Source organism: Natrix helvetica (assembly GCF_964273705.1).
Source record: "Natrix helvetica genome assembly, chromosome: 16".
NCBI lineage: Eukaryota > Metazoa > Chordata > Lepidosauria > Squamata > Natricidae > Natrix > Natrix helvetica.
Genome location: NC_138563.1, coordinates 10367653 through 10510989, shown reverse-complemented (window position 1 = coordinate 10510989; position 143337 = coordinate 10367653). Strand labels below are relative to the sequence as shown.

Here is a 143337-nt window from a genome sequence, read left to right as displayed (position 1 = left end):
CGCAAGGGTTTAGTTTCAGGACATGGTGTATTTTCGGGGAAACACGGTACCTACCTACCTACCTACCTACCTACGTATCTTTTCATTATGCCACTCATTTCTTTGAATATCCCAATTTTGTCCCCCGGTATTTAGCCATCACTAATCTAGCTATTATTCTGTGAAACATTGTTTGCTGCAAGGATTCCTTCGTGATCTCTGTGCTTGGTTCTGTTCTTGCAGACGTTTCATGACCCAGCTAGGCAACCCCATCAGTGCCAGTCGGTGTGAGGTTATCAGGTTGGGTTCATGAAATGCCTGCAAGAAAACCACCAACCTCAGAGAGCACCAGAAGGTCTCTCCTTTCAACCCTGAGCTACAAATATTCTCCTTTGTGCGTGTCGTTTGCTAATGCCAGAAAGGCAAACAGCTTCACAGGCTGGGGAATATCACATCCCCCTTCAGAATTTGGAAGCCAGAGAACGGGAAGTCTGTGTTGCCACCTAGTGGTGGACTGGAATGCTGCAGTCTGGATTTGGTGGCCTGCAAAGGGACAGCATAATTTACAGTATTTTTCGGAGTATAAGACGCACCTTTCCCCACCCCTAAAAGAGCGTGGAAATGTTGGTGCGTCTTATACGTTGAATATAGCTATTTTTTGCCTCCTGAAGCCCTGCCCCCGCGTCCCATTTTTGTAAAAAAGCAAGCGAAAAATGGGCTGGTTTTATTGCAAAAACGGAGGCGTTTTTGCCTTCCCCCAGCCCCCCTAAGCACTCTGCAGGCTCCAGCAGGGGTGGGGGAAGGCAAAAATGCCCCTGTTTTTGAGAAAAACAGCCTGTTTTCTGCCCCAAAACAGGCGTTTTTGCCTTCCCCCAGCCCCCCTAAGCACTCTGCAGGCTCCAGCAGGGGTGGGGGAAGGCAAAAATGCCCCTGTTTTTGAGAAAAACAGCCTGTTTTCTGCCCCAAAACAGGCGTTTTTGCCTTCCCCCAGCCCCCCTAAGCACTCTGCAGGCTCCAGCAGGGGTGGGGGAAGGCAAAAATGCCCCTGTTTTTGAGAAAAACAGCCTGTTTTCTGCCCCAAAACAGGCGTTTTTGCCTTCCCCCAGCCCCTGCTGGAGCCTGCAGAGTCCTGCTGGGGGGGGCGGGGAGGACAAAAACTTTTGAATTCTCACTTAACTGTTCGAAATCTTGGTGCGTCTTATACACTGGTTTTATAGTCCCAAAAACCACGGTAATCCTGTTTGGAAATTTCCCCCATTTCCCACAGGTCACCAGGAGACCCTCCTAGACTCCAGTTAATTTTGGGGGAGTGAACGGAAGAAGCCCTGAATTTAAGCTCTAGAGGCGTGTTTTGCAATGTCCCCAACTTTAAAATAATCCTGTTCCCACAATTCCCCTGCCTGCTAGTCCACATTTTAAGCCTCTACATCTTAAAAAAGTTGTTGAGATTGAGGAATACGGTTGCAGAGCATAGCTTTTGTGCAAAGGTTGTGGCTTCTGTACTGCGCTGGGCGATTGTGGCACTGGAGCCTTTCTTCTTGTCTGCAATAAAGACTCCAGTCAAGTGGCATTATAATTGGGAAACTTACCTTCCAAAAGCTGAATTAAGACCTGTGATTTATGGCTGGATCTGGTGTGAAGCTTAACAGAGTGACTGCCAATTCCATGGCTCTACATTTTAGAGACCCCTGGGGAATCCCGGTTGTCCTGGATTCGAATTCTTTGGCCTGGGACTCCGTGCAAAGGACGCCTCGAGTCCCCCTTTTAAAGACCCTTGTGGATAATTTAGGGAAGACATTTTGCTATCTGGTGGTGAAAAGGAGAAAGGAGAAAACCCGTGGCAGAGGCTGTAAAAATAGGACGACAGGTAGTCCTCGACTTACAACCACAATTGAGCCTTAAATTTCTGCTGCTAAGCGAGACACTTGCTAAGTGAGTTCTGCCCCATTTTATAACCTTTTTTTTTGCAACAGTTGCTAAGTGAATCATTGCAGCTGTTAATAACACAGTCGTTAAGTGAATCTGGCTTCCCCATTTGATTTGCTTGTCCGAAGGTCGCAAAAGGGGATGACGTAACCTTGGGACATTACGACCGCCATAACTATGAGTTACTTGCCAAGCGTCCAAATTTGGATCACATGACCATTCGGATGCTGCAATGGTCGTTAACTGTGAAAAAGTCACCTCCTTCAATGCCATTATAACTTTGAAGAGTCACTAAACAAACTGTCGTATGTCGAGGACTGCCTGTGTGCGAGATCCTTAACCTCCATTTTCTTCCACAACCAGCAGCTGGAAGGAGGAGCTGGTTAGGGAGAAGGTGGGTGTTGGGATGCTTGTGACCTGAGCTGCCCCGCTAACTCCCAGGACCCTCTCTTGCCCCACAGAGACCGCCGAGAGAGGCATCGCTCCAAGAGTCGAGATGGGAGCCGGGGGGACAAGTCGGTCACCATCCAGGCTCCTGGAGAGCCCCTGCTGGACAACGAATCAACCCGAGGGGACGAAAGGGTGAGTGGGAAGAAGTCCATCCATCCATCCATCCAGTTTCTCCATCCATCCATCATCCATCTATCTGATTTATCCATCCATCCATCCATCCATCCATCCATCTATCCAATTCCTCCATCCATCCATCCATCCAATTTCTCCATCAATCCATCTGTCCATCCATCCATCCAATTTCTCCATGCATCCATCTATCCAATTTCTCCATCCATCCATCCATCCATCCATCTATCCATCCATCCATCCATCCATCCATCCATCCATCCATCCATCCATCATCCATCTATCCAATTTCTCCAACCATCCATCCATCATCCATCTATCCAATTTCTCCATCCATCCATCCACTTTCTCCATCCATCCATCCATCTATCCATCCATGCATCCATGTATCCATCCATCCATCCAATTTCTCCATCCATCCATCCATCTATCCATCCATCCATCTATCCAATTTCTCCATCCATCCATCCATCCATCCATCCATCCATCATCCATCTATCCAATTTCTCCATCCATCCATTTATCCATCCATCCATCCATCCATCCATCCATCTATCCATCCATCCATCCATCCATCCATCCATCCATCCATCATCCATTTATCCAATTTCTCCATCCATCCATCATCCATCTATCCAATTTCTCCATCCATCCATCCATCCATCCATCATCCATCCATCCAATTTCTCCATCCATCCATCTATCCAATTTCTTCATCCATCTATCCATCCATCCATCTATCCAATTTCTCCATCCATCCATCCATCCATCATCCATCCATCCAATTTCTCCATCCATCCATCTATCCAATTTCTTCATCCATCTATCCATCCATCCATCTATCCAATTTCTCCATCCATCCATCCATCCATCCATCCATCCATCATCCATCCATCCAATTTCTCCATCCATCCATCAATCCATCATCCATCTATCCAATTTCTCCATCCATCCATCCATCCATCATCCATCTATCCAATTTCTCCATCCATCCATTTATCCAATTTATCCATCCATCCATCCATCCATCCATCCATCTATCCATCCATCCATCCATCCATCCATCCATCCATCCATCCATCCATCATCCATTTATCCAATTTCTCCATCCATCCATCATCCATCTATCCAATTTCTCCATCCATCCATCCATCCATCCATCATCCATCCATCCAATTTCTCCATCCATCCATCTATCCAATTTCTTCATCCATCTATCCATCCATCCATCTATCCAATTTCTCCATCCATCCATCCATCCATCATCCATCCATCCAATTTCTCCATCCATCCATCTATCCAATTTCTTCATCCATCTATCCATCCATCCATCTATCCAATTTCTCCATCCATCCATCCATCCATCCATCCATCATCCATCCATCCAATTTCTCCATCCATCCATCCATCCATCATCCATCCATCCAATTTCTCCATCCATCCATCCATCCATCATCCATCCATCCAATTTCTCCATCCATCCATCATCCATCTATCCAATTTATCCATCCATCCATCCATCCATCCATCCATCCATCCATCCATCATCCATCCATCCAATTTCTCCATCCATCCATCCATCCATCATCCATCCATCCAATTTCTCCATCCATCCATCCATCCATCATCCATCCATCCAATTTCTCCATCCATCCATCCATCCATCATCCATCCATCCAATTTCTCCATCCATCCATCCATCCATCCATCCATCCATCCATCCATCCATCCATCCAATTTCTCCATCCAGGCCATTCATCTGTCCATCCAACTATCTATCCTCTCATCTCTGCATCATGCACTGGGAGGGGCCAGAGGCCGGGCGGAGAGGCTGCAGGGTGGTGCCTGGGTGGGGCTGGGGACAAGATCCTTTGCAACCTCCCAGGACGGCTCTCCTGACCAGAGGATCCCACCCCTGTTTCACTTCCCCTTTGACCTTTGCTTCCCGCCAGGACGACAACTGGGGCGAGACGACCACCGTGGTGACGGGCACATCGGAGCACAGCATTTCCCATGATGACATCACGCGCATCACCAAGGACATGGAGGACAGTGCCCACCTGGACTGCTCCCGCCACCTGGGGGTCTCGCTGGCGGGGGCCCTGGCCCTGCTCTCCTTCCTGACCCCCATCGCCTTCATGCTGCTGCCCCAGCTGCTGTGGGGGGAGCAGCTGAGCCCCTGCGGGACCCCCTGCGAGGGCCTCTTCATCTCGGTGGCCTTCAAGCTGCTGATCCTCCTGCTGGGCAGCTGGGCGCTCTTCTTCCGCCGCCCCAAGGCCTTCCTGCCCCGCATCTTCGTCTTCCGGGCCCTCCTGATGGTGCTGGTCTTCCTCCTGGTGGCCTCCTACTGGCTCTTCTACGGCGTCCGCATCCTGGACTCCCGCGACACCAACTACCAGGGCATCGTCCAGTACGCCGTCTCGCTGGTGGACGCCTTGCTCTTCGTCCACTACTTGGCTGTGGTCTTGCTGGAGCTGCGCCAGCTCCAGCCCCACTTCACCCTCAAGGTGGTGCGCTCCACCGACGGGGCCAGCCGCTTCTACAACGTGGGGCACCTCAGGTAAGGGCGGTTGAGGGTCAGAGGGGCTTGGGGGCATTTCCGTGCGGTCAAGGACGGCCGGGGGCGATTGTTCGGTGGCATTGAAGGCCTCGTCACAGGATGGGAGCGGCCTTTTGCAATTGACGGGGGGCATGTCAATGCCATTGGTGCCTGAGCCACAGTCATTATAGTTCTACAGGTACCGTATTTTCGGAGTATAAGACGCACCTTTCCCCCCCCCCCCAAAAGAAGGTGAAAATCTGGGTGCGTCTTATACACTGAATACAGCTTTTTTTTGGCCTACCAAAACCCTGCCCCCTTTGCAAAAATGACCTTGCATAGCCTTTAGGAGGCTTCCAGGGTGCTCCTGGGGGCTGGGGGAGGGCAAAAACTAGTTATTTTTTGTTCATTTTTGCCCCCCATCCCATCCCCCAGGAGCACTCTGGAAGCCTCCCGAAGCCTATGCATGCCCTGTTTGTTTTTGAAAAAATGGGCCCCGCAGAGTGTGAAAACTTTTTTTTTTTTAAAATTATGTCTTCAAAATCTTGGTGTCTCTTATACTCCGAAAAATACGGCCCTCAACTTAACAACCGTTCATTTAGTGAATGCGTTGCCAACAGCACTGGAAAAAGGGACTTACGGCCGTTTTTTTGCACTGAAGACCTTGGCCGCCTTCCCCCACAGTCTCGCGATTAACATCCGGATACTTGACAACTGACTCGTATTTATGACGGTTGCAGTGGCCCCGGAGTCATTCGATCCTCTTTTGCGACCTTCTGGCAAGCCAAGTCAGTGGGGAAGCCAGGTGGCTTCAGCGTTTGTGTTATTCGTTTAAGGACTGCCCTCGTTCGCTTGACAAAGGTGGTCAGAAGAGTCAGGAAACGGGGCAAAACTCACTTAACGGATTTCTCACTTAGCAACATACATTTTGGGCTCAATTGTGGCCGTAAGCCTGAGGTCTTTCTTTTGTTTGTGGTTTTTCTCCAGTTCTTTCTCTTCTGTCGTCTTCGGTATTACAACGTCTGCGATCCAGAATTTTCTTTCTTTTTTTTTGTTTGTTACTGTCGGGCTTTTTTTTTGTATTTGTGTAAGAAGCTGAAGTGTCCCCCCCCCAAATCTCATGCCCAGCCGTGAGCCCTGATAAGACTTAGAATAAACTTATTGTCACTTTGACCCCAGGAGCTCTCTGAAAGCCTCCTAAAAGCTATGCACTGCCATTTTGGTGAAGGGGACGGGTTTCGGGAGGCCAAAAATGCTGTATTCAGTGTATAAGACGCACCCAGATTTTCAGCCTCTTTTTTTGAGGGAAAAAGGTGCATCTTATACTCTGAAAAATATGGTATACTCCCATATATATTATATGACACAGAGAAACAACACAGTCTAGTTTGGATGTACAAGGCGAGAAAAACGAATCTTGTGAGTTTGTCCGACGGACGGCCTAGGGAACAAAGTGGTTACAGAATCTGGACGTCCTGCCAGAAATCCTTCAAAACCCCCTTCTCCCAGAGGGGAGAAACAGAAACAGACCCTACAGTGGGTGTGCGGGGTCTCTAGCGATGCTTTGAGCTCTAAGCACATAGCACTTATAAGCAGCATCCTGAATGACGGGAAGCAAGCTTTCTATAATCTCCACTGTCCTCACCACTCTCTGTAGGGACTTTCTATCTGAAGCTATGCAGCCACCAAACCAAACAAGGATGCCGTTTGTTAAAATGCTCTCCAGGGACATTAAACTGGTCGTGCTGAAAGCAAATGAGAGCCAGATTCTGCCTTATTGTGCTGTGTAACAGGATCCCTCGGTGATCGCTCCGGTTACCTTGTTGTCTCCAACTAAAGCTGGATCTAACGCTTCCTTCTCTGCAGCATCCAGAGAGTCGCCGTGTGGATCCTGGAGAATTATTACCACGATTTCCCCGTCTATAATCCGGCTTTGCTCAACCTGCCCAAGTCCGTTCTGTCTAAGAAAATGTCTGGCTTCAAAGTCTACTCGCTTGGCGAAGGTAAGCGTTGGCAGCCCCTTCCGAAGCAGCGGATTCAGTCCTCCGTCCACAGGAGACGAGGATCTACTTTCCTCCTGCTCTGAAGCTCGGCTTCCAAGAGGCAGAGCCTTCAACCAGATCTCCTGCAGATCTAACTTGATTGCCCGGTTCTTGGTCAAGATCACACGAAGTGTTAGTAGCTCTTTGTCCTGCCTTGGTGAGGCCACACCAGGGGTGAAAGGTTACCGGTTCGGGCCAGTTCACCCAAACCAGTAGTAAAAAATGCTACTGGTTTCCAGAACCAATAGTAAAAACACTAAAAAATAGTGCTAACGATTACACGTCACACAGCTGATCTTAGGAACTTTTAGAAAAAAACCTTTTAAGCCTTTTTTTTTTTTTTACTACAGGTTCTCCGGAAATGTGGGGGTGGGGTTGGCGGTCCGTTTTTGCTCCCAATAGGCTTCCCTGAAGCCTGCTAGGCCAAAAATGAGGGGTTCAGGGTGCTGAGAAAGAGAGAGAGAGAGAGAGAGGAGAGAGAGGGAGAGAGAGAGAGAGAGGAGAGAGAAAGAAAGGGAGAGAGAGAGGAGAGAGAAAGAGAGAGAGAGAGAGAGAAAGAAAGAGGAGAGAGGATAGTATAGCTGGCTGGGGAATTCTGGAAGTTGAAGTCCACAAGTCTTAAAGTTCCCAAGTTTGGACACCCCTGCTTTAGAATCATAGTGCTGGGAGGGACCTTGGAGGTCTTCTAGTCCAGCCCTCTGCTGGAATGAGGGTGTTTATGATCCCCTTTGAGGAGGTTTGAGAGGCGTCTCCATAACTCCACGGCTCTTCCCTCCCTCCCTCCCTCTAGAGAACACAACCAACAACTCCACCAGCCAATCGCGGGCTGTTATCGCTGCAGCTGCCCGGAGGCGGGACAACAGCCACAACGAGTACTACTACGAGGAAGCAGAGCACGAGCGCCGGGTGCGAAAGAGGAGAGCCAGGTGGGTCCCCTCCAAAGGGCTAGTGTTCATGTTCCCGCAGAGGGTGGGAATTCCTGGCGGCTGAAATCGGACCTTTGTCGTTGTGTGAATTCTTGAGTTGGTTTGGGAGAAAAATCCTCGGATCAGCTCCGTTTTCAAGGAAATGGCCGAATTGATTTTTTGGAGGTGTCCCCTTTATGGAATTTATTTGCTGCCCGTCTCTTATCCAATGACTCCCCAGGTGCTAATTGGCTTCAGCTTTAGAATTTGATTTGGGAAACCGTGGGGGCCCTTGGTGCTCTCTCAGCTTGGTGGTTGCTTGGTTGATGAAGTTACCTAGTTGGGTTATGAAACGTCTGGAAGACAACAACAAAGCTCAGAGAGCACCAAGGGCCCCACAGTCTCGTCCTCCTCCTCCTTCTGCTGCTTTTGCTTCTTCTTCCACCACCACCACCACCTCCTCCTCCTCCTCCTCCTCCTCCTTCTTCTTCTTCCTTCTCCTCCTCCTGTCCACCAGCCCCACTCTCTTCTAGCACCGATGATGTTACCTAACTGGATAATAAAACATCTGCAAAAAAACAACCACCAACCACACAGAGCAGCAAGGACTTTACAGTTCAAAGCTAATATTCAAATATTCTCTCTTTATCAATTTGGAAAAGAGACCCAGCCTCGGCTGAAATGGCTCCTAGGGCCTCCGAGCTTCACGCAGGCTGCCGTCCTGAGTAATAGGATTAACATTAAGCTAGGGAGAGAGGTAATGTGCTTTCCCCATCGCAGTTGTAAACACCCGGTAAGCACATTAGAATGCAGAAATACCCATTGTCCTGTCAAAATGCTAAACATCCTGGCGGGGAGCAAATTGGAGGGTGAAGTAAATCCAGGTAATCTGTTAAGAGAAGTTAGAAGATTGTCTTCCCCCTCCTCTTTAGAATAGAACAGAATTCTTTATTGGCCAAGTGGGGTTGAACACACAAGGAATTTGTCTTCGCTGCATAAGCTCTCGGTATACGTAAAAGCAAAAATAAAATACATTCATCAAGAAACAAAAGATTCAACACTTAGTGATAGCCATAGGTTACTAAATACCGTATTTTTCGGAGTATAAGATGCACCTCCCCCCCCAAAAAAAGAGGGTGGAAATTTGGTAGCACTTTATACACTCAATGTAGCCCAGCCCACCCACTGTCCCCCACCCTTTGACCTCTGCCTCCCAGCAATTTACCTCCTTGTAGCAAACTCGGGAAAATGGAGCTTGCGGAGGCTGCAATAGGCTATAGCAATCCCTGCAGCCTGAAACAGCTGATGATCGGGAGGCGCTTAAACTGAAAGTGAAACTTGCTGTTTGCTGCACGGAGGTAAATTGCTGGGAGGCAGAGGCAGGTTTTTTTTCTTGTGCTAATCAGGCTGTTTGCTGCAAGAAGGTAAATGCCTCTAGAATGTTCAAATTATTAGACTTATTTTTTAAAGACTGCTTTATTGTTGTTCTAGACAGCTTAAGAAAATGAAGAAGCTTTTTAAAATAAATGCTCGATCTGAAGAGGCCCCGTGCTATTGCATCTTCTTTTCAATAGCAGAGAGTAATTTATACTTCCAGAAAGCAACATCAATTTTAACAGCATCTGTACACGTATAGTCTGAAATGTAACACTACAAACAGCGTATAATGTCTGTACTGTTTGCTGTTTGTTGCAAGGAGGCAAATTGCTGGGAGGCAGAGGCAGAGTTTCCCCCCCTTGTTTTTCCTTCCCAAAAGCTATCGTATTTTTCGGAGTATAAGATGTACCAAGGTTTTGAAGAGGCAAATTAAAAAAAAAAGTTTGTGCACTCTGCAGACCTCCCCAAAATGGGCCCATTCCCCCCCCCCCAAAGGGCATGAATAGACTTTAGGAGGCTTGTAGCGTGCTCCTGGGGGGGGGGGGTGCTCCCAAAACAAGCAAAGATTATCCATTTTTTGCAAAAATGAGCCCTATATTGTCAAAAGACTTGCATGCATAGCCTTTAGGAGGCTTATAGAGTGCTCCTGAGGGCTGGGGGGGGGGGGGGCAAAATTAAGCAAAAAACAGCCAGGTTTTCGCTCTTTTCTGCCCTCCCCAGCCCCCAGGAGCTCTCTGAAAGCCTCCTAAAGGCTATGCATGGCCATTTTGGGGAAGGGGGCGGGATTTTGGGAGGCCAAAAATGCTGTATTCAGCGTATAAGATGCACCCAGATTTTCAGCCTCTTTTTTGGGGGAAAAGGTACGTTTTATACTCCGAAAAATACGGTAGGTGCGTCTTATACTTCGGAGCGTCTAATACTCCGAAAAATACGGTGAGCAATGACAATCGTACTAGGAAACTGAATAAAACAATATAAAGTGCAAAGATACAAGCAATAAGGTCATAGCCATAAGTGGGAGGAGATAGGTGCTAGGAAGGATGAGCAGAATAATAGTAATACAGTCTTAGCAAATAGTTTCACAGTCTTGTGGGAATTCTTCCGTTCCGCGTGCTCCTTCTTCCCTCTGCTGGCAAAACTTCAAATGGGATTTTGTGAACGGGCAAATGTCACAGTGGGCAGCTTAGTCTGGGCTGAAGGTGTACTCCCATCCTCTTCTCCATCCTGGTTGGCTTGCTATGACGAGGTCCCTGCCCTTGCAGGTTGGTGGTGGCCGTGGAAGAGGCCTTCACACACATCAAACGGCTCCAGGAGGAGGACCAGAAGAATCCCCGGGAGATCATGGACCCCCGGGAAGCCGCCCAGGCCATCTTCGCCTCCATGGCCCGAGCCATGCAGAAGTACCTGCGTACCACCAAGCAGCAGCCCTACCACACGATGGAGAGCATCCTCCAGCACCTGGAGTTCTGCATCACTCACGACATGACACCCAAGGTAGGCGAAGGGGAGGCGGGGAGGGGGAACCCGGGAGTGCAGGGATCAGCTGGTGGCTTCCATTGCAGGCCCCCTGCTCTGGGTGGAATGATTCTGCAGGAAGAAGGGCAGCCTTACCAGGTAGGCCAGGCAGGAAGCGCACCCAGCTAAGCTAGCTCTACCTTTCGGGAAGGCGATCTTTCCAGGCTGAAAGGACAAATCTCCCGCTCTATGAGAAGTGTGAGACTATTTCCCAAAGCACCTTTGAAGGCCAGAGAAGGAATCATGGATGGAAACTGACCAAGGAGAGACTCAACCTGGAAATAAGGAGGAATTTCCTGACCGTGGGAACCATCAACCCATGGAACAGGAGTTGCCTTTGGAAGTTGTGGGAGCTTCATCCCTGGAGGCTTTCAAGAAGAGGCTGGACTGCCCTTTGTCAGAAAATGGTGTAGGGTCTCCTGCTTGGGCGGGCAGGGGTTGGACTAGATGACCTCCAAGATCCCTTCCAACTCTGTAATCTGTTAAGTACTCGGCGTGGCTAGTCCAGGGAAGAGAAGGACCAGGGGAGACAGGAGAGCATCTCCCAATATTTGAGGGGCTGCTCCAGAGATGAGGAAGGTAGAGCTATTTTCTAAAGCCCCTGAAGGCCAGACAAGGAAGAATGGATGGAAGGAGAGATTCAACCTGGAAATAAGGAGGAATTTCCTGACAGGGAGAACAATCAACCCATGGGACAGAAGTTGCCTTCAGAAGTTGTGGGAGCTTCATCCCTGGAGGCTTTCAAGAAGAGACTGGGCTGCCCTCTGTCAGAAATGGTGTAGGGTGTTCTACTTGGGCTAGGGGGTTGGACTAGATGACCTCCAAGGTCCCTTCCAACTCTGTTAATCCATTTTGTGGTCCAGATGATCTTGGGGATTGCTCTTTGGAGATGTTTTTTTTTTCAAAAAAGAAAATTATTTGATAAGATCCTTACTTCTTTGATGATAGGAGGGGGGGGGATGTCTTCTCTGACTGCCCACCCGTCCATTCGGCCCTAAGGCTACCAGTAAGGCCCCGGCGGTGGTACCCAGGGGTCCAGCATGACAGGGAAATGCAGTCACACCAGTGACGCTGCTGGGAAGGATATTTGGGAATGAATTCAAATCAGCTCAGCTGCTGCTTGTGCTTTCTGATAGTCTGAGGTAGAATGCTCTTGAACATGGAGGATCAAATGGAATAGAATGCTGAACAGTCCTGAATTGGAACTGGAGTCAGAATTTAGGCTTTTTAGTTTTGGCCGAAGCTTATTTCTGTCGGGGGAGATAGGCCTTGACTTATGTCCAGTCCCCTCACTTAACGACTGTCACAGGGTCCCCTCAACCACACAATTGCCTTTTGGACCTTCCCAGGGTTCTGGGGGAGCTGAATTCACTTAATGACCGTGGCCCCAAAAGTCATAAAATCGAGTGCGGTCACTTAATGACTGCATCGCTTAGCAGTGGAAATTTCTGCCCCGATTGTGGTTGTAAGTTGGTGGTCACTTTATTTCATTTTGGCTGGTTTCCGAATTCTTCTGCGCATTTTAAAAGGCAATTCGGTGCAAGACATTTTCTGGCAGAATCTGATCAAATTAAACTTGATTCCAGCCCAAGATATAGAGCACACAAAGAGTACTTTGAAATAGTTGACTTTAAAGTCAGTATCAGCTTTAACATCTTCATCTGTCTTAGCAAAGGGGCGCTCATGGGCGCCAGAGAATCCACAGCGCCACCAGGGGGCGCCCAAGGACCTGACCGAAAGACGGTGAAATGGATAATATTTAACTCAAAAGTCGATTTGATAACCAGATCTTAGCAGGTCTTTAGGGTCATTTTAAGTATTGTTGTTGGTATTACTATTGCAAATGGTCCTCAACTCACAGCAGTTCATTTACTGACCACTAGAAAGTCACACAACGGCACTGAACAAGTCACTTATGACCGCCTTTCACACTTACGACCATTGCAATCCCATGTGATCAAAATTCAGAGGCTTGGCAGCCGACTCAAATTTATGACGGTCGTAGTGTCCCGGGGCTCCTGTGATCCCCTTTTGCGACCTCCGGAGAAGCAAAGTTAATGGGGAAGCCCGGTCCCTTTTAATGACTGTGCTACTGATTTAACAATGCAGCGATTCGCTTAACAACTGAGAAAAGAAAGGTCATAAAACGGGGCAAAATTAACTGTCTCGCTTAGCCACAGAAATGTTGGACTCCATTGTAGTCGTACATGGAGGACTTACCTGCACTTTTATCAACTCAAAAAGTTTGTTGAGCTACATCTTTGGGGGATATAATAGGAAGTACCATATTTTTCGGTGTATAAGATGCACCTCCCCCCCCTCCAAAAAGAGACTGAAAATCTGGCTGTGTCTTATACACTGAATACAGCGTTTTTGGCCTCCCAAAACCCCGCCCCCTTTGCAAAAATGGACTTGCAGATGGTTTGGGAGGCTTCCAGAGTCCTCCTGGGGGCTGGGGGGGGGGGAAGGGCAAAAACGAATAAAAAAATGGGCCGTTTCTTGCTTGTTTTTGCCCCGCCCCCAGGAGCACTCTACGAGGCTCCTAAAGGCTATACATGCCCTTTTTTTTGGACAAAAAACCGCCTGTTTTCACGAAAAACGGGCTGATTTTTTTGCTCGTTTTTGCCTCCCCCCCAGCCACCAGGAGCCCTTTGCAGGCCTCTCAAACTCTCTTCGTGCCCCATTTTTCACAAAAAACGAGGCCTGCAGAGTGCAAAGACTTTTTAAAAAAATAAAATTACCTCTTCAAAATCTTGGTGCGTCTTATAGACTGAAAAATACGGTAATAGACTTTGGTTGAGCGCGACCCCTTTGAATTGCAGCCTCTTCTCGTCAACGGCCGTTTGTTGCCCCCTCAATGTCGGTCTGACCTGCCCTTCTCTCCGTCCGTCTTTGCAGGCCTTCCTGGAGCGCTACCTGACCGCAGGGCCCACCATCCAGTACCACAAGGACCGCTGGCTGGCCAAGCAGTGGACTCTGGTCAGCGAGGAGCCCGTGACCAACGGGCTGAAGGACGGGGTGGTCTTTGTCCTGAAGCGCCACGACTTCAGCCTCGTGGTCAGCACCAAAAAGATCCCCTTCTTCAAGCTCTCCGAGGAGTTTGTGGACCCCAAGTCGCACAAGTTTGTCATGCGGCTGCAGTCGGAGACGTCGGTGTGACCCACGGCGGAGCCGAGGGGCTTGAATGCCAGGGAAGGTGGCTCCCCACCAGGAGGGGGCGATGGCCTGGCGCCAGCCTGCGTCTCTCGGGTTTGAGACGGTTCCTGGGCTTGGTGGGAGACCCTCTGGGGCGCCTGCCTCCCCTTCTCCATGCCAGCGCTTCCCCCTCCTTCTCCTCCCCTCTCCTTTGTGGCCCCAACCGAGGGGAAGGGCAGGGGCTCTTCCTTCCTTCCTGTCTCTTTCTTTCTTTATCTCTCTCTCTCTCTCTTTTTCTCTTTCTTTCTTTCTTTTTCTCTTTCTCTTTTCTTTCTTTCTCTTTCCCTTTCTTTTTCTCTCCCTTCCCTCCCTCCCTCTTTCTTTCTTTTTCTCTTTCTTTCTTTCTCTTTCCCCCACTTTCTTTTTCTCTTTCTCTTTCCCTTTCCCTCCCTTGTAGCAAGCCCCCCCCCAAAGGAACTGAGGAGGTGGGTGGGGGTGACAAGGACAGCATCACCCGTCCCTCCCCCTCTCCTTCTGTCCGTCCGTCCCTCCTGATGGAATTGCTGGAAGTTACCTGTGCCAAATCCTAAGGGCTAACTCTGTCTTCACCAGCATCTGCAGACATAGTCGGGCTAAGGAACTTTTGTGAATGTCGTTTTCTACAAAGCTACATGCCGGCACGTGGAATCCCAGACCCCCACGGGGGCACTCGGTGTCTCCCTGGGTCTCTTGAGGTCCAACTGCACAAGATTTGGGGGGGATCATCCCAGGGGGACCTGGTGGTCCAAGGGAAGAGCGACCCAGCCACCCTCCCCCCACCCCCCCCCGAAGCCATCACGTCAGCCTCTGGACTGGCTGGACATTCAACAGGTCAATCCCCAAGCAAAAGCTGGAAGGAGGGGTGGGGGATTTTTAAGAAGAGGGTGGCTTTTTTTGTTAAAAGAACCTTGTGGTTTTTAGAGGAGTCCAGCGCGTTGTAAATACGTTTCCTCTGAGTCACTCAGGTGAGCTCTTGGTCTGAGCAAGCTTTGGTGTGGCGTGGGGGTGGGGGATTTAGGGTTATGACGGGTGAGGCGAGGAAGAAACTCCGCATTTGAGTCCCCAGGATGATTTTTTTTTTGCACTTTCGCACGTGCAAAAACTTGGATCTGGCAGTTCCTTTTGGGGAGGGTCTGCATTCGGCCTTCCCCCTCCCTAAATCTCCGGGCCTCCCCCCCCTCCCAATACAAAGCAGCTCCCAGAGGGCTTTACTGTTCACCCCCCACCCCACTGATTGGCTTCAGGACCCATCACTCACCAGTGGAGCGATGACCTCACTCCGCGTTCTCTGCCGTAGCCAATTTGAAGCATGGGTGGACTTCAACTCCCAGAATCCCACCTGTCTCCAAAGTGACTTAAGGTTGAGATACCACTGCTTTAAAATACCTTTAGGGGAGGTTCTAAGAAGGCTTTTTTTTTTTTTTTTGCCAGTTCATTTTTCAGACATATTTTTTTTGTTTAAAAAAAAAAAAGTCCCCAGTTTTTTCTGCTCAACAGCCGGTTTTTTTTTAGTAGGCATTCCATTTTTACTTTCAGTAAAATTGACTTAAGATGCTCATCTGATATCAATAACCTTATGGGAAAGAGTAGCTTATAACGGAACTGAAAGGATTTCTGGCCCCCACAAACTCTCATTATTCATAGAACTAAACTGACAGCCGTTTCCTTTTAACCTGATTGGGGGGGGGGGGTTCTTTTTTTGGTTTTGTTTTTAATGTCGGACTTTGCGGATGGAGATCTGATAGGGGTTGCATTTGGGGTGCTCAGCTGGTGTTGGGGCTCGTTGGGGAGGGGGTCTCCTGCGTTGAGGGGTGGAGAGGCCTCCTGCTTAGATCACTGTGATTCACCTTTTTAAAACAATCTTAATTCCTGGGAGAGGAACTGGCCACTCAGTGAGAGACCTTCTGAAAGGGCAGGGATGATTTTGCCTTGAGCCAAACGGTCTTAAAAAGCCTTCAGAAGGTTCGTCAGAATGTTCCAATTTAAATCACGCCAAATGCCTTTCAAAAAAAATAAAATCAACGCTGAGCTTGCATTATATTTATATATTTATATCTTTCCCTTATTCCTGTCGTGACATCCCCCCAAATGAGCAGCTGATGGAGACCAGCCCAATCTCCTTCGCAGAGAACTTTCCGGCACAGCTAGTCCTCAACATAACGACGATTTGTTTAGTGACCGAAGTTACAACGGCATTAAAAAAAAATGTGGCTTAGATCTTGTACGCAACCGTTGCACCATCCCCACAGCCGCGCGATCAAAATTGGGATGCGTAGTAACTGGCGTGTATTTATGTCAGTTGCCCTGTCCTGGGGGCGGGGGGGGTGTCACACAATTGGAACTCGCAGCCTTCCCAGCTGGCATCCGACAAGCAGAATCAATGGGGGGAAGCCCAGATTCGCTTAAAGACCACTTGATTTATTTAACAACTGCAGTGGTTGGATTAACAGCCGGGGTAAAAGTGTCGTAAAATCAGCCACAACCCAGTTCACCATCTTGGGGATGGAAATTTTGGGCGCCATTGTGGTCGTAAGTCGAGAACTACTGATCGGCATCTTAGCCAATCTGCTAAAGACTCAAAAGTCCCTCTTGGTCGTTATGCAGACCTTCGTTTTTCTGAGCAGGTGCCCACCAGGTGAGGTCTTACACCTTTGTGGCCTTTGACAGAACAGTCTCGCCTGTGTCTGTGACCCACTTCTGAATAGAATAGAATAAGCTGGAAGGGGTCTTGGAGGTCTTCTAGTCCAGCCCCCTGCTTGAGCAGGACCCCCTATACCAATTTAGATAAGTGATTGTTCTAGACTATTCTTAAAAACATCCAGTGTTGGAGTGCCAATGATTTCTGGAGGCAACGTCTGTTCCACTGGGGTAATTGTCCAGCTAAATAGGAGCCAGCAGCGGGAGCCAAAAAAAACAATGCAATCCTAAATTGCATTAACAGAGGGATACAATCAAGATCAAGGGAGGTACTAATACCACTCTGTAAAGCCTTAGTAAGGCCACACCTAGAGTCCTGCATCCAGTTCTGGTCCCCACACTACGAAAAAGAGGTTGAGACTCTGGAAAGAGTGCAGAGAAGAGCAACCAGGATGATGAGGGGACTGGAGGATAAAACGTATGAAGAACGGTTGCAAGAACTGGGCCTGGCTAGTCTAGGGAAGAGAAGGGCCAGGGGAGACAGGAGAGCATCTTCCAATATTTGAGGGGCTGCCACAGAGAGGAGTTATGGGGTCAAGCTATTCTCCAAAGCACCTTTGAAGGCCAGAGAAGGAAGAATGGACACTGACCAAGGAGAGATTCAACCTGGAAATAAGGAGGAATTTCCTGACGGAGAACAATCAACTCATGGAACAGAAGTTGCCTTCAGAAGTTATGAGAGCTTCATCCCTGGAGGCTTTCAAGAAGAGACTGGACTGCCATCGGTCAGAAAGGGTGTAGGGTCTCCTGCTTGGGCTGAGGGGGGTTGGACTAGATGACCTCCAAGATCCCTTCCAACTCTTGTTAATCTGTTAATTCCATCCAGAGGATTTCAGGGCCTTTGAAGCAGCTGGCATCCAGATCTTGGAGCTACAGAAGAGAGGGGTTTCTTAGGGAGATTCTTAATGGGGTCTGCCAGTCATCCATTCTTGATTTTGGATGGTTTAGAGCTGCGCTGGCTGGGGAATTCTGGGCGTTGAAGTCCACAAAAGTTGTCTAGGTTGTTGGAGACTCTGGTTTAGAGGAATTTTTGGTGGCGGTTAGATGCTAAAAGTTGATAACAGGATAAGAGCTTCCCCCAGCCAGTCGCACTCGGAAAAGTCCTTGACTTACAACTACAATTGGAAAAAAATTGTCGTTAAGTGAGGCATCACATGACCACGTCATTTTTTTGCCATGGTGGTTAATGAAACCACTGTTTGTTAGTAAAGCAGGCATCCGATGACTGCCAATTGCAACCTTCCCTTCCAGTTTCCCCCGTCAACTTTGCTTGGGCCAGACGTGCCAAGGACCATCGTTTAACAGCCCTGTTGTAACTTTGGTCACTAAATGAGTCGTAAGTCAAGGACTGTAGAAATTTTCTAATGTTCACTTGGGGGGAGAGCGGGGTCTGTGTGTATCGTATTTGTAGCCCACTCTTGATCCTCTTAAATTTGAAAGCACATCCACACCTGGTCTCCGAGAAATAACCTCACTGCCGTTTTCATGTCCTTTTAAGGCGCTCAGACCGTATATTAAAACAGAGGCCAACTTTCTCCTTAGCTCGAACACACATGCACACCGAATTTAGGAAACCATTTTCTGACATCCCCCCCTCTCCCTCCCCCCCAAAATAAAAGCAGAGAAACCTTGTGCATGCATGTAGAAAATTGTAAAATGTAAATTGTTTTTAATATATAAAATTTCGTTTTTACCGTTTGCAGTGGTACTAAGCATTACAGCAATGTTAGTCGAGGGTTTTTTTCATAAACAATAGGAAGTAAAATTGTACATTTTTTTCTAAAAAATAAACATCTTTTTGGAGTTTTGGGTATTTCCGGTCTGGCCTGGTGATGTTTTCAGGAAGGGATGGGGAGGGGGCTGGGCGGCTGGCGGGGGTGGTGGTGGTGGTCTCGTCCAGTTGGGGGAATGGATGGTCCCTGGCTTTTATGAGAATTGAGAGCATCTATGGATACAGAGGAGTTATCCACCACATTTGGACAACAATTTGGGATGGCATAGGATCTCCTGCTTGAGTAGGGGGTTGGACTAGGGTCTAAGGTCCCTTCCAACTTTTTTATTCTGTTAAATGGATTGCTTTTGCCAAGAAGAGAGATCCAGGGTGACAAAGACTTCACTTTAAGAAGAGAAATGGGGCAAGGAGATGTTTACTGCTTAAGTCCCCAAATTCTGCTCTTGGTGGCCTTGGTCTTCTCCTCCTTCTACCACTTCATGTGTCAAGGGCCATACACACATTCCATTTCTTACACTTCTGCTCTTGGTGGAACTGGTATTTTGAGTTCTCCTTGCACTGAGCAAGGATCAAACACAAGGATCTTGCATCCGGCTCTTAGAGAATCATTTTTCTTCTCTTTTGGTGAAGTTTGGTGTGGTGACTTCTCTCCAGGAACACCAGCTGCTTGATTGACCCTTCCTGTGGTGTTTCCCTATCCTGCCCATCCTCTCTCTAATAGGGCCTATTTGACTAAGTTAAAGGTAAAGGTTCCCCTTGCACATCTGTGCTAGTCGTTCTTGACTCTAGGGGGCGGTGCTCATCTCCGTTTCAAAGCCGAAGAGCCAGCACTGTCCAAATATGTCTCCGTGGTCATGACTAAACGCTGAAGGTGTACAGAATGCTGTTACCTTTCCACCAAAGGTGGTTCCTATTTTTCTACTTGCATTTTTTACCTGCTTTCGAACTGCTCAGTTGGGAGAAGCTGGGACAAGTCATGGAAGCTCCCTGTGTTACGCGGCGCTGGGGATTCGAACCGCCGACCTGCTGACCTTTCTGATAGAGAAGCTCAGCGTCTTAGCCCCTGAGCTGCCGCGTCCCTATATTTAACTATCTACCGTAGTGTAAAATAAATGTAACGTAAAGTTAAACACCCACTTCTTCTCACAATCAAGAAGAGCGTTTGGGATTTTTGACTTCCGTCCTTCAGTGAAGAAAGATCAGGTACAGGCGGACTACTCTGCAACATCTGGAGACCTTCTGGAACGGTGGAAAAGTTTTTGCTCTTTGACAGGATGCTGTTAGGACGGTTGAGTTAGTGGCAGTCACAGAAGAGTTAAAGATATTCAAAAAACTTGAATAAGCATGAAAGATTGGGCCAAACAACTGCTCCTTATCTATAAATGAACTTCCTCCGTGGAACCACAGATTATATTAAAGGACTTGCAACTAGTATTGACTCAATGGCTCATTCATTTTTTTAAAAAAGACTTGGAAGTTAAAAGAGCAAAACATCTTTAAGAAACCCATCAAAAAGTTGAAAGTGTACATATGGTGTTAGATTTGAACTGAATGGTATACACAAAGTGCCCTGTTCTACTTCTCTCCAGGAACTTCTAGCATAACCCACATTATTAGGTGGAGAAAGTTGTTTCATAATTTCCTTCTTGAGTTTTGCCTCTGCAGAATTTTTGGGTTGTTGACTGCCCAGGAGAGAGGAATTTTGGAAACAGGATGCTGTTGCACCACAATGCTAGCCTCACAATCTCTCTCTCTCTTAAAGAACAAGGGGGTGGGGAATATCCCTGAACTATATTTTTAAAGTTGTGAGAAAAGCTTCACAGGAAGAACTGGAATCTCTCTGGAAGTCAAAATGTCTTCTGTGCAATCCAGGCTGATTCCAGAAGGCAGGCAGGAAGATGGGACAGAAGAAGGCAGACAGGAAGATGGGATGGGATGGAAGAGCTCTTTCCACATCTCAGAGATTTTATCTTGGAATTTTGGGAAAAAGATTCCTTCCTGGGAAAGACAGGTTCAGAGGTATGAATGGGGGTTCCTTGTCTGAAGATACGCCTGGAAGGGAATATCCAAGATTGCATGTCACCATCTTCCCTCTTGCAGATTTGAGCCATAAAGATTGTGAAAGACAAAGGACCGTCGTAATTGCTCTTCCGTTCGTAAAAGTAACCCTTGAATTAGACGTGAACTGGATTTGCAGTTCACTGTTAACTCCGTTGAGAGATGTGAAAGTCTCTCATAATCCCATAAGTGTACATTTACACCAAGTGTAAATTAAGCCTTGAGGGCGAAGACTTAACGGCTTACTATCCGCTCAAGAGGAGGTTAAACTGAAGGATTCACACAATTCAAACAACATGGAATCTAAACCAGCTTTAACTCCTGGTGTTTCTTTATTTACAATGAGGGATTCATGACAGGATAAGTAGATGGATCATTGGTTATGAAAGGAACAAGAAACAACAACAACAACAGCTACTGGTACTTCTGTTTGGCCAACTCCTAAGTTTTAACACTGGAGGAAATAATAAATCAATAGGTCAAACGTTACTCCAGATGATATAACAAACTGATGCTAAGCTTGGAACCATAGAGAATATCTGTAGCTCAAGGGTGAACTGTGGGTCCTTGAGGCACTCTGGTGGCTTTCCTGCAGACATTTCAGGACCCAACTAGGTAACATCATCAATGCCAGAAGGAAATGGGATCTGCAGAGGAGGAGGAGGAGGATGCAGAGGAGGAGGACAACTCTAGGGTCATTGGTACTTTTTGAGCTTAGTTGTTTCATTGCAGACATTCTGTTATCCAACTAGGTAACACAATCGGGGCTACCTGAAGCTTAACCACTGAAATTTGTCAACATGGATGCCAACAGTGGAGCAGTGGAGGCTGGTGATGTTACATAGTTGGGTAATGAAATGTCGGCAAGGAAGCTATCACAGAGCACAGGAAGAGGTTGACAAGTATCTAAATACAATGTGGGTGCCCCCTCCTCAGGTGTCTCAGCCATGGATCCCAGGCGGGCTTCATTTCCCTCCTGCCCCTTTGATCCATCTCTTCCTCCACCAGTGGAAATTTTCCTGGCACTTCCTACTCAGATCTCCTCTGTTCCTAATCAAGGGAACCAACGCAGTTCAGGAGTTGTTCCCCCCCACCCCCGGTGGGGTTTCCACAGTAGGCTGACTAAGCTGCATTTAGCCCCTGAAAGACGGGTGTCACAAGTGTAGGAATACAGGACAAGACACATCACGAGGTACAACGCATGTTTTGATGTTTGTGTTGTAGCCTTCCAGTGGAGCTGGCTGCAGACTCGGACAATGAGGAGGGTGGGGAAGAACTTGGGCTACTTCTGGAGTCTGGGGAAGGCTCCGATGGATGCTCTGCATCGGACACACAGCTAGAGCCAGGGCCATCCGACATTTCCCAGCCACTGGAGTGGCAGCTGCCTTTGGAGGCTGAGATGAGTGAGGAGGAAGAACAGCTGGGGCCTGTTCCAGATGCACATATGCTCAGAACAGTTAGGAGAGGTGAACAACGGAGGACAAGGCGTCAACTCTGGAAGCAAAGCACACGTGGACGCTGAACGGCCCCTCCCTGGCTGGGGAATAAATGGAAGGAAAGGGGAGTGGTGGTCGTAGGAGACAACAGTTCGTATTTCTGGAGATTTTGCTCCTTGTGTTTTGTGCAGGAAAGACTGCCTTGCAAGAACTTAATCTGCAGCTTTTTGGCTGGGAGCTCACGGCCTGGCAATGATCGCAAGGAAATGATTAGGCCTGCTGCCACAGTTAACTCCTTGCCTGGACTTTCGGTGGTGAATGCAATTAATTCACAAGAGGTATTTTTCCCATTTGGCTTCTCCAGAGAAAGAAGAAGAGATGGCACCCTTTTCTCCATAAGGAAGGAAACTCCATAAGTTTCTGGAAGCCAGAGGTTAGGTGGGGGAAACCTATTTCTTCCTCCCCACTTTGTAATGGTTGAAATATTATAGTTCATGTCATAATAGTTGCAAACCTACATTCTCCATTTTGCTTCTTTCCCTATTTCAAGATTATTCATTTCATTTTGTAGCTGCTCTCTTGCTTGAGTCTGACTCATCCAGACCCTTGGCAATCTTTAGGGTTTTCACTGTGACTTCCATTCAAACCAGGATAGGCGTAGATGACTGGATATCACCTACAGACTGATGAAACCTCACCCATAATTGGTGGGTGATTATTACTCACTGTTTCACACAAATGTTTGACATCAAAGTGGAGTGGAACAAGACCTCAGAGACCTTAATAGCAACTTACTTGACCTCCCACTCAAAGAGCAGAAACATTATAATATGTTGCGTCCAACTTGGAACATGCAGTATAGAATAATAGGGTTAGAAGGGACCTTGAAGGTCTTCTAGTCCAGCCCCCTGCTCAAGGCGATTTTGGACAAAGGGCCGCCCAATTTCTTCCTGAAAACCAGTAATGGAGCACCCACAACCTCTGAAGGCAAGCAGATCCATTGATTAATTTGCACCAATTAGGAAATTCTAGTTCTAAAATTGGATCTCTCTTTGATAATTTTCCATCCATGGCTTCTTGTTCTGCCTTCAGGTGCTTTGGAGAATACGTTGACCCCCTCCTCTTTGTGATAGCCCCTCAAATATTGGGAGTATTATGTCACTCCTAGTCCTTCTCTTTGTCATGCTAGATATTCCTGGCTGGTTCCCTCAATTGTTTATAGATTTTACAGATTAACAGAGTTGGAAGGGACCTTGTAGGTCATCTAATCCAACCTCCCCCCCCATACCCAAGCAGGAGACCCAACACCATTTCTGACAGATGGCAGTTGAATCTCTTCTTGAAAGCTTCCAGGGATGAAGCTCCCACGACTTCCAAAGGCAACTTCTGTTCCATGGGTGGATTGTTCTCCCTGTCAGGAAATCCCTCCTTATTTCCAGGTTGAATCTCTCCTTGGTTAGTTATCATCCATTCTTCCTTGTGTGGCCTTCAAAGATGCCTTGGAGAATAGTTTGACCCCTTTCCTCCTCTCTGTGGCAGCCCCTCAAATATTGGAAGATGCTCTCTTGTCTCCCCTGGTCCTTCTCTTCCCTAGACTAGCCAGGCCCAGTTCCTGCAACTCTTCATCGTAGGTTTTAGCCTCTGAATCCTCCTGGTTCCTCTTCTCTGCACTATTTCTAGTGCCTCAATGTTTTTTTTACAGTGTGGTGACCAAAACTAGATCAGTACTCTAGGTGTGGTCTTACTAAGGCTTTAAAGATGTTTCACTTCTCATTCAAGAAACGTCTTCGCTTGGGCTTCGTGTGTCAAAAATGTGCAAAATGACATGTCATGGGGAAGTCATGGTTTCAGCAGATGATGTGACTCATGCATGGAGACTGGACGAGGTTATTGGCCTCCCTAGTCTCACGGTTGATCAGATGCACCTTGCAAGCTAATAAGCTAATAAGCTATTAATAATAATAATAATAATAATAATAATAATAATATGGTGCCAAGTGCCCCGAGGACCATGGGTATCACTGTGACATGCTTCATCCATAATCGCATAATATTTCGTGATTATTTTCCAGTTCTTTTTTCTTCGACTCTGGCGTCTACTGGTAGAGTAGTATCAATAAACTGTATGCTTTGGATTATGATGTGGTTAATCTTTGGTGAGATTCACAGCCTTTGGGGCTGGTTGATAGCTCAACAGCTCGAGTCCTAACCAAGGACCTAGGAACTGTTAAGGTAACGTCGGAGGATATAAGCTGTCCCAAGTAGGGTGTTTTTTTGGTAGAATCAGAATGTTCAAGTCCAATAAATTTAGAATTTCCAAATAATGAGGTAGCCCTTTAGGTATTTCTCCAAGGGCTCCAATTACAATTGGGACAACACACAATTTCTTTTTCTCACTGCCAGGAAATTTCTCTTCAATTCTAAGTTGCTTCTCTCCTTAATTAGTTTCCACTCATTGCTTCTTGTTCTACCCTCAGGTGCCTTGGAGAATAGCTTGACTCTCCTTTGTTGCAACCCCTGAGATATTGGAAGACTGCTATCATGTCTCCCCTGGTCCTTCTTTTCATTAAACTAGACCTACCCAGTTCCTGCAACCGTTCTTCGTATGTTTTAGCCTCCAGTCCCCTAATCATCTTTGTTGCTCTTCTCTGCACTCTTTCTAGAGTCTCCACATCTTTTCTACATCGTGGCGACCAGAACTGAATGCAGTATTCCAAGTGTGGCCTTACCAAGGCCTTATAAAGTGGTATTAACACTTCCCGTGATCTTGATTCTATCCCTCTGTTGATGCAGCCTAGAACTGTGTTGGCTTTTTTGGCAGCTGCTGCCCACGGTGGCTCATATTTCAATGGTTGCCCACTAGGACTCCAAGACCCCTCTCACAGTTACTGCTATTGAATGGAATTGAATTGAATTTATTGAATTTATAGACCGCCCCTTCTCCCCAAAGGGACTCGGGGCGGTGTACAGACCACAAATAAAACAATATACAAAACTTAAATATTTTTAAATACCCATAAAACCGATTAAATGATAGGCTGTACAATATAGTTAAAAATTAAAACAACCTAAAAAATCTACCCCCAAAAATTTAAAATACAGGCTAGAGGGACACAAAAACTACAGTTAGGCCAGGCCAGCTAAGTTAAACAGGTTGCTATTGAGCAAGGTACCACCTTTATTGTACCTGGGCATTTCGTTTTTCTTGCCTAAATGTAGAACCTTACTTTTCCTTATCTTCTCTTTATATATAATATAACACGTGAAGTAAATATACAAGGCCAAAAGAAGGTTTTCCAACGTGGTAGTAAATACAAGCAAACACAGGCAGAAGGGAGAACAGTTTCAGTTCAGAGCAACAGGCTAGTTTTGAGCTCAGCACAGACTCAGAGCTTTAGTACAGAGCAGTTGAGTTAAGCCACGCCCAGGCTCCTTGCTGTCTCCTTGTTGCTCACACAGCGAATATGGTTTCAGTTTCCAAACAGCCCTCATTGGCTGACCCAGTTGCCATGTCTCTTCATTGGCTGACCTTGTTGCCATGTTTCTGTATGAACTCTCAATACACTGACACAGGGGCGGCCTTCTCCTGTGTGTGTGGGGCATTCCAGGGCTTCTTACCTGGGATAGTCAGCCATCCTTCCCCACCCCACCACCCTTAACGTTCTATAGCACAGGGGAGAAGGCAGTGACCAAGATTTGGAAGCAAAAATCACGCTTGAGTTGGAAGTTGCTTCGGTGTATCGGAGGCCTTTTCCTGCTTGCTGACGGCTGCTTCTGCGATGGACGTGTTGTCCGGAGGGAGAGGTTTAATGCCCTGCAAGGAACAACAAAACCCCTTTTCATCTGTCCACATTCACATCTGCAGCTCTAACGCAGGGATTTCTCAACCGTGGCCCACTTTAAGACTTGTGGACTTCAATTCCCAGAATTTCCCAGGCAGCCGGCTGCCTGGGAAATTCTGGGAATTGAAGTCCACAAGTTTTGAAATGGCCATTTTGGAAAAGCCCTGAAACTTCAAACAGCTGTTGATAGCCTTTTGGAGCAAAAGAGTTGAATGATAGCAGTGCAAATTTGAAGTCAAAAGCCAAAGTTTTATCCACTCTCCTCTCCAAAGGCTGCCAAAATGGCAAAAGGAAGACAGAATTTGCTGCTGCTAATATCTCTGCAGCTTCTGGCTCCTGGGGGCAGCAGCCACCCTGTCAAAGGTGGGCAGTTGGGAGACCCCTGCCCATCCCTCCTGCAACTCACCATTTCTGCACTGAAGATGAGCCATCCTTATAAGTAGTCCTCAACATACGACCATAATGGAGGCTGCCCCCAAATGGGTTGCTCACGGGACCAATCTGGTTTCAAAACTTTTGTAGTGGTCGTTAAGCAAACACAGTGCTCGTTAACAAAACCAGTGGTTGGCTACATGAGGATGATTCAGCAATACAGGTAGTGAGGATTAATAGCTGCCAGCTGATATAAGGTTGTAAGCTGTAAACTGTAAGCTGATGCAATGAGGATGATTCAGCAATACAGGTATCACCTCTTTAAGACTCTGGTGGGGTCCACACAAGCCATTTACTCCTTTAAGAGGTGTTTATATATAGGTGTCCATTAGAGGGCGTCTCTCTCTCGTCATGTATCTTATTTCTCTCCTTGTGTTCGTAGCTGAATGGTAAGGGATTTTTCTACCAATGTATATGTCTGTATCAGAGGTGGGTTGCTCCCGGTTTGGCCGAACCGGTAGTGGCGATGGTGGGAGGCTCCGCCCACCTGCCCAGACAGTTCTGCGCATGCGCAAAGCATTGCACATGAGCGCAAGCACAAGCGAACCGGCAGCAAACTGGTTAGTAACCCACCACTGGTCTGTATATATTTGTATATAAACCACTATTAATTGTCTGAAGGCTTTGTGTGCTGTGTGTTGTGTTTTGCTCCTGGGTTTATCTCATAATAATAGTCACACTGCCAAAACCCTGACAGAATGCTTGTTAAGCAACATGTTGTAAGTTGAGGACTCTATTTCTTGGGCAATGCAGGCAAAGTTGGAAAATGAAACAGGGCTCCCATCCCCCCATACAGCGTAACTGGATTACCTCAGGAAGGAAGCTGACCTCTGCCGTCTGTTCCACTGAAGGACCCACCTGATCGTCGGAGTCTGAAATGAGAATTGAGCCCTGTTCATTCTCAGGATGGAGAATGGGTGCTCCATCTAAAGAGACCTATTAGAACTACAACATCTAGCATCCCCCTCCCATTGCATGTGCTAACAGGCTGATGGGAGTAGAAAGTAAGCAAGGTTGCGTCTCCCATGCTCTGATTTACAATCCTGATATCGGAGGTGACCAGGGAGGGAGGGATCAAGCAAATCCCCAATCTCAAATCCCTTCGTGCTCACAAGAGATCTAAGTCTGACCCACCTTGAGTTCCTCTGACTTATCTGCCGCCAATTTGCTTTGACTGTTAGTTGGCCAGATTCTTGCAATAAACCTATATATTCATTTGAACTGCCTGGACTTCTTGATTTATGGTGCCCTCATTGTTGCTACATAAAAGTACAAACAAACTCCTAATTTGCAGCACCCCAGAGCAGTTTCCCATCTTGGCACCCAAGAAATGCAAACGTGGCCCAGCCACGGCTCTTGTTGAGGGCTGTGGCTATGAAGATGACGTACCTGAAGACTCATTGATGGACTCCATGCTGCTGTGGATTTCTGATGGATGGGAAAGAAAAGAGAGATGAATTCTTTGGAGGCTCTGCTGCGTGCATGCATGCTGGGCTGCTGCAGGCATTATTCGGGGCACCCCCACCCCCCCTGCCCATCATCTTGCCCATGGCCAGGACTGGTGGTTAATTCGTTGGCTCGTCCTGCCACCTTGGATTGGGATATGAGGCTGTGAAACTTCAACCAATGTCCTGCCTGGAGACCTGAAGCCATGGAGGATTGATCTGCCTGCAAGAAAACTTTGACCAATCCACTGTCTCTTCAGTGGTAGTCCAAGGAGTCCTCACTTAATCACCCACACTGAGACTAGCCACTTCGTCATTAAGTGAAACAGTTGACAAGTGAAACCACAATTGCGCTTACAATCTGACTTCAGCTTTTCTTGGCTTCACAGCCTGCAAAAGTTGTCCGTGTGACAACTGGTGGCAAAAGTTATTTTTTTCCGGTCGCTGTTGTAACTGTGATGGTCACTGTACGGGGCAGTCACTAAACTAGGACTATCTGTAGTAATCTGGCAGGAGGCCCCAAGTAGCTCATAAAAGGGACTGAGACATTACCTGTTGGCCACCTGCCTTGGGAATGTCCATTCTCAAGCATTTCATCAGTCCTGTAAAATCTCCAGAATTTGTTTAGGAAGGAAACACTGGAGAGGTTGCATTCACACAATCTGCTTGCTGAATAGTCTGATGGTCAAATCTACCCTGTCGTTTCTTAGCCATACAGAATCCAGAAGGGACCCTGGAGGTCTTCTAGTCCAACCCCCTTGCTCAAGCAGGAGACCCTTACAGAAAAACAGAGTTGGAAGGGATCTTGGAGGTCTTCTAATCCAACCCCCTTTGCTCAAGCAGGAGATCCTTACAGAATAACAGAGTTGGAAGGGACCCTGGAGGTCTTCTAGTCCAGCCCCCTTTGCTCAAGCAGGAGACCCTTACAGAATAACAGAGTTGGAAGGGACCTTGGAGGTCTTCTAGTCCAGCCCCCTTGGTCAAGCAGGAGACCTTTTGCCATTTCGGACCAAGGGCTGTCCAGTCTCTTCTGGAAGACTCCCAGTGATGGAGACCCCCACAACCTCTGGAGGGAGGGAAGCCGTTCGACTGGTTGATTGCTCTCATGGTCAGGAAATTTGTAATTCTAGGTTGGATCTCTCCTTATATCCACATGCACCCTTCTGCACTAATTGGGAGGGGAGGGGGGCTTGCCTTGCTATTGAGGGGGCTTTCCTTGACCAAGGACATCTGTGGCCCGAGAGCATCCTTTCCTCTAAGGCAACCTGCCTCAAATTTGGGAAAGGTGAGCAGTTGCAGGTAATTTTTGTCCTGGCATTGTCCGGGCATACCTTGAGTGGTGGGGTGGCCTAGCGGTGGAGCTCTCCCCTCACAATCAGGAGGCTGTGAGTTTGACCCTAGGTAGAGGCAGATATTTCTCTCTCTGGGCACAATAAGAATATATCGGCTGAACAAAACTCCGCATTGGCGACAGGGAAGGGCATCCGGCCAGTAAATTCTCAGCTCCATTCAGTGGCCCGGACTGCACCCCGCAAGAGATTATAGGGTCGTGAAAAGATGATGATGATGATGATTGTCGGGCATACCTTGTTCTAAATTTCTGGCCCAAAGACCCCTCCGCACTGAAGGAGTTTGCACGATTGCCTGCCATCAAAATAGCCATAACATAATAACAGAATTGGAAGGGTCTTTTGAGGTCTTCTAGTCCAACCCTCTGCTCGAGCACAACACCCTATACCAGGGGTGTCCAAACTTGGGAACTTTAAGACTTGTGGACTTCAATTCCCAGAATTCCCCAGCCGGCTGGCTGGGGAATTCTGGGAGTTGAAGTCCACAAGTCTTAAAGTTCCCAAGTTTGGACACCCCTGCCCTATACCAATCTCAGGCAAGTGACTGTCCAGTCTTTTCTTAAAAGCCTGCAGTGATGGAGCTCCCACAACTTACAATACAATACAATACAATAGTAGAGTTGGAAGGGACCTTGGAGGCCTTCTAGTCCAACCCCCTGCCTAGGCAGGAAACCCTATACCGTTTCAGACTTCTGGAGGCAAGTTGTCCCACTGGCTTCAGTTTTAATTTCTCAGGGAATTTCTCCTTAGTTCTAAGGTTGCTTCACTCCTTGATTAGTTTCCATCCTTCTTGTCTTGCCTTCTGGTGCTTTGGAGAATAGTGTGACCCCCCCCCCCTTCTTTGTGGCATCCCCTCAAATACTGGAAGGTTGCTCTCATGGCACCCCTAGTCCTTTTTTTCATTAGACTAGACACCCCCAACTCCTATGACCCCTCTTCCTGTGTTTTAACAAACCGTTTTGCAAACAAGCATTCCTGCTAAAAAAAAAAGAGACAGTGACGTCTCACCTCTTCCTCTTTTTCGTCTGTACATTAAGAAGAGGACCAGCAAGATCACAAGAACGATCACAAGTGGGGCGATATATTTAGCATAAAACGATGCTGAGTGATATTTGCTGGTGATTGGAGGATCTGTAGGAACACATAATGAAAGGAAAGTCAATTAGATCCTTCCCCAAACCCTGTTTTTTTTCTAGCAAAATTGCAGAGTGGTTTAAGCATTTTTATGAAGTCAACTGCCCCCCCCCCAAAAAAAAACGACCCACCAGGCTAGCAACCCCAACTCAAATGGTGGGCACCAGTTTGAGGAAACCCAGAGTAAGGATTTAACTCTCATCATCCCCAATCGGTGCACCCAATGGGAGGAGTTGCCACCCCAAAATATGTAACTCTGGCATGGTGCATTTCATCATAGAATAATAGGTTGGACGGTCTTTGGAGAGCATCTAGTCTAACCCAGATGCCTGCCTAGAATAGAGAGTCGCTCCCACAGTAGGCAAGGATGCTCTTGAGGTTCATCCTTGGTGGCCCTCTGCAACACCCTGGCCGTTGTCTTCACAACATCCCGAGAGTACAAAAGCCAGAGGAACAAGCTGCCACTGGAAGGGGTGAGATTTTTCACCAAGGCTGAATGGTCACCGGTCACAAAGTCCTTGTCAGTTCTGCATTAGGCAGAAGTTGGACTGATAGAGAAGAACACTTTGTAGCTCACGGTTGAAGTGAAGGGCCCTTGGTGCTTTCTGAACTTGGTTGTTTTCTTGCAGAAGTTTCATTACCCAAGTAGGTAACAGCATCAGTGCCAAAAGGAGGTGGGATTTGTGGACAGGGTGAGGCAGGTGGTGGTGGGGAGATGATGAGGAGGACGAGGAAGAGGAGGAGGAGGACTGTGGGGCCTTTGGTGCTCTCTGAACTTGGCTGTTTCCTGCAGAAGTTTCATTACCCAAACGAGGTGAAAACCATCAATGTATGTTGGACTAGAACAGGGGTGTCAAACTCAAGGCCCGGGGGCCGGATCCTGCCCGCAGGGTGTTCAGGTCTGGCCCATGGGGCCTCCCTGGAAGCAGCAAAGGACTGGCCCACGGGGCCTGTGCTAGCGAAATCTGGCAGAGACACCGCAGGGGGCTCTCTTGAGCTCAGTTTTTGCTGGCAGAGGGTTGCAGGAGGCCGTCGTAGCTGAAAACGGAGCTCGGGAGCCCGTTTTTACTGGCTGAGCACTCGGGCCTCCACAGGTGCCCCCCCGACACAAGTGACATTGAACCACGCCCACCTTGGCCATGCCCATCCCGCCCCCCCAAGGTCAAACACAACCCTCGATGAAATCGAGTTTGACACCTCAGTCTAGAGACATTTAAATCCCCTCCAATTCTATGATAGGATTGACAAGCAATTGTACCAACAACATTAACCCAAACTCTACATCTGGAAATTAAAATTACTGTATTTTTCAGAGTATATGACGCACCTTCCCCCCCCCAAAAAAGAGGGTGAAAATCTGGGTGTGTCTTATACACTGAATACAGCATTTTTGGCCTCCTGAACCCCCCCTCTTCACCAAAATGGACGTGCAGAGGGTTTGGGAGGCCTGCAAAATGCTCCTGGGAGCTGGGGAGGGCAGAAATGAGCGAAAAAAGGGACGTTTTTGCTCATTCCCCCCCCCTCAGCCCCCAGGAGCACTCTACAAGCCCCCCAAAGCTCCGCATGTCCCCCCTTTTTTGCAAAAAACGAGGCATGCAGAGTGCAAAAACTTTTTTAAAAAAATTACCTATTCAAAATCATGGTGCATCTTATACTCCGGTGCATCTTATAGTCCGGAAAATACAGTAATGTATCATCAACATTAACGCAAACTCTACAACTGGTTGTCTTAACTGTAGCATTAATCTTTGTTAAATATTCTGTGTTATCTACAAGTTTGACTTCTTGTGTGTGCTCAAACTCTTGACATTCCACTCTACCCCCTGCGGTTATATGTTTTCTGGATATTTTCAGGGTGAGTCTCACCAAATGAATTTTCTTCCTTTCCTCTCTCCCGTGTGATGGGCCCCCAGGATTGCAAGCATCCCTTGCCATAACCCACCGTCCAGTTAGAAAAGGAAGATGCGATGCCTTAAATACCAGGGGCTCTGCATTTCCTGCTTTTGTTAACAAATATTTTAATTAAACAGGAATAGAAAGACAGAGAGACGGTGGGTCTCTGGGGGCTCTCTGAGCTTGGCTGTTTTCTTGCAGATGTTTCATTACCAAATGAGGTAACATTATCAGTTGTGGGGCATGCTCCCTGTTTATATGCAATAGTTTGCCTTGCCAGGGTTGGTGGGATGTGGTGTTTGTCGGTAGTTCCTTGATTAGGCTATTGTTTTCTATTTGATTGTTTGTCTGGTGTTAACCCCTGCTCATCTGGGTGTTGGTTACTGGAGAGGATGTGTTCTGAGTTGACGGTTCCTTCTTAGCTTTTTTATTGTCTTTTTGCCTTGGCGTGTAAATGTGCTTTATCTCTATGTGTCTGTTGATGGCTGATTTATTTGAATGGCAAGCTTCTTGATTGCATTGCGGGCCGCATCAGGATTATCTATGACCTCAGGGGCTGGGGTGGGCATGGCCAGCTTGACATCACTTGTGTTGGGAGCGCCTGTGGCGGCTGCTGATACTCTGCCAGCAAAGATGGGCTCTTAAACTCGGTTTTCAGCCGCAACGGCATCCTGTAGCCTCCTGCCAGCAAAAATGGATCTCAGGTGGCCTGCACGTGCCTCCCTGAGCGCCATTTTTGGCCACAACGGCGTCCATAGCTCTCTTCCAGCAGGCAGGCGGCTGCAGGAGGCTGTCGCGGCTGAAAACGGGGCCTGGGAGGGTCGTGTGCCGCCCTCCCGAGCTCTGTTTTCGCTGACAGAGACACTGCGGGCTGGTCCTTCCCTGTTTCCATCGTGGCCCCGTGGGCTGGATCTGGCCCCTGAGCCATGAGTTTGATACTGCTGTTCTAGGAATTTCCTATCTTGACCTAAGATGTGCACAATTTCCCAACTGAAACTATGGTCTCTTCGCGTGTTTGGAGATTGAGTTTTCCTTGTGTCCTTTGACGGCTCATAGGATGCGCTCTGCTGTCTGTCCCACATAGTGGCTGTTACAGTCCTTTCACTGTAGGTCGTGGGTGATTTTTATTTCTTGGGATATGGGGTCTTTTGATTTACCGTATTTTTCTGAGTATAGAATGCACCTTTTCTCCCCCAAAAGGGGGTGAAAATCTGGGTGTGTCTTATACACTGAATACAGCATAGGTGGCCCCTTGAAACCTTGTCCTCTTTGCAAAAATGGATGTGCATAGCCTTTAGGAGGCTTTCAGAGTGCTCCCAGGGGCTGGGGAGGGCACAAACAAGCAGAAAACGGGCCGTTTTTGCTCATTTTTGCCCCCCAAGCCCCCAGGAGCACTCTACAAGCCTCCCAAAGTTGTGTGCCCCCCTTTTTTTTCAAAAAAATGAGGCATGCAGAGGGTTTGGGAGGCCTGCAGAGCGCAAAAACTTTTTTTTTAAAAAAAGTACCTCTTCAAAATCATGGTGCGTCTTATACTCCAGTGCCTCTTATAGTCCGAAAAATACGGTACTTAAGATGCTTTGGGGAGGCTTTAGTTGGTTTCTGATGGCAGAATTCTTTGAGGACGAACAAGGAGCATCTAAGATCATTTAGCATTTAGCCTCACTTTGGATAGTGAGATGAGCGACGTATACAAGCAATAAATAAATATTTATAAACATCATAATTGTAAATACTGATATAATAAATCTCCGTCTTCTTCTAAATGGATGTTTTTGACTGGCACGGCTACGGCGTGGTGCCATGGTGTGAGTCTGCCCAGACTTTGCCCTCCCAATTTCAAATGTGCCCCTTGGGCATCCCCAAACATTGCTGTCCCCCTGGATGAAGCCCTCTGGTGCCTTAACTACGGACCTCCGCTCCTTCCGTCAGAAACTCAAAACCCACCTGTTTCAGCTAGCCGGCCTGGCCTAATTCCAGCTTTCCCACCTCAGTTTTATTTTTAAATTTTTATGATTGGTTTTATGGTCTAAGTTTTTAATTTTTATAAATTCGTACAGGGGCTATTTAATACTAATTTTAGCTATGTATACTATTGTTTGTATGGTTTTTTAAAATTTATACCTGTACACCGCCCCGAGTCCCTTCAGGGAGAGGGGGGGCGGTCTAGAAATCTAATAAATTAAATTAAATTAATTAACGTCACCTGTATTTGTGCCAGAATCTGCGTTCCGGCAATGCTTCTCCAGTGAAACCACGCTGGAACGTTCACCCGCCTGGCTGCCAATGGTGCAGACATAATCCGGGGGCCCCCGCTGAGGCTTCTGGGTGATATTCAGGGTTTGCGCCGTGGAGAGAACCACGCTGCTGTTGACCTGGAACCAGGTGAAATTCAGGTTGTCGGCTTCCTCTCCGGGCACGGCACAGCGTAGGAGGGCCCGGCAGGTCCCGTTCCCGGCACGGACAGTGATGGTTGGGGCCGTCAGCCTCCCTGGAGGAGCCCAGGAGGGGGGGGGACAGTTAGTACAGGGGTATCGAACATGGGAGGCAGCCCGCGGAATGCTTAAATCTGGCCGTCTTGGAAATAGCAAAGGACTGGCCCTTGGTGCTTCTGTTGGCCAAAACTGGGTGTGCATGGGCCCCTGTGCCCCCTTTTCAGCCTGGATGCCCCCCCCATGCCAAAACAGCCCCCTTGGACTCCATTTTGGCCAGCAGAGTGCTGCAGGAGGCCATCCAGGGCAAAATGGGGCGTGGGGTGGGCCTGTGCGTGGCCCCCCCATGCCCCGTTTTGGCTGGCAGGGTGGCCCCCATTTGAAAACTCTAAACTTTTCTTTGAAAATGTTTCCAAAATCAATCCATTCTAATACATCTTGTGCTCCATGGCACAGGACCTAGCTACCTGCGGGATCGCATCCTACCTCATACATCCCTTCAACCAATTCGCTCTCACAGGGAGGGACTCCTCCGGGTGCCGTCCACTAAGCAATGCCAACGGGCGGCGCCTAGGAGTAGAGTCTTCTCTGTGATGGGCCCAACCCTCTGGAATGACCTCCCCCCGACATCAGAACCACTACCGACCTCCGCTCCTTCTGACAGAAACTCAAGACCCACCTGTTCCAATTAGCTGGCCTGGCCCATTTATAGTCCCATTTTATACCTCCTGGCAAACATTTTACTCTGGGATAGTTTTTTAGGGATAGTTTTTAATGCATTTTTAAATTTGAACTTTAACTACTATTGTACAGCTAGATGTTACCTCCTCCATTTACATCTACATCTATATCTATATTTATATTTATATTTATATTCATGTATATTTATTGTGTTTTTAATATGACTGTACACCGCCCCGAGTCCCTTTTGGGAGAGGGTGCGGTTTATAAATTAAATAAAAGTTAAAGTTAAAGTTAAAGTTTTAAAAAAAATAATAACAAAACTTCCTTTTAACATTCAGCGATTGTATTTTTTCCTTTGCTTGTGATGGGGGGAAAAAAATGGAACATTGATTTTGGTTTTGCGGCTTAGTGGTTTTGTGGTCATAGAAATGGCTAAGTCTATAAAGTCCTCAACTTGCAGCAGTCCATTCAGTGACCCCTGCAAAAAGTGACTTATGACTCTTGTTCACCCTTACGACCGTTGCAGATATACCCCCAGGGTCAAGGGATCACAATTCCAACAACATTTGCCATATTTATGACAGCTGCAGTGATCTGATCCCATTTTGCGACCTTCTGACAGGCAAAGTCCATGGGAAATTCTGAATCACGTGGCAACCATGTTACTAACTTAACAGCTGCAGGGATTCTCTTAACAACGGTGGTAAGAAAGGCCATAAAACGAGGCAAAATTTGCTTAACAACTGTCATCCCACAACATAAATTTTGAATTCAGTTCAGAGGTGGAATTCAGCCAGCTGAGACTGATTCACCTGAATCAGTGGTAGAAATCGCGGGTGAGCTGTCCTATTTAGGCACATTTTTGAGGCCAGGTGCATGCACAGAAGGCTGGGCGTGAAGCGAGTGGGTGGGCGCAGGGCGAACCAGTGGTAACAAAATGCGAAACCCACCGCTGTTTCAGTTGTGGTTGTAAGCTGAAGACTACAGTATTGTGTAAAAATAACAAGTTTGAGGCTGCAATGTTATTATTTTCTAAAGAGTCGGAAATCAATGCCTTTTTCCCTCCTTTTTCTCCTTCCATCCCACACTTTCTCCTCTTCCCCTTTTTCCTCCCCTAGACTTTTCTTTGTATTTTATATTCCGATGAACTAATACAGTTTTAATCCCAGGAAAGAAAGACCTCTGTTATCCTGCATTCTGTCATTCTTTTATTTGGCTAATGTTGGTTCTCCTAAGAAGTGCACAGGGGGTCTGGGGCTTGTATTCTCTCCCTCCCCTCCTTTTGAGGCTTACTGGCTTTGTAGTCGGTGCTGCTTTGCACGGTGAGGAGGGGAGCAGTTGTGCTGACCAGCCACGTTGATCTCCAAGGGACGCTTGTCTCATTTTCCAGCACTGTCTTGTTCCTGCCTTGAAATTCCTGCAGGGTCCTTCTGGAGCCCTCCTTGGAATCATGTTCCACCCCTTGAAAGGCTGGAAAAATAAAAAATAAATAAATGAATATCTCAAGATCTTCAAGGAATAGAGAATACCTCCCCTCTAATTTTGTTAATAATGTTATTTTCCATTGTTTTTCAGAGGTTCCAAAGTTGTAAATGCAATCCGGCTGAAACCTCACACATTCAGATGAACAAAGCATTCTAACACAGGCTGCTATTTAGCCAACATTTAATTAATGATTGTACAGCCAGTCCTGGCTGATAAACCACGTCATCTGTTCCAAACCATGATTTGCCACATGCCCTCAATGTTGTATAATTTTAACAGATGCTGCTCCATCACCCCAGATGTTCTTCACTTCAAGGTAGGGTATTTTTCTCCCAAGCACCACAATTGATAATAAATAAAATAGAATACTGGATTAACTAAAGCAATTGAATAAAACAATTAAATTAAATTATTAACATTAGGGAGAGGACCATTCAGGTGCCAGGCAAAATACCCATAGAAATACTGATGCTCCTACTCCTGTTTATCCCCAGATTTGACTCCTTTTCTGCAACCAGACCTGGCTGGGGCCTGGGGATGGAGGCCTCCAGACTGATGGTGCAATTCCCACACCCAGAGGGAGTGTGACACACAAACAGGCCCACTTCAGGGTTGTGGGGAAAAAAATGCCACCCTACCATTCCGGAGATGGCAGTGCCTGCGTAGTTTGAATGCCCAGCGTTAATCCCCTGTTCCAAGTGGTTTGGAACTCAGTTGCAAACAGAACCTCTGATTCTTATAGCTGATCACGGATAGTCCTCGATTTACGACTGTAATTGAGCCTGGAAATATAGTCGTAAATTATGGCAGTTGTTCATTGAGTGACCCCACTTGATAGCAGCAGCCTTTTCTTTGAGGTGACCATTAAGAAGATACTGCAGTCACTAAGCGGATCATTGTAGCCAATGAGTTTTTTTTGTAAATACCAGTTGCCATTAAAAAAAAACCCATCATAAATTACAGTTTTGTTATTGCAGAACTCTGCCATAAATGGCCATAAATGCCGGCCGTTGCCAAGCACCCAAAATGTGATCATATGGCCATTGGGGGTCTATATGTCCATCATAAGTCCAAAACAGGGCATAAGTGGCTCCTTTATAGCCGTAAGCCGAGGACTACCTCTTAATGAGCTTTCTCACACATTGCAAAGAACTGAAGCAGGGGATTTCCATGCTCTTTCGACCTCTCCAATTCTCTCATCTCTCCAAAATGCCCGAAAGGAGAATTTTGCAGAATCTCTAGAAAGGACAAGCAGCCATGCGTGGCCCTTTCTAGATAACTCGCCAATCTTAGTTATTAAACTGACCCATTTTCAGAGCATTCCGTCCTTTGAACCCTAAACCAACCAAACAAGCTGGATTTGCACACCTGGCTTAGCTGCCCCCCTCCTCCCCCCAAAAGGCCAGAAACCACCTTCATTCTAACCACACTTAACATGGGATGGAAATGCAACTGCTGCCTTTTTCACACAAATGACGCCTGCTACGTGACTTCAGCTCTTACATTCCTTTTTACCTTTCACCAATTTTCTTTTTTTAAAAAAAGCTCTTTTATGAACTGAATCAGCTCATAAAAGAGCTTTTGAATCAAATGGGGAGATTTGGAGGGAAGTGGTTAGTTCAGTTTTTAATGGTTTCTTTTTCGAAGGGCTTCTGAGAAGTATCTTAGACACCTTATGAAGTCTAACCTCAGTTTTTGGAAATGAGTCCTTGTGCTGACACAATCTGTGCTGTTTTGGGGGGTTTTTTTGGTTCTGCTTCTGCTGCTGTCCCCTTCCCCAGGCCCCTTCCTCTCTTGAAGTTCCTCTTGGCCACGGGGAGGGAAGCCGAGAGGGTTCACACGCTCTCCTCCTGCCAACCTCGCCCAACGTGTTTGTCCTGTTCCTTCCAGAGTTTAGGAAACAGAAACGTGGCTCTTCTCCACCCCAAAATCTTTGAGACTCGAGAACTTACCTGCAAGATGGAAGAGGGCTGCGATCCAAAGTGGCCACATGCTCTCTCTGGTTTTTCTTGACTCTGGTGGGACAGAAGGAACAAAGAGAGTTCCTCTTTCAGGCTGGCCTCGCTTCCTCTTCGCAGGAGGAAGTCAAGAAGATCTGAAGAAATCCCAAGGTGATTAAGACGAAGTTGCAGAGGGCATGTCTCTTCTTGCACTTTTGTGTTGGCTCAGGCACCCGTCTGCGTCCAGGCTGAGCTTCCGTCACTGAGCCTGGGAAGTCCTCTTTCAGCTGTCCTGAGGGCCTCCTCACTCCACCCAACTGGCCATCTTTCCAAGGAGGCCACTTAGGTCCTCCCCATCTTCTAAACCAGGGGTCTCCAACCTTTATGACTTTGCACTTCAACTCCCAGAGTTCCTTAGTCAGCCACACTGAGTTGAAGTTGTATTCTGGAAGTTGAAGTCCACAAGTCATAAAGTGGCCGAGGTTGGAGATCCCTGTTCTAAAACCTTCTCATGTTCTAAGCATTGGAAGAAAGAGATGGTGGAAATCCCTTCCCCTGCTAGCAGTTTGCGTTGTGGAGAAGACTGTGGAGCTCCAAAGACCTCCTCCCCCTCCCCCTCCTCCCCCCTGCTCCCTCAAGGGAAGGAGGAACAAGAAAGAGGAAAGCGAACACAGGTGCAAAAACAGCGGAAGGGAAAACTGTGCAGATGGAAGTGTGGCTCTTCACCTTTGGATGGAGGCAGCTAGATAAGAAGAGCTGCTGACCCACTTGGTAAAGTTTGTCAGATACTCAGCTCACACACACCTGCCCCCAAAGGCTTCAAACTGCAGATTTCGACAGCAAGAGCCAAAAATGGACTCCGTGCATCTCAGAGTTAGTTTTTGAAACAAGGTGTAGGAAGAAATATCCATCTGGTTCAGATGGAAAAAGACTGGAAACATGGAAGCTGATTGGAAAGATGGTCCGTTGATGGACAGGACCACATGGTTTGAGGCCCTGGGCAGCTGACCACATGGAGTGGAGAGTGAGGGATATTTATACCGTCTCTTCGGCCCTTGAGCTTCCTGTTCCTGTGCAATAAATGTATTCTATTGGCTGTAATCAGACTCCCATTGGCTGCTAGGAGTTGTCGTCTGAGATACGTTTGGTTGAACCGTGCTGGGCGATGCAATGATGTCCCCAGGTGATTTTGTATAATGCAGTGAGCTCTGCTGCTAGATACTCCTATGATGTCCCGGAGGGTCTTCATCCCATCACCCTGGAGCTGGAGGTCTTTTGTTTTGCAGATCGGCTGGCCCAGTCCTTCTCAATGGGCACCAGGTATCTCCTTGGGGGCAGGGAGCTGAAGCTCTGAGTTTCTGTCTCCCTTAAGATTTCTATTTCTCTTTTAGAGGAAATATTACATTCTGTCTTTTTAATATTTCCTAAAATATCTCATTCTTCTAGGAGGGGCGGGGGCTAACTTTCTACAAAGGTTTTTTTCCAAGATTTACAAGTTTAAAATGGGTGGACTTCAACTCCCAGAATTCCCCAGACAGCATCCCTAGTCCTAACCCCAACCCTTCTCCTCAATCCCACCACAATCCTGCCCCCGGGCCCCATCCCACAGCCACCCCCCCCATCCAATCTATTTACCGATTTCCTGGGAGCTGGAAATCTACACCTCTTCAAGTCCCTAAAGTTGATGCACACTCTCCTAGAGCAGTGGTGGTTAACCTTTTTTCTAAAGGCGTGCCCAAATTGTACGTGCGCCCCCAGACCCAAAATGGAATGCGCCCCACCCACCTGCATATGAGTGCCCCCCCATGCAGGGGGGAGTTTTCGCTCCAGAGGCTTTCCTGAAATGGCCCGTGGCCCAACCAGAAGTTTGGGAAGGGAGCTGAGGCCTGGTGTGCTGGCAAATATGACTCCATGTTCCCAAAGTAGAAGTCCCCAAAGATCTTTGATTTCTTCGGAAACCTCACAGGTTGTTCAGGGTGTTTAGGAACATTTAAAATGGATTTTTTGGTGGACTACACTGGACGAAGAACTGTGTCCGGATGTTAGATGAACCCAAAGATCGAACATGGCAATTTATCCTTTGTTCTTCCTCCCTTAAGCACGACGGAGGACAGGAGGATGGATGATGTCTTCCGTCAACATTTCTCAATATTGGTCACTCCCATTGTCCTGTTTCTCAGAATTTTGCGACTTGATTTTCTTCCCCAGCTGTGCACATACCGTAGAACCCTAGGGCTGGAAGGGACCTTGGAGGTCTTCTAGTCCAACCCCTGCTCAAACAGGAGACCCTGTACCAGGGGTCGTTCTGACTTAGGCTTCATAGAATCACGAAACAGACTCCTTTTCCCGCAAAAAAACCAACCCTTTTTATTTGATTAATGTGAATTCCTAGCATTCACACCTAGAAAAGTCCCGGCAATCAGTCTTTCAACGTTTCATTGCAACCACATTCCACATGGGCTCCGCCCAGTGCGGTATAAAATGATACTAGCACTTCTTGTGATCTTGAAGCTATCACTCTGTTCAGGGGTGAGTTTCTGCCGGGATTGCTGATGGTTCGGAGCGCCAAAAAGCTCTGCCCGTGTGTGCATTTGCAACTTAAAAGCTCTGCGCATGTGCCAAACATTAGAAAAGGGGGGGGGGAATTGCATTTCTGCAGTGAAAATTGTTCTCCGCGTGTGCAGAACCGAAAATCAAGATGGCAGCACCGGAGGAGAACTGGTTTGGGGGTGTGGCAGTCCTGGGTCCATGCCGGTTCCAGCAACCCAAGCTGCCAAGTTACTACCAGTTTTGCTAGATATCCACACAGGCTACTGTGGTTTCCACTCCAGTCCTCTGTTTAGGCGGGAACAGAGGTTCAATCTGATTGGTTGAGAGGTCTGACAGCTCCCTATAAAAGGAAAGCTGTCAGACCTAACAGTTGCTGGATTGTACATAGTTGACTGTTGAATAAAGAGCTGTTGTTGCGTTAAACCTGAGTCTGCCTTCTCTTTGCCCTATCTAACACTGGCGATGAGGATGGGATCAAGAGGCAGATAAGGCAAAGAACGAGCAACGAGTCAATCCAGCAAGTGAATCCAGCCCGGAGCATCGGCGCGGCATCGAGCAGCCATTTTAAGCGGCAAACTCAAATCGCTCCAAGACAAAATGGCCATGCACGCCCCGCCAACTCCATACGACCCAGTGGCTGAACACTGGGAATCCTACATGCTGAGTTTGGAATGCTTCCTCGAGGCAAACGACCTCATGGGGGTTCCAGACTCCCGAAAGAAAAACCTTTTCCTGGGCTACTGCGGCCGAGAGCTCTTCGAGACGGCCAAAGTCCTATCGGAGCCAACTCCGATCCAGGCAGTAATGTGGGCAGCCCTGCAACAGACCCTAAGAATGCACTATGCGCCCAAGCCTTCAAGACATGTTCACCGCTACGAATTCAACGTGCGGAACCAAAAAGAAGGCGAATCCATCAACCAGTACATTGCTGCTCTGTGAAAGGCAGCAACGTACTGTGACTTCCGTGACCTGGACGATCAAATTTTAGATCGTCTGATCTGCGGAGTGCAGGACATCCATCTGCAGAGACGCCTGCTGGCAAAATCCAACATGTCTCTGCTGATCGCACTCGATGAGGCCAGAGCATCGGAGTCAGCCGACAAGTCCACGGGAGCCTTGCAGCACCAGCACAACATGCCTCAATCCGCTCTGAAGCAGGCGCGCATCCACCACGAGGCCGCAGACCAAGGAACCGATGACAGCGAATGCGATGACAGCAACCGCATGCGCAGTAGCCGCACGAAGCTGGCGTGAAAATTTGACTCCTGTTTGCCGCCCTGCGCAAGCTGCGGAGGGAACCATGCCCGGTCTACCTGCAGATTCCGGGACACAACCTGTCAGCGTTGCGATAAAAAAGGGCACATCGAAAAAGTGTGCTGGAGCGAAGTCCCTGCCTCCACTTGGCAGCCAAACTCATACCGCCAACAGAGGCTCACCCCAGGGGGCTGGCGAAAATACCAAGGGCGCCCAGAGAGAGAACCCAGGGAGAGAGCCCAGAGAGAGTACACACAGAGAGAGTACACACAGAGAGAACCGTTGATAACCTACCAAACCACGATAGGGCAAGACCTGGTATCCCCTGCAAAAGCCGTTCCATGATGCTTTGGAACAGTCCAGGGGTAATACTAATGCCGAATTGTAGCCAGGTGCATTAAAAGGCATCCCTATGCCTCACAATGGTTTGGGCCTCTGCCGCAGCGCCATCTACAGGCAACTGTTGGTATGCCTGCGCCATGTCCAATTTAGTGAAAACTTTTCCAGGGCCTAGCGAATGTAGTAAGTGCTGTACAATGGGCACAGGATAAGCGCTTTGTTGTAAAGCTTTGTTTATTGTGCACTTATAATCCACGCAGATACAGACTGACCCATCCGGCTTAACCGGGGTCACAATAGGGGTCTCCCAGCGTGCGTGAGCTACCAGCTCTAGGATTCCCTGGCCAACTAATTTGTCCAATTCAAGATCGATTTTGGGGCGGAGAGAGAAAGGGACTATGTTGGGGTCCAAATTAAAAGAGATCGGAGTTTCCACATATTTACCTAGACCAGTGCTGAAAATGTCCTCAAACTCCTTAAGGAGTTCCTCAGTACTTTCATCGCGAACGGCGTTGATTCCAGTCACCCCAGGGATTTGAACCAGTCCAAGCCTAGGAGGCTCTGCAGGGCTCTGCCGACCACCGTCACAGGATTTGAATTGCACTCGGAAAGTGCCTTGGCTCAGAACAGGAATTCGGTTCCCTTGGTAGCTCAGGCGTAGGTCTGGAACCCTCAGCTTGTGCCTCCTCAAGTTGGGGACAGCCTTCTTGAGCGTAGGCCAGGACATAATGGTCAGTGATGACCGTGTGTCAATCTCCATGGAGCATGGAGACCCTTCAAAGAGGATTGTGACTTTCAGCTTTTTGGCCGCATCATGCAGGCTTGACCAATGGTGGTCTGGAATGTTGTTTCGGGTTCTGCCCCCAGCTGCTTTGGTCGCAGTTGCCATGCCCCTTGTGTCTGCAGTTTTGGGCGTGCAGGTTGGCTCTTTGATTGTCTGGGTGCTGCAGGGAATTCGCTCCTGCAGACTCTGGTGATGTGCCCCTTTTGTTCACAGCACTGGCAGATGGCGTCCTGGAAAGGGCAAATCAATGTCTGGTGGTTTCCTCCACAGCCAGTGCAAGGCGGGAAATACGATTTGAATTTCCATGCCAATTCCTTGAGGTCAGTGCGCATGCGATAGATGTCATCATCGCTGTCTGAAGCTTCTGGCTCTGTAGTCTCACGATGCACCCCTGTAGTCTTGCGCGTGCTCTTTGGGCTGCTCTGTCTCTGTAGGGTTTCCATCAACTTGGTCGAGGACTTGGTAGCCCTGGCTTCATCCAGGGCGATCTGAGGAGTGAGGTTGGGTTTGGCGAGCAACCTCCTCTGTAAACTAATGTCCCGAACACCTCATATAATTCGGTCTAGCAAGAGTTCATCCAAGTCTCTGAACTCACAGTAGGCCGCAGCCTTCCGAAGTGCGACAACATATTGGTTGATTGTTTCGCCTTCCTTCTGGTTGCAAAGGTTGAATTTGTGCCTCCGCACGTATTTAGACAGCCTGGGAGCGCAGAGTGTCCGCAGCATCTGTTGTAAGCGACCGAATGGAGCGGCGTTGGTTCGGACAAATCTTTAGCTGTCTCGAACACTTCTGGTCCGCAGTAGCTCAGGAACATTGATTTTTTTCCGGCCTGCAGACAGACCCAGGAGATCATTGGCTTCGAGGAAGCATTTGTACCTCATCATGTAGGAATCCCAGTGCTCGATGGCTGGGTTGTACGGAGTCAGTGGGGCATGCATAATCATCTTGTCTTGGCAAGCGGAGTTGAATTTGCCACTTTAAGATGGCTGCTCGATGCTACGTTTCGCTCCAGGTTGGATTGACTTGCTGGATTGTTTCTGCTTTTTTGGGGTGCCTAGTTGCCTTCCAATCCCACCTTCGTCGCCAGTGTTAGATCGGGTGAACGGATGAGGCAGACTCAGGCTTCAGTAACAAACAGCTCTTTATTCAGAAGCAACTATGTACAATCCAGCAAAGACTCTGTCTGGCAGCAGCCCTTTTTTAGGGAGCTGTCAGACCCTTTGACCAATCAGATTTGAATACTGTTCCCGCTGGAACAGAGGACCTTGGTGGAAACTCCTATACTGATTGTAACCTAGCCTAAAGGCTGGTCATAAGTCAAGGACTATCTGTACACAGATTTCCCCACTTAATACCTAATGCTGGTGAAACAATACTGTAAACTTCAAATGGCTTCAGAGTGGAATGGATAAGGTTTCATTTGCGCATCATTTAAAATTAAGGAACAAAGAAGAAATAAATTACTCTCTCATTCCCCCACTTCCCCTCGAGGGGTCTGGGGCAACTCACCACCACCAAGTCACTGTGGGAAAATTCAACACTGTATTAATTGTTTCATTCAGTTACTTTCATTATTGGGGACCAAGTTTTCGTTGAAATTCTTGTCACTCTTGTTTTTCTGGATTGGCTCTTCTTCTTTGTCATTTAATGACCCCTTTTTCTGGATTGACTGTTCCAGGGGTCAGCAAACTTAAACACTCAAAGAGCCACAAAGGTCCTAATCAGAAGCCCCCCCCATTCAATTCTGGAGCTGACCGGAAGTCTGGTTCCCCCACCATAGAGTCTTCTCCTAGCACAGCGTCCTCTACCTGTCCTAATCGAAAGCCCTATCAATTGTGGAGCTGACTGGCAAAAGGGAGCCACAGCAGACGGATGAAAGAGCCACATGCGGCTCCAGAGCCGCAGATTGCTGACCCCTGAACTATTTTATTATTATTGGCCGTGCTTCAGTCAAAATTAATTTAACTTTGTATTTGTTGAATTCTCCTGCAGCTAGTCGGCCAGGGCGAGTTGTCCCATCTGACTCCCCTAAGTCAGAAGGATGACCTGCTGGGCCAGTGCAAGTCCAGGAGTGAAAGTCAGCGAGGGTCCTGGAATGACCCATGACGTCTTCTCCGCTTCTCTCTCTCTCGTGCATGGAGTCCTCTGCAGGCTCCCTTTGGAAGATGGGGCCCAGGCACTCCTCCAGCTCTGGGGGAGGGCATCTCTTGCTAGCTTTGCAGAAGGTGTGTATGTGTTAAACAAAGGCTGACATGCCAGAGGATTTGATGGACAGGGGCTTTTGCACTGTTTCATAGATGGTCTTGATCTCTGAGTCTTCACCCTGCCAAGGAGAAGACAAGGAAGCGGTTATTTGGGTGGAAGAGCAGGTAAAGGAAACCGTGTTAGCATGGAGTAGGAACTTTGGTTTCAGCATAGATTTGGACAATTGGCAAGACTTATGGGAAAGAAACAGAAAGTTAACTTTAGCCACCTTGTATAAAGAACAAGATATACAAGGTTATACAAGATAGGTGGCACATCCCACCCACAAGAGTAGCTAAAATTAACAAAAACCTATCGCCACGATGTTGGAAATGTAATGCTGCACTAGGGACCTTCTAGCATATGTGGTGGGAGTGCACGAAAGCGAGGGCTTTTTGGCACCAGATAAGAAAGTATTTGGAAGAGATGCTAAATCAAAGGATGGAGTTGAGGCCAGAATTATTATTATTATTATTATTATTATTATTATTATTATTAATAATAATAATAATAATAATAATAATAATAATAATAATAATAATAATAATAATAATAATAATAATAATAATAATAATAATAATTTAATTTATAGACCGCACCTTTTCCTAAACAGAACTCGGGGCGGTGTACAGTCATATTCAAAACAATGTAGATACAAAAATATAGATATACATAGATACATAGATAGACGGAGGAGGTAGGATATGCACTGTACAATAATAAATTTAAAAAAAATTAATTTATTAAATTAATTATTCTTACTAGGGATCACAAAAGAAAAACATGGCAAAGGTGGACTATATTTAATGCTGCATATTTTAACATTGGCAAGACTGCTTTTTGCACAAAAATGGAAAAATAAAGAGACTCCCTTGGAACAAGAAATAATAAATAAGATACTGACGGGTGCAGAAATGGACAGATTGACTCCAGAGCTCAAAGATGAGGGAGAGACGGAATATCACGAAATCTGGGACAAATGGTACCGATGGTTAGAAACGAGGGGAAAAGGCTGGGACAGAAAAACACGGATAAGTTAAGAATTGGAAAATATGGTATTAAGATTGTGTGATAGGTAGGAATCGGATATGTATTTGCATGGTTAGTAATTATATAAAAGAAAGGACCAATAGACAGGTGATCTGACTGACTACACATACCTACGTAATGGATATAAAATGTAATTGTTGTAAGATCTAACCACTATATGGAAAGGTTATTGTAGAAATGTTGCACTATGTCTAACGGTTTTAATGTTTATCTAACTTTTTTTTTAAAAAAGGAAGCAGTTATTTGGAGAGCTGAGACCTACCTGGAAAAAGAGGGAATTTTGGGGGCGGGTGGGGTGGGGGATGTTTGGTTTTCCTTCTGCGTGGATCTGCTCAATCTTCGGGTTTTTTCACTGGGGGCAGGGCTGCCGCTGAAGATGCCGACGAGCCCCCGCCACCACCAGAATAACTGCTGCCTCCTCCTCCTCCTCCTCCAACAGCACCACCACATTTGCTGCCTGGCGCTACGGCTGAGGTGAAGCTGCCAAACCTACCGCCGCTGTCGCCACGCCCTCATCTCGGAGCACCTGAGCTGGGCCCCGCGTTACCCCTGCTGCCTCCTCCTCCTCCGCTGTGCTTTTGAGAAGCCATGAGATGCTTTTTTTCCTGCTCCTGCCCCCTCCACCGCCTTCTTACTGGCTCCCGTGGCCTCATGGCTCCTCAAAAGCAAGGCGGAGGAGGAGGGGCAGGGGTAACGCGGGGCCCAGCTCAGGGGCTCCGAGCGGAGGTGGAGGCGCTGCTGCCATGGGCAGGGGCGCCAGCTGGAGCTTTGGGGGCTTCACCTCAGCCGCAGCGCCAGGCAGCAAATGTGGTGGTGCTGTTGGAGGAGGAGGAGGAGGAGGAGGAGGAGGAGGAGGAGGAGGAGGCAGTTATTCTAGTGGTGGCGGGGGCTTTGGGGGTTCACTTCAGCCGCAGCTCCAGGTGCAAGCGGCCAGGACTGGCTGCCCACAAAGGACCTCCCGAGGCTTGCTTTGCTGAACACGGGGCGATTCACAATAGTTTGAGCGGGCATGGCCGGCACAAACTACCATCAGTCGCCTCGCGCTCATCAAAACAAGTCCGGGGATGTCCTTTGCGAGCGGCCAGTTCTAGCCGCCTGCAAAGGACCTCCCCAGCTTCCGGAGCCTGTGACAGTAGAAATCACTGCACAGCAGTTGCAAACTGCTGCGCAGTGTTTTCTTGCCACGTGCGTGGCAGCGCACCTTACCCAAAATTGGGACTTTTTAAAAACGCCGCGGGACGCGGGACAAATTATTAAAAATCGGGACTGTCCCGCCAAAAGCGGGACGCCTGGTCACCTAATTATAGTAGGATGCGTGAATGTAGTACAGTTGATTGTTTTCCATTCAGAATCCCAGTAACTAGATTCATTGAGGTGAAATCAGAAGTGGGTTCCTACCACTTTGGCCGAGTAGTAGTAATTCGGCCTGCCACACCCCTGAACCGGTTGTATCTTTGGCGGCGCCATCTTGATTTTTGGTTCTGCCCATTCGCAGAACAATATTCATTGCAAAAATGTAATCCCCCCCCTTTTAATGGCATGCTGGCAGCAACCCACCCCTGGGTGAAATGTACACTGGACTATTGAGATGTCCAAAGCCGGACTAAGAAAGCCACCTGCCTCCTGAGACTTGGTGATCTCCGAATAAATTGTTTTCTCTGCCTGGCTGTGCTGTCCCATCTTCTCATCATCTGTTTGTAAATGATTCTGCAAAAGAGAAGTTGTTAGCCTCATGTGTCTCAACCATATCAGCTTTACGGTGTGTGGACTTCAACTCCCAGGGGAATTGCGGGAGTTGAAGTCCACAGATCTTAACGATTTTCCAAGTATGAAAAACAATGTATTAGATGAAGTCTGGAGAAACTTTTGCCCTCCCCAAAAACATCTTTAGAAAAGGCCACTACAAGTAGTCCCCAAGTTATGGCCATAATGGAGCTTGCCCATTGCAGTTCCAAGTCATGACCGCCGTTTAGTGAGATATCGGAGATGGACTTGGGGAAGGAGGGCAGGGTGATTTGTCCCTTAGTTTCCCTGTACCCATTATGGCAAACCTATGGCACAGGTGGCACTCAGAGCCATGTCTGCCGGCACGTGAGCTGTCAGCGTGTATGCATGTATGCACGTGCCAGCCAGCTGATTTTCAGCTTTCCGGAGGCCTGGGGAAGGGTGTTTTTGCTTTCCCCAGGCTTCAGGAAAGCCTCCAGAGCCTGGGTAGGGCAAAAAACAGGCCCAACATGTGTCTGTGTGTAATGCATGGGGCACATTGAATTGTGGGCGTGGGCACACATGCACCATTTTGGCATGCGTTTACAAAAAGATTCTCCATCACTGCCCTGTCGGCTATGTGGCACCATCGGGACCTAGTTATTTGCGGGATCGCATTCTACCCCATACATCCCTGCGACCAATCCGCTCTCACAGAGAGGGCCTCCTCCGGGTACCATCCGCTAAACAGTGCGGGCGGGCGGTGCCTAGGAGTAGGGCCTTCTCTGTGATGGGCCCAACCCTCTGGAACGACCTCCCCCCCAATATTAGAACCACCTCTGATCTCCGCTCCTTCCGCAAGAAACTCAAGACCCACCTGTTTCGAGTAGCTGGTCTGGCCTAATTATAATTATAATCGTAACTGTATTTAACATCTATTACAAACCTTCCTGGATGGCTTTTTAAATTTTATATTGGGGTTTTAAACGGGTTTTAAAATTGTTTTTTAAGTATTTAAATTGGTTTTGGGATTTTATATACAGACAGGGTGTGTGTTGTTTCTGCTCTATGTCTTATGTTATTTTCTGTTGTTTTGATTATGAATGGTCTGTACACCGCCCCGAGTCCCTACGGGGAGAGGGGGCGGTCTATAAATTAAATAAACTAAACTAAATAAACTAAACTAAACTATCTTGCATCCATTGAAGTGCATTGATTCTTTGCAACCATTTTCAAAATAGCGCCTACTTTGGAGGAGTGCCGTGTGGCCTCTGTGTAGGAAGGCAGTGTGGCTACTTCCTGGAGGAGATCTAGGTAAGTGGACCGAGTTGTGACAGGAGGTGGAGAGGAGGGGGGGCGGTTGGGATACAGCAGGGTGGGACGAGGGCTTGATAAGTGAGTGTCAGCCCTGAAGCTGATCTGGCTGTGGCCATTTTGGGGCTTCAGGGCTGCCACAACTGGAGCTGTGGGAGGGGGGAGTAGAGATAGCCGGGGTGCTGTAGCCAAAATAAAGTGCTTTCTCTTGGGAGCCAAGGACATTCCCACCAGGTGTCCAGAAGGAGGGGACTGGAGTCATCTAGCAACTGCACTGTATCCTGATTGGAGCATGGGACTGATTAACCGGGAGAATTGAAAGAACTTTTAATTAGGTGAAAACTGCAGGATCATTTACAGTCCGTTTTCCACCAGATCTGTGCCAATCCAATGAATCTATTCTTGGATAGAATTGTCTACCTTGCTATGGGTGTGTTTCTTGGAACCCTGACACGGGGAGGCCACGGTAGTATCCCTGCAGCTGGTGGTAAGGGACTACCTTTTGTTGACGTGGCCCCAATGATGCTGCAGCAGTTGTAACTTTTGAGTAAGGGCCTTAAAGTATTCCAGTTTCCCAGAGTGGCTTTGCAGAACAGTTAGCAAATGTACTGTTCCCTCTGAAGAAGAAACATTACGGTCCTATTCACGACTTCATCCGTGTCGAAAAGTATAAAATTTGCATTGTACATTTTGAGCACACGGGCAGGAAATGGGACTCTTTGCACAATCCTTTTCGAAACCAGGAGCAATGAGGCGAAGCCTGAATGAACACCAAGCCGTGAACACCAAGTCTAAGACTGCCATCTGCCAGAAATGGTATAGAGCATGGTTGGTGAACCCTTTCAGCGCTCGGAGCGCATGTGTTTGCCGGAAACCAGGGGAGCAGCCGCCCAGTGTGCTGCACATGCCGGGAGGATGATCTTCTGGCATGCGCACTGCCTGGGCTTCTGGTTTCTGGCGCACATGCGTGTGTGAAGACCATCTGTCTGGTGTGCATGCACATGCCAGAAACCGTAAGCAGGCTGGTACGTGCATGCATTTGCACCAGAAAGCACAAGCCCACGTGGCTGGTGTGCATGCACACGTTGGAAACTGGAATATCATCTTCCTGGCACATGCATGCACCTCAGGCGGCTGCTCTCCTGGCTCCCACATGCGTAAAGACCAGCTGGCCAGTGTGCCAGAACCCGCAAGAGCAATGGGCAATGGCTCATGTGCCAAAACAGATGGGTGTAGGGCCACAGGTTTGCCATCATGGGTGTAGGGGCTCCTGCTTGCGCAAGGGGGCTGGACTGGATGACCTACAAGACCCCTTCCAAATCTGTTAATACTGTTATCACTTTTTTAAAACACAGAGGACAAATAAGCACGAACCATTTGTGCTCTTTTTTTCTCCAAGCACCACCCTATTTAAATGTGTAGTAGAAGAAAAAGATTTCAACCCAAATCCTCCCCCCCTCTCACGCCCCGGTTGTAATCTTTTAGCTCAGGGATTCTCCGAACTTGGCAACTTTAAGACTTCAAGGCATAACCTGGCTGGGGAATTCTGGGTATTGAAATCCACAAGCCTTAAGGTTGCCAGGTTTAGAGACCCCGAAGTTGAATCACAATTTATTCCTTACGGTCTTGAGAAGTGAGTGTGTGTGTGTGTGTTTGATCAACACAGCCTCCTCCAACTTGGTGCCCTTCTGGATGCTTTGAACTACCAGACCCATATGGCTTGGATTCCGAGACCAGTGTTCAAAAAGGCTCCACCTCACCCCTGTTATGCCCACCTGGCCCTCCATGATGGGAGGTCAGGGCATGTTAAGGGTCACATCAATTCGGGATGTACATCTGGTAGGTGTGTTACAAATGGCCTTCTTGGTGTTGGCCCCTTGTCTATGGAACATCGTTCTCCTATAGCAGGGGTGTCAAACTCAAGGCCTGTGGGACAGATCCGACCTCTTGTCAGACCTGCAGCCATCTTTTCTTTTGGATCTTTAGCCAGCCACACTTTCTATTATTCTACGATGCATTTTCTATGGTGGGAAAATGGGAATGTACGAAGTTAGATGCGATGTAGCCATAACAACATTCTTTTTAGAAAGCCAAGGTCATCCTTTGTCTTCGAACCTCTGCACCTGACCGGAACTGGATGGGTGGAAGCTGCCAGCGTGGCAGTGGAAGATGGGACATTGTGGTGGGCTTGTGGGTGTGGGGGGCAAGACCTTGAACTTTCAACTGGGTGGGGAAAACTGGGAAGCTTTCAGATTCGGGTTTTCCCAGATGTGCCAACATGGCTCTCTTCATCAATTGGAACTTTGCCTCGGACTCTGATTTACTTTTGGATGCTATTTGGAACCCGGACACCTGCAATGTGGTCGGATCCAGCCTGCAGGGCCATCCTGGAAAATGAAAGAGGCCTGTCTGCATCACTTCGGCCCAGTCTACCAATTGCGAACAGGAAACAATCCAGCAGTTTGGGGAGAGCCGTCAAGCTGGCCATGCCCACCCAGTGAGCCCCCACTGCCCCCTCCCAAGGTCAGCAATAGCCTTGATGTGGCCCTCAATGAAATTGAGTTTGACACTCCTGTCCTATAGCTACAGTTTCTCTCCCACCCCTTTCCATTGCTTTTCCCTAAAAATGGGGTGTTATCGGTGATCTCCTGGGCCCCCCGAAAAGAGATGGAGCCTTTACGTTGTGATTTCGTTGCATACCTGATGTACGATGACAATAAAGGCTATACTACATAGTACTCTATTTTGAACGTCGTACGCCACCCGAAGTCATCTACGTGTCAGTTGGGCAGCCATATAAATTTAATAAAGAAATAATCAACAAATACTGTATTTCCCACCTGCTTGGGATGCTGCACAGATGTATAAATGGTCTGGGGCGTTCCCGGGTTGTTCTTTGCGGCGTTTCTAGCTGGCTGATTTGTCTTTCTCCTGGTTTCCTAAGAGTTTAAAAAAAAGAGAGAAAGTGAAATATGTATTTGCCTGGTTTTAAGCAATTCTGAACTGAAAGGGGGTAGATGCTCTGGGGTGAGATGGTCCCCTCCTTCTTGGGACTCTGGTTATGGGGTGTGCGTGTGTGTGATTCACCCAAGGTAACCCGCAGGGACAGGTAAAATATTTTATTGTAGTATTTTAACTTACTTTTTACTTGACTCTTTGCGTTTTTGTTTATTTGACGTTTGCTTTTCATTCGTTTTTTTATCTTACCTTATTTTCACTTTCACTTTCACTTTTATATTTCTCTTTACTTTCCTTTCCTTTTAACTTTATTTGACCTGACCTTTCTTTATTTCCCTCACTTTAACTCTTACTCTTACTTTTTACTATGACCTTTACTTTACCTCAGGGGTGTCCAAACTTGGGAACTTTAAGACTTGTGGACTTCAACTCCCAGAATTCCCCAGCCAGCCATGCTGGCTGGGGAATTCTGGGAGTTGAAGTCCACAAGTCTTAAAGTTCCCAAGTTTGGACACCCCTGCTTTACCTCACCTTGATTTTTTTTACTTTTACTTTCTACTTTTTACTATACTCACGTTACCTCTGTTTACTTTTTTTTGCTTTAGCTTACTTTCATTTTTACTTTCACTTTCACTTCTACTTTTTACTACACTCTTTACCTTACCTTTATTTTTTAATTTTCTCCTCTACTTTTTACTATGCTCCCCTTACCTAATGTTACTTTTTACTTTACATTACCTTCGTTTGTTACTTTCATTTTCACTTTGTACTCTACTTATGACTCTATTTTTTACTTTCTTTTTTACTTGGCTTTACTCTTTGTTCTTTCCTTTATTTTTCAAAGTCACGCAGCCTCTCTAACCCTTTGGGTGGCTACATAGTCAGCTCCACAGTCCTCTTTATGGCAAAGGGCCACCAATGATTTAGGCAGCGGAAATATATTTCAATGCTGGACCGACAAGCAGATTTACTTCACAGTTCATTGACCGTGAGTGTCCTTGTGGAAAATTTAAAACGAAGAAGCTATGCGTAATTTTTAGTGAGATTTATTTTTAATTGTATATTTGCCGTGAGATCAAAAGCTGACACATCTTTTCCTCTTAAAGAAGCAAAAGTGTCATTTCCTACCAGATTATCTGAAAGTTATCTGTTATTTCTTTCCTTTTAAGGAAAATGTATCGGAGGATATGCATCACAAAATTGAACACGTCTCAAAAAAGAAGTAAAAAGTACAAACTACAGCGCCTCAAAGAACACCCACAGCATCCCAACGCAGAGCAAGTGGGGGCCCGTCACCCCAAATCTGATTTCCACCACCCCCTTTTTGGCCTTGTGCTCTTTAAGGAGGCTTGTGCAAAATCCTCCTTTGAGAAGACTTCAAATCAGCAAAGGAAAGAGCAGCCCATAATATATAATCCCATTTTGTTCTGTTGAGGAGAGCATTCTTTCTTTCCCACATATGAATATCTTCTGGAAGTGTGGATTTCGATTGCTAGGATCCTCCCGCCCCACGAACCCGTGATTGAGAATCCTGGGAGTAGGGACCACCTGCCTTAAGGAAGACTCGGTTTTGAAAACCTGATGGCCTTTTCAGATTTCATCCCATAAGACAGGGGTGTCCAAGCTTGAGAACTTTAAGACTTGTGGACTTCAACTCCCAGAATTCCCCAGCCAGCATGGCTGGCTGGGGAATTCTGGGAGTTGAAGTCCACAAGTCTTAAAGTTCCCAAGTTTGGACACCCCTGCCATAAGAGGTCTTCCTTCCCCTTGTGGAGGACATGGGATTGAGTTGGTGACATTCAAGAAGATCTTGAGCTGCGTAGAGAACTGGAGTCACCTTCAACTTGGACATCAATGGACTAGTCCAGGGGTCTCCAAACTTGCCAACTTTAAGACTTGTGGACTTCAACTCCCACAGTTCCTCAGCTAGAATGCTGGGAGATGAAGCCCACAAGTCTTAAATTTGCCACGTTTGGAGAAGCCTGGGCTATAGATCACCTTGGTCCATTCCAGGAGCTTTGGGAGACCTTTGTGAGGGAGGGGGTTGGACTAGAAGACCTCCAAGGTCTCTTCCAGCCCCATGATTCTATGTTTCATGTTCTTATGAACTTACCTTGGGCTGGCCTTCTATTAAGGCGGAACCACTCCTACATGGGTTTTCCATCTCTGCAAAGAAAAATTGTGACCGTTATCCAGATGGAGCTTGGTGGAACTGTGATTGTTTGGGCTGACAACTGCCAATCCTTTTCAGGGCAAGATAAAGAAATAAAATTAAGCAGTCAAAATATAATTTCCTTTTCCTTTCCTCTGGCCTGGCCTTTTATTTCTCTGTTGCTAAAGAGCGTCTTCCCCTCCCAAACAATGCTGAATAGAGCCGGCGTTAATTATTGGTTTGATATTCACTGAAGCAGGCAATTAATTTAATTAAAGGGCTCAGTTTAAACACGGTGCCACCAAGCGTGAGAATCAGAAGCGGAGGAAAGTGCATTTAATAAGCATTAATGATTGTGTGTAAACTTCATTAGGTGGGCCACAAGTCAGTCAGTTAGACATGCAAGTTTAATCAAGTAGATGTTTTTATTTCATGTTAGCACAAAGAAAATAAGCCTTCACCCCCAATTTACAACAAAAGTAAAAATACTACATTTAGTAGCAAAGAACAAACTCCAGTTTGTACAAAACAACACGGCCAAACAAAACAACCCACACAGTTACACATCCTGTTTGATCCTTTGGATCCAATATAAGATGAAACATTTTCCTGAGACCTGTTCCAAAGCATGAAACAGTCAGCAGAAAAACCAAGAGATCTGAGCATTATTTAAAATCTATTGGTATTTCTTGTTCGGGAGCAAGAAGAGTGACATTTGCACATGTAAACAAGTTTCAACTATGAACGTAGCTTTCTGGTCAAGCAGAAATGCTTTACAACACCCCCCAAAATTCAATTTATTTCTCCTGTCTTTTTGACAATAAATGTATTGTCTCCTCTGTTCTGTCATGCCCCCCTCTGCTCCAAGTTCATGTCTTTTCCGAAGACAGGACGTTCTCCTTCGTCTGCCCGGGTGTGCTTGTGGGTTGTGCTTCTGGAGAGGATGTTGGGTGTCCCTATCTGCCCTCTGAATCCCTGTTTTCCAAGGCACAACTCGCAAAAGCAAAATATGCGCAAACTCTCTAGAAAAGCATCCAAGGACTGTGTGAGTTTTCATCAGAAGAGAGTGGTCAGAATCAGAATAGAGCTGGAAGGGACCTTGGAGGCCTGCTAGTCCAACCCCTTGCTCAAGCAGGAGATCCTGTATACCATTTTCAGACAAGCGACTGTCCCACAAAACGAAGTCACAACAAGCCAGATTCGGAAAATTTGTCTTGGCTATTGCATCAAACAAGACGACATTAGATTGTATCGCATGCAGCGTCATAAGCTAATCAAACAGCACACTAAGACACACACACATCAGGGGTATCAAACTCAAGTGCTTAGACTTGGGGCCACCTGGGAAACAGCGGAAGATTGTCCTGCAGTGTTTCTGCCAGGAAAAACCGAGTTGTCGCAGTCAAAAATAGAGCTCGCAGTGGCACTCCCAAGTTCCGTTTTCGCTGGCACAGGATTGCAGGAGGCCGTCGCAGGCGAAAACGGAGCTCTGGAGCCACAGGAGTGAGGTCAAGCTGGCCACGCCCCCCCACCCCCCCCCAGATCAAATACAACCATCAGTGAAATCGAGTTTGACACCCCTGCCTTACATAGTAAGTACTTCATCTACTCTCCCTTTTGTTCAGAAGAGGGAAAGAGGAAGAAGGAAAGCAAAAGAGAAAAGAAGGAAGGAAAATAGAGAAAAGAAGGAAGGACTTTATGTTTAGTGCAGGGGTGTCAAACTTGCAACCTGCAAATTGAATGCGTCATGCGCTGGCCACGCCCAGCCCCGGTTTAGCAAAGAGGAAAATAGTGGCGATACGTCATGTGACGACAATGTGACGTCACAAGTTTGACACTCCTGGTTTAGGGGAATAAGCTGAATGGTCCAGTAGAAAGCAGGAGAAGCAAAGCAATTATTCGTTTGGCTAGTTGTTGTTGTTATTTATATGGGACAACCAAATGCTTGTCCCCTGTTCCCAGTCCTGGGGAAAGCAGGGATGGAGGAAGAAGGAGGGGGTGCAGAGAAAGTCCCTCTTGTCCCATTCAGGAACTTGTAGCATCACCTGTCAAACAATTGAGAGAGAGAGAGAGAGAGAAACCCAATAGCCTGTGATTAAAACTTTGCCATTAGTGACAATTAACAGTGAAAGGCTGTTAAGGAAGAACGGTTTAACAGAGCTATTTAACAATCCAACCATCAGGCCTGAATAATGAGACCCACCTGTGGTGCTGAGGTGGGGAAGCTAACTACTTCATTACGTTCTGCCTATAATACAGGAATCTCCCCAGTGTAGCAGCTTTTCCCTCAGAATCAATGAGAGATTGATCTCCAAGGGATTCAGGGAAGTCTGACTTTGGCCCTTTCATGGTTGCACCATGACTCTAGACTAGCTCCCTGCTTCTCCCTCCCTCCCCTCCCAATCCCAATCCCAGCCACAAGAGCCTGCAATTTTCAGGAGCTGAACTGCTTTGACAGCTTCTCCTGCAGCGGGAAGAAAATGGTAGCCAACTGAACTTCACTCCTCATTTGTTGAAATGAATATTGGGATTTATTTTCAGGATGATTAATTAGCTGCCCCTAGCTTCCCTCTGCGCTTCCTTCTCCCCCTCCAAACATCTTCTCATTCATATTGCTGCCCTTCCATCCTTTATTTTAATGGCTTCATTGGTTTGCTGGTATTACATTCACAATTTTTATGGAGTTTCCCCCCCTGCGTTACTGTGGTGAACTGCCCTCAGCAGCTCTGTGATGAGATGGGCAGCAAATTAATTTAAGAAAGAAAGAAAAAATAAGGGATATCAGAAGGTCACAGGCCACACCTTTGCCCCCTTCCCACCGTCCTTCTAAATTTTGTAATTGCTCCTTTTTTTTAAACGTGAGGGCCAACTGCCTCAAGCACCTTGACACATTTCTTCTAACAGCGATTCTGGTTTTGCATCCTTCTCAAAGGAGAATGGATGGGCTGTTCTCTCCTCCTGTGGTTCGTTGCAAAGGTATTTATAGGATAACTGAGTTGGAGGAGACCTTGGAGGTCTTCTAGTCCAACCTCCTGTTCAGCAGGAAACTCTCTAAATCATTCCAGACAAGTAACCTTCCAATCTCTTTTTAAAAGCCTCCTGTGATGGAACAGCCACAACTTCTGGAGATGAGCCATTCTACGGGTTAATTGTCCTCAGTGTAAGGATATTTCTCCTTTGTTCTAGGTTGCTTCTCTCCTTGATTAGTTTCCATCTATTGCTTCTGGTGCTTTGGGCAATAGGTTGACCCTTTCTTTCTGTGAAAACTCCTCAAGTACCTGAAGATAGCTATTGTGTCATCCCTAGTCCTTCTCCTCGCTAGACTAGCCGTGCCCAGTTCCTGCAACCGTTCTTCTTATATTTTAGCCCTCAGTCCCCTCATCATCCTGGTTGCTCTTCTCTGCACTCTTTCTGGGGTCTCACTTGATCAGCCTTCACATGGTCAATGCTGCCAGGACGCTCTTACCATCCTGAAGGTGTACCAGACCCCCAAACCTGGGAGCCCCATAAAATTAGCAATTATCTGTATCACACTTGCAATTGATCTCCTGAACATCTCCTTGGAGGGGTTTGACTCAATTCTCTTGCCCTTTGCTAGGCTGGTTCCATTTTCTTTGTGCTTTTTGTGGTCTTTCTGTGTTTGTGGGTGCAGTAAACTTTCCTATGTGACAGGTGTTTGCAGTCTCTTGGGAGGAAGGGGAATTGTTACCTGGGTGTGTGGGAAAACGCCCACTTCCTTTGGCAGCTGTGAAAAGAAAAGAAACCACGTGAAACACAGGAAGTGGGTGTGTTGTGAACCACAACTGCTATCTTGCGGCAAATAAGTTGCTGCTAATCTTGCCGACGACTTCGAAAGGTGTTGGTGAACAGGGAAGGGGATGTTCTGACTTAGGCCCCCCAAGATCATGACGCAGACTCCTTGTCCGGATAAAACCTCTTTTATTTAGGTGAAAGGGAATTCCTCTCCAGCAAAGTCCCGGCCAACAGTCTTTCAAGAGATTTCACAACTACAGATCTTTATCAGGCTTGGAGAGCTGCCAGGCCAATCAATATCTTCCAAACTCCATGCTGTAGCAGAATTACTTGGCAAGGAGTCAGGAACAGATCTTCACCCTAAGGAATTGAACTAATGGTCTCCTGAAAACTCCATTCCTCTTTTATTTCCTATGGGAGGGGCCATTCATGTCCATCTGTGGCTTTACTCCCAAGTTGACCCCTGTTCTTTAACTGTTCCCTTCTACTGGCAGCTCTGCCCATGCACACATCGGGAACAGGCTCCAGCTGTTCTTCTGCCCCACTGATATCCCACTCTGAAGTCAGCTGATAACTGTCAGACAGCCCTGGCCCCATCTCTGCCTCCGATGCAGAGTCCTCATCAGAGCCTTCCCCAGACTCCAGTATGGCCCAGGTTAGTGGGAATGGCTTGGTGGGTGTGGCAGGGGAAGGATACTGCAAAATCCCCATTCCCTCCCCACTCCTGGGGGAAGGATACTGCAAAATCTCCATTCCCTCCCCACTCCAGGGGAAGGATACTGCAAAATCTCCATTCCCTCCCCACTCCAGGGGAAGGATACTGCAAAATCTCCATTCCCTCCCCACTCCAGGGGAAGGATACTGCAAAATCTCCATTCCCTCCCCACTCCAGGGGAAGGATACTGTAAAATCTCCATTCCCTCCCCACTCCAGGGGAAGGATACTGCAAAATCTCCATTCCCTCCCCACTCCAGGGGAAGGATACTGCAAAATCTCCATTCCCTCCCCACTCCAGGGGAAGGATACTGCAAAATCTCCATTCCCTTCCCACTCCAGGGGAAGGATACTGCAAAATCTCCATTCCCTCCCCACTCCAGGGGAAGGATACTGCAAAATCTCCATTCCCTCCCCACTCCAGGGGAAGGATACTGCAAAATCTCCATTCCCTCCCCACTCCAGGGGAAGGATACTGTAAAATCTCCATTCCCTCCCCACTCCAGGGGAAGGATACTGCAAAATCCCCATTCCCTCCCCACTCCAGGGGAAGGATACTGCAAAATCTCCATTCCCTCCCCACTCCAGGGGAAGGATACTGCAAAATCCCCATTCCTTCCCCACTCCAGGGGAAGGATACTGCAAAATCTCCATTCCCTCCCCACTCCAGGGGAAGGATACTGCAAAATCTCCATTCCCTCCCCACTCCAGGGGAAGGATACTGCAAAATCTCCATTCCCTCCCCACTCCAGGGGAAGGATACTGCAAAATCCCCATTCCCTCCCCACTCCAGGGGAAGGATACTGCAAAATCTCCATTCCCTCCCCACTCCAGGGGAAGGATACTGCAAAATCTCCATTCCCTCCCCACTCCAGGGGAAGGATACTGCAAAATCTCCATTCCCTCCCCACTCCAGGGGAAGGATACTGCAAAATCTCCATTCCCTCCCCACTCCAGGGGAAGGATACTGCAAAATCCCTATTCCTTCCCCACCCTGGGGCCAGCCAGAGGTGGCATTTGCCGGTTCTTTGAACTATTCAACATTTCCGCTACTGGTACTCCAGAACTGTGAGAACCTGCTGGATTTCACCCCTGGCTTGGAGGCCTGAAGGATGCAAGGAAGAGCCCAGGTTAAAATTGTTGGGCCCTCCTACCCCTGGGACATTCATGGAGAAGTAGACGGTGTCCTGGGACGGGGATGAAGGCCTCCCCACCTGGTGGCCCACAGATGACTTTCTGGTTCAGCTTTTTTCTCTTTTGGGATAGAGGGAGAAGGAAAGAGAAGAGGAATGGGGAACTTGGTCAGTGGAGGGGGGGGGGGCTTTGCAAGGGGGTGTGCAGCAGAGAACCATCTTATACCTCTCCTCCTCCTCCACACATAAAGGACACCAACAATGATGACAAGCAGAATGATGATAGCTATAATCACACCCACGATCCATGCACGGCTTTCAGGCGGAATATCTGCAAACAACAAAAGAGAGAGAGAGAGAGAGAGAGCAGAGGTTGTGTCAACCCTGGTCAAACATCAGAAACCCTGCAGAGATCTGTTCCCTATACAGGAAGTCCTCGATTAGTGACCGTTTGCCGTTCCGACAGTGGTGAAAAAATAACCAGGCCTCTCATGGATGACTTTTGCAGGCTTGTAAAGTGAAGAAAAACTGAAGACAGATCGTCAGCATAGTTATGGGGTCTCATTTAACAACTGCTTTGTTTAACCACCAAGTTTCCGGTTCCAATTGTGGTTGCTAAACGAGCACTTCCTGCATGGGGTGATTTTCCTCTACCCACAATTCCTTGCAACTGACAGAGCTGAGCTGGCAACAGCGGCAAGATGTCATCCAGCAAAAATTACCAGAACAATTCTCCTTTCCTTCCCTGTCGGGATTATGCTGTCCTCTCATAGAACATAGAAAAGTAGGCTTGGAAGGGACCTTGGAGGTCTTCTAGCCCAACCCCCTGCCCATGTAAGGAGATCCTATGCCTCCACATGAGCTGAAGAAACGTAACTATGGAACTTTTACTAAATCTGAAATGCAGTTGATGCAGGAATATGGTCCCAATGGCTGAAAATCCCCTTTTAAGCATTTTTTCCAGTTACAAATATTCTTGTCCAGAAAATCTACTGCTCTGTTAAAATATTGATGGCTGGCAGAGACATGGGAACCAGGTCAGCCAATGAGAGCTTAAAGAAGATCTGAGTCCGTGCAAAGAATTGAAACAGAAACTTAAGAAGAAATAAACTAGAAGTCTGTCTGGGCTTGTCTGCTGAAATGAAACTTACTGCTTGTGTTTGCCTGTAACTCTCCTGCAGTGACGTGCAGTCAAGGGAGGCAGGGAAGGCAGAGCCTCACCGCTCTCATCATGAAAATAAAAAAAAAATTACTCCGGGAAGCCGTGAAAGTGGCTGGGAGAGGCGCCTGGCTTGGTTTAGCCTCCCTGGACATCTCAGCAGCAGCCCCAAGTGTGCCGATCTCGCCATTTTTTGCATCGGGCGAGCCCGGGATTCTTGCAAGGGGAATGGGACCACGTGTGCAGGTGGCTCCTCAATACCAGCCTCAGATCAGCCCAGCCGCGGTCCCCTTCATGTTGGCTTAGGAAGGAGGGGAATGGGACCACGTGTGCAGGGGAAGGGGATCGCGGCTGGGCTAATCTGAGGCTGTGCGCTGCTGAGGAGCCGCCTGCACACGTGGTCCCATTCTCCTTGCAAGGATCCCGGGCTCGCCCGATGCAAAAAATGCCTAGGTAACATCATTAGTGCTAGAAGGGGGGGGGGGGAGGAGGAGAAAGGAGAAGTTTCTCTTCTCAGAAATGTCTTCTCAGTGGAGCTGTGGCAGCCTGTCTGTCCCTTTCTGACATTTCTGAGAAGAGAAACTTCTCCGTTTGGGCTGCGCCCGTGCGATCGGAGCAACCACGCGGTTTGATGGCATCACCAGCCTCACCAGTCATAAACCTCACCGCACGTCACTGCTCTCCTGCTTTGTGTCTACTTGGAAGAACCAACTGTTGGTATTGTACATTTATTCCTCTATTCTTATGTACCGTATTTTCTGAGTATAAGATGCACCTTTTTCCTTCTAAAAAGAGGGTGAAAATCTGGGTGCATCTTATACACTGAATACAGCATTTTTGGCCTCCCGAAATCCTTCACCCTTTGCAAAAATGGCCGTGCGTAGCCTTTAGGAGGCTTCCTAAATGGAAGACATGAATTGCAAGAGAGGGATGTGTAACTTGCACAAAAGAAGATTTGAGAGCTGAATGCCTGTTCTAAGCCAAGGACTAGGTTTCATGACGTAACTCACTAATAGTTTCATATGATTTTAACCATTTACTTGGTTGCCTTGGTAAGATGGGCAGCATATGCATTTAATAAATAATACCTAAATATAATTTACAAAGCTCATCACTCAATATATTACATGGATAGCATATCTCATCAGGAAGTCAAAATAAAAAAGTGAAATTATTTCTCAACGTAACATATCTCAACACAACCATTTCTCAACATCGCAAGAAACCTCATCCTGCTTCTAAAAACTGCCAAATCATCTCTCTGTACCAAATACAGGAATACATTTGTATAGATAAGCCTCAGAAACCGTTAAAAGTCACATTGTGAAATTCATTTCAACATTTTTTTATCCTCCTCAAAATAATACATAATTAAGAGCCCTGTTGGATCAGATCAAAGCAACAAACATGCCTGCAGTTTTAACCACTTTCTTTACATTTGTTAATTGGCCCTATGAAAACAGTAATTGTGTTTGGCGATTGTACACTTTGGCTGGGGAATTCTGGGAGTTGAAGTTCACAGATCTTAAAGTTTCCAAGGTTGAGGTTTAGGCAATTATCTCAGTACCCTGGACAGGGAAGTGCCAGGATTCTTCTGATGAAGCCCATATTTATGGCTGTTTGGAGTGATTTACACAATTTACAACATTTTTGCTGAAAATTACTCTTTACTTCTGGTTTTCAGCAAAAATGCCTGTCATGAACAATGGGTCTGCTTAATAACCATGGCATTCATTAATGGCTGCTGCAAAAAAAGGTTATAAATTTCACCAACCGGTACGCCTGTACCGGTCCGTACCGGTTGAAACCCACCCCTGGCATTACTGCCGGTTCGCTGCGTGAAATTTTTTGAGCATGCATGCTCGCTTCACTCCCGTGCACCCCAAATGCACACTCTCTACGCAGGTGCACATTTACACCTTAAAAAGTCTGCACAAGTGCAGAACACGAGAAAAGGGGAAACATTACATTTCTGCAATGGAGATTGTTCTGCGCATGCGCAAGAGCAAAAATCAAGATGACACCACCGCTAATAGGAACCGGTTCGGGTGCGTGAGCGGCTGCGTTGCTACCTACTCAACTGAACCAGTCCGAACCAGTAGGAACCCACCTCTGGTATATACCCTGCTTTATAAGCTGGACTGGAATAAATATATATATATTAATTTCTTCCAATTGAATAAATCCTAATTAAAATTAGTTGCCTATAAAAGTGTTCCAGTTATAAATTTAATTACTATACCCCACAAGGATATGAATCTTGAGAGGCACTCTTTGAATTTGTGATGGGAACAGGAAAGGAAAAGGAAAGAAAGAAAAAACAGCCTGGAGAGACGTGGGAATATCAAACAGAAAAAAAAAGAAAGGAAATGCTGCATTGTTTGAGTCTTGCAAAAAGGGATTAAAATTTGCAAGACAAGAATGCTAAAATTTGGGAATGGATGGGACGAGACGTACGGAAGGGGGGGTCAGCATTGTGCAAAAAGGAGGACTAGGGGTAACAGGATAGCAGCCTTCCAGTATTGGAGGGGCTGCCACAAAGAAGAGGGGGGAGTCAAGCTATTCTCCAAAGCACCTGAAGGCAGGACAAGAAGCAATGGGTGGAAATTAAGCAAAGAGAGAAGCAACTTAGCACTAAGGAAAAATTTCCTGACTGTGAGGATAATTAATCAAATTAACAGAGTTGGAAAGAGACCTTGTAGGTCATCTAGTCCAACCCCCAATGAAGCAGGAGACCCTACACCATTTTTGACAGATGATAGTCCAGTCTCTTCTTGAAAGCCTCCAGGGATGAAGCTCCCACAACTTCTGAAGGCAACTTCTGTTCCTTTGGTTGATTGTTCTCCCTGTCAGGAAATTCCTCCTTATTTCCAGGTTGAATCTCTCCTTGTCCATTATTCCTTGTCTGGCCTTTAGGTGCTTTGGAGAATACCTTGACCCCCTAACTCCTTTCTCGGGCAGCCCCCGAAATATTAGAAGATGCTCTCCTGTCTCCCCTGGTCCTTCTCTTCCCTAGACCAGCCAGGCCCAGTTCCTGCAACCGTCCATCATCTCTTTGAGCCTCCAGTCCCTTCATCATCCTGGTTGCTCTTCTCTGCACTCTTTCCAGAGTCTCAACCTCTTTTTTGTAGTGTGGTGACCAAAACAGGATGCAGGATTCTAGGTGTGGCATTATAGAGTGGTAGTAGCACCTCATTTGATCTTGATTGTATCCCTCTGTTAGTGCAGCCTAGAACTGTATTGGCTTTTTTGGCTGCTGGCTCCTATTTAGCTGGTTGTCCACTAAGACTCCCAGATCCCTCTCCCAGTCACTGCTATTAAGAAGCCTGGTTTGACCCAGTTTATATGCGTACTTTGGGTTTTTCTTGCCTAAGTGTCGGACTTGACTTTTCTCTACATTGAATTGCATTTTGTTAGAGAGAGTTCAAGTCTGTCAAGATCCATCTGGATCTTCAGCCTATTTTCTAGGGCATGGATGTCAAACATGCGACCGTGGGCAAGATGCATCATACGTTGGCCATACCCAACCCCGGTTTAGCGAAGGGGAAAAAGTAGCAATACGTCACACGGTGACAATGTGACATCGCGAATTTGACAACCCCTGATCTAGGGTGTTGTGAGGTGCATCTCATGCCATAAGCCAGGGGTGTCCAAACTTGGGAACTTTAAGACTTGTGGACTTCAACTCCCAGAATTCCCCAGCCAGCAGAGCTGGCTGGGGAATTCTGGGAGTTGAAGTCCACAAGTCTTAAAGTTGCCAACTTTGGACACCCCTGCCATAAGCCCACAGTGGAGGTAGTGCAGACCACGGTCCAGCTTTTAATCAGTGGTTGACCTCTAGAATTCTTTGTTCTCTTACTGGATGTCGTCCTTTTGTTGGCAGTACAGATGAAAAAACTACATGCACCTAACTCCTTGACTTTCTTGTCGGTGTTCATAATCACTCAATATTGTTTTCAAGTCCTTTTTTGTGTCATTCGTCCCTACACGTAGTAGTAGAAAAGGTTAGTAATCTCTGGGTTTGGTTCTTCATCACATCTTTGATTTTTGCTCCAGGAAAACAACGCAGCTCACTGAATTGACTGGCTGGCTGGTTCTGTTCCCTTGAGAATTGAATCTCCTAACACCATTTTTTTTTCCCTAGGGAGGTTTGGGGTATTTTGAATATCCAACCAGTGGAATGGCTTGTGGCTGCTCCCTCCCTGGACGTTTTTAAGAAACGATTGGACAATCATTTGTCCACAATGAAATAAGATCTCCGCAGTGGTGAAATCTAATTTTTTCCCCGCTACCGGTTCTGTGGGTGTGACTTGGCGGGGGGTCATGTGACTGGATGGACATGGCTATGTAGTCATGTGATGGGGTGTGTGTCAAAAGACAGTAACACACTTTAACAATGTCCGGCTGGAGTAGGGGGTTGGACTAGATGACCTCCAGGTCCCTTCCGGCCCTGGATTGCTCTGTTCTTTCAAGGTATCCTCTGAAGCTGCGTTTAGTGCCATGTTTGTGGCTCTTTCTCCCTCTCCTTTTTCCCTTCCTCCCTTCCTCCCCCCTCTCTCTCTTTCGCAGCACCCCCCCCTCCCCACCACTTTTTAAAGCATTTTTCCCTGCTAACTGGCAGCGAAAAATGCTTTAAAAAGCGGGGAAAAAGCTTCTGATGATCAACATGGCTCACAGTTCAGCCACGCAATCCTCAGAAGCTTTTTTATTATCAGTTTGCAGAACCAGGCCGAACTGGGAGGATTTCACCCCTGGATCTCCTGCTTGAGCAGGGATTGGACTAGAGGGCCTTTGAGGTCTCCTCCAACTTTATTATTCTGCTATTCTGATTAATGGGTGGCAGCTTTTGGGGCCCCTGGGTTTTTTAATCCAAGTTTCCGGGATTCATGAACTCTTTGGACACAGCCTAAAATTCACACTTGCATTAACTGAGATAGGTCAAGTCTGAATATTTCTTTTCTTAATTATTAGTTTGTTAAATGTATGCTTTTGCCCTCAGGCATTCTGACTCTCTCCCCTGGAAGACCTGGGGGTGGGAGGAATTTTCATGGGTAGCCTGAGCAGAGGGTGCAAAAGTTGCTACCTGTTCTATGGAAGCCAGAATCTGGCCGGTAAAGAGGAAAGGTAAACCAGTAAAAAATAAATAAAGGAATACAGGTAGCCCTCGAGTTACAAACGTCACGGCGCCGGCCAATTACATTCGTAAGCCAAGGAATCGTAGGAGTGAATCACATAACTTGACTTTGGCCCATGCATCCTCCGATCGATTGGCTGTGTCACTAACTGCACTTGAGGTCACTCAGGGTGGGGAAGTCCAAGGGGTCTTGCAAAGTCACTGCAAGGTAAGTGAGTCTCCACAGGCCTAATGGCAGGGCAGCACCTCTGCTGTCATTCATAACATGTTTTCCAGAAAATAAGACCCAGTCTTATTTTTGGGGGGGCTCAAAATTAAGCGCCAGGGTTTATTTTTTTGGGGGGGGGGAGTTTTATTTTTCTTTGCTTACAGGAGGTGGCAAGCTTAGGGGGTTGTGGGAGTGGGAGTGGTGTACCCTCCATCCCGCCGTCTACTTGCCTGTGGCTGCAATGGGCCAAACTCTTGGCATGCCCCAGCCTCTGCTTGCCCTGCCTGCTGGCCCTGCTGCTCCTGGGACACCCTGGGACATCAGGGTCATGCTCAAGCTATTGCTACGACGAAGCAGAAGGCCACGTGCCTTCCTCTTTTGTGCCCCCAAACCCTGGCCACCGGAAAAGACGGGGTTTGGGGTGCAAAAGAGGAAGGGGCAGTCTCCCTTCTATCCTCCATCTGTCCGTCCCACTGCAGGGCCGACACTGAGCCCTGCCCGCTGAAGCCATGCAGGGCAGGGGAGGGGGGGAACCATGCTTTGGCATGCAGGAGTTCCTTGGTGGCCCTGCAGTGGGACAGATGGATGGAAGAGGGAGGGAAGGTTGCCCCTTCCTCCTTTGCACCCCAAAACCCTGTCTTCCCTAGCCACCAGGGCAGCCAAGAGCAGCATGGCCAGGAGGTCGAAGAGCCCCCCGAGGCCAACAGAGGAGAAGGGAACAGGTGATATTCTACTTTGTCGTACTGTATCAGCAGCCTGAGCAAGACTGAGCTCCAGGTCTGGTGGAGTGTGAACCGTGGATGCTGCCCGCTCCAGAACCACAAGGGGGGCTGTGGAAGAGAGAGGCCCTTGGCTGTGAGGTTGCCTGGCACCACAGGCAGAGCCGAGCCTGGTTAGATGCACTGGAGGCACCTTCAGGCACCTGGAGAGACAGAACGAGGAGAAGCTCCTGGCCCTTGATGGCTCAGCCAATCCGCGATTAAGGAGCGGAGCCTCCATGGGGAAGGGAAGGAGCTGCCATGCTAAGCACCACCTCAGGGGTTGCTGACAATGTTTGTGAATGGACATGTCCAATGTACAATAGCAGTTGGAAGGGACCTTGGAGGTCTTCTAGTCCAACCCCCTGCCTAGGCAGGAAACCTTATACCGTTTCAGACAAATGGCCACCCAACATCTTCTTAAAGACTTCCAGTGTTGGGGCATTCACAACTTCTGGAAGCATTTTCTGTTCCACTGATTAATTGTTCTCACTGTCAGGAAGTTTCTCCTCAGTTCTAAGTTGCTTCTCTCCTTGATTAGTTTCCACCCATTGCTTCTTGTTCTGCCCTCAGGTGCCTTGGAGAATAGCTTGACTCCCTCTTCTTTGGGGCAGCCCCTGAGATATTGGAACACTGCTATCATGTCTCCCCTAGTCCTTCTTTTCCTTAAACTAGACATACCCAGTTCCTGCAACTGTTCTTCATGTTTAGTCTCCAGTCCGCTAATCATCTCTGTTGCTCTTCTCTGCACTCTTTCTAGAGTCTCCACATCTTTTCTACATCGTGGTGACCAGAACTGAATGCAGTATTCCAAGTGTGGCCTTACCAAGGCATTATAAAGTGGTATTAACACTTCATGGGATCTTGATTCTATCCCTCTGTTGATGCAGCCTAGAACTGTGTTGGCTTTTTGGGCAGCTGCTACACACTGCTGGCTCCTATTTAAATGGTTGTCCACTAGGACTCCAAGATCCCTCTCACAGTTACTACTATTGAGCAAGGTACCACCTATACTGTCCCTGTGCATTTCATTTTTCTTGCCTAAATGTAGAACCTTACTCTTTTCACCATTGAATTTCATTTTATTAGATAGTGCCCAATGTTCAAGTTTGTCAAGATCCTTCTGTATCTTCAGCCTATCTTCCGGAGTGTTGGCTATTCCTGCCAGCTTGGTGTCATCTGCAAATTTGATGAGTTCCCCATTTATTCCCTCATGTGGTTGAGCTGTGTGCTGATCATCACTAGGTTCCCTCACTAGGGCTTATTTTGGGGAAAACGCAGTAAGTGGGAATGACGGCCCTGGTGCTGCAGCATTCATAATTTTGGGACTGGGTCGTAAGTACTTGGGGGGTGGTCAGTTGAATCTTTGAACAGTCGCTAAGTGAAGTGTTGTAACTCAAGGATTACCTGTAAACTCAAACCAGACATAGTTAGCTTCAATCGTGTATCTCAATAACAATATGCTTGTTTCTGTTCCCCGGAGTTCTTTTTTACAGACACACTGTTTTATGTACAACATACAGAAACACATCAGCTTTATTAATCTGCAACATGCGAAAACACACCAGCGTTATTAATTCATAGCATACATAGCTTTATTAATGCACATAAACATACATAAACACATCTGTTTTATTAATCTGCAACGTACATAACGCACTTTATTAAGAACAACACACATAAACACATGCATAAAAATCAACAGAAATGGAGACAGAAAGCTTACAGCTGGGGCGAACGGTTATAATTCTGATAAACGGTTCAATGGTACCCAAATGTCTATTAAGTGATTATTATTTTCCCTAATTTAGCCAATTGTATTGTTGATATTGTCCTATTGTCCCTTTCCTCTTTATGGTGCTTATCATTTACAACTTTTCCTATATTTATTCCTATTTTTTCCCCAGCTAATAGCTTTATCTTTTTGGATGGTTTTTGATGTTCTTTGTTTAATCGCTGATTAATGTTTTGTGCTAGCACTGATGATATTCCATAGTTTGGTCATGAAACGTCTGCAAGGAAACAGTCAGGCTCAGGGAGCACCAAGGGCTCCTCATTTCAACCCTGAGCTACAAAGATTCTCCTCTATTTATAGCCATGTCCACTTCCCAGAAAGTTACTGCAGGTAAGTCCTGGACTTATGACCACAACTGAGCCCAAAATTTCTGTTGGTAAGCAAGACAGTTGTTAAGTGAGTTTGGCCCCATTCTTTAACCTTTCTTGCCGTAGCTATTAAGCGAATCACGGAACGTGGCTGTATGTCCCATCGACTTTGCTTGTCAGAAGGTCACAAAAGGGGATCGCATGACCCCTGGACCGTCATAAATAGGAGTCAGTTGCCAAGCACCTGAATTGTGATCACGTCACCCTGGGGTTGCTGCAAAGTTTGTGTGTAAAATGGCCATTTTTTTCAATGCCGTTGAATGGTCAAATTCAGTGACTTTGAATGGCCAATAAGTGATTTGTAAGTCAAGGACTACCAGTATAGGAGACTCATTTGTTTTAGTTCCTCCTCCTCCTCCTCCCTCCTTCAAGGATGGGCCTATTAGGTGCTCTTGGGGGGGGTGAACCCTTTGGAAGCTGCTAAGAGGGAGGGGCAGGAAGGGTGGAAGCTACAAGGAGGGGGTGGAGCTCACCATTCACTTGGGGGGCCTCCGTCCCAGGTCTCTCTTCTGGGGTTCAGCGTGATGGGCAGAATGCAAGTGGAAGAGAGCAGATCGAAAAGAAACAGAGATCAGGCAGTGAGAAATCGTGCATCTCTGGTTGGGTGAAGCAATCCGATTAACAGCCAAAAGACCCCATTAACCCCCCCTTGAAGCCTATTGTTAAGCCTGGTTAATTCTGTGATTTTCTCAGGTCAAAGCATTTACTCCAAACACAAAACTATTGCAAACGAAAACTGGAGGAACGAGAGCAGAAGTAGAACAGGACATGCATGCAATGTGACCATCATCATGTGTCTGCATTAAAGGGCTTGCAAAATGAACAACCCCTGGTATGCCTAAATATGGGGGATGAGCCGAAGGACAGAAAGAAGGAGTAGTGACCTTCCTCCCATATTTAGGCATACCAGGGGTTGTAACATAAATACATACCTATTTCCCTGGCTCAACTGATAAGGAGGCGAGCCTGTGGCTTAGTGGCTAAGACTCCTGCCTAAGATATAATACAGCCCAGGTTCAAATCCCAGTAAGGGTATGGCTAACTGATGAGAGCTAATTAGCTCGAAATAGATGTATACTAGTCTCCCTTTATTTATTTATCAGTACAAATACAACACAAATATAAAAAAGGCAACATTAAAAATAAAAATATGGTTTTCTGCCTGCATGGTCTTCTGTGATGAGCCGAAGGACAGAAAGAAGGAGTAGTGACCTTCCTCCCATATTTAGGCATACCAGGGGTTGTAACATAAATACATACCTATTTCCCTGGCTCAACTGATAAGGAGGCGAGCCTGTGGCTTAGTGGCTAAGACTCCTGCCTAAGATATAATACAGCCCAGGTTCAAATCCCAGTAAGGGTATGGCTAGCTGATGAGAGCTAATTAGCTCGAAATAGATCTATACTAGTCTCCCTTTATTTATTTATCAGTACAAATACAACACACACACACTTATGTATATATATATATATATATATATGTTTTCGTAGATTTTCACTGGTGTAGGTATGCTGGTTTTGTTGTATTCGGGTCTTTTCCCGTGTAAGGTTGAGATTGTCTTTGCAATGTTTCGGCAGGATCTCACCTGCCATCTTCAAGCGTGGGCTTAAAATGGGAATGGAGCTGCCGTCTTTCTGTAAGTCTAGGTGGGAGGGGATGGGGTGCTGGCTTTGTTTCAGTAAGTGGAATGATTGGTTGTGTGGTTGTATCATGATTGGTAGATTGGTGCTGATTGGTGCAGGCTGTGTGTGCATTGTTGTTTTGTATTGTAATGGCTTGGGTGGTGGGTGGTGTTTGTTTGTTGGCTAGGGCTGGTTTCCAGATGTTTGGTAGGCGGGAGGTATCATCATGTTTGTTCATGCTGTGGGGGTGTTTCTCTATTTCGATAGCTTCCGTGATTATTCTCTTGTGGAGGTGTTCTGTTTTGGAGATTAACCTGGCTCCTTCAAAGTTGATTTCATGTCCTGTAGCTTTAAGGTGCTGGAAAAGGGAAGAAGTTTTTTCTTTTTTTCTTACTGCGTTCTTGTGTTCTGTGATGCGTGCATTTATCCTCCTGTTTGTTTGTCCTATATATATTGCTGGGCAGATTTTGAATGGTATTTTGTAGACTCCTTGGTTTTCTAGCTGGATTTTGTCTTTGGGGTTTCTTAAGATGTTGGCTATTTTTTGGTCAGTGGTGAAGGCTGTCCTGATATTGTGCTTGTGGAGAATTTTGCTGATTTTATCTGTGGTGCCTTTGATGTAAGGGAGGAGGGCGATGCCATTTTCCTGTTCTGTATCTTGGTTTTTTGGGGGAGTCTCCTTTTGGATTAGGTTGGTGATTGTTTTTCTTTGGAATCCATTGGAGATTAATACATTTGTGAGTTTGTGTAATTCAGTTTTCAGGTGGTCTTTGTCGGCTAGGCGTTTGGTTCTGGAGATGAGGGTCTTGGCTACAGAGTTGATCTGTGCAGGGTGGTGATGGGATTGTGCATTTAAGTAGCGGTTGGTGTGTGTTTTTTTCTGGTAGATGGTGTGTCCTAGGGAGCCATTGGGTTTTTTGTAGATTAGGACATCCAGAAAGGGAAGTTGGTTGTTTGCTTCTATTTCCATGGTGAATTGTATTTTGGGGTGTAGGCTGTTGAGATGTGTGAGGAAGTTGTCCAGTTTGGCCACATGGAAAAGAAAAACTGGACAACTTCCTCACACATCTCAACAGCCTACAGCCCAAAATACAATTCACCATGGAAATAGAAGCAAACAACCAACTTCCCTTTCTGGATGTCCTAATCTACAAAAAACCCAATGGCTCCCTAGGACACACCATCTACCAGAAAAAAACACACACCAACCGCTACTTAAATGCACCAAGCCGGAAGCACCAGCCTGAAGATGATGAATGAGACTTCATCGAAACGTCGTGAAGATACTTCCAATTCTACGTGGGAGAAAACCCGAACAACCAAAGACGTATATATATATATGCTGGTTTTATTGTATTCGGGTCTTTTCCCGTGTAGGATTGAGATTGTCTTGGCAACGTTTCGGCAAGATCTCACTTGCCATCTTCAGGCTTGGACTTAAAAAAAAAAAAAAACAAGACAAGACAATCTGAATCCTACATGGGAAAAGACCCGAGTACAACAAAACCAGCATACCTACACCCGTGAAAATCTATGAAAACAAATATATATACAACCTGGTTCGATTCCCAGTAAGGGTATGGCTAGGTAATGAGAGCTAAATAGCTTGAAATAGATCTATACTAGTCTCCCTTTATTTATTTATCAGCACAAACACAACATATATATACGGTCCCTGAAGCCTCCAGAGGGCCTCCGGGGGGGGAGAGGCTCTTTTCGCCCTCCCCAGGCTCCTATAAAGCCTGTGGAGCCTGGGGAGGGAGAAAAATGGCTTTTAAAAAGGTTAACTCAGCTGGCCAGCACATGCATGCGCGCTGGCCAGCTGACAGGGCAGCGCCTCGCGTGCCCTGACAAATGGCTCCACGTGCCACCTGTGGCACGCGTGCCATAGGTTCGCCATCACTGATCTATATGTTTGCCCAGAATTGTGGATTGTTGGTTGTAGCCCAACCATGCTTCATTTGCATGGGAAGATCTACCTTCTCCAGAAACTTTGGCCTCTCAGCTGAATGTAACAGTATAACAGAGTTGGAAGATTTTCTGTGTCTTCTTGGGGGGTCTCCTAGTCCAACCCCATGGAGGGGTGTCAAACCCAAGGTCCGTGGGCAGGATTCGACCCGTGATGTGTTTGGAACCGGCCTGTGGGCCTGTCCTGGAAAATGTAAGGGGCTGGCCGACGTCACTTTGGCCCAGTCTACCCAATGTGAAGAGGAAACATGCCAGCAATTTGGGGAGTGGCATCAAGCTGGACACGCCCACCCAGTCAGCCATGCCCACCTGGCCCTCAAGGTCAACTACAGCCCAGTAGTGAAATTCAACATTTTTTACTAGCGGTTCTGTGGGCGTGGCTTAGTGGGCGCGACAGGGAAAGGATACTGCAAAATCCCCATTCCTTCCCCATCAGCTGGGTCTCGGGAGGCATAGAATAGACGGGGGCGGGGCCAGCCAGAGGGGGCATTTACCAGTTCTCCGAACTACTCAAAATTTCCACTACTGGTTCTGCAGAACCTGTCAGAACCGGCTGAATTTCACCCCTACGCGGCCCTCAGTGAAATTGAGTTTGACACCCCTGCTCAATCAGGAGACCTTATACCATTCCAGAGAATCTCAGATTCATCTTTGGTCTCTTTTAAGAAGAGAAAAACTTACCTGCACAAACTTGCTTCAAGGAGACTGTCCTGGATACCTTGCTAACAGGGTTTTCTGCTGTGCATGTTGCATTGAGCTCCTGGGAGCCAAACTGGATCACAGAACTCCCAGGGGTAGGACCTGTGCTCTGGGCAGATGAGGTCCAGCTGATGTTCACTCTGTCTTCCCAGGTCCCTGTAGAGCAATTCAGCTGCCAGGTTCTGTTTCCAGTCCCCTCAGGAGTGCAGGTCACTTTCAGTTCAGTGTCCACCAAACGTGCTTGGCAAGAGAGATGGAGAGACATCGTTTGTGAATGACCAGAAAATCACAGGAAGGCCAAGGAGGAAGGCCAAGCAGCAACAGCTGAGAGTCAATGAATAGTTTTGCTTGAATTACAGCAGGCAAAATATGTGTCACTCATTTCTCTGACAATGAATGTCTCCCCTCTCACATGGGACACTCATTGTGAAGAGAGAGGCCCACCATTTGGGGGGGGGGGTGTCCCTTCATCCTCTGCCTTCCTCCAAGCCCTGTTTATACCAAGCCATGGATTGAGGGCAAAAAGATGAGGCTCCAGGCTCAGACCCTCAAGGACCCCCTGACTCTTCCCCAAAGAGTTTGTGGGTCCAGCCAGTCCCACCAGATCCACAGAGAGGATCCTGAAGTGCCTCTCTGGAGATTCCAGCCTCAAAGCCCACCTGCCTCTCTCTTCATCCTCATGGGAATCCACTTTTGGCCTGACCCAGTCCAGCCTGTACCCCATGGGCAGGGGAGCCTGAAGGGAGCTGTGATGGACCCCCATAGACCTCCTTCCAGGGGTGCAAGATATTGCTTGATTTCAGCTTCTAATAGCCCTCCATCCTCCAATAGAAATCTCTCCCCCCCCTTCTCCACATCTTCCTGGGCAAAGGAGAGATTCCAGGAATTTGTGGCTGGGATACTTACTAAAAACTCTCAGATCAAAGGACTCGTCCGCTGTCTTTTCAGTTGGTAAAACAATTCCTGCACTGTATTTGCCAGTGTCCTCTTTCTTTAGAGGGCCAAGATGTAAATTTCTGCAGTCACTGGAGATGTTCAGTCGCCTTTGAAAGGCTGGGCGGAGGAACAGGAAGCTACATGGCTGCTCCTTGAAGCTCACCAAAGCAATATTTATCGAAATGCTTCTGCTGATAATTTTATTCCAGGAAATTGTTTCAAATGGTGGAGAGGCCTCCACTTGGAATGTGACAGACTCCCCCAGAATGCCAGTCAGTTCTTCCACTCCAGAAGTTCCTGCAAATCCAGAGAGAAGAAAGAGGAATCCTTCAAAGTTGGGTCAGAGGAGACCTTCTATGCATCCCGTTTCTGAGCCTGGAAGCCTTTTCTGAGCAAGGACAGAATGGCTCCAAGATAGAAGACACGATGAGGGCTCTCTGGGCAATGGCCTTTCTTTCATAGAGTAGCAAGTGGGGTTCAAATGTCTCATGTGGGAGCTGAGCCTGCTTAAAAGGAGGATCTGCCCCACCAGAGAGACTCAACATTCCACCAAGCCTCAGGCTGACGGACTCAGAAACAAAAAATATTTTAATTTTATTTTAATTTTTTGTCATCCAGATTTCAATTTGTCCCTCTGTTTGCATTCTTTCTTGAATGATTCTATCCCACCATTTCTTTGATATTAGTGTAACTTCTGTCCTTCAGCGACTTGTCTCAGGATGAGTTGACTGGTGAGTTGCCCCATGGCAAGTTGACCATAGCAAGTTTGCCATTGCGAGTTGGCTGCAGCAAAAGGTTTTTTTTCCTGCAATCAGGGTGGAAATAGCAGAGTAGGGGCCTTGAAATGGTTTTGATGGACTAGATCAGGGGTGGGTTCCTGCCAGTTCTAACCTCTTCTATAGAAGAGGTTCCACAAATCTACCGTGCCGTTTAGAACCGGTTCCAGCTCCGGAGGAATTCTGGGAGTTGAAGTCCACAAGTCTTAAAGCTGTCAAGTTTGAACACCCCTGGGGTTTTTTTTCCTAAAGGGTTAGGGGTGCAAGGGTCTTGTAACTGGACAGCTTTAAGACTTGCACACTTCAATGCCAGAGTTCCTGAGCCAACATGACTGGAGGAGGAATTCTGGGAGTTGAAGTCCACAAGTCTTAAAGCTGTCAAGTTTGAACACCCCTGGGGTTTTTTTTCTCTAAAGGGTTAGGGGTGCAAGGGTCTTGTAACTTGACAGCTTTAAGACTTGCACACTTCAATGCCAGAGTTTCTGAGCCAACATTTTGGTTGCTAAGCAAGAGCGTTGTTAAGTGAGTTTCACCAGTTGGCCACGCCCACCCAGTCACATGGCTGGCAAGCCACTCCCACAAAGCCACACCTACAGAAGAGGTTCTAAAAATTTTTGAAGCCCACCACTGGACTAGATGATCATCATGGTCCTTTCCAACTCTACAAATTTATGCTCCTGGAAAATTGATAATCTGGAGAAGCCAGGCCTGCTTATTCCGGGAATCTAACCCCCAAGATATAGTACCAGCATATTTGAAAAGTTTATTTAGAGTTTATAGTTGGGTATAAAAAGGGTCAGAATGAAAAAGGGCCAGGTTGAAGTCAGAAATAATAGGAAGGGCCATAAGAATTATGGCACAGAAGAAATTTGAACATCAATAAAACTTGAACATCAATAACTTTTTTGATGTCCATGAAATTTGGATATCAACAAAAATATTCTAATGGCAAGTCCCATTTAAATCTCCTTGGCTGGTGTTTAGACAGGGACCAGAAGGCCTTCAGCTGGAGATGTTGTCGTTGTCGAGCAGTGGTGGGTTTCAAAATTTTTAGAACCTCTTCTGTGGGTGTGGCTTGCTTTGTGGGAGTGGCTTGCTGGCCATGTGACCGGGTGGGAGTTGCAAGAAACAAGCTAGAACTAAAGAGAAACGTCCTGACAGTGAGAACGATTTACCAGTGGTATGGCTTCCCTCCAGAGGTTGTGGCAGACGTTCAAGAAGAGACTGAACAGCCACTCGTCTGGAATGGCATATGGTCTCCTGCTTGAGCAGGGGTTGGACTAGAAGACCTCCAAGGTCCCTCCCAACTTCTGTTACTCTGTATTCTCCAAGCTTCTTCCAACCACTGTAACCTGTACTTTTCAAAGAACAAAGTCTGCAGCAAACTCTTCCTTGGTCTTTATCCCAAGGGCTGGGAGCTGCATGTGAATAAGCCAAATGGCCCAGAGGTTCGTTTTGTAGGTCAGTTGTGTGAATGATCTGGTTTAAGGGGAATGTGTGGATTGTTGTGTTACTGCCAGAGGTGTCTGTTGCAATTTTTTTTTAAATTTAGAGTAACAGAATTGGAAGGGACCTTGTAGGTCTTCTAGTTCAACCCTACGCCCAAGCAGGAGACCCTAAGCCATTTCTGATAATCTTCCGAAGGCAACTTCTGCTCCATGGGTTGATTGTCCTCACTGTCAGGAAATTCCTCCTTATTTCTAGGTTGAATCTCTCCTTGGTCAGTTTCCATCCATTCTTCCTTGTCTGGCCTTCAGGGGCTTTGGGAAATAGCTTGACCTTCAACTATTGGAAGATGCTCTCCTGTCTCCCCTGGTCCTTCTCTTCCCTAAACTAGCCAGGCCCAGTTCCTGCAACTGTTCATCATCTGTTTTACCTCCAGTCCCCTCATCATCCCAGTTGCTCTTCTCAACTGGTCAGCTGTAATATTACTTCTACAAACGCTGCTTGTGAAACTTGGGTCTATCTTTAAGAGAAGCTGTTTCACAACACCCAGAAACTAAATAACGAAATCCAGTTTTGGAACTGAGCAGTACAAAAGTTGTTGTAATAAAGAATACGAAGGATGAGTGGAGCACAACATACTAAACAATGACCTCCCTGTCGGGGTTCCAACTGACTATGGTTACATACACCTTTCCCGTTATGTCATAGTCTACTTCATCATGGTTTCTTGACTAGGTTATAACTAGCTCTAAACTATGCTTTAGGAGCCACAATGGCTGGTACATATAAAGGGAAATCCCAAACCAAGTGACACAGTGTGGGTCCTGAATAAATCCATTTTCAGACTTCACACAATTCATTTGTCCTTCTTTCCTTGCGTTGAAAAATACTTTAGTTCAGGGCGTGGCCTAACATTTTGCAAAATGGTTAGTATTAACTATGGATTTTGCTATGTTATGAACTCGATATTGTCTCAAGGAGGTGTATCTTTCGCCAATGTGTGCATAGATGTACAGCAGAAGTCAGAGGAGTATCTACTCCTCTCCCCTCCGCTGTATTTTTGTTTTCTAGGTCACTATGCTCCATTCATTGAGCTCCTTAGAAGTACCAGTGTCTCACAAAAGATAAGAATGTACACGGAGGGTAGAATTGGGTCTTGGCCATGGTGTTTTCTGGCCCTGGCATCTTTTTATAAACCCAAATTTCAGTCCTTTCCTTGTGACCTACATTAAACCAAACCCAAGCTCTTTATCACCCTTGTTTCTCGGTTATAAGACAGTTCAGGTTTCCCTTTCCAGAATCTCAAGATCCTTTCATGGTAGAATTCTAAAAACTCATTTTATGATTTTACAATGAGTAACACTCAGCAAGAGGTATTCAGTTCATACTCATTTATTGCTGTTGCCTTCCTAGAATAATAACATAAAGAGCCTAAGGCAGGGGTGTCCAAAGTTGGCAACTTTAAGACTTGTGGACTTCAACTCCCAGAATTCCCCAGCCAGCTCTGCTGGCTGGGGAATTCTGGGAGTTGAAGTCCACAAGTCTTAAAGTTGCCAACTTTGGACACCTCTGGCCTAAGGAGTAATTATGGAATTAAAACCTAAATATTCTGGGGTTTTTTTTTCAGCCAGAGGTGGTATTTGCCAGTTCTTTGAACTATTCAAAATTTCCACTACTGATTCTCCAGAACCTGTCAGAACCTGCTGAATTTCACCCCTGCCCTATACCATTCTATATAAATGGTTGTGCAATCTTTCAATCAGTCTCCAGTGATGGAGCTCAAAGCAATTATGGGAGGCTGTTCTTTGTTAAGCACTTTGCGGTGGCTTCCTGGATTGTGGACAAAGGATCCCCAGGTTTCATTTCATGGTTATGAGATCTCCCCAAATGGGAACCTCCACTATTAGCTTTTTAAAAAAATGACTTTAAAAAAAAATGTTGCTACCCATGTGGTCTTCTCTTCACCCCTCTCCCACATTAACAGCTTCCCTTGTGATGTTTCTACCCCATTTTGAGTTGTTATTATAGACACAAAGCCAAACAGGCCCTCAAAATGTTATGACTTCTCTTGAAAACCCCCTTTTTTTGCCACATGGCGTGGACTATCCCATGCTCAGCACCTGGGAGCATCACATTATCTGGCAAGTTTCATGCCTAGATGCAACTTCACACCCTTACAGTCTTCAGGGTCTCAGTGACTGAAGAAAGACATCCTCACAGCTGGCATGAAAGGCCCTTCAAGAGTCTGAATCAACTGAGATGGGCTTACTCTGCCAACTTTGCCAAAGGGTTAGGGTGGCTCACCGTTTTTTCCAGGACTATTGCATGCCTTTTTCTCAAAATAGTTGGTCAACAATGGCACAAGTCTTGCTTGGGTGTTTTTCAGCCTGAATTCCAATCAGAAGTGAAACAATGGCAGGGTGGGGGAAGAGAAAGGTGAGCCTCACCTGCCCATCCAGGTACTCATTGAGAGCCTGAAAGGAACCTGCTGAGATACCTTGGCTTCCCAACCTTGGCCCCTTTGAGATATGTGGACCAACTCCCTTCAATTCTGGGAGTTGAAGTCCTCACATCTTAAAGTGGCCAAAGTTGGAAAACCATGCCTTACACACACACCCGTGGATCTGTCCTTGGAGGACCACTCTCTGGACCTCAAATCAGATGGAGAGTACCAGGTTCTCCTCCCTCGACCATGTTCATTGACATGTGCCTCCTTCAGATAGGTCTTAGATGACCTCCATCCTCCCATGATGCACAAACATTGAGATGAGAAAGGTCCTCGGGACAAATGAGAGAACAAGCTGGAGAATCTCGATGATCCCGTGATCAATATTAAAGCTGGTCGTCCTGATTTTGCACACCAAATCTTTAGATCAGGTGCTTACATTAGGTGCTCACCCCACAAAGGGAAAACTCTGGCTTTGTTCTCTTGTAGGATGGAGGAATGTTGCTAAAAAGATGAGTGACTAAGAGTTAGGCAAGTGGGAAGTTATCCAATGTCTGTGAAAAAATCAGTCTTTACCGTAAAAAGGGAACCTTAAAAAAATATATGTTGAAACCTAGCCTGAAAGATGAAGTTAAGAAAGTCAAATTTCTCCACACTTGCAACACAGAACATAGAACAATAGAGTTGGAAGGGTAGGTCTTCTAAGCCACCCCCATGCGCCTGCTGAAGCAGGGAAACATTCAGGTCAAATGGCTGCCCAATCTCTTCTTAAAAATCTCCATCAATGTTGGAGAAGTTGGGTTCAGAGTCTTGACTGAGTACCTGAACAGACCAGGATCAACCTTGGTGTAAATATACAACTGATGTTCCTCATTAGTTATGGTTAGAGAATATTTGGAGAACAGAACAGAATATAATAGAATAGAATATAGTATCCTATATTCATTGAGAGCATAGGATAGGATAGAATAGAATAGAACAGAACAGAACAGAACAGAATAGAATATAGGATAGGGTAGGATAGGATAGGATAGGATAGGATAGGATAGGATAGGATAGGATAGGATAGAATATGATAGGATAGAATAGAATAGAATATAGGATAGAATATAGGATAGAATAGAATAGAATAGAATAGGATAGAATAGAATTCTTTATTGGCCAAGTGTGATTGGACGCACAAGGAATATGTCTTCGGTGCAGAAGCTCTCAGTGTACGTAAAATACATGTGATAAATCATGATTCATAGTCATCCTAAATACATTCATCATGAATCTAAGACACAACACTTAGTAATAGTCATAAGATATTAAATAAGCACTCAAAATCATGCTGGGAAACTAAATAAAACAATATTAATCATAAAGAAACAAGCAACAGGTTTATAGTCAGAAGTACCATGTTTTCCCCAAAATATGACTTGTCCTGAAAATAAGGCCATGCCAGATTTTTGGGGTGGGCAAAAATATAAGCCCTCCCCCCAAAATAAGCCCCTTGGACAACCCCCCCTTCCAGCCAGGCAGAGCGCCACTCACCGACCTAGCGGCATCCCAAAGGCACCAAGCTGTGAAAGCTGGGGGGGGAGGTGCTTGCATGGCTTGGCACCTTTGGGATACCACTGGGTTGGTGAGTGACGCTCTACCTGGCTGGAGGGGGGGGTTGCCAGGTGGCTGCTGGTGAGCTTGGTCACCCCATGGCTGCTGTGTTGTGCTGCCGTAAGACAGCCGTTTGCCCCCGAGGCTGTGCCAGGCTCTTCAGGAGCCCGCTCGAAAGGCAGAAGCCGCCTGGCAACCCCCAAAAAACACCCCCCCCCTCGATAATAAGACCAAGGCCATATTTTGGGTGTCAAAAGAAAATAAGACCCTGTCTTATTTTCAGGGAAACCTGGTAGAAAAAGAGATGGGTAATAGGAAGGATGAGAAGAAGAACAGCCTTAGTAAATAGTTTGACAGTGTTGAGGGAATTATTTGTTTAGCAGAGTGATGGCATTCGGGGGAAAAAACTGTCCTTGTGTCTAGTTGTCTTGGTGTGCAGAGCTCTATAGCGTGGTTTTGAGGGCAGCAGTTGAAACGATTGATGTCCAGGATGCGAGGGGTCTGTAGATGTTTTCCCAGCCCTCTTTTTGACTCCTGCAGTGTGCAGGTCCTCAACGGAAGGCAGGTTGGAAGCCATTGTTTTTTCTGCAGCTCTGATTCTCCTCTGAAGTCTCCGTCTGTCTTGTTGGGTTGCAGAGCCAAACCAGACAGTTATGGGGGTGCAGATGAGAGACTCAATCCTTCCTCTGTAGAACTGAATCAGCAGCTCCTTGGGCAGTCTCAGCTAATAGGGTCAACCTATTCTCCAAAGCACCTGAAGGCCGAACAAGAAGCAATGGATGCAAACTAATCAAGACATCCAACCAAAAACTAAGGAGAAATTTCCCGACAGTTGGAACAATTAAGCAGAGGAACTGCTTGCCTTCAGAAGTTGTAGATGCTGCATCGCTGGAGGCTTTCAAGAAGGTTTTTCTGGCCATTCTTGGGCCACTATTTGCCTGGAGGGTCTCCTACTTGAGCAGGGGGTTGGACTAAAAGACCTCCAAGGACTCTTCCAACTCCCCATCCAGGATTCACCAAATCAGGAAGAGTTATCCCTTTCTTGTGGTATCCAGGTAACAAGACTTCCTCCAGGAACGGAAAAAGCCATTCTCACAATTATCTCTCAAAAAAGTGTAAGGTGATAAGAAGGAAGACCAAAGGGAAAAAAAAGGATCGGAGAGACGAAGGAATGCTTCTTTCCCTTCTTATGGAAGAAGATATGGGACAGGGGGCTGAGGCTCCTATTGATTCTTGCAGGGAAGGAATCAAATCAAGTAAAAGAAACAGAGATAATGGAAGATATCCTGAGAGACCTTATTGGGTGGGAAAAGGATAAACCACCAGGTCCTTATGGCATCCATTTGAGAGCTCTTGAAGAGTCCAAATGGGGTGCAATAAATTACAAGCCAGACTGGAAAGAGCTAAAGAGACATTCTGGGGGATAAGGAACAGGTGGGCCACCTCTGCAGATTATAGCACATAATTCAGAGAGGGAAGAGTTAAGAACCATGGTTGTTGAAGGACTCTTGAGCTAGAAGGATCTCTTTCTGGGTAAACTGGCAACCAAGTGGCAAATATAAATGTGATCCAAAATGGACAGAAATGCTGACTTCAATGTTTTTCGCACTCTTTCTCACCCTTGGGAGAAAGTTGATTGTTAGGAGACACGACTGAGACGAGATGGAGAAGGTGGGTAGAGAGAGGTTCTTCTCTATCTCCCCCAAATACCTGCATATTTGAGGGCTCATCAGATATAGTTGATAGGACAAAAGGCAATCATTCTTCACACAGTGCATGGCTTCTACACTGAATTAACTTCTGTAATTAATTACCACAAGACGCTCACCCTGGTGGCTTTCTTAAGATACAATAATGGAGGACAACTCCATCTTGGGTTATGGATGGACTTTTGACCTGACTCAGCCGGGGCGTTCTTCTAGAAGTCCCAGAGGAAACGTATTAATTTCCCTTGTGATCTGTGACTGGAAGACAGTCCATTTAAAGTTTGCATCTGAAATTATGCAAAGCATTATATAAATAAAAGGAACCACTGCTGAATATAGCACTGAAGACTTCTGAATAAGAGGCCTAGGACAGCAACATGAAGCCTATATTTGTCCATTGATGAACTTCCCCCAACTAGAGGTCATGCGGAAGGCTGGGACGGGAATAGATTCTTGCAAATCAGCATTGCCATATATTCATTTCAAGCAAAAGTGGGTATTTTTGGCTTGGGATTGAAAGGAGGGGTCCTTTGTGATCGTTGAGCTTGGTGGTTTTCTTGCAGATGTTTCATGATCAAACTAAGTAACATCATCAGCAGAAGGGAGAGGGAAGTTTGCTTTCCATTTATACTGCTAGTCCTCAACTTACAACCACAATTGGGACCAGAATCTCTGTCCCTTAACAGACTATAAGGTGATGTATCGTTAGCATTTAACGCCAGATAAATTATCCAAGATGTATAAAGATAAATGTTGGGAGTGTCACAATAAAGAAAGGGCATTTTATCATTTATGGTGGACATGTGATAAAGCAAAAAAAAAAAGGAGTATGATTCATATTTTAATACAGTGAATTCTGAAAACGGAGGTAAAAATGAAACCAGAACTTTTCTGTTTAGATCTCATTGAAAGAGAACTGGAGAAAAAAATTGGAGTGTTGTTACTACCCTGTTTCTCTGAAAATAAGATCTCACCGGATAATAAGTCCAATCGGGTTTTTGAGCGCAGGGGCTAAAATAAGCCCTCCCCAAAAATAAACCCGGCACAAAAATACCAGCCATGAGGTGACCACCCTTGCCGCTTCCTGCACCTCAAAAATAGTAAGACCTCTCTGAAAATAAGGCCAAGTGTCTTATTTTCGGGAAAACGTGGTACATAGCAGTGATGGCAAAACTGTGGCACGAGGACCACAGGTGGCACGCAGCGCCTTCTCCGGGGGGACATGAGCCTTTGCCCCAGTTTGGCTCCACCATGCATGCGTATGTGCCTTACAATACAATACAATACAATACAATACAATACAATACAATACAATACAATACAATACAATAGCAGAGTTGGAAGGGACCTTGGAGGTCTTCTAGTCCAACCCCCTGCCTAGGCAGGAAACCCTATACCGTTTCAGACAGATGGCTATCCAACCTCTTCTTAAAGACTTCCAGTGTTGGGGCATTCACAACTTCTGAAGGCAACTTCTGTTCCACTGATTCATTGTTCTCACTGTCGGGAAATTTCTCCTCAGTTCTAAGTTGCTTCTCTCCTTCATTAGTTTCCACCCATTGCTTCTTGTCCTGCCTTCAGGTGCCTTGGAGAATAGCTTGATTCTCTCTTCTGGCTGGCTCCTATTTCAATGGTTGTCCATTAGGACTCCAAGATCCCTTTCACAGTTACTACTACTGAGCAAGGTACCACCTATACTGTACCTGTGCATTCCGTTTTTCTTGCCTAAACCTTACTCTTCCCTTCTGCCAGCCTGCTGGTTGTTGGGTCTCTGCCACGCAAGTGCGGGGACGGGGGGCATGTGGGAGGCGTATGTGCAGGGGGGGGACGTGTGCAGGTCCCCCGCTTACCCATTGCATGTTGGGAGTTTGGGCACGCTTTGGGCACTCAGTCCGGAAAAGATTAGCCATCACTACTATATATGTTGACAGCAGCAGGAGGCTTTTATTCCTACCATGGAAGAATGGTTGCAGACGTTGATGGAGTTGATGGAAATGGCAAAACTGACTATACTCTGATGAAAGAAAAGAACATAAGTACTTTTCTTTCCACCTGGAAACCACTTCTGAACTCACACTCCATGTGGAAAAGAATGAAAGTCTCACTTTGGGTTTTACAGATTACGTTGATGGATTTTTATAGAAATGACTTGTTCATACCATTATGAAAAAGCCAAAAGCTGTGATGCTAAAGACCTATTCTACTGCAACAGAGAGAGCTGGAAGTCAATGCTTCTTTTTCTTTTTCTATCCCTCTTCCCTTCCCCCTTTCCCTTCCCTCTCTCGCTGTTCTTCGATTTATTTTTGTATTTTGGAATACTCTATTTTTTGACACAATGATAATTTGGGTTTTGGGCATCTGGCTGTCCAAACAGCAGACCCAATGCGATCAAAACTCCGAGGCCAAAGCTTCTCCTCAAAATCCAGATTTATTAGGCATGTCATTTTGGCACATCTGGTGGAAACCTGACTCTGAAGGTCTTGAGGTTTTCTCCACCCAAATTAAAAATCAAAGTTCTTCCCCCCCAGTCCACATGTCCATCACATGGTCCAACCAGGTCACAGTCCCAACTCCAGTTGGTTTCAGTCCATGCCTCCCCATCACCTGTTAAAAACGTCCTTGGTTCCCAGGACAAAGAATTGTATTGTGGCTACGGATCCCCAGCTATCTCTACCTCCCCCCTTCCATCCCCACAGCTCCGACCAGCCTTGTTGTGGCTGCCCTGGAGAAGGTCCAAAAGGGCTTCAGGGTTGACAGCGGAACAGAGATCTAATAGCAAAGGCACTGAGGCTTATGTTCTGCCTCACAGCACTTCACAGCTCTCTCTGGGCAGTTTACAATATTGAAGCATTATTTGCATGTTGCCCTCAACCATCTGGTCTTCTGGAAGATTCTCAGTCATCCAGGTGCTTTACCAAAAGACTTTCTTGGGGTTTTTTTCCTTGAAGACATATTGCTTCTCATCCCAAGAAGCTTCCTCAGTTCTTCTTCAGCTTCACTTCAGAACTGTAGAAGCTTCTTGGGATGAGAAGCAAAATGTCTTCAAAGAAAAAAACCCCAAGAAAGTCTATTTGCCTTTTGGAAAAGCACCTTTGGGGCAATCTGGTCTTCATTTGATCAACCTCGGAAGGATAGAAAGCTGAGACCACCTTGAGCCCCGCCAGGATCAAACTCTTCGCTGTGGGCAGAGTTAGCCTGCAATCCAGTACTTTAGCCACTGCATCACCAGGCAATTACTATTGTATGTTAATTATATTTAATATTAACAATATATTATTCCTGTTTTTCTAGTAGATAAAAACCTGGGTTGTATAAACAGAGGGCATAGAATCAAAACCACGTGAAGCATCAGTGCTGCTTTATAAAACCCTAGGAAGGCCAAACCTGGAATCCTTCAACCAACTTTGGTCACCAGACTACAAAAAAGAGTTTGGGACTTTGGAAAAAGTGCAGAGAAGAGCAACTAAGATGATCAAAGGCCTGGAGACTGAAACATAGGAAGAACAGCTGCAGAATTTGGGTCTGGCTAGTCTAAAGAAAAGAAGAAACAGGGGTGACAGGATAGCAGTCTTCCAGTATTGGAGGGGCTACCACCAAGAAGAACTGGTCAAATTATTCTCCAAAGCACCCGAAGACAGGACAAGAAACAATGGTTGGAAACTAACCAAAGAGAGAAGCCACCTGGAATTAATGAGTAACTTCCTAACAGTGAGGACAATTAACCAGTGGAACAGCTTGCCACCAGAAATTGTGGGTGCTCCATCACCGGAGGCTTTTAAGAAGAAATTAGACAGCAACTACACAAATAGTATAGGACGTTCTCCTGCTTGAGCAAGGGGCTGGACTAGAAGACCTCCAAGGTCCCTTCCTGCTCTATTCTATTACAGGAATAATAATGCCCTAAAATTAATGCTGGCAATGGGTGCAAGGTGTGGAATGTTTTTTTTTTAAAGATCCAGAATTGCTAAAAAGTTAAGGGAAAACGATGTTAAGTTTGAAATTCATTGCAAACTGCTTGTTCCCTAATCTAAGGAAACAGTTCTCCCCACCCATCACATCTGCTGCTCCCCATAGCTTATCTGCAGCAACTTATGTTCTCTAAATATGCCAGAGTCTTATCAGAAAAAAGCCAAAATGCTTGGTTTTGAAGATCCCGTTTCCACCACCCCAAATTCCTCATCTAATTGCATTTCCACGCTCTCTTTCTAGTTTCCCACGTGAGTATAAATAGGGCCCCCAAGATGGATCCGCACACCTCCTTGAGACCATGCGTGGTCTGTTGGGGTGGCCTTTGCTCCAGGCTAAAATGCATCACATGCTGCTCACAGGGCTACTCATGTGCTACTCCTTATTCTTCTGTCCCTCCCATTGTGTGTCCTTGTATGCATCTTTTCCAAACTCTCCTTGTTGCAAACTAAGAACAGAATAACAGAGGTTGAAGGGACCCCGGAGGTCTTCCAGTCCAACCCCCTTGCTCAAGCAGGAGACCCTTACAGAATAACAGAGTTGGAAGGGACCTTGGAGCTCTTCTAGTCCAGCCCCCTTGCTCAAGCAGGAGACCCTTACAGAATAACAGAGTTGGAAGGGACCCTGGAGGTCTTCCAGTCCAACCCCCTTGCTCAAGCAGGAGACCCTTACAGAATAACAGAGTTGGAAGGGACCCTGGAGGTCTTCCAGTCCAACCCCCTTGCTCAAGCAGGAGACCCTTACAGAAAAACAGAGTTGGAAGGGACCCTGGAGGTCTTCCAGTCCAGACCCCTTGCTCAAGCAGGAGACCCTTACAGAATAACAGAGTTGGAAGGGACCTTGGAGGTCATCTAGTCCACCCCCCTTTGTTCAAGCAGGAGACCCTTACAGAATAACAGAGTTGGAAGGGACCCTGGAGGTTTTCCAGTCCAGCCCCCTTGGTCAAGCAGGAGATCCTTACAGAATAACAGAGTTGGAAGGAACCCTGGAGGTCTTCTAGACCAACCCCCTTCCTCAAGCAGGAGACCCTTACAGAATAACAGAGTTGGAAGGGACCCTGGAGGTCTTCTAGTCCAGCCCCCTTCCTCAAGCAGGAGACCCTTACAGAATAACAGAGTTGGAAGGGACCTTGGAGGTCTTCTAGTCCAACCCCCTTGCTCAGGCAGGAGACCCTTACAGAATAACAGAGTTGGAAGGAACCCTGGAGGTCTTCTAGACCAACCCCCTTCCTCAAGCAGGCGACCCTTACAGAATAACAGAGTTGGAAGGGACCTTGGGGGTCTTCTAGTCCAGCCCCTTTGCTCAGGCAGGAGATCCTTACAGAATAACAGAGTTGGAAGGGACCCTGGAGGTCTTGCAGTCCAGCCCCTTCCTCAAGCAGGAGACCCTTACAGAATAACAGAGTTGGAAGGGACCCTGGAGGTCTTCTAGTCCAGCCCCCTTTGCTCAAGCAGGAGACCCTTACAGAATAACAGAGTTGGAAGGGACCCTGGAGGTCTTCCAGTCCAGCCCCTTCCTCAAGCAGGAGGCCCTTACAGAATAACAGAGTTGGAAGGGACCCTGGAGGTCTTCTAGTCCAGCCCCCTTGCTCAAGCAGGAGACCCTTACAGAATAACAGAGTTGGAAGGGAAGGCTTAAGAGCCGAAGGCTTAAAAGACCAGTAAGGAGCTCAGGCAGGTGGGTGGGCCCTCCAGAGCACCGTACTGGAACGGTACCTGGTGTTCCGAGCAGGCTCCAGTACGCCCGTATCAGGGTGTACCACCTGCAGCCCACCACTGGTAAGGGGGCTGATGAAAGCCCCAGACATTGCATTCAGAAAGGTGGTCAGAAGAGGGTCTATTACCCACACTCGGATTTCAACCTAACAATTTGGTAATTTAGTGCCTTAGCATTTCAGCATCCAATCCCAAAGTAGTGTTACAATTATTTCAATTGCTTTTCAGCATTTAGATATTTCACTTTTGTCTTTGTGGTATTTGGCAGTTTGAGATATTTTATTTCCTTCCGCTACTGTTCAAAAACCTGCTTCTGCATTTTCACTTTACACAAAAATTGTATTAAAAAAACCTCACTGGCCCAACCCAAGATACTGCTGTTAAAAATTGTCTACCTTTACAAATGCATTTGATGATTAAAATTTTAGCTAGGCGTATTTTAAATCAATATATTTCTTGGTGATGATAAAATTATCTCTGTATTCTCCAAACTTTGGGTTTTTTGCTTTTTTTTAATAAATCTGTTTCTTATTTTTAGCTTTTTCAGTATGTCTCGTTTTTTTCAATGTTTTGTAGTTATTTGACTACATGAAATGATATGGGACTTTGAAATGTTTATTTACTGCTCCGGACCTACATTATGGTCCAGAGCAGTATAATATTATTATTATTATAATTTTTAGTCCTCTTAATTTAGACTATACTGTTAAGTAGCATAATTCCCACAAAACATGAATAATGGTGTTATCTTTATGTTTCTTATATTTTGTAAAGAAAAAAAAATGCAGAAAATGTTTTCTTTTTCTTGTGCTAGAATTTGTTATTTCAAACTTATCTGTCTTTTTCTTGAGGTTCTCCAACAGCTTTTTTGGGTGGAAAGAAAGTTGCACCACCATTTTAAATCTATTTCAGTAAAAATTCTGATGAACTCAAAGAAACAAAACATTCATTTCAGTCCTGGTTTGAATCTGCTAGAAACACAGTAAAAACAACTTACCAGCTCTTAAGAAAAGCACCGAGAAGCACAGTCGGAGAACAATCTTGTGAGACATTTCAAAGAAACGTCGTCGAACTTTCGTAAAATCTATCATTGTCCACAGTTGTCACTGCAACCAGGCTTCCTCTTTTGTGGGAGGGGAATTGAAACTTCAAAGTCAGGAAATCAGCACAAAATTGTCACAAAATTGTATTGGTATATTCAATGTATGGTAGCTGCCATCAAAATTAGAACATAAACAACCCCCCTATAAGCCCCCAAAATAAAATAACTATAAAGTCATTGAAACTATTTTGTTAAAAAATGTACAAAAGAAAAATGGAAGGAAGAAGATAGCAACATTCAGAATGGGCCCATCAGACAGCGGTTGTGGGTCTTGTAAGATCATTTTCCCAGGTATGTTTGAACAGGAAGCCAGGTAAGGTGAAATACATCTTAGTTTATTGACAGCATTGGAGCCACTTTGAGACACATAAACCATGCACCAACCTGCACACTTAAAAGCAACATACTGCATCACAAACAAACCATTTGCAAAAAGGAATAACATTTCTTGTAATAAATATATTCTATAAACAATACAAAAATAAAATTTCCCTAAAAATATTTTTAAAAATATATTCTATAAATAATAATAAAAATCCTTAAGAACCATAAATATTCTGTACACAATAAATTTAAATAAAACCATTAAAAATATTATATACACAATAAATTAAAATAAAACCATGAAAATATTCTATACACAATAAATTAAAACAAAACCATTAAAAATATTCTATACACAATAAATTAAAATAAAACCATTAAAATATTCTATACACAATAAATTATAATAAAACCATTAAAAAACCAATAAATATTCTATACACAATAAATTAAAATGCCAATAAATTAAAATATTCTATATACAATAAATTAAAATAAAACCATTAAAAATATTCTATACACAATAAATTAAAATAAAATCATTAAAATATTCTATGCACAATAAATTAAAATAAAACCATTAAAAAACATTAAAATATTCTATACACAATAAATTAAAATGCCAATAAATTAAAATATTCTATACACAATAAATTAAAATAAAACCATTAAAAATATTCCATACATAATAAATTAAAATAAAACCATTAAAATATTCTATACACAATAAATTAAAATAAAACCATTAAAAATATTCCATACATAATAAATTGAAATAAAATCATTAAAATATTCTATACACAATAAATTAAAATAAAACCATTAAAAATATTCTATACACAATAAATTAAAATAAAACCATTAAAAATATTCCATACATAATAAATTAAAATAAAACCATTAAAATATTCTATACACAATAAATTAAAATAAAACCATTAAAATATTCTATACACAATAAATTAAAATAAAACCATTAAAAATATTCCATACATAATAAATTAAAATAAAACCATTAAAAATATTCTATACACAATAAATTAAAATAAAACCATTAAAAATATTCCATACATAATAAATTAAAATAAAACCATTAAAAATATTCCATACATAATAAATTAAAATAAAACCATTAAAATATTCTATACACAATAAATTAAAATAAAACCATTAAAAATATTCTATAGACAATAATTTTTTAAAAAAAAACATTAAAAGCATAAAGGAAAAAAACCGGGTCACTTATCAGCAGGCGGAATCAGCCGCTCTCTGATGCGATGGATGCAAGGAGGAGGCAGCCGACCAGGCAGCAGATAAGGTGGCTTGGCTTACCCAGCCAAGCGAGGCTGGGGACTTGGTGGGGGGCAGGGGGTGCCCATTCTGAGGCCCTTCCTCCACTGCAGGGCTCTGAGGCTCCAGAGGCTTGGTCAGCATTCCGGGGGCCATGTTTTTAAGCCGGCAGCCACGTGGAGCCCTTCTTTACTGGCCCAGCAGCTTTTGGGGCTAGTGGGGCTTGGGTTTTCAGCCTAAGAGCCCCAAAAGCCTCTTCTGGACATCTAGTGCAGTCGCGAGGAGCCAAGGAGAGCACGGAGAAGAGCACGAAGGCTCTCGGCACTCCAGGGAGCCCCAATAGCGGCTGGGAGAGGCTCGCGGCTTGGTTTAGCCTCCCTGGATGTCACAGCAGCCCCAAGCATGCCGATCTCAGCGTTTTCCACATCAGGGCATGCTGCAAGAGGGGGTGAAGACCTTTTCCCTCTTGCAGCAGACCCCGATGCGAAAAACGCCGAGATCAGCGCACTTGGGGCTGCTGCAATATCCAGGGAGGCTAAACCAAGCCACGCGCCTCTCCCAGCTGCTTTCGCAGCTTCCCAAAGCACCAAGAACCTTCGCGCTCTCCTCCGCGCTCTCCTTGGCTCCTCGCGACTACAATAGACATCCAGAAGGGCGGGGGCTGTCGGGCTGGAAACCCAAGCCCCATTAGCCTCAAAAGCCGCTACGCCAGCAAAGAGCTTACTTACCTCCTCGGCAAGCAGCTCTTAGAGGCGTGATGCGGATGGGCAGGGGGAGCGAGCGGCAACTGGATGGGCGGGGCCCGGGGGTGAGCGAATGAGGGGGCAGGGTCGGTTCCACCGGTGGGACCAGTTCTAAACGGCACGCTAAATTTGTGGAACCTCTTCTAGCGAACCAGTGAGAACCGGCAGCAGCCCTCCCCTGACTGACGCCAGAAAGAGACACTTACAATAATGGAAAAGAAAGAGAGAAAAGGAGAACGCGAAAGGAAGATGGGAGAAAGAAGAAAGAGGTGAGGAGAGGAGGATGGAAGCGAGAGGAAGAGAAGGAGTAGGAAAAAGGTAAGGGAAGAAGGAAGGGGAAGGAGAGGAAGAAGGAAGAAAGTAGACAAGGGAGGGAGGGAGAAAAGAAAGGGAAAATGAGGTGGTGTTGCAACAGGAAGAAGGGATGGTAAATAAAGCAACCCAAATTGTATATTATAACCCATTAAATGAAATATTAAATGTATAAGAATGATAAATGTATAGAAGAATAACAACTATCGTGTTCCCCCGAAAATACGACATGTCCTGCTAATAAGGCCAGGCCTGGTTTTGAGGTGGGTGTAAATAAACGCCCACCTCCAAAAATAAGCCCTAGTGAAAAAGGTGCCGTGGCAAGTACAGGAGAAAGCCCTTCCCTTCCCGGGTCATCTCAGCACTTCTCGGCTCCTTAATCGGATCAGTTGAGCCGATCCGGCTGCCATTCAGCTGACTTGCGGCTGCTTTTGCCATCGATTGTGGCCACAAAAGCAGCAGGTGACCAAGTGAGGCCCCCCACGTGCCTTGCACCGGCCTTCCGAAGGGTACTGTAGCAGCAGCTATCATTCTTTCGTCCTGACCCACGTGGCCCAGTGACCCACGTGGATCGGGACAAAATAAGGGTAAAGAAATTGTGGATAGCTGCTGCCACAGTGCCCTTCGGAAGGCCGGCGTGATTCTCCTGCTGCAAAAGTGACTGCGCCCGAGACTGCTTTTGGGAGAGGAGGCAAAGGGGAAGCAATCAGCTTCATCTCGCCCTTGCCCTCAGTCCCCCTTTCGGCTGAGTTCAAGCAGAGAAGTGGCCCGCAGGGTTTCAGGAGCAAAGTTGAGGCTGAGAGGAGTCAGGGCAGGGGGGAAAGTCCAGTGCGGCCCCAATGCTCTTCTTTCCTTGGAAACGGAATCTTGGGAGTGGGAAACGGCATTCCCAGGAAGGGTGGGTGTATCGGTATGTGTATGAAAAATACAAAGCGAGGGAGCCAGCAGCCGCGGATTAAGGAGCTTTGTGAAACGTTACGCCTATACGCGAAGTTTGGCGAGGGAGGGAGAAGAGATATTTCCCTCTCTTGGCAGTGTTTGGCTTGAAAATATTTGAGAATCAGACCAGAGAGAAGGAGGAAGGAGCCCTGCGAGGAGACGCTGCCGCCTGCAGAGACATAGACAAAGAGCCAGGTTCATTGAAGACCTCTCCGGCCAGCCCACAAGACTATCAGATGGTGGAGGGGGGGAGATTTCCTGCACATCGGCAGGGCGTCTCCTCACAGGGCTTCTTCCGACATCCCCAGTTGTATGGATTTCCATGCCTTCCTTTACGGGATGTTGCTTCGCACCTGGGACATCGGGAGAAGCCCTGCGAGGAGACGCTGCCGCCAATGTGCAGGAAATGTCCCTCCCCACCACCTGCAGACCATCCTTTCGGAGAGTACTTTCACCAGGATGAAGAGGTGGCTGGAGGCGGCGTTTGAGTCAGGTTGGGCTTTTTTTTGCAAGGGGAGCAAGAGATTTAGGAAGCCTGGGCTGGCGTGGGGCTGCTTCTCCAGTGGGACGCTTCTCCAGTGAAGTGTCCGATTCATCCCCAGGGGTGAACATTTTGCCCTCGCCATCTCTCTGCCCTGGCTTGGAAGCTGCAGAGGAAGCCTGCCATGCCCGGTGAGGGGGTGGGGGGAGAAGTGATAGGGAAGTTGAACTCGCGAGATTTTTTTTTGCAGGGAGCTTCCTGGGTCAAACCTACAAGGAAGGAGGTTCATGGTAGACTTCAGAAGAAACTGCCTGACTGAACAAGCTGTGAGCCAATGGAACAGACTGCCACAGGAAGCCATGAGTTCCCTTTCACTGGAAATCTTCACACAGAGCATGTCTTCTTTCGGGAATGTTTTAACGGCTCCTACGTGGATCAAGGTGTTAGACCAGATCTGTCTCTCTCAACCGTGGCAGCTTGAAGATAAGTAGCTTTCAACTCCCAGAATTCTGCTGGCCAGGGAATTCTGGGAGTTGAAGGCCACACATCTTCAAATTGCCCCAGTGGAGAACCACTAAACTACTTTCCTAGGCTCATACTCAACGCAAATTCTCCACGAGCAAATTGCCATTGTTTTGTCCGCCCATCCAGGTTCTATCATTCCCAGCAGCTGGCTCTCTGTTTTGACTCCTTTGTCCAGTCCTGGCCATATTCTAGGTTCCGTACGAGGAAGGACATTTTCTGCAGAAGTTCCTTTTTGGCAAATGGCCTTGAGGAAGAGATGTACCCTGTGGGGAGTCCTGGGGGTTGTGTCTGAGTGACCACCAGACCATTTGCAGACAGACTCAAGGAAGTTTTTCGCAAGTGTTAGATTGGGCAATGGAGAGGCACACACAGGCTCAACGGTAACAACCGCTCTTTATTAAGTACAACAAGTGAGAACCATCCAGCGAAGGTTGAGTCCGACGGCAGCCCTTTAATAGGGAGCTCTCAGACCCTTCGGCCAATAGGGTTAAACCTCTGTTCCCGCCGGAACAGAGGACCTTGGTGGAAACCACTGTAGTTGGTATGAGTATCTAACACCAGGCACATCTCACCACATCTTCCATCTGCAATTTCAGAATTCCTGAGGATGGAGGCCTCCATGAATGCTTACCCGTGTCCGTTGTAACCGGTTAACACCCCTTTATTTGAGAAGAAGAGATTGGAGAGGAAGGGGTTAAAAGAGAGACAGCAGGCATACAATTTGGGGCACCATGGGCTGTTTGTATAATGCCCCCGTAGGCCTTTCAACTTTTATTCTGCATTGTGATCTTGCTTACTCTCTTGTAATCCCTTCCTCTCCTCTCCTCCCTCGGGGTAGGGAAAGAAAAGCCACAAGTGAGGCACAGGGTAATGCATACCGACTGTCATGTTAACCATGGAAGTGAAAAATGCTGTGAAATCATACATGTATTGATTGTAAAGTTAGTTTTAGAGCACCATCATAACTTCAAATCCATCCAGGTGCCTCTACCTGTTGAGCTGCTGCCAAACTCCAGGAAGCGGCAGAAAGATTTAAACTCCCAGGGTTCCCTCTGAACGTTTTGAGAAATGCCAGAATAAAGGAATTCAGGAACTTCCTGATGCTTCCCTTCCCTTTTCCGTTCCCTGTTTGTGCCCATCTCCTCCCTCGGATTTCTTCGGAGCATCGGACGTTTCCTCCAAAAACGAAGACAATCTTCCTGTCACCACAAACCTCCTGGATTTATTTTATTTTTATTTGTCGAATGTATTAGCCACCCATCTTTCCCCAGGGTAACTCTGGCTATTTTTAGCCTGGGGGGCAGAGAAAGGAGAACTCAGGTGCCCGAAGTAGCTTTCCCTGGATCAAAGGAAGGCTTGTGTAGACTTGTAGAAGTGAATAAATGGGACATTTGGCCTGGAGCTGCCTGCCAATATTTGGATTTCACCTCCTATCATCCCAACGTTGATTCATGATGTTGGTGGAATGGGTCAGGAAGGAGGCCCACGGGTGGGGCACAACTCCCACTCACCCATCACACGAGGCAGGTTGGTAAACAAGGAAAGAGCAGAAGGTTGGAGGTTTTCAAAGCTAGAGAAGCAACTTTTGGGGTGAAGACTCCTGCCTTGGTCAATGGGGTGGACTAGAAGAGCTCTGAGGAACCTTCCATCTCTACAATTCTATGAACCTGGGCAGGATGTGGGGTGGGGAGTGAACTAGCCCTACAATTCTGTGATTCTAGGAGCTTGAGCAGGGGGATGGACTAGAAGACCTCCAAGGTCCCTTCCAGCCCTACAATTCTATGATTCCAACTCACTGGTTGAAGAATTTCTTCTGATTGAGCTTCTTCTCCAGGTGTGAAACACTGTGGAGGAAGCAACAACTTTCACACAGGCAACCCTCAACTTACGACCATTTATGTAACAAGTGTTCACTGTTATGACAGCACTAAAAAAACCTTATAATCAATATTGTGCTTTTTTGAATTCTTAATTTTTCCTTCTTTCTTTCCTCTTCCTTCCTTCCCTTCTTTTCTATTTGGTAAATCTGTGCTTATTTTAATGCAAAATTCTGTGGTGGTTTTTTCAAGAGACTCCACTGACAATCTCTGCCAAAAAGTTTCAGTAGCCTCTCAGGTTGAAGCTGGAGGACTGCCCTTCCCTTTCCTTGGGGCTGCCCTTGAAGATTGCTCCAATGGGCGAGAGATGAGTGTGTATCTGTGTGTTGGTGAACAGGAGCCACTTTAGTCGTGTAAGACCAATTCTAGGCACACTGTGTTGATTTCCAGGTTCTTTCAGGGTGAAAATGAGGGGGGGGGGAGATTCTGATTTGCAGATCTTTATTGCAGAAAACCCTCCTTTAGGGATCATTTAATGATTGGATTTCTTGGTTTTGCTCTTGAGTTTTCCATAGTCAACAAAGTCATAAACATATTTCTTTTCTATCCTCCTTTAGCTTTGCCCCTTTTTCAAATTTCTCCTTTATGCTTTCCAAGAAATTATGGCCAGTGAACATTATACATTTGTACTTTATTTGTGCATTGCATGTTAAAGAATTATTATTAAAGAACATAGACATAAATATCGTAATGGAGCTTGCCATCAAGGTCGTAACTGGGGACGGTCATAAACAGGGTCAGTCACGTGACCAACCAGAACGTTATTGGGATATTTTAAAGGGCTTTACTGATGGGTCCTCAGCCAAGGGGGCTGTTAGATATTAGCATATATCGAGGCAAGTCTCCTCTCTGGTCCGCTGCTACAGCGGGAAACAGGTATCGTTCTGATTGGTCGAGGGGCGTACCCGATCCCTATAAAAGGGGAACCCTCCGACCACAGTTAAAGCTGGATCACTACTATTACTAATAAAGAGCTGTTAAGTCACTTCGTGTCCGCAGTCTGTTCTCTCGTTGCCCAGATCTAACATTGGCGACGAAGGTGGGATTGAGAGACAGATAGGACGAAGAACGCTACCCCAGAATCTCCGGATTTGATCCAGCCCAGGAATTCGGCAGAAATTCCGGCAGCCATCTCGGGTCACCGCAGCGCAGCAAATTCAAAAGAGAGAAGATGGCGATGCACACTCCCCCCGCACCATTCGACCCAGCGAACGACGAGTGGGAAGCCTTCATGATTCGTTTCGAGTGTTTTCTCGAAGCGAACGAATACACAGGAATCACCGACGCCCGGAAGAAAAACATCTTCCTCGGCTACTGCGGGAAAGAAGTCTTCAACACGGCCAGAGACCTCACCGCGCCTACTCCGATACAGGCAGTATCATGGACGGCGTTGCAACAGGCTCTACAGACGCATTATGCGCCAAAACCTTCCCGCCATGTTTGCCGAAAGGAATTCAACACGCGGAACCAGAAAGCGGGAGAATCAATCAATCAATATGTTGCAGCCCTGCGTAAAGCAGCAACTCACTGCGAGTTCAGGGATCTGGACGAGCATATCCTAGCGCAACTTATCTGTGGGTTAAGAGACATTTCGCTACAAAAGAAGCTGTTGGCAAACCCAAATTTAACCCTACAGATAGCACTAAACGAAGCAAGGGCATCAGAGTCAGCAGAAAAATCGTCGGTAACCATACAACGCGGTTTCAGCGGAAGCCAGACAGCACCCAGGCAGACCAGAGTCCACCACGAGGACACAAACCCCGACTATGAGGATTCCGAGTTCGAGGACAGTCACCTGATGCGGAGCAGTCACGTGAGGCCTGGGGGGAAACCCGGATTCCGTTTGCCGCCCTGCGCAAGCTGCGGAGGGAATCACCCCCGGTCTACCTGTAGGTTCAGGAACGTTGTTTGTTCACACTGCAACAAACTTGGGCACATCGCACGAGTGTGCCGGAGCGAAGTCCTTGCCTCGCGGCAGCCACCCATTTACCGCCAACAGAAGCCCAACCCAGGGGCTTGGCGAAACCAAAAAGGGCGCCCAGAGAGAAATCCACAAGTGTTTACCCAGAGAGAAAATGCACATAGAGCTGAGCGAGCGTATTCCCAGAGAGACTACACACAAAGAGCTGAGAGAGCGTTCTATCAAGACGCTCAACGAGAGTATTTTCAGGATACAGATGATGAGATAGAGCTGACCCAGAGAGAGGAGTTGCGAATGTATCTCACATCAATAAGCCAGGTCCGCACCAAGCGGCCTAAAAAGCTGAAAGTCACAGTCCTCTTGGAGGGCTCACCTTGCGAGCTAGAAGTTGACACAGGATCGTCCCTGACGATCATTTCATGGGCATCCATGAAACAGGCTATCCCTAGCCTCAAAAAGAGCCAACTACGCATTCCAGACATCCTGCTACGAGACTACCAGGGGAACCGAGTCCCCATCGTAGGCCAAGGCACGTTCCAGATCCGTTTCAAGGACATCGTAGCCCAGCTACCCGTGACCATCGCCAGCGCACCACTACAAAACCTCCTAGGACTGGATTGGTTTGAATCCTTGGGGCTAGAAGTCACCGGAATCAACGCCGTGGAAAACAGCAGCGCTGAGCAGATTTTTAAGGAGTTCGAGGATGTGTTCAGCCCCGGTCTTGGTAAGTATGTGGGTAAACCAATCTCATTCAATTTAGACCCCAAAGTGGCGCCAATCCGACTTAAACCGAGACGAGTGCCTTTTGCACTCCGCCCAAAAATAGATAAAGAGATAGATAAATTAGTAGAGCAAGGAGTCCTTGAGCCGGTGGATCACGCGCGTTGGGAGACTCCCATTGTGACCCCAGTAAAGCCAGATGGGTCAGTCCGCATCTGTGCAGACTATAAATGCACAATTAATGTCGCGCTACAACAAAGCGCTTATCCTGTGCCTGTGGTACAGCACCTATTGCACTCATTGGGGCCAGGAAAGGTATTTGCTAAATTAGACATGGCACAAGCTTACCAGCAGTTGCCCGTGGATAGCGCCACAGCGGAGGCCCAAACTATAGTGACGCATAGAGGAGCATTCAAATGCAACCGGCTACAATTCGGTGTGAGTATTGCTCCAGGATTGTTCCAGAGCGTCATGGAACGACTTCTGCAAGGGATACCGGGAGTCGTCCCCTATTTTGACGACATCTTGGTGTCCGCTGCAAACGAGGAGCAATTAAATAAAAGAGTCAGAACTGTTTTGGCCAGAATCAGAGAAAAGGGTCTCCGCCTCAAAAAGGACAAATACCAAATTAACGTGCCTAGCGTAGAATTCCTGGGTTATAGAATCGATGGTCAGGGAATACACCCCACTTCAAAGAAAATTAAGGCGATCCAGGACGCCCCCACACCACGAAATCAGACCGAGTTGCAGGCCTTCCTCGGACTACTTAACTTCTACAGCGTTTTTCTGAGGCAGAAGGCGACCGTTGCTGAGCCACTACACCGTCTACTCCAGAGGAACGCACCATGGAGATGGGGACGATCCGAAGCTGCAGCTTTCACCGGAGTAAAGCGCCTGCTCACCGCTGACTCACTGCTAGTCCAATACAGCCAGACCCTACCGCTGGTATTGACCTGCGACGCATCACCCTTCGGAGTTGGAGCAGTCCTCAGCCACAGGATGCCCGACGGAAAAGAAGCACCCATCGCCTTCTACTCCAGGACTCTTTCATCGGCCGAGAGGAATTACAGCCAGATGGACAGGGAAGCGTTAGCTGCTGTAGCTGGAGTAAAACGTTTCCATGAATACCTCTACGGTCGCGATTTTGAACTAATTACAGATCACAAACCGCTGTTGGGACTTTTGGCGGGAAACCGCCCCACTCCAGTTTCCCTTTCTCCTCGCATGACCAGGTGGACTGTTTTCCTGGCTGCGTACTCCTACAAGTTAATTCATCGACCGGGCTCCACTCTCGGACACGCAGACGCACTCAGCCGTTGCCCGCTACCGGACCTTTTGCCAGACCCCACCCCCGAAGTACCGGTGCTGCTCATTGACTGTTTGGACTCAGGACCGGTTTCTTCCTACGACGTTGCAAGGTTTTCTGCTAAAGACAATTTAATAAAACAAGTTCAAACTTGGGTTTGGAGGGGGTGGCCGAAGGGAAATGTGGGCCCGGAATTCAAAGTGTTTTGGTCAAAACGGGATGAACTATCTGTGTTACAAGGTTGTTTATTGTGGGGGGATCGAGTTGTTATTCCGCATGCGTTACGAAGGAATGTATTAGATGCCTTACATGTGGGTCACCCGGGTATTGTTAGGATGAAAGCATTAGCAAGAAGTTACGTGTGGTGGCCAAACATGGACAAGGAAATAGAGGAGTGGGTGGCCACGTGCGACCCCTGCCAGGAATCGAGACCAGCACCCCCGGAAGCGCCCGCCACAGAATGGGAGAAGCCTAAAGCACCATGGTCGCGAATACACATCGACTTCGCAGGACCATTCCAAGGTCAGACTTTCCTTATAGTTGTGGACGCATACTCGAAATGGCTAGAAGTAGTCCTAATGACGTCAACCACGGCAGAGGCAGTCATTAAGGTTCTACGGCGACTTTTCGCCACTCATGGCCTGCCCGACCTCCTGGTCTCCGACAACGGGCCCCAATTCACGGCCATGCAATTTGAAACATTTCTAGCAGGTCAGGGAATTCGGCACGCCCTCGTCGCACCATTCCATCCAGCATCGAATGGACAGGCGGAGAGAATGGTGCGATTCGCAAAAGAGGCCCTCGCTAGGATGGGTCCAGGTGATTGGCAAACACGCATTGACCATTACCTCTTAATTCAGCACATTACCCCAAGCGCAACGACGGGTAGGAGCCCCGCTGAACTACTCATGGGCCGCCGCCTACGGTCTCACCTGGACCGTCTTCACCCAAATTACTCTGCCACAGCGCCCCCAGACTCTACAAGCAAAATTCGGTCATTTAGCATAGGGGATGCGGTATACGCCCACAACTATGCAGGGGGAACATTGTGGATGCCGGCAACGGTCATTGGCATCACGGGTCCACGATCGTATCTGCTGGAACTGGAAGATGGGCGGAACTGGAAAAGGCACATCGATCAACTTCGTGGTCGCCTAGCACACTCAGACCTTCGAAACGAAGACGAGATTTTCCTGCCAAGTCAGCCACTTGAGAGCCCCACCATAGAGAACGACGACACCTGCGAACCCAGGTCAGAACAAGAAATCGAGCATGAAGCAGAGAAAACCCCAGACAACGCAACAGAGCAGATTCCGGAACACCCTAGCAACGAAGGCACGAAACCTCCTGAACATGGAACAGGAAAGGTACCCGATCCTGCAACCACTCCTAACCAACCCGAACTGCGACGCTCCTCCCGAGTAAGGCAACCCCCAACCTACCTAAAAGACTATGTTACAAACCGCAACGTTCCGTCTAGGAGGGGAGGGGTGTTAGATATTAGCATATATCGAGGCAAGTCTCCTCTCTGGTCCGCTGCTACAGCGGAAAACAGGTATCGTTCTGATTGGTCGAGGGGCGTACCCGATCCCTATAAAAGGGGAACCCTCCGACCACAGTTAAAGCTGGATCACTACTATTACTAATAAAGAGCTGTTAAGTCACTTCGTGTCCGCAGTCTGTTCTCTCGTTGCCCAGACCTAACAGGGGCCGTTTTAGACAGAGCCAAGTGGGGCCACGTTTCCCACCTTAGAAAGTGTATTTCTGATTCATGAAGCCCCAAAGTAGAAGCGGTTTGACTTTGCTTCTTCCAGGCAGAGTGGAGATCTCTTTGTGGTCTCCTGTCTCTTCCACAGCCAATTGGGCCCATTTTAGTTAGAATCCGCTTGGCAGCTGCCACTCACAGGCCACGCTTGGCATGGAATGACCACTCCCAGGATCCCCAACCGCCCTTTGTGGAAAACAGGCCACTGCAGCCCCTGAGCATGTACGGAGTTTATTTGCCCCGCCCCTGTTCCCACCCCGCCTTCTCCGGCCCCCGTTTGGTCGTAGCCAGACTTTGTCCGGAGCTGGGGGGCCTTGGGGTCTCCTCGGCTGCAGGGTTGGGGGTCCCCGCAGGGGATCCGGTCCAGGGGATCCAGTCCAGAGGACCCACCCAAGCAGAGCAACTGCATGAGCCTCTCCAGCTCCTCCTCCAGGGGGGCCCAGAGCTCCCCACGCGGCTGGTCTCCCCCCTGCTCAGCTCTAAAGTGAGGAGGGGTCCTTCCCCCCCCCCCCCGCAGGAAAGAAATGGGGAGGGGGGATGCGCTTCTTCCCAGCTGGTTCTCGATCTCCCCTGAAGATCCCCTGAGTTCCAGTGGATCCCCAGGTCCCTCCTGGGCTCCCTTGTCCCCCAACGGCCCCCTCCCCGGGATCCCCTCTGGCTGAGCTCCCTCCCTTCTGGGGATCCCTCCGGCGCTTTGGCTGCCAGCAGAGCAGCGCTTCTCCTCCTGGGGGTGGTGGGGCCTTTGCACAGGGGTCGCCCGGGACCCCCGGAGTCCTGAGAGCCTGCAGAGGCCCCCAGCCCCGATGGGCTCCAAGACCCGGGCAGGGAAGGCGGCGGGGAAGCCGGGAAAGGGAGGGGACGGGCCCGGGCAAAGCTCAGCCGCCCGCCGCCCCTGCCAGGAGCCTCCCGCGGCCAAAGGAGCCGCCCGAAGGGAAGGAGCGGCTGGGGGGCCCCGGGCGGCCGAAGGGGAGGGGCTCCCGCTGCTCCGCTCGCCCAAGACGCCCCAAGTCCGAACGCCCCTCCGTGTGCGCGTGCGCGTGCGCCTCTGTGCGCGGGGTGGGTGGGAGGGGAAGGAAGAGCCGGGATGGAGAGAGGCGCGCGCAGCGCAGAGGACGCCGGGAAAGCAGCTCCCTCCGAGCGGCGGAGGTGGATGGGCGGGGCTACGGAAGCCGAGAGGTACCGTTTCTGAGGCGAAAAACCAAGCGGTGAAAATGAAATAAAAGAAAGGAACGTGGCGACGAAGGGAAGGCTGGGGCCCAATTATACGGTTGGGGTGGGGGTCACCGCCACATGAGGAGCCGTGTTGAACTGCGTGAGGAAGGTTGAGAACCGCCCTTCTAGCGGATCCCTTTCTCTCCTCTGGGAGGGGACGTCGAGGAGGCGGTGCCTGGAGAGGAAGAGGCGGGGCTTCGCTGGAAGGCGGGGCTGGGAAATCGAGCGCCTTCACTTTGGGAATCAGAGAGCTGGCGGAAGGAGCGGTTCCCTTCGGAGACGGAGGAACCGGAAGTAAGTAGAGGCTGCTGGGACGGAGTGGCAGCTTGAATGGGTCTCCTTTGGGTCCTCGTGAGGGGAGGCCTCGGCCTGGGCCTCTCCTGCGGTGAGGGGGACGCAGCCGTGACCCGCCTCTCTTTCTCCCCTGCAGGAGGACGGAGGAGACCGGCGGGGGAGGGAAGGAAGGAATCGCCGCCCCAGAGGAGGAGGAGAGCGGGCCCCGCGGAGCAGCCCCGGGAGACGGCGGGGAACGGCCGGGAGGCTCCGGAGCTGCAGGAGGGATGAGCCCAGGGGGACCCCGGGAAAGGCGGCTGCCTGGAGGGCGATGCGAGGAGGAAGAAACTGGCGGAGACGTCGAGACCGGCCTGGAGAGCGGAGGGTCCTTCGGAAGACCCCGGAATCCCCAAAGGATCCAGGAGGAAGAAGAGAAATATCAGTGCCCGGAATGTGAAAAATTCTTCAAGAGAAATGAGAATCTTCAAAAGCATCTAAAGATCCATTCAGGTGAAAAACCTCATAAATGCCTGGAGTGTGGAAAGAGCTTCAGTCAGAGGAGCAACCTTTATAAACATCAAAGGATCCACACAGGACAAAAACCTCATAAATGCCTGGAGTGTGGAAAGAGCTTCAGTCGGAGGAGCAACCTTTATAAACATCAAAGGATCCACACAGGAGAAAAACCTCATAAATGTCTGGAGTGTGGAAAGAGCTTCAGTCAGAGGAGTGACCATTATAAACATCAAAGGATCCACACAGGAGAAAAACCTCATAAATGCTTAGAGTGTGGAAAGAGCTTCAGTCAGAGGAGCAGCCTTTATGCACATCAAAGGATCCACACAGGAGAAAAACCTCATAAATGCCAGGAGTGTGGAAAGAGCTTCAGTTGGTGGAGCAGCCTTTATGCACATCAAAGGATCCACACAGGAGAAAAACCTCATAAATGCCAGGAGTGTGGAAAGAGCTTCAGTCAGAGGAGCAACCTTTTTAAACATCAAAGGATCCACACAGGAGAAAAACCTCACAAATGCCTGGAGTGTGGAAGGAGCTTCAGTCAGAAGAGCCACCTTTATGCACATCAAAGGATCCACTCAGGAGAAAAACCTCATAAACCTCATAAATGCCTGGAGTGTGGAAAGAGCTTCAGTCAGAGGAGCAACCTTTATACACATCAAAGGATCCACACAGGAGAAAAACCTCATAAACCTCATGAATTCCTGGAGTGTGGAAGGAGCTTCAGTCAGAAGAGCCACCTTTATGCACATCAAAGTATCCACACAGGAGAAAAACCTCATAAACCTCATAAATGCCTGGAGTGTGGAAAGAGCTTCAGTCAGAAGAGCCACCTTTATGCACATCAAAGGATCCACTCAGGAGAAAAACCTCATAAACCTCATAAATGCCTGGAGTGTGGAAAGAGCTTCAGTCAGAGGAGCAACCTTTATACACATCAAAGGATCCACACAGGAGAAAAACCTCATAAACCTCATGAATTCCTGGAGTGTGGAAGGAGCTTCAGTCAGAAGAGCCACCTTTATGCACATCAAAGTATCCACACAGGAGAAAAACCTCATAAACCTCATAAATGCCTGGAGTGTGGAAAGAGCTTCAGTCAGAGGAGCAACCTTTATACACATCAAAGGATCCACACAGGAGAAAAACCTCATAAACCTCATGAATTCCTGGAGTGTGGAAGGAGCTTCAGTCAGAAGAGCCACCTTTATGCACATCAAAGGATCCACTCAGGAGAAAAACCTCATAAACCTCATAAATGCCTGGAGTGTGGAAAGAGCTTCAGTCAGAGGAGCAACCTTTATACACATCAAAGGATCCACTCAGGAGAAAAACCTCATAAACCTCATGAATTCCTGGACTGTGGAAGGAGCTTCAGTCAGAAGAGCCACCTTTATGCACATCAAAGTATCCACACAGGAGTAAAACCTCTTAAATGCCTGGAGTGTGGAAAGAGCTTCAGTTGGAGGAGCAACCTTTATAACCATCAAAGGATCCACACAGGTGAAAAACCTCATAAATGCCTGGAGTGTGGAAAGAGCTTCAGTCGGAGGAGCAGCCTTTATGCACATCAAAGGATCCACACAGGAGAAAAACCTCATAAATGTCTGGAGTGTGGAAAGAGCTTCAGTCAGAGGAGCAAACTTTATAGACATCAAAGGATGCACACAGCAGAAGAACCTCATAAATGCCTTGACTGTGGAAGGAGCTTCTGTCAAAAGGGAAAGCTTATTCAGCATCAAATAAGCCACACTACAGAGAAACTCTACCAATGCCTTGAGTGTGGAAAGAGCTATACTGAGCATAGAGACCTCCATCAACACCAAATACTTCACAAGGGCGTGGGAGAAGTCACAGAGTGTATCTCGGGAATTGAATTGAGTTATCTATTTGGCCAATTGTGAATAGACACGCTAGGAATTTGTCCCAAGTGCACAAACTTTCAGTGTCCTTATAAAGGAACAGAATAATGATATCCATGATAATTGTAATTCCAATAAGAGGGTTAAGTAGAGAAGACGTTAAGAAAAATAAATCGTTGCCAAATAAGGGAGTTTCCCAGGCTGATTAATAAAGGACTTTTTCAATTGTACATGGTAGATGTTTCAACTGGCTGCAATTGTACCTTTTCACAGCAGACTTAGGTGACTCATGATGCCATTTCTCACGTGAATGTTCTGTTTTTAATGCAATGCTCATTTCAATGCTTGTGCTTAATATTGTGGGATGTTACTCTCCATGTCTCTGATGTAACCCTAGCTGAGTAGGATGATTTCTTCCATGCTTTAAAAACATTCTGATTTATATTTAAAAATATATGTTTTCTATATTTTTTTAAAAAATCTTATTTCTTCCTTACAATCAATTTTTCTTTTCTACTTTTTCTATGAATATAAATGAATGTGCAACTTCACGTCTTCTTCTATTACGTCTGTTTTGAAAATTTTAAATGCTTCTGGGTTTCATCCCACCAGGGTTCAATAATGTTGTATTTATTCTCATGCACCAAGAGAAAATTTACTCAATTATTGATTTGAACAACATGGATGTGCTTTAAAAAGTACACGGGTAATAACTTTTGTCTTAGTAACAATTGTAGTTAAACTTAAATACCGCTTTACAGCCTTTCTCTAAGTGGTTTACAGGAGTTAGCATATTGCCCTCAACAATCTGTAAGCGCTTTCCGGCCCTGTCCCTTAACTCCTAGAGCAGTGATGGCGAACCTATAATCACTCATAATGTCTTAATGGCCAGTTGTAGTTTCTTCTTTAATTAATTAATGATCAGTCTTAAGATCATTAATTGACGACTCGTAATTTCTTTTTTTTTTAAAGCATTTTATTGGTTTCTAAGCATTTATGGGGAAAGGTAAAAAGGTACATAGAAAATTTTGGCAACTCCCGTGCTAGTGGTAGAAATCCCTCCAAATCTCACAATTTCTACAATGTTAAAAACAACGTATAAAAGAAAAACATAAACAGAATCTTGTTCTACATTATATCAACTATGTGTTCAATCATCTCTTTCTTTGTCACTTTCTAGTATATCAACAATTACAATAATATTTCAAATACATTTATTTTTGTGACCTGAGCCTTTTCGATATTGCTTCCTCCTCCCTGTCCCCAGATGGAGCCACAGCCCCTCCCCCTCCTTCATATCTTGTACATTACTGTCTTTTTCACCACCTCACAGAGGACACAGAGCTCTGTTAACAGCAGCCAGATCTAACGTCCGGAGGGGGTTTGCTGAAAAGATTTTGATAAGCCAAGCCTTCCTGGAGGGAAGACTGAAGAGAGAAGGTTGGTTTGACACGACCTTAGGACGGCAATCCATGGTATGTGCTTGAAATCTCCTTCATATCCCCGGACGTGGAAGAGGGCGACAGTAATGGCCGTCCCAAAATGCTGACAAGAGTTCAAAGCAAGCGAGGATTTATTACAGAGAGCTGTCGGAGTTGCGAGTGATCTAACAGCCTCCAGATCTTGGAGAAGGTAATTCTATCCCAAAACAGCTCAAGAGATCAAGGGCTCCAAGAAGGTGTGGGAGGATTGCTTTTCCTCCTTTACTATAGCGGCGAAAAGTGATATGCTGAGTGAAAAATGGCGCCTTTTTCTTTTTACTCTCTGAACTGTCTGATAAGCTGAACCTAAACCTAATCTGTTAACATAACAAAGCCGGCTGTAAATAACTTTGACTATACAGAGACCTTCAGGGGGGTTTGAGTTAATTATACAAGTCTGGAAGGCTCGAAGGGAAAAATTTATTTTAACAATATATATAGGTGGTGTGATCACAGTTGGTCAGCGTCCGGACAAGTGGAAGAGACATCTACTGGAGAAACCTGGAACTTCCCCCCCCCTCTTAATACCCTAAGAGAAAACAGGATTTTTCTTTTGCTGACTATATTCTCTGGACAGCCTTTGGATACTACTATCTGGAGAGAGAGAAAGAAGATATATTGGAGCAGGGGAACCCAGAACATTTTCATATAATTATTCAACACAGGAGGGGCGCACCTAAGGTTGAACTTAAAACCTAGAAATTATTGTGATAATACTACCATCAAAGGAATATATTGTTTTTGCTATTGTTATTGTTGTAAGATTACTAACCCTAACTTCTTTCGATATTATTGGCACTAGTACTGATTAACCTAGGATAATATAAGCAATAACTATAAACATTCTATCCTTAGATTTTATTAAGCTATCAAAATAGATTAATAAAAAGTTAGGAGTATTATAAATGTGACATACACACACACACATATATATAGTGATAAACTGATAAGTCTCTCACATTATCCCACTATCCTATGACAGCTGTTCCTATATAACACATGAACTATTTAAAATTGATATTTGAGTAGAGGTAGAGGGAAGAGGAGCGGGAGAAGAAAGAAGGTAGGAAGGTAGGTAGGTAGGAAGGAAGGAAGAAAGAAGGAAGGGAGGGAGGAAGGAGGGAGGGAGGAAGGAAGCAAGGAAGGGAGAAAGGAAGAAAGAAAAAAGAAAGAAAGAAAGAAAGAAAGAAAGAAAGAAAGAAAGAAAGAAAGAAAGAAAGAAAGAAAGAAAGAAGGGGAACTGGAGAAAGTTACGAGGGAGAGAAGTAAGTGGGAGCTCTGGGGAAAAATCAAAGTAGGGATCCAACTCCTCCAAAAAATGACAAGTAGTACAAATTTTACGAAAATTGGCACGGGGAGGAAGCCAGCATCCCAGCCATCCCTAGCGGCTGCCAGTCCCGCGAACCAAAGATCTTCAGAGGATATGCCTCAAAGAGAAAGATCCAACTCAACTAAGGAACTGCAGATGATGCTACAGTCCATACAAGAGGCAATGGCTAAAAATCACGAAGAACTTAAAAAGAATATTAAAGAAATAAGGAGTGATACGGTAGAATTAAAGGAAAGAATGCAGAAGATGGACGATAAATTTGAGAAGTTCCAGGAACAGATCGATAAACACGAACAAAGAATAAATGTAATAGAAGGAAGGTTGGAAAAGGAGGATGAAAAAATGGAGCAGCTGAATTCTAGGCTGATCCAGGCAAACAAGGAACTTGAGCTAACGGTCCTCACGTTAGAATCGGAGAAAGCAGCCCAATTCCTACGGTTCTAGAACGTAAAGGAAGAAAAAGGTGAGGATTTACCAGACACGATGGCAGACCTAATGGCAAAGGCTTTGGGAATAGAAAAGGACGAGATGGCAAGTGAGATCGACGAGACGTATAGAATACAGACCAATTACGCAAAAAAGAATAATCTTCCAAGAGAAGTCCATGTAAAGTTTGTTAAAAAATCAATACGTGATGAGGTGCTGAACTAGAGACGACCCGATAATTTACAACCAACGACAATTAACAGTTCTAAAACAGGTACCGAGGAGAATCAGAGAATTAAGAAGGCCCTACCAATTTTTAACATCTGTCCTGAATAAATATGAAATTAACTTTAGATGGCTGATGGCGGAGGGCGTACTGGTAACCTGGAGAGATAGAAGATTTAGAATAGACACAATAGAACAAGCGGAAGACTTTTACAATACCCTAGTTGGGCAGGAGGAGGAGAAAGACGAAGGAGAACAGGCGGGAGCAAGGAGGCAAGGATCCAGGGTACAGATAAGAAGAGAGAAGGAACCAGTGGAGACACGAAAGGAAAAAGAAGTCGTTCTAGACGAAAAAGGGGAAGAACCAAAGGAAGTGAGAGAAATAAGGGCAACAAGCACACGACCCAAATACACATAGAAGTATGTCGGGAGAAATCAAGATCCTATCATTGAATATTAATGGTCTAAACTCACCCCAGAAGAGGAAAACAATATTTAATAAATTAAAACATTTGAACTACGATATAATTGCAATGCAAGAGGTCCATATGACTAAAAGACAGATCCAGATTTTAGAATGTCCTAGATTGGGTAAACTCTGGCTGACCAAAAGAAAAGAGGAATAGCATTATATGTCAAAGACACAATTCAGCCTAAACTAATTTACCATGATGAGGAAGGGAGAATACTAATTGTGGAAATAATGTTAAATGAAAAAAGGGGGCACTGGTTGTAATATATGGACCTAATGAAGGCCAGGAAAATTTCTATCATAAACTACATAGCATTATTCGAGAGATGGGAAGCGAAAATGTCTGTTTACTGGGCGATTTCAATGCTATAGTTGACCCGAAACGGGACTATAAAAGTGGAAAGAAGAGAAAAGGAGCTAGGAGAACTTTGCCAAGGTCATTCTTCCAAATGGCTGAAGAACTTAATTTGTTTGATGTATGGCGAGAAAGATGTCCACAGGGTAAGCAATATACCTTCTACTCGAATCGACATGAATCCTGGTCAAGGATAGATATAGTCTGGCTGCCGATGGAGCTAATCTCAGAAGTGAAGGAGATAGAGATAGAACCCAACCTATGGGCTGACCACAATCCCATGAGGATCATTTGGAAAAAACAAAAGGGTAGTTACCATTGGTCACTCAATAGGTCAATTCTAAAAGACCAGGAATATATTAATAGAGTCAACCAAGAATTAAGATTCTTCTTCAAAGAAAATGGACCAGGAGACACATCCATACAAAACCTATGGGATACAACTAAGGCATTTATAAGAGGGGTCACAATATCAGCTACAGCCAGGAAGAAAAAAACCGAGAATCTAAAAATAAGAGAGCTGAAAGAAAGGTATAGAAATTTAGAGAGTGAACTACAAAAGAAACCGCAGAACAGAAGTATAAAAGGAAATATGGAACTGATTAAACATGAACTGGCTATATTTGAAAAAGCAAAATTGGCACAATCTATAAAAAAAGCAAAACAAAACTTCTTTGAGAATGCAAATAAACCGGGGCGATGGCTATCCTATAGGTTGAGGAAACAAAAACAAGAGAACTGAATCAATAAACTACAAGATGAAAAAGGCGAGATCTGCTACCAACTAGAGGAAAAGAAAAAGATTATCCAAGAGTTTTATGATCAATTATATAAAGAAAACCGAGACTATACAAAGGAAGGAATATTACGGTATTTGGAAAAGTCAGATCTGCCAAAGGTACCAGAGGAGATTAAGGACATGTTCAATGAAGACATTAAAGCATCAGAGATAACCGAGGCCATACAAAGACAAAAGAATAATAAAGCTGCAGGGCCGGATGGGCTGCCAGCGGAAATTTATAAAGAATTCCAGGATATACTTGTCCCAACGTTGTTGGAAGTCTACAATGCTGTGTTGAAAGAGGCGAAGACACCGTTTAGAATGGACGGAAGCTAACATTGTACTATTACCTAAGGCGGATACAGACCAGGTGCTTATACAAAACTACAGACCAATATCACTGCTAAATGCAGATTACAAAATCTTTGCCTCAATAATAGCAGAAAGGCGGAAAAAATTTCTTACATCGTTCATCCATACAGACCAAAACGGATTCCTCCCCAGAAGACAAATTAAAAACAATATGAGAATTATGTTGGACATTCTTGAATATTATGAAGTGCACAATGACAAACAGGTTGCACTAATCTTTCTCGATGCCCAAAAGGCATTTGATAATGTCAACTGGGAATTTTTGCACCAACAATTAGAATATATGGATTGTGGGGATAAATTTATAAACACGATCAGAGCAATTTATACAAACCAAAAAGCCAAAGTAATAATCAATGGTGAACTAACACAAAGTATTGTAATCCAGAAGGGTACAAGACAAGGTTGCCCTCTGTCCCCCCTGTTGTTTATACTAACCCTAGAAGTACTAGCCAGGAATATACGTAAAGAGGTACAGATAAAGGGACTAGAAATTAAAAAGGAGCAATTTAAGTTACAGGCCTTTGCGGACGACCTAGTGTTTGTGCTAGAAGATCCTAAGAAGTCTGGTACGAAACTCATTGAGGAACTGACAGAAAATAGCGGGTCTAAAGATAAATATGACAAAGACCAAAATGCTGACTAAAAATATGAAATCAAAAGCAAAAGAGGAGTTAACGAAGAAATTGGGTATCCAAATTGTCAAAAAAGTTAAATATCTTGGTATAGATTTATCTGCGAGGTGTGTGACCATCAAAGAAGACAATTATACCAATCTGATTAATAAAACTAAGAAGGATCTAGAAAGATGGAAAAACCTACAACTGTCCCTGATGGGCAGGATTGCAGTTATAAAAATGAATATATTACCAAAATTTCTTTTCCTATTTCAGAATATACCCATTAAATTAGAAAAAGGTGTCTTCAAAGATTTGAATCAATTGGCTTCGAAATTTATCTGGCAGGGAAGAAAACCAAGAATAAAACTTAATGTCAGCGTTCCAAATATCATGCAGAATTAAATCATTGTCCAAGGCAAAGTAGTCCTTAAAACTCCAATTTAATAAGACAGGCATGTTGGCATTATGCTGTTGAAATTTCAACTCTAAGGTACATCCGGTGAATTTCCCAAGTTAAAAGTTCATCATCTATCCCCACACCCCATAATTCATCACATGGTCCAATCTTCATCTTCCACGCTAGCATGTACACCCTTCTTCTTCCGGCCAGGTGTCGAGGTGCGGAGACAAAAGACGACCTTGAGCTTCTAAGAAATCCATAACAATACATTCCACAATCCTACTCCTTTCTATTCCCTCCTCCCAACTACTATACCAATGAAACAGCATAATATATATGTTTTAATTATGTGGCAGGCCAAAGATCCTAAAAGGAACAGAATTACAGGCCTGACAGGCGGCCTCTCCTCAAGAGAAAAACGTTTCCTGAAAAGAGAATAACATAAATGTTAACTATCAAAATTTAACCACCTCTTCCTCCCCCAGGGGGACCCTTTGGCTTATCAGGGAATTTCTCATGGAATTGCTTCACTAATTTATCTGCTTTCAGATCCCAACTTTTCACCCACGTAGCTTCTGACAAAGGGTATCCCTTCCAATGCACTAAATATTGTAAACGACCTCTATACAGCCTGGAATCTAATATTTTTTTCACTTCATAATGTGTTTCCCCTTCTACCACTACGGGAGGAGGTGGAGTTTGGGTGGATGGTCTCGTGCTAGACTCCCTTACCGGCTTCAATAAGCTACAATGGAATACCGGGTAAATTTTCCCTAAGAGTCTAGGTAGGCTGAGTCGAACTGTAACTGGGTTAATTATCTTTTCTATTGGGAAAGGACCTAGAAATTTTGGACCTAATTTCTTACTAGGCATCTTTAATCTTATGTATTTAGTAGACAAAAAAACTTTGTCCCCCACTCGAAAGGGGGGTTGTAGGGAACGATGTTTATCAGCTTGCTTCTTGTATGCTTCTGCCGCATCTGTTAGCGCCTTTTTGGTATTCTCCCATCCCTTCTTTAGTGCCTCCAGCCATTCATTCAGGGACATGGATGAGGGAGGTTCCTTAGGTAGTTCAGGCATGGGAACGAATTCCATGCCACTGGTAATCTGGAAAGGAGTTAATCCGGTACTGCTGTGAACCGTATTATTATATGCTACTTCAGCGAAAGGTAGCAAGTCCGACCAATTGTCTTGCTGATAGTCCACATAACACCGGATGTACTGTTCCACCATCGCATTGGCCCTCTCTGCTGCCCCATTTGTGCTGGGATGAAATGCTGAGCTGAGTCCCTGCGTGGACCCGATCGATTTTAGGAATTCTCTCCAGAACTTGGCGGTGAATTGAACTCCGCGATCTGAAATGATCCTTTTTGGAACTCCATGTAGGCGATAAATGTGTTTCACAAACATTTTCGCTAATTTCTTTGCGGATGGTAGGCTTGAACAAGCGATAAAGTGTGCTTGCTTGGAAAACAAATCAATAACTGTCCAGATTACTTTATTACCACTGCTATCTGGAAGTTCGACAATGAAGTCCATTGCTATCTCTTCCCATGGTCGGCTAGGGTTGGCCACTTGTTGTAGTAGTCCAGGGGGCTTTCCCGGACGGGTTTTCATTGTTGCACAAGTAGCACAGCTTTTTACATAATCTTCCACCTCCGACCTCATCTTTGGCCACCAAAATTGACGTCTAGCGAGGTGGAGAGTTTTCAGGAATCCGAAATGACCTCCTAGTTTCGCATCATGACTCCGCTGTAGCACTTGCAATCTCATTTCTGCAGGGACGTACAGTTTGGATCCCTTCCAGGCTACGCCATCATTAATCGTTAGGATGTCTTTGTTGTTGTTGAACCATGGGTCTGTCTGGAGGGCTGCTTTCAGTTCGGTTCTCAGTTTATCTTGGCTTCGACTGGTGACTTGAGCTGCCTTTTGGTGAGAAGAAGATATGATGGGATGGAAAATTTCTTCCTTCTTACTGTCAAACTGGGGTTTTCTCGACAGTGCATCTGCTAACAAGTTCTTCCCTGCGGGGATGTGTTTAATTTCAAATTTGAACCTTTGGAAATATTGGGCCCAACGGACCTGTTTGGGGGATAACTTTCGATGGGCAAGGAGAGTTTCGAGGTTTTTATGATCAGTCCATACCTCGAACGGTATATCCCCCCCTTCCAGGAGATGCCTCCAGGTGAGCATGCTCCACCTGATCGCGAATGCCTCCTTCTCCCAAATGGGCCACCTTCTTTCCGTAGTGGTGAGTTTTTTGGAGATGTAAGCGCATGGTAAGAGGTGGCCTTCCTTATTCTTTTGTAGTAGCACCGCGGCTATCGCGACATCACTGGCATCCGTTTGGATTATGAAAGGTCGCTCTGGATTGGGGTGTTGCAATATGGGTTCTTGGGCAAAGAGCCGTTTTAATTTCTCAAAAGCCTTTTGACAGTCAATTGTCCATCTTAATGGTTGGTTTGCTTTTGGTTTAGTAGGGGAAGGCCCCGTTCTTAATAGGTCAGTCAATGGTAGGGCAATTTCAGCAAAGGTTGGAATAAACTGCCTATAAAAGTTTGCAAATCCAAGGAAGCTTTGTAATTGTTTGCGAGTGCTTGGAGGTTTCCAATCTAACACCGCTTTCACTTTTTCTGGGTCCATTTCTACTCCTTCATTGGAGATACGATATCCCAGATAATCTAGCGAGGTCTTATGGAATTCACACTTTGACAATTTTGCATAAAGTTTGGCAGCTAGAAGTTTTTTCAGGACTTGCCGTACCAGTTTCACATGTTCTTCCATGGTCTCAGAGAAGATCAAGATGTCATCTAAATAAACGAGTACTCCGCGGTACAGGTGGTCATGTAGCACTTCATTTATGTACTGCATGAATACTGCGGGTGCTCCTTGTAGTCCGAAAGGCATGACTTTATATTGGAAGCTGCCTAAGGGAGTATTAAAAGCGGTCTTCCACTCATCCCCTTTCCGGATTCGTATACGGTAATACGCCTCTCTCAAATCCAGCTTGGTGAAAATCTTGCCCTTAGCCAAGTGGTTCAACATATCTTTCATGAGAGGGAGGGGATAGGTATTCTTTTCGCATACCGCATTCAAAGCTCGTAAGTCCACACAGAGGCGAACCCCCCCATCTTTCTTTTCCCTGAAGAGCACTGGGGCCGCTACTTTTGATTTTGCTGGTTCAATAAACCCTCTTTTCAAATTGGTGTCGATGTACTTCCTCAATTCTATCATCTCTTTAGGCGTCATAGAGTACATTTTGGGCTTTGGTAAGGTTACCCCAGGTTTGAACTCTATGGCACAATCTGTGGCGCGGTGAGGTGGAAGGTAGTTTCCGTCTTCCTCACTGAACACCTCCGCCAGATCCCAATAGATCTTTGGGACTCGTTGGATTCCCGGAAGTTTAGTGTCTGCTGCGGTTGCTGCAGGTTCTGGATGGGTTGGGCTGTTAGGTTCCAATGTTCCTGGGTGGCCCTTTGGTTCCACTGGTGGTAACGGCCCAAGTCCAATAGTCACCTTTCTAACGCCATCCTCCCACTTTATGGTAGGTTCCCACTTGTCCAACCATGCAAGCCCTAGGATAACTGACTCCTGCATTCCAGGGGCCACGATGAATCTGAGGAACTCATAGTGGCGGCCTATCACCAGTTTTACTAACTCAGTGATCTTTGTAGCCGGAGCTCCCCCAATTAGGGTTCCATCCACTTGCTCAAACGGAATGGGTTGTTTCAGGGGTCTGGTGCGTATACCTAATTGCTCCACTATTGACATGCTGATTAAGCATCGGGTGCAGCCGGTATCTATAATCACCCCAACTTCCCCTTCTACCCCCCTTTTCGGTATTTGGAGTTTGGCTTTTATTTGGAAGGGGCGGATAGGTGCACTCACCATTGGGTCGTCTTCTGGGTTTCCTTCCTCTTCCTCCTCTGAAGTGTCCCGGGCGTTTTCAGTGGCTCCGCTCTCTGCCCCTGCTGGCTGTTGTGCCAGACGACTTTTTTCTGGTGGTTTTCTGGGGGTTTTCTTGACTGTGCTGGCAGGTGGTTGGCGTGGTTGTGGAACTGGGGCTGGAGCCCAGCATGTAGATGCCCGGTGGCCAAGCTGACCACAACGGTAGCACTTTATTTTGGGGCCCCAGGAACGAGGGGTTGGCGGGAGCTTTTCAGTTTGCTGCCTCTGCGTTCGGTGGGCTAACGGTTTTTTTTCAGGGGTTCTGGTACCAGGCTTTGGATAGGTGTTAATCTCGTGGTCCAGTATGATTGCAGTGGTGTACCATTCTTGGATACGATCTGGGGTCCCCCTTACGGCACAAGCTTGTTTCAGTTTGGGATCTAAGGCCTTTTTGAACGTATAGACCAATAGTCTCTCTGGCCAGTAACGTAGTCTTCCAGCTATTCTCCAGAATTCCCAAACTAATTCTTTGACCGGCCGACCCCCCTGTCGTAATTCCTGGATCTGGTCTTCAGCATCTACCTGTTGGGCCACATCGTAAAATCGGGCCCGCATCAGTTGGATGAACCCCGTTATGTCATCTAACTCAGGAGCTGCTTCTTCATGGAGTTCCGCTATCCATTGTGCTGCCTCTCCTTCATTCATCCCCTCTGCTATTTCTTGGATCAGTAGTTGGGAGGAGGGGGTGCTGGTGGTTGAACCGGAGCAACCTGTTGGCCTGCTGCTTGGGGTGGTAAGCTTCTTTGTGGGGCCACACCCATCGGTTGGGCAAAAGCCTGCTGAGGCATTGGGGGGGGGGCTGGGCCCTGTGGTGGTCCCATTCCCTGGCTCTGCCTCTGAGCAGCTATTTGGGGTGGCGCCATTGGTTGGGAAGGGGCAGGCGTCCACTGGCATTGAGCCCATCCATGACCCGGGAAGAAAGCCCAACCTGAATTGGCTTGATTGATGGGTCCAGAGCCATCGCTTTGCAGAGGGGGGGAGGTGAAAGTGTTCCAGGCCCCTTTCGGCTGGTTAAGTTTTACTTCCCAATTTTTTTTTCCTCCAGGAGGGGGGGGGGTGCTGATTCGCTGATGGCTGTGTGGAAAGACCCAAGGTCTCCGCTCCACTGCGCAGCAGTTTCTCTGCTGGGAAAGGATAATGTGGGCTTTGCTAGGCTCCACCCGGGTGGTTCTGGGGGCCCCAGGGGTTTTTGTTCACTCACATTTAGGCGTCGGAATTGGTCCGGAAGGCCCATCAAAGACTGGCTGCGTGATAGCGACTGAGATCTCCATTCATTTGCTCTTCTCCCCATGCTCCAGCCGTCTGTCAGAGTTCCCTTGGGGGGCCCCCCTCCTTCCAGCAGGCATTCCTGAGAAGCAATAAATCCCGAAACTTCCTCCCGCAGATCAAACTCCGTCTGTGAGGGAAATCTTGGTTTCGGTTCCTTTCGCCGGGCGCCCTGCTGAAGCTCCCTTTGCTTCGCCTCTGCCTGTTGAACTATTTCTTTAGAAGGTGCATAGATGGTTTCGACAAAAATAAGCGATCCATCATCCTTAGCTTTCTCTGCTGCATTCTTTCCTTCCTCCATCTTCACTGAAATTTCGTCCTGCCCAGGGTTGGGTCAGAGCTGGGATTCAGTACCCCAATGAAAGAAAATTTTTTTAAGGGAGAGTTGAAATAATGTCAGCGTTCCAAATATCATGCAGAATTAAATCATTGTCCAAGGCAAAGTAGTCCTTAAAACTCCAATTTAATAAGACAGGCATGTTGGCATTATGCTGTTGAAATTTCAACTCTAAGGTACATCCGGTGAATTTCCCAAGTTAAAAGTTCATCATCTATCCCCACACCCCATAATTCATCACATGGTCCAATCTTCATCTTCCACGCTAGCATGTACACCCTTCTTCTTCCGGCCAGGTGTCGAGGTGCGGAGACAAAAGACGACCTTGAGCTTCTAAGAAATCCATAACAATACATTCCACAATCCTACTCCTTTCTATTCCCTCCTCCCAACTACTATACCAATGAAACAGCATAATATATATGTTTTAATTATGTGGCAGGCCAAAGATCCTAAAAGGAACAGAATTACAGGCCTGACACTTAAGGCTATGCAAGACACTAAGGAAAAGGGAGGATTTGGCGTACCTGATTGGGAACTCTATTACGCTGCGGCCATACTAAAATGGCTAAGGGAATGGATAATGCTGAGAAATAAAAGGTTACTCAAACTGGAAGGTCATGACCTCCAAGCAGGCTGGCATGCCTTCCTCTGGTAAGAAAAAGGATCTGCACACATATATTTTAGTAGACATTATGTTAGACAATCTCTGTTAATAATATGGAATAAAATTAAACATGACCACTATACCAAAATACCTATTTGGCTATCTACGATGGAAGCATACATACACCCAAATTTAATTAACATGGAAAATATAGTCACATATAAAGAGCTATTGAACAGGCAGGGGGAGATCAAAACTAGATCAGAATTGAAATCACAAGGAATACAAGTAGAATGGTGGTCTTATTTACAGATACAATCAAGGTATGTACAGGATAGGAAGAACGAAGGTATTGCCAAAGACTACACAATATTAGATAAACTGTTGATACAGACAGAAAATAGACTGATCAAAGTGCTGTATAGATTTTTGTTGGAATATAAACTAGAGGAAGAACATGTCAAAGAAACCATGGTCGCCTGGGCGAAAAATTTCGGTTACAATGTGGAATTGGCTAGGTGGGAAAAACTTTGGATAATCAATCAGAAATTAACATTGGCGTATAAAGAAAACCTTTACAAGATGTTCTACAGATGGCATCTCCCGCCAGCACGGCTTTCTAAAATGTTCAAAAATCTGGCCCCAAATTGTTGGAAGTGTAAAAAAACACCAGGCACTTCCTATGATATGTGGTGGACGTGCAATGAAGCAAAAAAATATTGGAAAATGATCCAATCATGGTTAGAACAAATGGTGGGAGAACAAATTATGTTTAAACCAGAAACTTTTCTCCTAGGCATAATACCGGAGGGGTTTAAGAAAGATACACTCTATCTAATTATACATATACTGACTGCAGCGCGCATAACCTATGCACAGCATTGGAAAAAAGAAAATACACCATCAGAGCTAGATATAATCAGAAAAGTGTTGGCCTGTGCAGAAGCAGATAGGCTCACTTTGGAACTTAAAAATAAAGGGGAATCAGAATATTTTGAGGTATGGAATAGATTTTATGACTGGTATAAGTTAAGATGACAAGATTGGAACAAATGTATATATGGTGATCGAACAGAAGGACAGACAATGTATTAAAGAGAATAACTGTTAATGGTTGAAACTAGCTGTATATAATGTGAATATATGACCACCCTGACTCCGCGGCATTGCATTGTTTTAAATGTAAAAACAATAAAAATATATTAAAAAAAAAGATTGCCCCTGTGACTGAAGTTCTTTCCACACTCCAGACATTTATGAGGTTATTCTCCTGTGTGGATCCTTTGATGTGCATAAAGGCTGCTCCTCCGACTGAAGCTCTTTCCACACTCCAGGCATTTATGAGGTTTTTCTCCTGTGTGGATCCTTTGATGTGCATAAAGGCTGCTCCTCTGACTGAAGTTCTTTCCACACTCCAGACATTTATGAGGTTTTTCTCCTGTGTGGATCCTTTGATGTGCATAAAGGATGCTCCTCCGACTGAAGCTCTTTCCACACTCCAGGCATTTATGAGGTTTTTCTCCTGTGTGGATGCTTTGATGTGCATCAAGGTTGCTCCTCTGACTGAAGCTCTTTCCACACTCCAGACATTTATGAGGTTTTTCTCCTGTGTGGATCCTTTGATGTCTATAAAGGGTGCTCCTGTTACTGAAGCTCTTTCCACACTCCAGGCATTTATGAGGTTTTTCTCCTGTGTGGATCTTTTGATGTGCATAAAGGTCACTCCTCCGACTGAAGCTCTTTCCACACTTCAGGCATTTATGAGGTTTTTCTTCTGTGTGCATCCTTTGATGTGTATGAAGGTTGCCCCTCTGACTGAAGCTCTTTCCACACTCCAGGCATTTATGAGGTTTTTCTCCTGTGTGCATCCTTTGATGTCTATAAAGGGTGCTACTCTCACTGAAGCTCTTTCCACACTCCAGGCATTTATGAGGTTTTTCTCCTGTGTGCATCCTTTGATGTGCATAAAGTTTGCTCCTCCGACTGAAGCTCTTTCCACACTCCAGGCATTTATGAGGTTTTTCTCCTGTGTGGATCCTTTGATGTGTATAAAGGCTGCCCCTCTGACTGAAGCTCTTTCCACACTCCAGGCATTTATGAGGTTTTTCTCTGTGAATCCTTTGATGTGTATAAAGGTTGCTCCTCTGTCTGAAGCTCTTTCCACACTCCAGGCATTTATGAGGTTTTTCTCCTGTGTGGATCCTTTGATGTGTATAAAGGTTGCTCCTCTGACTGAAGCTCTTTCCACACTCCAGGCATTTATGAGGTTTTTCTCCTGTGTGGATCCTTTGATGTGTATAAAGGTTGCCCCTCTGACTGAAGCTCTTTCCACACTCCAGGCATTTATGAGGCTTTTCTCCTGTATGGATCCTTTGATGTGTATAAAGTCTGCTCCTCTGACTGAAGCTCTTTCCACATTCCAGACATTTATGAGGTTTTTCTACTGAATGGACCATTAGATGCTTTCGAAGATTCTCATTTCTCTTGAAGAATTTTTCACATTCCGGGCACTGATATTTCTCTTCTTCCTCCTGGATCCTTTGGGGATTCCGGGGTCTTCCGAAGGACCCTCCGCCCTCCAGGCCGGTCTCGGGGTCTCCGCCCGTTTCCTCCTCCCCGCATCGCCCTCCAGGCAGCCGCCTTTCCCGGGGTCCCCCTGGGCTCATCCCTCCTGCAGCTCCGGAGCCTCCCAGCCTTTCCCCGGCGTCTCCTGGGGCTGCTCCGCGGGTCCCGCTCTCCTCCTCCTCTGGAGCGGCGCTTCCTTCCTTCCCTCGTCGGGCTCCTCCGTCCTCCTGCAGGGGAGAAAGAGAGGCGTGTCACGGCTGCATCCCCCTCACCGCAGGAGAGGCCCAGGCCGAGGCCTCCCCTCACGAGGACCCGAAAGAGACCCATCCAAGCTGCCACTCCGTCCCAGCAGCCTCTACTTACTTCCGGTTTCTCCCTCTCCGAAGGGAACCGCTCCTTCCGCCAGCTCTCTGATTCCGAAAGTGAAGGCACTCGATTTTCCAGCCCCGCCTTCCAACGAAGCCCCGCCTCTTCCTCTCCAGGCCCCGCCTCCTCGACGTCCCCCCCCCCCCCCAGAGGAGAGAAAGGGATCCGCTAGAACGGCGGTTCTCAACCTTCCTCACGCGGTTCCACACGGCTCCTCATGTGGCGGTGACCCCCCCCCCCCCAACCGTAAAATTGGGCCCTAGCCTTCCCTTCGTCGCCACGTTCCTTTCTTTTACTTCATTTTCCCCGCCTGGTTTTAGGCCTCAGAAACGGTACCTCTCGTTTTCCGTAGCCCCGCCTATCCACCTCCGCCGGTCGGAGGGAATTGCTTTCCCGGCGTCCTGTGCGCTGCGCGCGCCTCCCTCCATCCCGGCTCCTCCTCCCCCCCACCCACCCCGCGCACAGTGACGCACGCGCACGCGCACACGGAGGGGCGTTCGGACTTCGGGCGCTCGGGCGTCTTGGGCGAGCGGAGCTGCGGGAGCCCCTCCCCTTCGGCCGCCCGGGGCCCCCCAGCCGCTCCTTCCCTTCGGGCGGCTCCTTTGGCCGCGGGAGGCTCCTGGCAGGGGCGGCGGGCGGCTGAGCTTTGCCCGGGCCCGTCCCCTCCCTTTCCCGGCTTCTCCGCCGCCTTCCCTGCCCGGGTCTTTGAGCCCATCGGGGCTGGGGGCCTCTGCAGGCTCTCAGGACTCCGGGGGTCCCGGGCGACCCCTGTGCAAAGGCCCCACCACCCCCAGGAGGAGAAGCGCTGCTCTGCTGGCAGCCAAAGCGCCGGAGGGATCCCCAGAAGGGAGGGAGCTCAGCCAGAGGGGATCCCGGGGAGGGGGCCGTTGGGGGACAAGGGAGCCCAGGAGGGACCTGGGGATCCACTGGAACTCAGGGGATCTTCAGGGGGGATCGAGGACCAGCTGGGAAGAAGCGCATCCCCCCTCCCCATTTCTTTCCTGCGGGGGGTGGGAAGGACCCCTCCTCACTTTAGAGCTGAGCAGGGGGGAGACCAGCCGCGTGGGGAGCTCTGGGCCCCCCTGGAGGAGGAGCTGGAGAGGCTCATGCAGTTGCTCTGCTTGGGTGGGTCCTCTGGACTGGATCCCCTGGACCGGATCCCCTGCGGGGACCCCCAACCCTGCAACCGAGGAGACCCCAAGGCCCCCCAGCTCCGGACAAACTCTGGCTACGACCAAACGGGGGCCGGAGAAGGCGGGGTGGGAACGGGGGGGGGCGCAAATAAACTCTGTACATGCTCAGGGGCTGCAGTGGCCTGTTTTCCACAAACGGCGGTTGGGGATCCTGGGAATGGTCATTCCATGCCAAGCGTGGCCCGTGAGTGGCAGCTGCCAAGTGGATTCTAACTAAAATGGGCCCAATTGGCTGTGGAAGGGACAGGAGACCACAAAGAGATCTCCACTCTTCCTGGAAGAAGCAAAGTCAAACCGCTTCTACTTTGGGGCTTCATGAATCACAAATACACTTTCTAAGGTGGGAAACGTGGCCCTGCGTGGCTCTGTCTAAAACTGCCCCCTTGGCTGGGGACCCATCAGCAAAGCCCTTTAAAATAATAATAATAATAACTTTTATTTCTAGACCGCACCCTTTCCTAGGCAGGAATCGGGGCGGTGTACAGTCATGTTAAAACCATATACAAATACATAGACATGAACATAGACATAGACATAGACGTGGACGTAGACGAAGGAGGTAAAAAATATACTGTACAATTCTTAGTTAAAATACAAATATTAAAATACCCTTAAAAATTCCCCAATAAAATGTTTGCCAGGAGGTGGAAGATGGAACTGTCAATCAGCTAAGCCAGCTAGTCGGAACAGGTGAGTCTTGAGCTTCTGTCGGAAGGAGCGGAGGTCATTGGTAATTCTAATATCGGGAGGGAGGTCATTCCAGAGGGTTGGGCCCATCACAGAGACGGCTCTACTAGGCGTCACCCGCTGGCACTGCTTGGCGGATGGCACCTGGAGGAGTCCCTCCCTGTGAGAGCGGATAGGTCGTAGGGATGTATGAGGTGAGATGCGGTCCCGCAGGTAACTAGGTCCCATGCCATGGAGCGCTTTGAAGATAGTAACCAACACCTTGAAATGCACCCGAAAAACCACAGGCAGCCAGTGCAGCTCGCGCAGGAATGGTGTTATGTGGGAGTATCTTGATCCTCCCATGATAACCCGCGCGGCCGCATTCTGAACTAGCTGCAGTCTATGTCCCAATAACGTTCTGGTTGGTCACGTGACCGACCCTGTTTACGACCGTCCCGTGTTATGACCTTGATGGCAAGCTCCATTACGATATTTATGTATATGTACTTGAATAATAATTCTTTAACGTGCTGCGCAGAAATAAAGTACAAATGTATAATGTTCACTGGCCATAATTTCTTGGAAAGCGTAAAGGAGAAATCTGAAAAAGGGGCAAAGCTAAAAGAGGTTAGAAAAGAAATATTATGTTTGTGACTTTGTTGACTGTGGAAAACTCAAGAGCAAAACCAAGAAATCCAATCATTAAATGATCCCTAAAGGAGGACTTTCTGCAATAAAGATCTGCAAATCAGAGTCTCCCCCCCTCATTTTCACCCAGAAAGAACCTGGAAATCAACACAGTGTGCCTAGAATTGGTCTTACACGACTTAAGTGGCTCCTGTTCACCAACACACAGATACACACTCATCTCTCGCCCATTGGAGCAATCTTCAAGGGCAGCCCCAAAGAAAGGGAAGGGCAGTCCTCCAGCTTCAACCTGACAGGCTACTGAAACTATTTGGCAGAGATTGTCAGTGGAGTCTCTTGAAAAAAACACCACATAATTTTGCATTAAAATAAGCACAGGTTGACAAAAGAATAGAAAAGAGGGGAAGGAATAAAGAAGGAAAGAATTCAAAAAAGCACAATATTAGTCATAAGGTTTTTTTTAGTGCTGCCATAACAGTGAACAGTTGTTACATAAATGGTCGTAAGCTGAGGACTGTGAAAGGATCGGCTTTGTCCTCGGGGTTTCACACCTGGAGCAGAAGCTCAATCAGAAGAAATTCCTAAACCAGTGAGTTGGAATCAGAATTGTAGGGCTGGAAGGGACCTTGGAGGTCTTCCAGTCCATCCCCCTGCTCAAGCTCCTAGAATCACAGAATTGTAGGGCTAGTTCACTCCCCACCCCACATCCTGCCCAAGTTCACAGAATTGTAGAGATGGAAGGTTCCTCAGAGCTCTTCTAGTCCACCCCATTGACCAAGGCAGGAGTCTTCACCCCAAAGCTGTGAAAACCTCCAACCTTCTGCTCCTTCCTTGATTACCAACCTGCCTCGTGTGACGTGTGGGTGGGAGTTGTGCCCCACCCGTGGGCCTCCTTCCTGACCCATTCCACCAACATCATGAATCAACTTTGGGATGATGGGAGGTGAAATCCAAATATTGGCAGGCAGCTCCAGGCCAAATGTCCCATTTATTCACTTCTACAACTCTACACAAGCCTTCCTTTGATCCAGGGAAAGCTACTTCGGGCACCTGAGTTCTCCTTTCTCTGCCCCCAAGGCTAAAAATAGCCAGAGTTACCCTGGGGTAAGATGGGTGGCTAATACATTCGACAAAAATAAAATAAAATAAATCCCGGAGGTTTGTGGTGACAGGAAGATTGTCTTCCTTTTTGAAGGAAACATCCAATGCTCTGAAGAGATTCGGCCAACAAAGGAAAAAATGTTTTAAAGAGAGGAAAAAAGTTGGCCACGCCTACTCAGTCACTTGACCCGCCACCACCAAGCCACGCCCACAGAACCAGTGTGGAAAAAAATGAGATTTCACCACTGAGTCCACCCATCTTAAAGCATTCCAGATAGGGAATCCTGGGATTTGAAGTCCACCTATCTTAAAGCATTCAGAATGGGGAATCCTGGGAGTTGAAGTCCAGCCATCTTAAAGCATTCTGGATGGGGAATCCTGGGAGTTGAAGTCCAGCCACCTTAAAGCATTCTGGATGGGGAATCCTGGGAGTTGAAGTCCTCCCATCTTAAAGCATTCTGGATAGGGAATTCTGGTGGCTTGATGAGCTCATTCATGCAGGCTTAACTGCCAGTTGTCCGAGGGAAGATGCCCTCCAAGAGGTCGGTTGGTGTCCGAAGAGCTCCTGGACTCTGGGAAATCTTCCCTCCATTTGCAGCCAATTGAGCAGAGATGAATTCCAAGGGCGAAAATATGCATTTGCCCTCCCACCTGCTTGGGTGCCCCCCCAATACCTCCTCTCCCCACCTTGCCTAGGGATGGACCCTGGATGGAGGGGGAGAGTCCCAGTCCCAGAAGGCCGCCTCCACCTGCCTCTTTCTCTCTTACTTTTCATTGTTGCTTGACCATTTTCAATCATCTCTTACTCTCCAAACTCAGGCACTAGGTTTGGGGTAGAGCCGAGAAGAATTCCCTTCTGTTCTGTTCTATTAACGGAGGACATTTCTTGGGTGAGAAGTGAAAGCAAAGAAAATCCAGTTGCCTCCTGAAAAAGCACCTTTGGGATCAGATCTCCTGCTTGAGCAGAGGGTTGGGCTAGAAGACCTCTAAGGTCCCTTCCAGCTGGCTTGCTCTTATTGTGTCAGCTGAGAAGGGAACTTTCTCCATCAGTCTAAGCCTCACTGGGCTCCAGCATCAGATTAGCTCAGGTCTTTAGTGCAAAAGGAGGACATTAAAAGGGCGGAAACCTCTGTGGCCCCTTCGGCTTTCGCTCACCTGGCTGCCCCCCCCAGACCTCCCAACCCACCTTGCCTGGGGGAGATCCCGGATGGGGGCAAGGCTCCTGCCCCAGGAGGGCGTCTCGGCATCCCCCTGCCTGAATGGGGGGGGGGCGGAGGGAGAAGACCAGAGCCAAGCCCCGCCGCTCCCTCCACTTCGCCCGGCTTAGCGAAATTAAAGAGGGTTGGCGGTGATGGGGGATTCGCAAAGCGGCTGCAATGGACGGGAAAGGACGGAGGTTCCCATCGCCTGTCGGGATCTTTTGCAATGGTCAAATAACTTTGCTTCGCATTAAATGAAAAGTCAACCTGACGACATTGAATACCACATCCTTTGCTATGCTTCAACAGCTGCTGTTTATGCAAGAAATGCTAACCACAGAGCCTGTCCAGAGAACTCCGGACATGAGAGAAAAAACCACATCCTATAGAAAGCTTTAACCAATTATATAGCTGTATGCTAACCTGCTTAGTTTTGCCCTGCAACAAGCAGGTAACCAATCATGTAATCACACGCTGTATAACGGAAACTTTTTTGAATGCCTTCTGGCTTAATAAAAGCAGGCTCCAGAACACATTCTGGGCTCATATCATCTCGAGGAAACCTAGCTGTCATTCTCTTATTTCATCCCATGAATGAGCCCACCCTAATGCAGCTGGCGACGCTGCATTCTGGTGACCCCGACGTGATTTCTTTGCGAAGAAGCCGTTAGATCGAACTGCCCATCCTTATCGCTGAGGAAAGCCGCGCAAATCGTCCGTCTGAAAGACGACTGGATCTCGTAAGTATGGGTAGGAAGTTTTCCCAACCTCAAATAGGTCATTTGAAGGAATTGGGGGAATTAATCGATGCTACTTCTAAGATCGCCTCTCAAAGTGGTAAAAAATTACCACGAATAAAAAAAAGGGAGATTAGGAATTTGTTAACTTACATTTGGCAAAAATTTCCATTTTACCCTGAGAAAGGGACTTTAAAAATCTCTACATGGATCAAATTGGGGGAATATTTGCATCAATCTCCTAGAGCACCTATTCAAATAGTGATTAATTGGCGCATAATTATGGAATGTTTAGTTGTTCATCATAAATATGATCCTAATTCACCTTCTAAGCCAGTAGGTGTCGTACCTCCCCCGTACGATGAAATTCAAAAAGAAAAGGCTTCGCTCTCTACCTTAAGCCATCCTAGAGCGACTGCTCCAATTCCTCCTTTACAAACTCAAGGAGGAGCTATAGTCCAAGCTCTCCATCAGGCTAGACGGGAGGGTCAAATCGGCCCTGAAGACCTTGAGACCTCTGCTCTGTTTCCAGTAAGTTGGGCAGTTCCACAGGGGGCTGCTGCCGGAGCAGCTGTCCAACCTGTCCACCATCATGTCAACTATAAAAATATTAAAGACATTAAAGCCGCTGTCAAAGATTATGGTCTTCATTCTCGCTATGTTCTTGGCTTGCTTACTTCACTTTCCTCGGCTACTGCTGAAATGCTTTTAGCTGACTGGCAATCTCTTTTCGGAATGATTTTAACTCCCTCTCAATATGTTATTTGGAATTCAGAATATGGAAAACAAATTGCCATTGCTGTCACTACTGGCCTTCCTCAAAACGTACTTTTAGATGATTTAATGGGGACTGGCACTCGTGAAACCATTGCACAACAGATTTTGTCTGACAGAGCAGCATTCCCAATAATTAAGGACGCTGCTTTCGCTGCCTTTAGAAAGGTAGATGACAACCAAGGTGTTCCCCTACAAACATTCTCAAAAATTATGCAAAACCCAAATGAAGATTATGCGTCTTTTATTAGTCGTCTTCAATTGGCTTTAGAACGACAAATTGACAATGTGGAGGCTCGAAATGAATTAATGATGAAATTGGCTTTTGAAAATGCAAATCCTGACTGTCAAAAGGTGCTTCAACCCATTGCCAATAAGCCTGGTACTGTTTTAGCGGATCTTTTACAGGCTTGCCGCATTGTGGGTACTACAAGTCATAAAATGGCTGCTTTAGCTTCTGCCATAACCACGTCTTTAGCTCCGTCTTCTTCTTCCTCTGCTTCTGAGGCGCTCCCACTTTCGCGCCCTATGGGAAATTGCTTTAACTGTGGTAAACCAGGACATTTTAAAAATCAATGCAAAGCACCAGGAGGTGGCGCTAATCGCTATTCCTCCCCAACCATGGCCAGACCTTCCACTGTTTGCCCTAAATGTAAAAAGGGTTTTCACTGGGCAAATCAGTGTCGCTCCACCAACCAGCCTCAGCCACATCAAAATTAGCCCAAAAGCCCATCATTTCAAAACCAGCAACAGTCGGGAAACTAGTTGAGGGGCCTACAGCTAGCCCCGCCCCAAAGGCTGAAATTGAACATTCTAAAGTTTGGTCACAGTCATACCCTATGGTTGCTAATGATACAATTGACTATGTAATTCCTGGAAAAGTTGATTTTCTTTTTATTTCTCCGCAAACTTCTATCCAACTGCCTCCATCTCTGCCTGTCATCGTTATGCCTAATCTTGATCTTACTGCTCAGGGGGTGCTTGCTTCTCCTTTTTTGCGCTCCTCTGACTCTCTCTCTGACTTAGCCTTGGCAATCATAGTCAACTCTCCAGTTACTATAAAAAAGGGAGATGTTGTAGCCACTATGATTGCTCTGGATTCATCTTCTCAGGCGTTGGCCTTAGAACAAACTGTGGGGCACTTTCGCCCTACTGCTGAATTTCACCTCAATGGGTGTTCCTTTTTTGGTATTTTAGACACTGGAGCTGACGTGTCAGTAATCCGGTCTGCTGAGTGGCCCTCCCATTGGCCCACTGACTCCGCCCCGGCCGTCAGAGGGGTAGGTGGATCTCGGTCAGCTCGCATTAGTAAGGATTGGCTTGCTGTCACTTCAGACTCCAGTACCATCACCGCCCACATTAAGCCTGTCATTTTGCCTTTTCACGTCAACTTGTGGGGGAGAGATTTAATGTCACAACTTAAAGGCAAACTCACATTACAATGAACCCTCAACAATTTGTACTTCAATTGCAATTGAAGACTACTACCCCTGTTTGGGTAGACCAGTGGCCACTACCTATAGAAAAACTACAAGCTTTAAAAGAATTAGTTGCTCAACAATTAGAAAAAGGCCACATTGAAACATCTGTTAGCCCATATAATTCACCTGTTTTTGTCATTAAAAAGAAATCAGGCCATTGGCATCTCCTTCATGATTTACGCCTCATTAACCACGTTTTACAACCCATGGGAGCCCTCCAGTGTGGCCTACCCAATCCTAACCTTATCCCTCAAGATTATGACTTAATGATTATTGATTTAAAAGACTGTTTCTTCTCTATTCCTTTACATCCTGCGGACAAACATCTTTTTGCTTTTACTGTCCCTGAACTCAACAATTCTAAACCTACTTCCAGATATCAATGGAAAGTCTTGCCCCAAGGAATGCTAAACTCACCTACCATGTGTCAATATTATGTTTCCCAAATTTTACAACCGTATCGAAAGGCATTTCCTCAATTTTTAGTTTACCATTATATGGATGATATCTTAGTAGCAGCCCCTGGCCCCAAAGGGACTGTCCTCAAAACCTTTCCCACACTGCAAACCATATTACAACAAGGAGGTTTGCATATTGCCCCTGATAAAATTCAAACTTCATACCCTTTTTCTTATTTAGGACACAAGGTCCTTGCCTCTCAATCTGTTCCTGTCCTTCCCTTTTTAAAACTTCCTGATAATCCTACTCTTTTGCAGTTGCAACAATATTTGGGTTCCATTAACTGGACCCATCCTTATTTAAACCTTACTACTCATCAATTGTCTCCTCTTTTTTCTGCACTAACTTTAGGAAAACATCCTTCTGATAGAATAGGTTTAACTCAAGAACATCATAATAATAATAATAATAATAATAATAATAATAATAATAATAATAATAATAATAATAATAATAATAATAATAATTTTATTTGATTAGCCGCAACCCTCTCCCGAAGGACTCGGGGCGGCGTACAATCAAAACAAATAAAATACATATAAAGACAACATACATACATAAGAAACAAAGACATATACATGTGCATGGAGGAGGTAGACTAATAAGTGAAGACAATTAAAAACACAATTTAAAATCCCATTAAATAAAATTACCAAATTAAAAAACCCATCAGGAGCGTTAAGAAGTTATGGTTGAGCCAGGCCAGCTATTTGGAATAGGTGGGTCTTGAGCTTTATACGGAAGGAGCGGAGGTCAGTGGTTGTCCTAATATCCGGAGGGAGGTCATTCCACAGGGCTGGGCCCGCCACAGAGAAGGCTCTGCTCCTAGGCGCCGCCCCTCGGCACTGTCTGGTGGACGGCACCTGGAGAAGTCCCTCTCTGTGCGAGCGGATGGGTCGTAGGGATGTATGGGGCAGAATACGATCATGCTGTTATAAAATTAGTTAATGAAGCCTTATCAACAAAATGGGTAGATAGGATGCAAGAAAATATCCCTTTATCAATCTTAATCATCAACACCCCTGTCATTCCCACTGCTGCCCTTGTTCAGGTTTTTTCTCCTCCAAAACTTTTTATTTTAGAATGGATACATTTATCTCACACTCCTCGAACCTCTATCACTCAGAAATCTTCTCAGTTTGCCCATTTAATAATAAAATCTAGAAATCGCTCAAAAGCCCTCATGGGCTTCGAGCCTGTTGTGTTGTTTGTTCCTTGCTCTCTTGTTACTTGGGAATCTTTATTTTCCACTTGTGACCACCTACAGTTTGCTCTTGCGGATTGGCCTGGTAAAGTGTCTTGTCATGCTCCCCCTGACCCTCGACTATCTCTCTTGAACTCTGTACCTTTTCAGTGGTCCTCCCCCTACTCACCTGTTCCCCTTGCTAATGCAGTCACTGTCTTTGCTGATGGCAGCAAGCAGTTTGGTGCATGCACTTGGCAACAGGAAGGTGAATGGATAATTAAAACCAAATCTGAACAAACTTCTGCTCAACGGTCTGAATTAGCTGCTTCCTTATTGGCCTTTCAACACTTTCAACATCAACCCTTTAATCTTATAGTAGACAGTTTGTATGTTTTCCAAGTTATTTCTTCCGTCTACATGTCTTATTTATCTCCCTCTATTGAATCTTCTTTGATGTCATTATTTTTAGCTTTACAATCTTTTATCAATACTAGATCAAATCCATTTCATGTTTCTCACATTAGAAGTCATCAACCTTTTCCTGGCATCATCCAGGAAGGCAATGACCGTGCTGATGCAGCTGCCACTGCTGCTTCTGCGTCTACAATTGTCTTTCCTCTTACCTCTCCCACTCCTTGGGAAAGTCATTCATACTTTCATCAAAACAAAAAGGCTCTCATTAGACAATTTGGCATCACTGCTGCCGAAGCCTCGGCAATTTTACAACAATGTCCTACTTGTAGTAAACAGTCTCATTCCATTCCTATGGGTGTCAATCCCAGAGGAACTGAATGTTGTCAAATTTGGCAAATGGATGTTACCCAATATCCTTCCTTTTCCCCATGGAAGTATATTCACGTATCTATTGATACTTTTTCTGGGTTCATCATGGCTTCACCCCAAAGAGGTGAATCCACCAAGCATGTTATTAATCATTGTATTCGTACCTTTGCATCGCTGGGACGTCCAAATGAACTCAAAACTGACAATGGCCCTGCTTATACCAGCAGTGCCTTTGCTGACTTTTGTTCGAAATGGGGAATCACTCATAAGTTTGGCATTCCCTATAACAGCCAAGGTCAAGCCTTGGTTGAAAGGGCTAACCAAACCTTAAAACATGCATTAGACAGACACATTGACAAAAAAGGGAAAAACCTCCCTAACCTCCCAACGGTGCAAAACATTTTGAACTTATGCTTATTTTCCTTGAATTTTTTAAACTTGACTGGCACTCCTGCCTCCTCTGCTGCCACAAAGCATTTTTCTTCCCCCTCCCTCTCTCTCCCCCGCCCTCAGGTTTGGTATCGCCAACTCCCAGATCCTGCCTGGAGAGGGCCCGGGAAGAGGCTACGCAGCAGTCCAACTGCCTGACAAAGTCTTGTGGGTTCCTGGTTGCTGTATCCGGCCTTACTTTGCACCGGCACCCCACCCATCTCCGCTGCCAGCCTCCCCGTCTCCTGAGTCTGCAACCATTGATGTGTGACTTTATACTCCCAGGCTACCCCTTGTGAATTCCGGATCGCCATGTTTGCCAATTCCATCCCAAGTTACATCCACATGACTGTATTCCTAACAATACTTTGCCTAACATGACAATCTTTAACCTCCCTCTCAGAAGTGGTTTTGCAAAACAGAAGAGGACTCGATTTACTTTTTTTTTAAAAAGAAGGGGGGTTATGTGTGGCCTTAAGGGAAGAATGTTGTTTTTATAGTGCAGGACTGACAAAACTCAGAGAAGGCCTGAATAAACGAAAAAAGGAGAGGGAAGATCAACAAGGATGGTTTGGAAACTGGTATAACCTTTCCCCTTGGCTCACCACTTTGCTAAGTGCTCTTATAGGACCATTAATTTTGCTTGTATTAGCGTGCACAATTGGCCCATGCTTATTTAATCGCTTTTCTACATTTATCACATCTAGAATAGATTCATTGCAGACCATGCTGTTGCAATCCCAGAATACCCTCTGGGACCACGAAAGCAGAGGGACCTACCAACCCATACCTCAGGATGAGGTGTCAAATAATTTCAGCATGAGTGAAGAGGATGAGTCAATCCTTTAGCTCACTTTGCAAACCATACAAACATCTCCTCAGATAAACATCAGGGTAAGGTCAACGATACAGGCTGAGTCGGAGGACTTGACCCTGTGTCCAGGGGTCGGTGAGTGATAGTGAATCTCGGTCCCGGAGGGGCCTGGGCCACACTCCGGCTCCAACCGCCACAGCCTTTCCATTGAAATAAAAAAAGAAAGGAGGAGATGTCGGGATCTTTTGCAATGGTCAAATAACTTTGCTTCGCATTAAATGAAAAGTCAACCTGACGACATTGAATACCACATCCTTTGCTATGCTTCAACAGCTGCTGTTTATGCAAGAAATGCTAACCACAGAGCCTGTCCAGAGAACTCCGGACATGAGAGAAAAAACCACATCCTATAGAAAGCTTTAACCAATTATATAGCTGTATGCTAACCTGCTTAGTTTTGCCCTGCAACAAGCAGGTAACCAATCATGTAATCACACGCTGTATAACGGAAACTTTTTTGAATGCCTTCTGGCTTAATAAAAGCAGGCTCCAGAACACATTCTGGGCTCATATCATCTCGAGGAAACCTAGCTGTCATTCTCTTATTTCATCCCATGAATGAGCCCACCCTAAGGCAGCTGGCGACGCTGCAATCACCAGCCTCGGCTTTCCTGTGCCGGAACCCTTTCTGCCTCCCCGGAGCTGCTCCCTTCCCCTTCCCATTTAGCCTGCAGCCTTGTGGGTATCTCCGGGTGACCTCCTTTCCTCCTGGGGTGGGGGAGAAGGGGGGATTGCAGCTGGGTCCAGATGCTCCTGGCCGCCTGGCACCAAGACCCTCTTCCTCTCCCCGCTAGAAGAGCGGGCGAGGTCTGATGGCTGTTGCCAGCCTTGAATGTAGTCAGGCTTCCGTGTATTATAATAAATTATATTTAAATTTGCTGGCCACCTGATCCCCGGAGACTCCTGGCAGTTTGCAAATGTTAAAACACCTTCTTATTATTGTGGGGCGCCTACATTTGGGAGGGCCAAATCATTAAGGGAAGAAGATAAAAGTGGTTTTAGAATACTGGTTCCCCCCCCCCCCCCCATTTCGTAGTTCAGGAACTTCTGTGTAGTTTATCTCCTTGCCTTATTTTCCTTTTGTGGAATATTCCTCAGGGTACCTGGGCGTAATCATAATTTAGTCCACCTTCCTGGGTGCTTATCTGGGCCGTCCTCACTTCTCATTCTGGAGCCTTGGATTCAATTGCAATTGTGTTCTGAATCATTGGGCTTCCACAGAAGGAAACAATTTACCTGTCAGAAACCACTAAGCCAGGATGTTGAATGCAAGAACAGCTCCCTTACAAGCAAAACCCCAAAGCCACATAGCTAGAACACGAAACTAGAAGCTTTGCAAGATACCTGTGACCTGGGGGAGGCAACAGGTGGCCTTAGATGTAGCTATTTAGCATAACAAGTGTAAAAGCTTTTTGAGGGGGGGGGGGACTGTAACTCAGGTAACCAATAAATATTATTGGCATTATTGGCAGGGAAAGGGGGTGTGAGTGACCTACTTCTACTGTGAAACGATAGAATTGCAGCCAGTTGAAACATCTAGCATGTACAATTGAAAAATTCCTTTATTAATCAGCCTGGGAAACTCCCTTATTTGGCAACGATTTATTTTTCTTAACATCTTCTTTACTCAACCCTCTTATTGGAATTACAATTATCATGGATATCATTATTCTGTTCCTTTGTAAGGACACTGAAAGTTTGTGCACTTGGGACAAATTTCTAGCCTGTCTATTCACAATTGGCCAAATTTAATAGATAACTCAATTCAATTCCCGAGATACACTCTGTGACTTCTCCCACGCCCTTGTGAATTATTTGGTGTTGATGGAGGCCTCTACGCTCAGTATAGCTCTTTCCACACTCAAGGCATTGGTAGAGTTTCTCTGTAGTATGGATTATTTGATGCTGAATAAGCTTTCCCCTTTGACTGAAGCTCTTTCCACAGTCAAGGCATTTATGAGGTTCTTCTCCTGTGTGGATCCTTTGATGTGCATAAAGATTGCCCCTGTGGGGGGGCGGAGCTTGCTGCCAGCATGAATGGATGCCTGGACAGAGAGCTCTGTTAGCAGCAGCCAGATCTAACGTCCGGAGGGGGTTTGCTGAAAAGATTTTGATAAGCCAAGCCTTCCTGGAGGGAAGACTGAAGAGAGAAGGTTGGTTTGACAGGACCTTAGGACGGCAATCCATGGTATGTGCTTGAAATCTCCTTCATATCCCCGGACGTGGAAGAGGGCGACAGTAATGGCCGTCCCAAAATGCTGACAAGAGTTCAAAGCAAGCGAGGATTTATTACAGAGAGCTGTCGGAGTTGCGAGTGATCTAACAGCCTCCAGATCTTGGAGAAGGTAATTCTATCCCAAAACAGCTCAAGAGATCAAGGGCTCCAAGAAGGTGTGGGAGGATTGCTTTTCCTCCTTTACTATAGCGGCGAAAAGTGATATACTGAGTGAAAAATGGCGGCTTTATCTTTTTACTCTCTGAACTGTCTGATAAGCTGAACCTAAACCTAATCTGTTAACATAACAAAGCCGGCTGTAAATAACTTTGACTACAGATACCTTCAGGGGGGTTTGAGTTAATTATACAAGTCTGGAAGGCTCGAAGGGAAAAATTTATTTTAACAATATATATAGGTGGTGTGATCACAGTTGGTCAGCGTCCGGACAAGTGGAAGAGACATCTACTGGCGAAACCTGGAACTTCCCCCCCCCTCTTAATACCCTAAGAGAAAACAGGATTTTTCTTTTGCTGACTATATTCTCTGGACAGCCTTTGGATACTACTATCTGGAGAGAGAGAAAGAAGATATATTGGAGCAGGGGAACCCAGAACATTTTCATATAATTATTCAACACAGGAGGGACGCACCTAAGGTTGAACTTAAAACCTAGAAATTATTGTGATAATACTACCATCAAAGGAATATATTGTTTTTGCTATTGTTATTATTGTAAGATTACTAACCCTAACTTCTTTCGATATTATTGGCACTAGTACTGATTAACCAAGGATAATATAAGCAATAACTATAAACATTCTATCCTTAGATTTTATTAAGCTATCAAAATAGATTAACAGAAAGTTAGGAGTATTATAAATGTGACATACACACACATACACATATATAGTGATAAACTGATAAGTCTCTCACTTTATCCCACTATCCTATGACAGCTGTTCCTATATAACACATGAACTATTTAAAATTGATATTTGAGTAGAGGTAGAGGAAAGAGGAGCGGGAGAAGAAGGAAGGTAGGAAGGTAGGAAGGAAGGAAGAAAGAAGGAAGGGAGGGAGAAAGGAGGGAGGGAGGAAGGAAGGAAGGAAGGAAGGGAGAAAGGAAGAAAGAAAAAAAGAAAGAAAGAAAGAAAGAAAGAAAGAAAGAAAGAAAGAAAGAAAGAAAGAAAGAAAGAAAGAAGGGGGACTGGAGGGAGAGAAGTAAGTGGGAGCTCTGGGGAAAAATCAAAGTAGGGATCCAACTCCTCCAAAAAATGACAAGTAGTACAAATTTTACGAAAATTGGCACGGGGAGGAAGCCAGCATCCCAGCCATCCCTAGCGGCTGCCAGTCCCGCGAACCAAAGATCTTCAGAGGATATGCCTCAAAGAGAAAGATCCAACTCAACTAAGGAACTGCAGATGATGCTACAGTCCATACAAGAGGCAATGGCTAAAAATCACGAAGAACTTAAAAAGGATATTAAAGAAATAAGGAGTGATACGGTAGAATTAAAGGAAAGAATGCAGAAGATGGACGATAAATTTGAGAAGTTCCAGGAACAGATCGATAAACACGAACAAAGAATAAATGTAATAGAAGGAAGGTTGGAAAAGGAGGATGAAAAAATGGAGCAGCTGAATTCTAGGCTGATCCAGGCAAACAAGGAACTTGAGCTAACGGTCCTCACGTTAGAATCGGAGAAAGCAGCCCAATTCCTACGGTTCTAGAACGTAAAGGAAGAAAAAGGTGAGGATTTACCAGACACGATGGCAGACCTAATGGCAAAGGCTTTGGGAATAGAAAAGGACGAGATGGCAAGTGAGATCGACGAGACGTATAGAATACAGACCAATTACGCAAAAAAGAATAATCTTCCAAGAGAAGTCCATGTAAAGTTTGTTAAAAAATCAATACGTGACGAGGTGCTGAATAGAACTAGAGACGACCCGATAATTTACAACCAACGACAATTAACAGTTCTAAAACAGGTACCGAGGAGAATCAGAGAATTAAGAAGGCCCTACCAATTTTTAACATCTGTCCTGAATAAATATGAAATTAACTTTAGATGGCTGATGGCGGAGGGCGTACTGGTAACCTGGAGAGATAGAAGATTTAGAATAGACACAATAGAACAAGCGGAAGACTTTTACAATACCCTAGTTGGGCAGGAGGAGGAAAAAGACGAAGGAGAACAGGCGGGAGCAAGGAGGCAAGGATCCAGGGTACAGATAAGAAGAGAGAAGGAACCAGTGGAGACACGAAAGGAAAAAGAAGTCGTTCTAGACGAAAAAGGGGAAGAACCAAAGGAAGTGAGAGAAATAAGGGCAACAAGCACACGACCCAAATACACATAGAAGTATGTCGGGAGAAATCAAGATCCTATCATTGAATATTAATGGTCTAAACTCACCCCAGAAGAGGAAAACAATATTTAATAAATTAAAACATTTGAACTACGATATAATTGCAATGCAAGAGGTCCATATGACTAAAAGACAGATCCAGATTTTAGAATGTCCTAGATTGGGTAAACTCTGGCTGACCAAAAGAAAAGAGGAATAGCATTATATGTCAAAGACACAATTCAGACTAAACTAATTTACCATGATGAGGAAGGGAGAATACTAATTGTGGAAATAATGTTAAATCAAAAAAAGGTGTCACTGGTTGTAATATATGCACCTAATGAAGGCCAGGAAAATTTCTATCATAGACTACATAGCATTATTCGAGAGATGGGAAGCGAAAATGTCTGTTTACTGGGCGATTTCAATGCTATAGTTGACCCGAAACGGGACTATAAAAGTGGAAAGAAGAGAAAAGGAGCTAGGAGAACTTTGCCAAGGTCATTCTTCCAAATGGCTGAAGAACTTAATTTGTTTGATGTATGGCGAGAAAGATGTCCACAGGGTAAGCAATATACCTTCTACTCGAATCGACATGAATCCTGGTCAAGGATAGATATAGTCTGGCTGCCGATGGAGCTAATCTCAGAAGTGAAGGAGATAGAGATAGAACCCAACCTATGGGCTGACCACAATCCCATGAGGATCATTTGGAAAAAACAAAAGGGTAGTTACCATTGGTCACTCAATAGGTCAATTCTAAAAGACCAGGAATATATTAATAGAGTCAACCAAGAATTAAGATTCTTCTTCAAAGAAAATGGACCAGGAGACACATCCATACAAAACCTATGGGATACAACTAAGGCATTTATAAGAGGGGTCACAATATCAGCTACAGCCAGGAAGAAAAAAACCGAGAATCTAAAAATAAGAGAGCTGAAAGAAAGGTATAGAAATTTAGAGAGTGAACTACAAAAGAAACCGCAGAACAGAAGTATAAAAGGAAATATGGAACTGATTAAACATGAACTGGCTATATTTGAAAAAGCAAAATTGGCACAATCTATAAAAAAAGCAAAACAAAACTTCTTTGAGAATGCAAATAAACCGGGGCGATGGCTATCCTATAGGTTGAGGAAACAAAAACAAGAGAACTGAATCAATAAACTACAAGATGAAAAAGGCGAGATCTGCTACCAACTAGAGGAAAAGAAAAAGATTATCCAAGAGTTTTATGATCAATTATATAAAGAAAACCGAGACTATACAACGGAAGGAATATTACGGTATTTGGAAAAGTCAGATCTGCCAAAGGTACCAGAGGAGATTAAGGACATGTTCAATGAAGACATTAAAGCATCAGAGATAACCGAGGCCATACAAAGACAAAAGAATAATAAAGCTGCAGGGCCGGATGGGCTGCCAGCGGAAATTTATAAAGAATTCCAGGATATACTTGTCCCAACATTGTTGGAAGTCTACAATGCTGTGTTGAAAGAGGCGAAGACACCGTTATCATGGACGGAAGCTAACATTGTACTATTACCTAAGGCGGATACAGACCAGGTGCTTATACAAAACTACAGACCAATATCACTGCTAAATGCAGATTACAAAATCTTTGCCTCAATAATAGCAGAAAGGCGGAAAAAATTTCTTACATCGTTCATCCATACAGACCAAAACGGATTCCTCCCCAGAAGACAAATTAAAAACAATATGAGAATTATGTTGGACATTCTTGAATATTATGAAGTGCACAATGACAAACAGGTTGCACTAATCTTTCTCGATGCCCAAAAGGCATTTGATAATGTCAACTGGGAATTTTTGCACCAACAATTAGAATATATGGATTGTGGGGATAAATTTATAAACACGATCAGAGCAATTTATACAAACCAAAAAGCCAAAGTAATAATCAATGGTGAACTAACACAAAGTATTGTAATCCAGAAGGGTACAAGACAAGGTTGCCCTCTGTCCCCCCTGTTGTTTATACTAACCCTAGAAGTACTAGCCAGGAATATACGTAAAGAGGTACAGATAAAGGGACTAGAAATTAAAAAGGAGCAATTTAAGTTACAGGCCTTTGCGGACGACCTAGTGTTTGTGCTAGAAGATCCTAAGAAGTCTGGTACGAAACTCATTGAGGAACTGACAGAAAATAGCGGGTCTAAAGATAAATATGACAAAGACCAAAATGCTGACTAAAAATATGAAATCAAAAGCAAAAGAGGAGTTAACGAAGAAATTGGGTATCCAAATTGTCAAAAAAGTTAAATATCTTGGTATAGATTTATCTGCGAGGTGTGTGACCATCAAAGAAGACAATTATACCAATCTGATTAATAAAACTAAGAAGGATCTAGAAAGATGGAAAAACCTACAACTGTCCCTGATGGGCAGGATTGCAGTTATAAAAATGAATATATTACCAAAATTTCTTTTCCTATTTCAGAATATACCCATTAAATTAGAAAAAGGTGTCTTCAAAGATTTGAATCAATTGGCTTCGAAATTTATCTGGCAGGGAAGAAAACCAAGAATAAAACTTAATGTCAGCGTTCCAAATATCATGCAGAATTAAATCATTGTCCAAGGCAAAGTAGTCCTTAAAACTCCAATTTAATAAGACAGGCATGTTGGCATTATGCTGTTGAAATTTCAACTCTAAGGTACATCCGGTGAATTTCCCAAGTTAAAAGTTCATCATCTATCCCCACACCCCATAATTCATCACATGGTCCAATCTTCATCTTCCACGCTAGCATGTACACCCTTCTTCTTCCGGCCAGGTGTCGAGGTGCGGAGACAAAAGACGACCTTGAGCTTCTAAGAAATCCATAACAATACATTCCACAATCCTACTCCTTTCTATTCCCTCCTCCCAACTACTATACCAATGAAACAGCATAATATATATGTTTTAATTATGTGGCAGGCCAAAGATCCTAAAAGGAACAGAATTACAGGCCTGACAGGCGGCCTCTCCTCAAGAGAAAAACGTTTCCTGAAAAGAGAATAACATAAATGTTAACTATCAAAATTTAACCACCTCTTCCTCCCCCAGGGGGACCCTTTGGCTTATCAGGGAATTTCTCATGGAATTGCTTCACTAATTTATCTGCTTTCAGATCCCAACTTTTCACCCACGTAGCTTCTGACAAAGGGTATCCCTTCCAATGCACTAAATATTGTAAACGACCTCTATACAGCCTGGAATCTAATATTTTTTTCACTTCATAATGTGTTTCCCCTTCTACCACTACGGGAGGAGGTGGAGTTTGGGTGGATGGTCTCGTGCTAGACTCCCTTACCGGCTTCAATAAGCTACAATGGAATACCGGGTAAATTTTCCCTAAGAGTCTAGGTAGGCTGAGTCGAACTGTAACTGGGTTAATTATCTTTTCTATTGGGAAAGGACCTAGAAATTTTGGACCTAATTTCTTACTAGGCATCTTTAATCTTATGTATTTAGTAGACAAAAAAACTTTGTCCCCCACTCGAAAGGGGGGTTGTAGGGAACGATGTTTATCAGCTTGCTTCTTGTATGCTTCTGCCGCATCTGTTAGCGCCTTTTTGGTATTCTCCCATCCCTTCTTTAGTGCCTCCAGCCATTCATTCAGGGACATGGATGAGGGAGGTTCCTTAGGTAGTTCAGGCATGGGAACGAATTCCATGCCACTGGTAATCTGGAAAGGAGTTAATCCGGTACTGCTGTGAACCGTATTATTATATGCTACTTCAGCGAAAGGTAGCAAGTCCGACCAATTGTCTTGCTGATAGTCCACATAACACCGGATGTACTGTTCCACCATCGCATTGGCCCTCTCTGCTGCCCCATTTGTGCTGGGATGAAATGCTGAGCTGAGTCCCTGCGTGGACCCGATCGATTTTAGGAATTCTCTCCAGAACTTGGCGGTGAATTGAACTCCGCGATCTGAAATGATCCTTTTTGGAACTCCATGTAGGCGATAAATGTGTTTCACAAACATTTTCGCTAATTTCTTTGCGGATGGTAGGCTTGAACAAGCGATAAAGTGTGCTTGCTTGGAAAACAAATCAATAACTGTCCAGATTACTTTATTACCACTGCTATCTGGAAGTTCGACAATGAAGTCCATTGCTATCTCTTCCCATGGTCGGCTAGGGTTGGCCACTTGTTGTAGTAGTCCAGGGGGCTTTCCCGGACGGGTTTTCATTGTTGCACAAGTAGCACAGCTTTTTACATAATCTTCCACCTCCGACCTCATCTTTGGCCACCAAAATTGACGTCTAGCGAGGTGGAGAGTTTTCAGGAATCCGAAATGACCTCCTAGTTTCGCATCATGACTCCGCTGTAGCACTTGCAATCTCATTTCTGCAGGGACGTACAGTTTGGATCCCTTCCAGGCTACGCCATCATTAATCGTTAGGATGTCTTTGTTGTTGTTGAACCATGGGTCTGTCTGGAGGGCTGCTTTCAGTTCGGTTCTCAGTTTATCTTGGCTTCGACTGGTGACTTGAGCTGCCTTTTGGTGAGAAGAAGATATGATGGGATGGAAAATTTCTTCCTTCTTACTGTCAAACTGGGGTTTTCTCGACAGTGCATCTGCTAACAAGTTCTTCCCTGCGGGGATGTGTTTAATTTCAAATTTGAACCTTTGGAAATATTGGGCCCAACGGACCTGTTTGGGGGATAACTTTCGATGGGCAAGGAGAGTTTCGAGGTTTTTATGATCAGTCCATACCTCGAACGGTATATCCCCCCCTTCCAGGAGATGCCTCCAGGTGAGCATGCTCCACCTGATCGCGAATGCCTCCTTCTCCCAAATGGGCCACCTTCTTTCCGTAGTGGTGAGTTTTTTGGAGATGTAAGCGCATGGTAAGAGGTGGCCTTCCTTATTCTTTTGTAGTAGCACCGCGGCTATCGCGACATCACTGGCATCCGTTTGGATTATGAAAGGTCGCTCTGGATTGGGGTGTTGCAATATGGGTTCTTGGGCAAAGAGCCGTTTTAATTTCTCAAAAGCCTTTTGACAGTCAATTGTCCATCTTAATGGTTGGTTTGCTTTTGGTTTAGTAGGGGAAGGCCCCGTTCTTAATAGGTCAGTCAATGGTAGGGCAATTTCAGCAAAGGTTGGAATAAACTGCCTATAAAAGTTTGCAAATCCAAGGAAGCTTTGTAATTGTTTGCGAGTGCTTGGAGGTTTCCAATCTAACACCGCTTTCACTTTTTCTGGGTCCATTTCTACTCCTTCATTGGAGATACGATATCCCAGATAATCTAGCGAGGTCTTGTGGAATTCACACTTTGACAATTTTGCATAAAGTTTGGCAGCTAGAAGTTTTTTCAGGACTTGCCGTACCAGTTTCACATGTTCTTCCATGGTCTCAGAGAAGATCAAGATGTCATCTAAATAAACGAGTACTCCGCGGTACAGGTGGTCGTGTAGCACTTCATTTATGTACTGCATGAATACTGCGGGTGCTCCTTGTAGTCCGAAAGGCATGACTTTATATTGGAAGCTGCCTAAGGGAGTATTAAAAGCGGTCTTCCACTCATCCCCTTTCCGGATTCGTATACGGTAATACGCCTCTCTCAAATCCAGCTTGGTGAAAATCTTGCCCTTAGCCAAGTGGTTCAACATATCTTTCATGAGAGGGAGGGGATAGGTATTCTTTTCG

General features: G+C 46.2%; 5 protein-coding genes and 1 long non-coding RNA gene across 8 annotated transcripts in view; 3 read left to right on the top strand and 3 right to left on the bottom strand.

The window, feature by feature from the left end:
* The window catches only part of VANGL2 (VANGL planar cell polarity protein 2), a 48403-nt gene extending 29854 nt beyond the window's left edge, over nt 1-18549 (top strand). For all 3 annotated transcript variants that reach the window (XM_081968346.1, XM_081968347.1, XM_081968345.1), the window contains 6 exons: nt 2367-2487; nt 4440-5047; nt 6893-7029; nt 7859-7994; nt 10613-10844; nt 13764-18549. In XM_081968346.1, the coding sequence (XP_081824472.1) occupies nt 2367-2487; nt 4440-5047; nt 6893-7029; nt 7859-7994; nt 10613-10844; nt 13764-14024 (1495 nt within the window). In that variant the 3' untranslated portion in view covers nt 14025-18549. The remainder of the gene's footprint in view (nt 1-2366; nt 2488-4439; nt 5048-6892; nt 7030-7858; nt 7995-10612; nt 10845-13763) is intronic.
* Nucleotides 18550-24861: 6312 nt separating this feature from the next.
* On the bottom strand, nt 24862-38761 carry LOC309400096 (uncharacterized protein). Its single transcript, XM_081968416.1, has 7 exons — nt 38608-38761; nt 36464-36640; nt 34261-34545; nt 30039-30161; nt 27626-27664; nt 27047-27108; nt 24862-25776 (listed from the first exon to the last, which is right to left on the bottom strand). Exons 1-7 carry the CDS (start codon nt 38645-38647, stop codon nt 25672-25674), a joined length of 831 nt encoding a protein of 276 aa, XP_081824542.1. The 5' UTR covers nt 38648-38761; the 3' UTR covers nt 24862-25671.
* Nucleotides 38762-44878: 6117 nt separating this feature from the next.
* Nucleotides 44879-90014, bottom strand: LOC309400040 (SLAM family member 5-like). Its single transcript, XM_081968350.1, has 10 exons — nt 89841-90014; nt 75163-75489; nt 74239-74496; nt 70440-70475; nt 60771-60875; nt 58654-58689; nt 54906-54958; nt 52675-52773; nt 48437-48523; nt 44879-45845 (listed from the first exon to the last, which is right to left on the bottom strand). The coding sequence occupies exons 1-10, from the start codon at nt 89932-89934 to the stop codon at nt 45759-45761; spliced, it is 1182 nt and encodes a 393-aa protein (XP_081824476.1). The 5' UTR covers nt 89935-90014; the 3' UTR covers nt 44879-45758.
* A 13218-nt stretch (nt 90015-103232) lies between these two features.
* Nucleotides 103233-106864, top strand: LOC309399810 (uncharacterized protein; the record flags this gene model as incomplete). The annotated part of the gene is made up of 4 exons (XM_081967922.1): nt 103233-103324; nt 103490-103654; nt 103791-104689; nt 106857-106864. 4 exons carry the CDS (start codon nt 103233-103235, stop codon nt 106862-106864), a joined length of 1164 nt encoding a protein of 387 aa, XP_081824048.1.
* Nucleotides 106865-118519: 11655 nt separating this feature from the next.
* Nucleotides 118520-122277, bottom strand: LOC309399809 (uncharacterized protein; the record flags this gene model as incomplete). The annotated part of the gene is made up of 3 exons (XM_081967921.1): nt 118520-121423; nt 121560-121730; nt 122017-122277. 3 exons carry the CDS (start codon nt 122275-122277, stop codon nt 119894-119896), a joined length of 1962 nt encoding a protein of 653 aa, XP_081824047.1. The 3' UTR covers nt 118520-119893.
* Nucleotides 122278-137859: 15582 nt separating this feature from the next.
* Nucleotides 137860-143337, top strand: part of LOC309399759 — an 11162-nt gene continuing 5684 nt past the window's right edge. Inside the window, exon 1 of the long non-coding RNA XR_014176571.1 lies at nt 137860-140227. This is a non-coding gene — a long non-coding RNA (uncharacterized lncRNA). The remainder of the gene's footprint in view (nt 140228-143337) is intronic.

Bases quoted from the DNA above. Each gene is read 5' to 3' on its own strand.
- LOC309400096 (XM_081968416.1), bottom strand. From the start codon at position 38,647: ATGTGGCCACTTTGGATCGCAGCCCTCTTCCATCTTGCAG. The intron at 27,665-30,038 runs GTGAGACGTCAC...CCCATCCATCAG, and splicing joins CAGACGAAAAAGAGGAAGAG to AAATCCACAGCAGCATGGAG. The intron at 27,109-27,625 runs GTACGTCATCTT...TTCTCATTTCAG, and splicing joins GTCCATCAATGAGTCTTCAG to ACTCCGACGATCAGGTGGGT.
- LOC309400040 (XM_081968350.1), bottom strand. From the start codon at position 89,934: ATGATAGATTTTACGAAAGTTCGACGACGTTTCTTTGAAATGTCTCAC. The intron at 70,476-74,238 runs GTAAGTTTTTCT...GCTGAACCCCAG, and splicing joins CTTGAAGCAAGTTTGTGCAG to AAGAGAGACCTGGGACGGAG. The intron at 45,846-48,436 runs GCAGGTGGCTTT...TCTCCTTGGCAG, and splicing joins AGATCACCAAGTCTCAGGAG to GGTGAAGACTCAGAGATCAA.